A 103,051-nucleotide genomic window follows, 5' to 3' on the forward strand; every position below is an offset into this window, starting at 1 on the left:
CCCAAAGTCACAAAGAAACTCTTTAATTGTTAAAATATAAACATATTAGAGGCAAAAGGCTTCCTTTCTCCCAAATGTATAGCTAATTTCCCATAAATTCCTTTTCATTTCCCAACACCCCCCACACTTTTTTCAAAGACTTTTTGAACAACCTTTGAATATCTGGAAACACTTGTGGCCGCTGCCGAGCAAAGCAAAAGAATGTGAAAATGTCTTTGGGCTTTTGCCTTTTGCGTTTTCTTGAATGCGGAAATTGGAAAAATGCTGGCGGCATTTTCCTGGACAGGTCGTCGGGGCGGGGCAAACAGAATGAAAGTCAAGTAATGGAAGGGCGGGCAAAGGGAAAAACTGTCAGCGACAGCATTAAAACTAACAGGAATCGGGAGCAGCATTCTCAGCATTCTACACATTCCCCCCCCCGCATCGAGTGAACGGAACGGATCGGATAGGAGAGGAGAGGAGTCCCAGCTCCAACCCCAACCCCAGCCACAGCCACAGTCTCGTGTGGCATGCCACATGCAATTCAATAAGAATTTCCCACTTGCCAAGGGTGGGGCACTGGCACTGGGCAAAGTATTTCAAATGCATGCCAAACACTTGCTGCGGAATTCGTAATTGTGTCACACCGAGAAGGAGTGGAGTAGAGTGGAGCGGAGTGGCTCCTGGCCATAACTATAACCTTTATGGCTACGTGATTCAAATGCTACCAGAAATGGGCTAGCCAGGGGATCTAAGACAGGATACTAACCAATTCCTCAATTCCCATTTGTCGCCTCATTATTACAAATTGAAGGAATATCCGTCGAACAGCTTAAGAGCAATATAAAAGGACATTGGGGAACTCAAATGGCTATCAATTGAATCATTTCCATTTCCCTTTTCAAATTGTGCGCCTTTGGATGGCTTACAAAAGCTGACAGGACCGAAACTGATTTCCTCTTTGGAACCGGAACGGAACCGAAACTTATGGATTTCCGCTCAGAGATAATTCCCAAAAAGATAAACACTTCTGGAACTAGATCATACGGATTCAAAAATAGATTGCCGTTCGAAATTCTGGGTTAACTGATTGGCTAACATATATATTTGTATTAGAAGCGATACAGGAATAGAAACGCTGGAGTGGTATTCACACAGAAATATAAATGATACTTTACCAAATAACGAAAGAGGCTGCCTTCGGACGAGGAGCTTCACAAATATATAGCTCAACCCTCTCGCACCTTGCATCTTTAATGGCAGAGCCTTGTAACGCCTTATATATCAATATATCGCATCTCTCGTTACCACACCTATCATTGGGCTCTCCGGGATACCAAACATCGTCGGGATGGGGTTCAGCATCTGGCCCTTAACTGCCAAATCAGTTCCTGAAGTTCAGTATTGAGACTCTCTGTGCTTAATAGGTACTCCAACTCCTCACGGGTCTCGAAGCTGACTAGCTCGGCGACCATTTCCCGACAAGCCAAATACGCCTGATACCAGTCCCCTTTCTGGTTATTTTCAATATAATAGTATCCATTGCCGATCTTTACAAATGGTTCTGTGGTAATGTTCAGGGATTCAGGAATTCCCAAGAGAAACGCCCCGGAGTGTATCGCAGAAACATTTTATCAATATTTAGCATATTTCTTCTCTAAGGTTGAACCTCTTATACCCCGAAACCACAAGGGAATTTTATCAAATCGGAAACTGCAATAAACATTATCGGACACTATTTTTGGAATCCGGTTATTTTTTGATTAACAACGTTCTTGCGGAAATTGGATTATAATTTGCGAAATAAATTCGAATGAATTAAGAGCAAATTCCTCCTTCCCTAACTCTGTCATGTAATCGTACTCTCCATAGTCCTATAATAACTAATACTCGTATATAGTACATATATTAAAAAGGAGCCGGAGTCGGGAGTCATTTCTTGGCTCCAGACTATCAAATAGAGTTCTGTCCAATTCTCTAGCAAGAATCCAACCCAAATCTAGCCGTATAATTTTTGTATTTATTTTTTTATAATTTTTATTAAAAATGTAAATTCTGAAAATGCGGAATACCATAGTTCTCTAGACCATTGACCATCTGTGTGTGTGTGTATGTTTGTGTGTGTGGGTATGTTTGGGATTTTTCTTTTCGTTTGGCTTGCAAATACTATTTCTGGGATGAACATTTCCTTCTTTCCGTTCCTTTGCCTTTTTGACATTTCTCACTTTCAGTTTAATTTTACTTTCGTTTTTGTTTGATTACAATTATTATAATGCTGCATTATGCATGTGTGGGTGTATGGGTGTGTGTATGTGGTTTTTCGATCACAAAATAAGAACAGAACCAAGCAGACTATTGAGGGCCATATACTTGGGTACAACTAAATTCCAAGCATAATCCGCGTGAGTGTCGCGAGGGTTTACTATTCCTCCTGTATTCTGGGTGGATTTCCACATTTAGTTGCCTAACTCGTATGTATGAGCTGTAATTATATAGGGGTGTACATATACATATATATATTCTAGGCATACATATATCCAATATTGCGCCAAGCAAGCAATTTGTTTTGTTCACATCTAAAACTTTCTTCACACGATGGAAAAGCATTTTTGTAATACAATTTCTGGGTGTTTTTTTGTGTTTTTGTTTTTTTTTTATTTTTAGGGTTTTTTTTTCTTTATCTTGGGTATTATTTTCTTTAGGGTTTGTTTGGCCACTTCGCTCTCAGATGTTCGAAGCGCTGGCGTATCTAGCAGATTTTTGTGGCTGATGTTGAGCTGTGTCCAAATGCACCATAACCATGGGGATGAGGCGTCGTCTCCTGTTCTCTTCTGATCTTCTGCTCCTGGTGTCCTTTGCCCACTGATTCGATTACTCGATTACTGCTCCTCGTCGCCGAGCTCGTGCTTGATCTTGGAAAAGTCGAATGTCTCGCCAGTGCCGCGCTTGAATATGTTCAACACATCCAGACAAGTGGTCTCAAAGTGCGTGGTGGCATCGTACGATTCCGAGATGAAGATCTGCGACTGTGCCCCATCGTCAATGGGCTCCAAGTAGTCCGAAATGGTGACAAACTTTTGTGCGATCGGCTCGAGCAAGTCGAGGCCGGGCTTGATCTCCACCTCGGGATTCTCGGTCTCCACGGTGGTCGAGACCATGCCAACGAACCATCCCTTGGCGGCCACCTGATGGGTGGAGCTGACCAGCGAGACGTAGATGTCGGATTTGCGACCGACCTGCTTCTGTGGAATGATGATTTGAGTGGAGAGGCCATCCTTGGTGCTGGCCACCGGATGGTCCAGGATGCAAATGCAACGTATAACCTTGCCACGCTTGCGCACCTGCCACCGCCACCGAGACAAAGAAAATGGTATAGATTAGAATCATAAATCAGCCAGGAGTATCTTCAGGTTTACTCACCTTCTCGGGCACATAGCTGGGATCGCAGTAGACCTGCTTGCACTTGGCCACCTCCTCGCCAGAGCGCACACCCACCACCTTGCCGCCCTCGCCGAGGACAATCTCATCGATTGGCTTGTCCAGCATGTAGGTGCCACCGTAGATGGCCGACAGGCGGGCAAAGCCCTGGGGCAACTCCCCCAGACCGTACATGGGATACAGATAGGGGGATTTGCCGTATCTCGCCAGCGAGTCCGAGTACAGCTTGATGCGCCGGATGGTGTTCACCGCCGGCTCGTTCAGATACTCGTCGTCGCGGAACAGGGCCAGGGCATGGCCAGTGAAGTCCTGCGTGTTCTTGTCCAGCCCGAACTTGTCGTACAGGCCCTGCATGTTGGCCTTGGTCGGGTCAAAGTCCTTCCAGGTCTTTGGGTCCTCCTCCCTGAAGTCCTGCACATAGATGAGGAAGTTGCGGAAGCGACGCTTCTCGAACATACCTAGAACGAAAGGATACATCAATTTGTAAATATAATTCTCTGATTAGTCATCGCACTTGCAACAGGATCTACGAGTATGCACGGGAGAGGACGTGGTCAAGCCTTCGGGGGGTTTCGGGTTTCAATTTACATTTCCATTTGCATGCCACATACACACACACACTCCGGCCACACACGCAGGCCACTGTCCATAATTTGAAACCTCTAATTTAGGGGCGGCAGCAACAGCGCAGCAGAAGAAACCACAACCAACAGTCGCATGGGCCACCCCATGACGTCAGACCCCACATATGTGTAACGCTAGTACAGTGAAGCAATGCTATAAGTACATTTGCGCTTTCGTTTTGGAATAGTTTGTAATTTCTTACAATATTCTTTTCTGATTCTTTTTGATTCTTGAATCATTCTCGTGCTAACATTTTTCACATTCGACCATTCAGGCAATTTCCACTGTAAAGTGAAAGGGTTCAATGCGCCGAAATAAAAAAAAAGTTGTTGCAAAAAGAAACACAAAAAATTACAACTAAATCATAAATAGAGCGTGTGGAGCCGGCCGACTAATTGCATTTTGGTTGCTGCCACAAGGAAAAACTAAATTAAAGCCGAATTCATGTGGAAAACAGAAAGAGAGCAGGAGGGGAGGGGAGGAGAGAGCGGGACGCGATTAGAAGTGAATCAGCATAGCGGTTAATTTGGCCAATTCGTCGGCCCGTCCAGGGTTGCCAGACACACGCACACACGCACAGCTGGCAAGGCCCCACACAAGAGCCTAATCAGAAAACGAGCTAAATAAAAGGCAAATAAACAAACGCTTACGAATTTTTTAGATATTATCATTAAAACAAAGACCAGAGCGTCTGTTCTTTACACACATAACGTAGGGGGCTTTTTCTGGTAGCAGGCAGCAGGGCCAAGCAAATACGTGTCACAGTCAAACATACGACGACAGCTACAGCGAGTGAGTGTGAAAGCTAGAGAAAGAGAGAGAGGGAGAGAGACAAAGAACAAGGCAAAAGTGGAGCCCAGATAAGAGTCGAGTACATACGCACACACATACTCATTCAGACAGACAGCTGGAGACGTACAATTTTTTGCACAATACATACGAACATTTTTTCAAACGGGGAAAAAGAGCGGATCACGATTCGCACTTACCCATGAGATCGGATGCCAGAGCCTCCTTCTGATCCACCGGCACTTTGGCAATTTTTCCGCCCTTATACACGTAGCTACCCTCAATGGACTTGAACTCCAGATATCGGGTGACGCCCGTGTGTATGAGCAGCTTCACCAGCTGCCCGTTGGCCATCAGAAACTTGGGGATCAGATCCACATTCCAGTCGCGGCCACGCCCGAACCTTTCGCCTGGCGGCTCCAGACCGTAGCGCTGGAAAAGTTCCTCCAGCGGTGTAATCGAGGCCGATTCACCTCCGTAGTACTTGTTCCGATCAATATGCAGCACCTTTTTGCCGGACACGGACAGCATGCCGCTCAGAATGCACTCCTTGAGGCCGGTGCCCAGGACGATGGCGTCGTATTCCTCATTCATTTTCGCTTTGCGTTTATTTCTATGGGGACGATGGGCTTTTCACGGGTTTTTTCACTTGCTGCGACGTTGGAGTTTTTTTTTCGTTTCAGCGTTCAATAATTTTTCTCTACTCGTTCGGCGTGGTCTCTCGTTATTTGTGTGCTGTCATTCGCTGGTATCTCTCACAGGGATGCAACGTTGGCGGGAATTTTAAATCCCATTTATTTCAGTTTAATTGCGGCTTAAAAACTTTTTTTTTAGTACATAACAGCATGTATTTTGGCAGTCTAAGCTAATTTCACACTAGTAATACTAAGAAGAATATCGAAATCGAGGAAAATGTATAATATAACTTGAATTCGTCAGTATGTTTACGGTATATTTTAAAAATGAGACGGTATATTTTGGTGTATTTCTGAGGGTCTACCGTCCGACGACGGTTGCATTTCATTCAATTAACATTAGTTTTGCTTAGAAGATTCTGGTTTAGAGAGCAGAAATACATAAAAAATACATATTAAATATCACTTTAATACAAAATTGTTAACACCATTATTTACTGTTTTGTTTTTTGAACATTTTTAGCTTCAAGTTAGAAACAGCTTTTTTCTGATAAAAGGTTGGCAGCACTGTCTAGCTTGTTCAATGGCGAAGGAAATACAATTAATTCACGATATCCTTAAAATAGCACAAGTAGCTGCCGATCTGGAGGATCGGGATAAAGCTGAGGACCTGCCATGGAAGGAAAATGCCCGCCGCAAGGGACACGCACCCATAAGGACCATACCTAAGGCGTGTACGTTTACCGATGATACATCTTTACGCGCTCTTCACGGCATGACCTGGACGGCATTTGGCAAATTGCTCAAGCAACTGCGGGGCAGACTGGATCGGAAAAACCCCACCCTCCTTCCTGCCGAGACGCGCCTACAAATGGCATTGAGATACCTGACAACTGGCGACTCTTTCAGCACCCTTGCCGGCATCTATCGTGTGGGTAAGTCGTCCATTAAATATATTGTTGAAGAAGTCATCAAGGCCATAGTGAAGGAGCTAAAGGGAGTCTGCCTGCAGACACCTCAAACTGAGGAGGAATGGCTGGACGTAGCCAAGCAATTTGAGGAGCTGTGGAACTTTCCCCACTGCCTGGGATCTCTAGGTAAAATTGTTTTCCCTTTAACGATGATTCCAGCTCACCAGGTTGTCTATTGTTTTAGATGGCCACCACATTGCCTTCCGCTCGAAAACGGTCAAGGATGACAGCTACACCAATTACAGGCAGTTCCAAAGCATTATTATGCTGGCTCTGGTCGATGCCCATCACAGATTTCTGTACGTTGATGCCAGCAGTCCAGGCGGAGCAACTGACGCCTTCACCGATAGCACACTGTACAATGGTTTGGAGAGCAACCTGCTGAACATACCACATGAAAAGCCACTCCTAGGCTTGAATGAGGAACTGCCCCACGTGGTTCTGGCCGACAAGGGTTTCGAGCTACAGCCCTGGCTGATGAAGCAGCATGAGATTCCCTCGACAATTGAAAAAAAGATCTTCAACTACCGCCTGAACCGAGCCCATCGCGTGGTCGTCAACGCTCTGGGCATTATGTCCAGCAGCTTCCGAGCCCTGCAAACCGAAATCAAGCTGGAGGCGTCCATGGTGGAGAAGCTGGTGATTGCCACGAGTATTCTACACAACTTTCTCGTGCGCGAGGAGCCGGAGTATCTAAAAGGACTGGAGAAGGAAGACACTGACTTGGTGACCCTGATACCGGGCGAGTGGCGCAAGAATTCCCTTTTCATGGAGCTGGCCCCCCATGGAGCCCCCATACAGTTGGATGGAAGCGAGAACGTGGCCTGCTCAATCCGTGATGGATTCACAATGTATGTGAATGCGTCGGGAGCCGTGCCCTGGCAAATGGACGCAGTCAACCCCATGTAGAATATTATACGAGTAAATATAAAAATTAAATTTAAATTTAAAATATCCACACACGGGGGTTACGTTTCTAGAAAACTTCGTGTTAAGCGAGACATGGATTCAATACAAAATAAGGCGTTACGTTTCTAGAGTTCCAAATAGGCAACCAAAAATGGTTTTACTGTTAAGTTTGATCTGTTTTTACATTTTTAATACTCTCTGTTAATACTCAACTTACTCTGTGCATTAAATATTTAACATTACTGATTTCAAAATTAGCAAAAAGTTACTTAATATTTATCATTCATATATGTAATCATAAACAGATTAAACATTTCAAAAGTAATGACGGCTATAACATATTAATATCAAATTCAAAACAAATTTTGCATTTTAAGCCGTTATGTGAATTCATCATGTTTTTTGTTTCTTTTTTGTGGTGCCTCTCGTGTCGATCAAACAAATCAGTAATTTTGTATCTATATCTAGCTAGTAATATTCCACGGAATATCAAAAATCGAGAATATGGGTTTCCAACCCTTAACGGAGAACCCATTGTAAACCATGGGTGTGAAAATAGTGAAAATTGAATAATTTTAGCGCAGTTTAGGTGAAAGATATCGCGATTTTTGTATGTTCAGAGGAAATATGGCATGAATCTAAAAGAAGAAGATATAGAAGAATATTTGCCGGCATTTACCTCAAGACATTGAACTGTTTAAATAGAAGGCGGTTAAGTGGGCTGTTGTTGAGGCACCAAAATTTAGGCAATTTAGAAAATTGATTCATTAATCGGATAAAATTGTGCGGGCAAAGCTGAGAGATCTATTTAGCTAGTAATATTCGACGGAAGATAAATTTGGCAATACCCGGTTCACAACAAATGAGATGTTATAGAGCTGAGAAAATGTTTGTCATCCCAGGCTCCAAAGAAGGCAAAAACAACTTAGTCTCTGTTTTAAATATCACAACGATATTTTGCAGTTCATTGTATTCTTCCAAGATCCAAGATCAGGATCGAGATATCAGATGCAAGATACCAATCATATTCATGAATATGTCTAAAACATATCAATTTGAGAAAATTTCGTTATTAATTACGTTTTAAAAATAGTTTTAAAAACAGGATCTTCATATTAAATTAACGAAATAGGGTATACGAAATGCCTATACACGCATTTTGTCTTCAAATACCAGCAACATTGCGACTGATTTTTTATGTTGAACTATTTTGTTTAAGCCTTGTTTTAGCCGAAATACAATAAAAGCAAGGACTAAAACTAGCCAATCTTGAAGAAAATTTATTCATCAATGATCTTAAATTATGTGGGCAAAACTAAGGGCTCTAGTTAGCCAGAATTATTCAACGTAATAAACAAATTGAGCAATTGGAACGATTTTTCTCTTACGTTTTATTACGTTTCATTGGTTTGACCTCTTTCGCTAAAACCTTTTTTAGGAAAAATGCAATTAAAGCAAGTATTTAAAACAAGCCAGTCAAGTAGAAAATTGATTCATCAATAGCCTCAAATTATGTGGGCAAAACTAAGGGTTCTACTTATCCCGAATTATTCAACAGAATAAAGAATTGAGCAATTGGAACGGCTGTCCTCTTTCGTTGTTTTTGTGTGCCCATTTTCGCTAAAACCTGTTTTGTTTGACCATTTTTGCAAAAACCTTTTTTTACGAAAATCCAATAAAAGCAAGTGGTTAAAATAAACCAGGCAAGTAGAAAATATGATGATTAATCATATAAAATTATGTGGGCAATGCAAAAGGTTTTATCTAGCTAGTAATATTCGAGGGAATATCAAAATCGAGGAATATGTATTATAGAACTTGAATTCGACAGTATATTTACGGTATATCTTAAAATGAGACGGAATGTTTCGGTATATTTCTGAGCGTCGGGCGGTATATTTCATCGTCAAGTCCGCGGTCACACCACACTGTTCAGTCCGCGGCAACGACAACAAAACGGAAATTAAACTTGGCGGTTGGCGCTCTTAACAATTCAGAAAAGTAGTTCCGTTTACTCGAAAAACATCCCTAGGTTCAACGCTTTGTCTTTAATATTTGAATAAAATTTTAACCATTAAGCGATTCGGACGCGGTTTTATGTTGAAAAATTCCTTTGGTTGTTACGCTTTTCGTCGTGGTTTGTTGTTGTTTCTTTGTTTCGTCGGAATTTTCGCGTGAAAGTCAAAACATAACATCTGCAATATCTGCAATCCAATAATAAGGGAAAATTCCCCCGTTGCAATGTAATATTTGAATATTTTCATTTATGATTTCCCCTAACAACAACTGTTTTGTGTTTTGTGTGTGTGTGTGTGCGAAGAAGTGAAAATGCTATTGAGGCCATAATATTTGTATTGAAATTCTTAGCGGCGGCCACAAAATTCGTGGCAAAAGATACAACAAAAATAATTCGATTTCCCGCAAAGAAATGAACGACGAAAAAAGTGAGCGGCTGATTGTGGTTGCTGTTTCAGTCTAGCGTGTGGTTTTTGTTATTGTACTTGCTGTCTTGGGCTTGCGCTTGGTTATTCTTGTATTGTTTCTTGATTTCCTTGCTGATGTGTATGTGTGTGTGTGTCTTTTAGTGTGTGCTTGTGCGTGGTGCAGCAACGAAAAACATTGAATACAAATATTCCCCCCCTACGCGTCTCCCAATTTCAAGGAATCGTAAAAATCCAGTTATGAAATTGCATCAATATTCCATCTCTCTTGCTCCTTCCCCGGCCTGACCTCGGTTATCATAAGTTGCCAAGAGCGAGATGCAGCATATGGTGCTGCTGCTGTTGCTATGGCCGCAGCATCCGCTCACCATTCCTCTCTTTTCTCTCTCCGAAAATAGCAGAAAAAATACATAAATACACCACAAAAAGGCGCGCAACAAGAGTTTTATTTGGAAATACAACAAAAATAACCAAGTGGATCGCAGAAAAAGTCAATCTTTTTATTTGGATTAAGGTACGTTTTTGCCCGTTACCATATAAAATAGTATATAAAATTAGCAAATAAAAACCTCAGACGGCAAACAATCTACAGAAAAAACAAGTTAGTTGCTAAGAACCAGTTGAGCGTTGCAGACCAGGCCAGAGTGTCCCCCCTGCCACCCCCTAACGACTGGTTTTTTACCTGCCTTCGTCTCGCTAGCGCTCTCTTCTCCCTCTGTCGATGGCGACAGTAGATCGTGCTCCTCCTTGCCTCTCGCTCTCACTTGCACCGGCATTTAATAAAAGCGATTGCCAGTTGGATCCTCTCTTCTGATACTGCTACTGCATTGCATTTGATACATTTAATACAGTGGGCGGCGCACATTAGGGAAGCTGCAACCAAGAATAGTTTTCGTGTCAGCTGTTGAACTACTTACCTGTGTTGCGTTTTAGAGCAGAAAGGAAGACTTTAACATCATTAACATACATACATATGTATGTATGTATACCTCTGACGGAATTGTATTGCTCTAATTCCACAAGGCTTTCGTAACATTTGAACCCTTTTCCAAAACTGTGCGTGTTTATGGACATTACAACCACTGTGCGAGCGTCTCTTCTCTCTCGCTTCTTCTCAACTGAGTTCAAAGCTAGTTGCTTTACTAATTGTAGTTGCAGAGTGAGAGGGAGATGGACAGCTGCTCAAGAAACTCTTAACTGTTACTTTGTGTGCAGTCCCTCTCTCTCTCTCTCTAATGCTTACTAGCATTGCTCCAGGTACCGTTACGGCAGAGCTTCCAGACAATTGACTCTCCGATTCGCAATGCAATGGAAACAGAAGCTGCATGACTTATGTGCGGTGTTTTTTTACAGTTTAACGGCCACTAATATACAGCTTTAAATTTGTTTAAATTTTATGACTACAGTTTACCTACCGCCCGCACCACTTTATCGGTGGGTGCTTATCTCCCAAACGGCGGGCTACCCCACAAACTTCTTGACTGAAAAACAAACACAGGAAAGTAAATTAATAAATCTTCCATCAGGGCATTCCGCTAGCCCGCCACTGTTTGTGAGAAAAGTGGCTACATTAACGGTTGTTCTTCCAGCGTGTCACTTGATAAGCAAATTCTGTGTGGAATGCCCACTGTATCTGTATCTAGGCGTACGTGGCCAGGCGGTACTCACGCGTGGCTCTGTTGTTTCTTATCACCGACAGCTGTCGGAATATGCACTACACTACTCGCACTCGTATGTGGTATTCATTGTGTTATGTTACCATAAAATACTATATGTGGTACCTACGTAGTACGTATCTACTTTTTTAGCAGTCACACATTCCACAAACGAGTATTTCTATCAATCGCTGGCTCTTCACATAGGAGATACGTACGCTTTTTGGCTACCCCACCATCAGGAGTCCTAACTTAATTGATTCCACATTGCGTTATCCTGGTTCCGTACAGTATTACGGTAGATGGTAAAATTTGTTGGCTTCGCATGGACAGAGTCCATAAAGAACTACCTTTTATCATTTTGATTGGCGTTGGGTTATCGCTCAATATGGAGGTCCATCCTCCGCTATTATTGATACGATTTATTATTATTATTTGATACGACTTGCTCTTTGGCATTTCATTTGGTTGGTCAACAAAGTGTGGTACACTGGTATCTGGTTATAATATAACCGGTATATATAATATGAAGCAAAATATACAGAAGTGTCCTTCAAAACCTCGAAAACTCGTTAATCTTTAGAGTACATTTTCGTTCGTTTCCCGTGACTGATAAAATCCACAATAAATTCAACATTTTAAGTGAATTTAAGAAAAATGGATAAAATCATCTTGAGCAGAGCTCTAATCAAATTTAAAATGTAACAAACACGTGCTCGCATTGTCTGCCGCCAACAATTGTTTCGCCATTAACTTTAACGACTTTTGTGAGGCAGAAGTCTATTGTTTTCATTACTCTGGCTGCACGGTAGTTGTGGTGCTCGGGAATTGACAGCTCATCGATCCCTGGTACTGTGGCAAATTAAGATGGAATGCGAATAATTGAATACATTAATATGGTAATTTCTGCTGGAGCGCTTTAGCATAGGGTCAAAGCTTCAATCAGTCGAGCGTCCACACAGAGAGAGAGAGAGAGAGAGAGAGAGAGAGAGAGAGAGAGAGAGAGAGAGAGAGAGAGAGAGAGAGAGAGAGAGAGATGGGCTCGTGAATGGATCGTGCTTTGCTCGTGAGTCGTTTTACAGTATGTACTCTTATTCCTTCCATTGCCAGAGGTCTCATTTTTGCTTCCTTTTGCTCTTTGATTTTCTAACTTTCAGTTTCTTGTCACGCGGCCCTCTCTTGTCGTCTCTGGTGACGCTTCTCGATGTAATTGAATAGATAGCAACCCACAGAAGCGTCGAAGGCAGTTTCGTCGGGAGTGTCGACGCCCCCGTCAGCAGTCAACAGTTTCTAATTAGTTGTGAAACTTTGTTGCCTTCTTGCCTTCTTGCCTCCTCTCCTCCGTCTTCTTCTTCATCTTCCTCTGGCTTTGGCCGTTTTCTGCCTGGAAACTTGTGTCTTGTTGCCGCGAATATTCATTCCCATGGAAGTCGGAAGTTTTCCCATGTCAAAATGCCAAAGCATCGTAAATTTCCAACTCCCATTGTTCAGATTCAAATTGAGTCTGCCTTTTGCCGTAATTAACCAACGGAGCAGCTAACCAACGGAATTAGCATACGGAATGACTGAGAATAAATATACATATATCGAGAGTTTTGTATGCAATTTGTCACGATGTGATTTAAATTGGGTTACGTTACCCCCAATCGGAGTTCCGTCCTCCTCTTTATAATATCGTGGCGGTAATTACTCATCGCCTCAGACTGCAATATCAATTATATTATGGAATTATATGCCCCTGATAAGTGCACTTAAACTTTCAGTTAAAGTTAATGGAAGACAAAGGCTAGAACGTAATGCAAATGATCCCCAAAAGTGGCGAAAATTTAGCCAAATTTATGTTTATCGGCTAGTGCTCCCTCCAATGGATATATGGGTGAATCGTTCGATAAATAAATACCCATTTTGAAATAGCTGCCAATTGAAAGAACAATTGTAAACATTTTCAGTGCGAAATCGCTTTTGAACAGACGGAACAAAGCAACGAAAATTAAATATTTATTTAAAGAACTTGTTTTTCTGCATTTCTGCCACCAAAAATAATATCTATGCACAAGAAAAATGGATGGAGAAGACCCGTAGATTTTGAATCTTTTAAATTTGATGATGGTTCAAGCCCCTTTGTTAATTGATTGGAAATTTGCGTCGAAAACTGGTTTAAAATGCACTCCAGAGGCACGTCGCAGATATTATTTAGAAAAATAAATGCTTTGGTGTATTAAAATAATTGCTGAACACATTGTTGGTGCTTAAATATAATTATAAAATATTTATATATATATTTTATAATTGGCCCGACCATAAATGCGTTTTCAATGGAAGGTCGCGGCCATTCGATTGGAGCCATTGATTGTTCAATCGAATGAAAAATATGGCCAAACTGAATTTTCAATATTTATTTATGTGTAAGGCTGAGTTTAGTGAGCGCGAGACTTGGGTGAGTTTTCCATCTCATCAAATTGGTTTTCCAATTAGTCGTAGTCCCAGCCGTTCAATAACAAACGACAAAACGAGCATCAGATGGGGGGCAAGCGGGTACATACCTATATTGTATCTCTGAGATACGTCTGGATTGGCAAACGCATTGAACTTTATTTTCATTCGTATTCAAGTCTTTGGCCAGCGCTCTCATTCCCTTCTTTTGGCTGTCTTTTGGCCCGATAATCATTGCCGCTTTTGGGCTTGGCCCACCGCTGGAAATGTTTATCTTTTTTCGGATTACGAGTATTTCGCATGTGCGTGGCTAAAAATAATTTCAATTTAGCTGCTGCCTCTGCTCCAGCTCCGAGTATCGACAACCGCAATGAGGGCAAGTCAGAAAAGCCCAAGCCACAGATACAGATGAACGGATTCCCTGCCAGAAGCAAGGAACATAGCGAAGTTTTAGATACCCTTGCAGGTGGATCTTTGCTATAGAAAAGAGAAACGACTGTGTCCGTTCGCTTATGGGAACTTTATAGTGAAACAGGAGTTCCAACATCTGCTGGATATCATCATACCCACTAGAAGACAGGGTATTCGGGTATGTGGAGTGGCTTCCACTAATTAGAAGAAACAAAAGTGAACTTATCAGGCGGGGACGCCTTCTTTGGGGTCGTTTAACCATTGGGCCAGGCCAAAATAAATCAAGTTTTGGCCACTTGAAAGTTGTTTGTTCCTCTGGAGCTCGTAAAAAACGCAGAAAGAAAGGAAAATCAAAAGTGCCAGACAGCCGCAGTGGCGGAGGGTAAAATTTTTCTGCGGGGCCTGCGGGGAGTAGTGGCTAATGGTTCTTAGCCATGTCGATGACGAGGCGAGAGTCAAAAAACCAATGAAACGACTAAATGGCCAACAATTTTCATGTTTAATTCGTTTAATAGAATGTTTTATATACCCGTGCTATATATTTTTCTGCTTGATTTATGATCATATAAAAACAAAGCAGAAAACGAAAGAAAAAACTAGAAGAAAAAATTAAGTCACATTTCGGTCGTGTGCCAAATTCATTTTTAGCTTTCATATGAAGATTTTTTGTGTGTCGAGGCATATATATAATGAATACATATATATTCAATATATACAGGCTATATATATGGGCAATACGGAATTGGTTACCAAATTAGTTCATCATTCAATGAAAAACTGAATTAAATACAAATTGAAACACGCAAAAAAACGTCGAATTTCATTTGTTTTCATTTAATTAAAAGACTAGAAAAGGAATGGGGTTTGCTTTAGTCTTTTTTGATCACTTAAATTCAATAAAAAAATTGATGGGACACCAAAAATAATGGAAACAACAATTCTGTTGACACGTTTTGGGGCTCAGAAAATACTATAAATGTTTGAGAAATTCTGGGGAACAAAAGTAGAGCTCTTATTGGGAATTGAAGGAACGGAACCCTTTAGCCCAGAGATTGTTGAACTTATAGTTCTGTTACAGGGCGTTCATTGATCTGCTTCTCAAGCTCACCCCCACCCCCACCCTCAAACCTCCCGTTCCTTCATAATTGTTGTAATTTTCATGTGAATGTTGGAAACTTTTCAAGAATGAATGAATGAATGGCGGCCTACTGTTTCTCCCAAGAGTTGAATGTTCCCTAGAATTATGAATGCTTGAATGGTTCGCCATGAACCGACATCAGCTATGGTTTTGCGAATATATTAGGCTTTATGGATATGTATTTTGGGCAGGGAAAGAGGAAGTATCTGTGGGTCCGACAGCTTAAAAATCAAAGTTCAATCTGTGTGTGTGTCTTTTGGGGGAGCCTTGAACTTTGTCGCCAATGAGCGACAGTGGGTCTGGAAGCCCACACAACAGAGATTGGAGGAGTAGCCGCCATCCTACACCCTCCCCACCCCCACACACGCGTTACGCATGACCTTGGGGGCAATTCGTGCTCCACGTCGCCTCTCTTTTTCGTGGTTTTTTCCCTCCCATTCGCTTCGCTTATCGGAAGCCCCGAATCAAGGGCGAGCTTTAAGTTTTATTTGTTTTTAGCGTTTCATTTTCTATGTTTTTTTTTTGGGTATTTTTGCTGCGATTTCTGTATTTCGCTTATCCGTTTTTATGATTTCTTTTGGGGCGGTTGAGTGCCTCTCCTGGGGTTCGATAAACCCCACGAGTTTAGGCCCGCAATTCGTTGTATTCGTTCAATTGCCTCAAATGTAATTGTGTTTCCATCTTTAACTTGCAGATCCGCCCCCTCCCCCCGTCATGGCAGTCGTGCAACAGATGAGGCATCATTCGTGCCGGCGATGAGGCCCAGCCCCACGCTGGAGTCCAGGTGCTGCTAGGAAGAGGAGTACCCCTGGAATCGAAGCCATCAAACAACATCCGGAACACACACACACACACATATCCCCCGGTCCACAGAAGGTAACCTGATGGTTGTGGCCTGCGAAGATGCCTTCAGCGAACACCGAAGACTTGCGGCGAAAGTTTCTAGTTGTCCAGCAGCAGCGCTCGGCCCCGCCCAACCTCTCCGGCGACGGGCACGCGCCTGGCAACACACTGATGATGACAGCCACCGCTGGAGCGGGAGCGGGAACGGGAGGTGGACTGGGTGCCGCTGGCGAGCCGGAGCGCACGTATGTGTTTCCGGGCGGGAATCCGCTTATAGGTAGCGTACCCGGAATGCCGGTGGCCAATCCTGCGGGTCCCTCGCGTGGCCATGCGCGGTCCGTTAGCCATGGCGGTGGCGCCATTGTGGGAGCCAATGGGCGGCCCATCAAGTCGGCGATGAAGGGCCACCAGCGAGCCTTCTCGCAGGGCCAGATCACGGACTCGCCGCCGGGCGGTGCCGCGCCCTCGGGGCGGGGCCACAGTCGCGTTGGCTCCAAGACAGACTTCATCCTGCCGCCGGGACACAAGGAGGAGGCGGTGCGTGAACCCTCCGCGCCCACCTCGGCGACGGGGGGACGCGGCCACTCCCGCCAGGCGTCGCGTTCCGAGTCCATCTACACACTACGTCGAACGGAGGCACCGCCGTGGTGGAAGCGGCTGACGCTCTGCAACTACAGCACCGGCGACAAGTTCGAGGAGCGCAGCTACCGGATGGTGGTGCCCAACCACACCGTGCCGCCCAAGACACCCAAGCGGGAGCATCCCAACGGCCAGTTTGTGGGCAACAAGATCCGCACCACCAAGTACACCCTGCTCTCGTTCATTCCGAAGAATCTGCTGGAGCAATTCCACCGCGTGGCCAATCTGTACTTCATCTTCATCGTCCTCCTCAACTGGGTGCCGGCGATCAATGCCTTTGGCAAGGAGGTGGCCATGATTCCAGTGCTCTTTGTGCTGGGCGTGACGGCGGTCAAGGATCTGTTCGAGGATCGGCGGAGGAGAGCCTCCGATAAGCGGATCAACAACACCACATGTCGGGTGTACGATGGGTGAGTGCGATACATAAGTATAAGTATATCTTGGAAACCAGATGACAGTTCTTTCGCTAATGGATGGACGGGAAAAGCCATCTTCCCCCTACTTCTAAACAGTTTGTCAATTGTCAAAACTTTTCCAAACTGTTGCCAGAGTGCCAAATGCCAACAAAGAACTTGACTTCTGCTGACCAATTTCCACCATTCGAGCCCTCCGGCTAGACAGATTTTAACGAGAGACAGTTTGCCGGGCTCTCTGAATGTTCTGAATGTGCTGAATGGGTGTCTGGGTGTCTGGGGCTTTGGACTGATTCGGATGGCCATTACCCTCCCCTCCGCGTCCCATTTTCAACCACTGGTTGCTCCCCTCATGCTAATTTTTGGCCGTCTGCATGATTTGTTGAACCCGATTCGTGTTTTGTGTTTGTGTATTTTAAAACGTGATCTAGAAATCGATAAACCAGCCAAAAGCAAAGCAAATACAAACACTAACAAGCATGGAACGTTGCCTTTGGGAACCGAAGCATTAGATACCCTTGCAGACCCATAGGTTGTCCGACTTTGATTAAATATGTGAGGTTTTATAGGCTGGAGACTTGTAAAATATTTGTATTTTATAGAGCTCAAAAGACCTAAAAGTTAAAGGCATCATCATACCCTTCTTCAAGGGTATATAAAATAGCAACAATTCTGTGTGTAAACTTTCCCTAACTGTCTTTGCCTGTGCCTCTTTTCTGTTTCTTCTTCTCCACTTCTCTCTTGCGGTGGGGCTGTCCCACATTTGAGCGTCGTTGACGCATACTTTTGACACTCTTTTGCCCCCCGCCGAAGCCCTCTTTTTAGCCATCAGCCGAGCAGCGATGCCGTTTGTCAGACTTTCCCAAACCAAATGACAATTTACTTGCAATGCACGTGTACGTGTACTTGTTGTATGTACCCTGCTGTACCGCTCTACTGCTCTTACCTCTTGGGATCTGTGCCGCCTCCTTCTGTTCAATTGTTTCCCGTTTTGTAGTACGAGCTGCTAACCAACAACAGCAAAATAAACACGGAACCAAGGCATATCGATAGAGAAGGTGAGGCCCGGCCAAAGAGCGCCCCCTTTGTGATGCACTTGCCCTACCTGCCATTCCAATGTGCTCTCCACAACAGTTTCGTTTCTACTCTCTCCCTCTCTATCGCTCGGCTGTCTCGTGTGCCGACGCTGACCAATGAACTTACGAGTGAGCCACTCGTTCGTTTACATTGTTGTTGCTAATTATATTTGCATTTCCCTATTCTCTTTCACGCTCTTTTGCACAATTGTCATAAAACCAAACCATAGTGATTTTGTCGCTTCTGTCATTGTTGTCCATGAAACGTGTCGTGCACAGTGGATAAAATCGGATTGGGAATGAAACTAATTGATGATGAAAATGTGAGGATTGCTAAGAAATCACAAGAGGGTGTGCGAGGTGGGAAGACTTATCCATGGAGTCCACTGTGTTATGGAAATGTGCAACAATTGCATCCGTTCCACTATCCGTCCTTCCTCCGTTGCGCGAAAAGCCACAAGTTACATGCAAATGAGAGGCGGCTGGGGGGTGGGGGGGTGGTCTGCCAAATATGGAAATCGAATGAACGGTCAGAGGAGCCACAGCTGGACAGCTGACTCACAGCCGACTGGAGTACAGGCCTACCTGTGGAATGGAATGGAATGGAGTGGAGTGGAGCAAAAGTTTCCAGTTTAACGGCCCTGACCGTCTGCCCCTCTACCCCTCTGCCCCTAGATTTGTGTCCACGAATCGAAAATCATGAATTTGATGGCCGTGTGGTGTGCAATGCTCGAGAAAAATGAATCACGAGTTCGAGTGCGAATGCGATTGCGAATGGAAATGTGAATTACTTGCGGGTTTTCATCTCTAAATATTGCGATTACGAATGACATTTACTTGGCAAATTATTGGATCAAGGTTACGCATTTGGCAACATTTTTACTACCAAAAAAAAAAGGGGAAAACATTGTCTGAAAGATTTCTCCCTCAAAAGCTCGTGTTAATTGCACCCAAAACGGAATCGATTGTGGATGTGCTAAACGAATGATTGAACCCCCAAATTAATTGATGTGTTAAAAGTCTGCAAATTTAATTAACACAAGGAAAGCAAAAAAAAAGGAAACCATTAGTCATTCAGGAAGTGGTATCGCAAAGGAGATAGATATAAGTTTAATCTCGAAAACGAAAGGAGAAACCGTGAATAATTAGATGATTCAAATGCAATAAGGAAGTGCTGCTTTATCCCACATTATCTCGACCATAGACTAGCCTGTGTGTTAAACTATATCTTTCATTAGAAATAACAACCATCTTTTATGGCTTCACCTGAGAAGATCTGTTAGAGGAACGTCTCTAAAGTTTGTACTCTTATTTCTTTAGAGGACATTGCCAATCAGTTGGGCAGACTCTCTTCTCTCGCTCTTCTTATGATTCAATCTGTGGGTCTCAATTGCATCGAATTCCCAGTCAATTCCCACTGATTGCTGGGCTGGGGCTCCTCGGACTCTTATTGATAAGCCCTGCAAAAAGCATGACTCGCTCTGGCCGGGTAAATGCAATAAATTCATTGGAAAAATATCTCTCACTCTTCCGCGCCCCTCCTCCCCCCAAAAGATTGTCTCATTCTGGTCTTATCAAAGGGAACGGACGAGGTCACTACTCGTATTGTGGGGCTCTGGGGCGCGAAATGTCATGAAAAGAATTGCACTTATTGCGCGATCCCCCTTATATAGCTTATGCAAGGTCTTATGTAACACCCGGCTGCCCCCACCACACACCACACCACACACACCCCTCACGTACGAGTATCTGCTGACTGAGGGATCCAAGAATCGTGCCAGATTCGTATGGAAACTGTAAACAACACTTTTGCCACTCTTTTGAATGCAATTTTCCGTATTTTTGTATTTGTATTTGTATTTCTTTTGTGGCCAGAAGCAGAGCTTTCTCCACTCGAATGGCATTTCCATTACTTAATCTTTTACTTTTGCCTTTGAACTTGAATTTTCCTTGGAAACACACACTTGCTATTCGTTGCATAAGGCTCCAAGGATATCTATTGTATGATTAATGGCCTGTCCCACATTTCGTATTCAATTTCCGAACCGCCTCAACCATTTTCTTTGCCCATTATTTGTGTCGTGTGTGCTTTGAACTGGTGGGAAATACAACGAAATAAATATATGTATGTACAACTAGGTGGGGCAGCCAGGGGAAAGGGGAGGCTTCTTTTTAACATTCCCAAAGCGAATGCGTGGGCGTGTGGGATTTCGTCTATCCAGATGTTGTATCTCTCAGGCGGTGTCAGGCGTGCACTTTCACCGCAACCGAAACTGCATGAATATATTCGCAGAATTGCGCCAACAGCTGAGACCTCAAGCCGCTACTTCTGCGATTCTCACTGATTCTTTTGCATAAAATATGGCCCCTCAAGGTTGTGAGAAGAACCACTCGTGGGGCACGTTGTGAGAGCGAACTACATAACCTTGAAACCTTGAAAAGCGACCATAAAAGCGAATTTCCGAATGTCCGAATGTATCTGTACATTGTATCTGCTGTGGCTCTAACACCAGTGATGAGGTGATGAGATGACAGACCATAAATACCGATAGTTATGCTCTACTGGGGCGTATCTATTCTTGTGCGCCGATCTCCTACGCTTTTGTGGGTTAATGTTTGGCTGGAAATGATGGTTTATTGTTTCGCTTACAGCTCTCAATAGAGCGGTTGTATCTCACCAAACTCTGACATTGAAAATGCTAAAATACAGCCACCGAGCAAACGGGTTTTCCAATCCATTCACTCCGTCCCTCCCCGTTCAAGCAAAACAAACCGGTTGACAATCATCGTTAGGATTCAGTCTCCGTCTCTGCGTCTCTGTCTGAGAGACTGACGTTTGTCTAGCAAGAATCGCCACTCGGGGCCCAAACCTGATCTCCAGCCATCCCCCCATCCCACATACGACCATTGCCAGCCATCTAATGGCCATGTTAACAAAACCCAGAGACCATTAACACCGTGCTGCCATGCTGCAATTGCTGCGGCTGTTGGTCAAGTTTTCCGATTTGTTTCTCTCTTCTCATGTCTCGGGTACTCGTATCTCTTGCAGTGTCACTGACTTGCGTTCGAGCTGGGGTTCAAGCAAAGCCATAGCTCAGGGCAGAGACTGCTGCTCCAGGGCCAAGCGAACGAGCGGAGTGAATATGAGAATATATGATCTGCAAGGTGGTTTTCTGTTGGGTTCAAGGAGCTTACAAAACGAAGAAATACGTGTAACTATGCCGTCATGATGGAATACGAATATCGAAGACGGATTGAAGTTTTCGCCATACATCATACTCCAAAAAGTGACATAAATCAATGCGATAGTTGCGACTATCAACGATAGGCTGGTCCGCTATTCATTATCTCATACGAACACCTGCAGTACTAGTTCCAAGAACTCTATATTCCAAACTATCTTCAGGGTTTGTTCACCCAAAAGATAATCCCACCAGAGAGCGGTGGGCGCACTTGAGATAATATTTGATCGAATGCCAGTGACACAAATACCTAGATACCTAGATATTGTATCTTTGAAGCACAGAAATAACTTCAAATGCAGCACGTATGGGAAATGGAAGAATATTCAAGTGTTAGGGGCTGGAATTTCGACTTGAAGTAGAGCGGAAGGATAGTTATGGAATCTAATCAGATCAGATAGTGATCCCACATCCCATCCCACATCAAATGGCTATCTTATGGAACCCACTCTATGTCCCATGGAATTTTCATTGCCACATTTTCGAATTGAAATTGAAATACTCGAATAGTTTGCACTGTTTGTTGTTTGCCTCTGGCTCTCAAGGATTTCTTTAGAAATAGGGAACAAATATCACGCCCGAAAGATCATTTGAATGGCTTTGGTTGTTAGTCTGAGTTTCAGCTGAACAAAGTGGCCGATTGTTCGAAAGAAAACTGGGACTGAGGCCACGAAATGTGTATCTTACGAGTATTTGCATGGAGATGGAATCTCCGAAGACCTCTTACCTTTTGAATTCCTCCTACAGCCACTGCCACTGCCACTTGTGGCGCAATTGCAAAGTGCAAATTCTTGTAGAGATACGCCAAAAGAATCTCTAAGATAAATATATCAAATATCTCCAGTGGGGGTGGGGTGGGGGAGACCACAAATTGTTTTTCCAAATCAAAAAAATATCGACACACACAGAGAGGCAGCCCTCGACTGATGAGAAATATGAGACGGTGGAGACTCTGTTTCGGTCACAGTGCCACATTTTGTTGGATAGTTGGTTGGCTGGACAAATAAACTCGATGCCACTCGAGTTTTCCGTTTTCTGTGGGTTGGCAGTGTATGGCCTTTCCCAATAATTGACCTTCCACAGCCCCTGCCCCTGCCACTGCCACTGCCAATAATTGTCGTATGTGGAGTGTTCCCTCGAGTGGGGAGTGGGACGGGAACCAACATTCCATTGAATGGCGGGGGGTGGGGGGTCGGGAGGTTGGGAAAAGTGTGTTATTAATAATTAATTCAGAAACTCAATTGAGCGAAATGAACAGCCGATGGACACAACACTCTCCCAGCGGACAGACTAGACCGCATATGTGGGCCAATTTCCACCTTTATTGGTGGGGAGGGGAGGGCAGGGCAACGGTTGCGTGCCACAAGCTAATTACATGACCAAACTGTCTTTTCATTTTCATTTCGAGATACTCGTACTCGTACTCGTACACGTATCCATCGTCCGTCCAAGCGGCAGTTTGTGCTCCATTGAATCGAACCAAATGGACGCCTTCCTTTGGTGCTCCTCCTCCTTCCCCACCACCTCCTTCTCCTCCTTAAGGCATGTTTACATGATTGATTCATGCGCGATGGCTTTTAGTCAAGTTAATGAAGCCCACAGAGGCACACAGTGGTACTTATAGCCCCGCACCCCGCACCCCGCACCCCCTGCACTCTGTCTATCTATCTGTTGGGGGCGTATCTACAGCCACGCCTACCCAGTGGTGCCGAGTCCCTGATTCTCTATGGTGCTTCCATGTGGGTGAGTGGCGAAAGTAAACTTTAAAAATTGATTATAAAAATCACTTGCGTGCTCTGTTTGTTCTTTATTCTGTTCTGTTCTGCTCTGTTCTGCTTGGTTCTGTTTTTCCTTTGCTTTCCCGTTTTTCCACAGTTTTCTGGCGCTTCGTCATTTCACCTTTGGGTGTGTCTTTCCTTTGAGTGCATTAGCAGGACCTCACAGTTTGATGGACATTGCAAGGACGAGACCTTCGACCCATTGATGTGTGTGTGTGGAAAGTTTTTCTCTAATGAAATTTACCTTGAAGGTCTCTTCCACTTGCAGGAACATTCATCGTCTGTCAGCGAATAGAGACGACATTCATCGATGCCTATAAACCCCCTTACCCCCTCCACTTAATCACTATTTAAACAACGTTATGCCAAAGTGATTTATAATCCCCCAAACTAGACATAGTCCACAGAAACTTTTGTCCAACCCAAACATTCCGGTATCTATGTATCTACGGATATCCATCAGTCCAATTAGAGAGAGCGGAAAACCTCCAGACAATACCCAGGACAGCGCATAACGAATAAATACGAGTATGTGTTAATTTACCCACCCCCCTCAACGAACTCTGAACCCCAGATCCGAATCTACCGAATCCTGGGGAGTAGCGGGAGCATTGGAGTACCTCCTGTGGGGGGCTTTATAATTCGGGGTTTCTATCGGTTTTTCGGGGGGATGTAACCCTATTAAATGTTGAATTATTTATGGCCGAATAGTTTTGGTGGGGGGAGTGTGGGGGTGTTTACACAACCTGAAGCTAATGCTTGGTTGGGTTTTTGGTTTTGGCCACTAATTTGTTGTCTGTACGTGGGACTACAGGGACTTTGTTCCTCCAGCCAGTGGAGTGCGGAGTGGCATAGTGATTGTGGTAGCTGTCTGGTAGCTGCCGCCCACGCATGTTGTTTACTCGGGGACTATGGCAAATGCCTTTTAAATAACAAGAACCTTGCCCTGAACATGGAAGAATGAATGAACGGTAGAGCCGCAAAACGGTAGACTTCTTGCCTCTATTAACCCACACTCCGGAGACCACAAACCCCCGCCGATTCCTGGCTATGTTTTGGGCATTTTATTGACTCGTGCAACGCGTGTAACGGACGAAGGCATGCGCATTTCTGGGGCCACTTCTGGGGCTGTTTCTTGGCCACACGTTTAACGAACTTTAAGTAAATTACCCTGCTCCCAAGACTACTCCCCCCCATGCTCCCCCGTCTACCGGCGGGCTATAGCATGCATGACCCACATTTGCCACATAAATTTCCATGTGCAGTGGAATGGGAACGGCAGGGGAAGAGGGTGGAGGGTGGAGGGTGGAGGAAGAGCACTAAATAATCAAATGGGAAGAACCACCATGGTTCAATGCTACACTGCACACAATTCTCTAAAGAAAGATCTACTTGGTGGCTTTATTTCATCATCAAGAACATCATCATCGTCGTCGTCGTCGTCGTATGAACCCCCTTGACCCAATTCGTGTCTATAAAGATTGCATCATTCAATCTACATGCTAAACATATAATACATCATCTAACAGAGAAACCATGCACTCTTTTCCGTATCTTATTTACGTTTTTTTTGCAGATAAAGTTACTCTTAAAAGAGGAAACTTGGGTTGAAAAATCCCCCTCTAAATATCGTATCTATCATATCGTATATCTACAAATACATGTAGGGAAAATCCCCCACCTATTTGCCATTATCTAGATACAAAGTACACTCCAGCAATTAGTCGAAACACGAAAAAGGGCAGCCAGAGATCATCCATCGCCCAGTGATTCGGCAAAACTCTATAGAGATCTCTGCAGGATAGACCTCTATTTAATAATAATAAAGCTTTGGGCCAAGATCGGAATCGAATGGAGGCAGAGAGCAGGGGCAATACGTGTTAAATGCCACTTGCAGAGGCAACGCCACGCCACCACCACTTGGTGGAGGCGCTTGGAGCCGCCTTTAAATGCCGCTGACACACGCATCGAAGCCCCAGGATAGGATTGGGATTGGGATTGGGATAGGAGGAGGCGTAACCCAACGACCCAAACAAAACTCTCAATTGGAAGAGGGAAAGGGAATGGGAATGGGAATTGGGTTGAGGAGTTTGCGTGAGTTTCACTTTTGATGCGAAGCCTCTTCTTCTGAACAAATAACCGAGCAATCAACGTGCCCATCGTCGAGTTAAACTCGCATTAATTTTGCATTTTGCGAAAACGCCTAATAAATCGAGTCACAGAGCCCCGAGAGCCCCGAGAGCCCCCTCTGGTAATTGCCTTCACCCTTGTGCCCCACTGTGCACCGTCACCGCCTCTCGTGCCTCATTAAAGATTCAACAACTTGGGACGCCTTCGCTGTAAATATGAATCGCGGCGAGGGGCGGGCAGAGACAGAGACAGAGACAGGCCCCCAATTAGACGGTGACATGCAATAATATAAGCGAAACTTTCAAAACACTGCATTATCCTCGGCTATCCCTCGGGAGGGATGGAAGGACACAGACACCGACGGTAACACTGGGTTCTCCGTGGGTGGATCCCTTGTTAATGGACTCATTGTCACGCGCCTCCGACGACCAGACAGATGTCACCTTCATTACAACGTTTGGAGTTCCGATCTGTTCCGAACCGATCCGGGTATTGAAGGTTTTGTTTTCTGTCGCGTTTTGCTGGGTTTTGTTTTTTTTATGGGAATATGATTAATGGACGTGTGGGGCTTCAGTCTCCGGGTCTCGCCGGTCAGTGTACGGGCATGACTAACTCGTGACCTAAAAATCGTACAGTGAAAGTAAATACACGCGAATATGGCAAAAAAATATGGGTGCTGGAAAGCGAGAGGAAGGAGGGGCAAAAACTCTACTCAAATAAATATTAAAGAAACGTAAATAAATAAAAAAGAATATGCAAGCAATGAAAGCACTTAAAGAAAGATCTAAAAGATTAAATAAATATGATTAAAAATATCATAAATTATCATTAAGTGGAAGGAGTGCTTAGCATCAAGTACCCTATGTTATACGGTAATAGATAATACAAAACTAATGGAAAATTCTACAAAAAATCACTGATCACTGATCTGGAGAGAAACCCCCTTCGATCAGAGCCCCTCTCCTCTCCATCGATGGTAGAACTCATACTTCCTGCTCTAAAGATAAAAAGAATACAATATTTCTGTGTACAATTAGCAACAACATCAAGATCTATTAACCAAAAACAAGATACAACCGCAATTTTGAAAATTCATCATTATTTATCGTACAAATATATCATGATTATACCCAGCCATATATGTACATAGTTCCCAGAAATAAAGTAAGTGCTGTTCCCCAATAAATCTCTAGTCTTCCGATTGGAGATTGTAGATATAATAAAAGCCTGAACAATACAGGTTTATGGCCCACGGATCGATGGATGGATGGGATGTCGTCATATCACAGGAATAAGCCACTTGACAGCTAGCGGAATCAATACGTACATATGTATATGTGGTAGTATCTTATCGAGCAGTTTGTGCAACAGATAATGAAGTTAAGAAAGACGATTACAATTATTGAACCACTGCGAATGCACTGTCTGTCGGCTGTCGCCTGTTGGGGGCATGTTAACAAAGAAACAGTCAATTAGAGAAATGCAATCAAGAAACCAGCAAAAGGCAAAAACAACACAAGACCAGAGACAGAGACAGAGGCCAAGCAGAAAGAACAAGAACAAGAACAAATATAATTACATGGTACCCCCCCTTTTCAGAGGGAGAGTTGGGACTTCAGGGGAGGCTCTTGGTCTTGGTCGTGGTCGTGGTCTTGTAGAATGCGTTAGAATGTGCTGCAATCTTGCTAATGACCCAATTAAAATGATGGCAGAAGCTTTCACCGCCGAATGCTCCCATTCCCAGGGACAGGAGAGAGACAGAGCAGGAGTAATACTTTGTCTCCTTTGTGGCCTGTCTGTCAGCCAAATGTCAGGCCATGTCAGAACCCAGCAGAACAAACAGTGAAACATTCACCTGAAGGACAGTCTTTGATGGTGGTGCTAGCCTTTTGATACCCTTTGAAGGTATATCCTTTTCTGTGGGAGGTGTGGAAAAGTACGGGATTCAGCCTTATGCCAGATAGTCAGAGAAATACTTTCATTGCAAACTACTTGTGCCAATCGTAATACCCTCTGGGAGCGAAAGGGTACTTTCACAAACAATCTGGAACCGAAAGCAATGCAAGGACATCGCCACATGCCACATGACACTGACAAGCAGAACAACGCCAGAGTGGCAAAGCAGAGAGTACGAGGAGGAGGAGGAGGAGTAGAAGGAGGGTCTGTGGTCTGTGGAGAAGGTCAGGGGACGAGATTACATGGGGGACACGCGAGTGTTGAAAAATTACACATTTTCCAACCATAACAATTTGGCGCTCGCGCTGGCCAAATGAACTTGAATTAAATGGGAATATTGTCCATGTCCATGTCCATGTCCATGTCCATGTCCTTGCTCAACCCATCTAACCGCAGGACGCTCTTTTTTAATAAATATCTAAGCAGTGGCGCCCAGGAGAGAGGGAGAGATGACGCCATTACAGGGAGGGAGGGCGGCGTAGGGTGGAGACATGCGACTTTATAAAAATCATAAAAATGAAAGCGAATGAAATTTCCAGCATGACGCAAAAAGGCCGCCACTTTCCATGGAAATCGTCGAGGTTTCCCCCTTCCGTCCGTCCGTCCATCATCATCTTTCGGCCAAGGTCGAGGGCAAAGTGACGGCTTATTATTTTGCAATTTACTTGTTACTTTAATAACCAACCCACATGCGAGACCCGCTGCCCCCACCCCCGCCCCCCATCCAATAAATGTGGATTGGAGTGGAGAGAGCACTTTGTGTGTGTGAGGCCTCTCTCTCTTTCTGTTTGCTCGAACGTCCATCAGCAGTAGAAACTCCCTCGCCTTACCTTTCGACCGACTACTTTCCCTGACATCTACCTTCCATAGCCTAGCCATGGCCATCTATCCCGAACAGACCCTCACTGGTCGCATGTAAATTGTATTGCGTGGCCCATCAAATGTGTTCATTTGACAATAATTGGAGACATGGATGGGGGGGAGGGGAGCCCTATCATTCATGAATATTGTACATGGCTGTAACATGGGGGATTATCTCCGGCTGTCTGTCTGTCTTTCGGGCATGGACATGGCCTGCGGTAAATGACATTTCATGTCCAAGGATCCCCCGACATTTGGAGGCCTCTTACATGTTTGATTTGACAACTTTTGCCTGAACTTGAAACTTTAAAAGGGAAATGTGACAAATGTTCGCGGCTTCAGACAGCCTTGAGCTTCAGACTAAATCGATTAATAGTACTAAATGGCACTCCTTTTGACAGCATAATTAATACGTTTGTAATCCCCTTTCCAGAGAGACGGAGCGCTACAAGAGGGTCAAGTGGCAGGACCTGCGTGTTGGGGACATTGTCCATCTCTCGAACAACGAGACAGTGCCCGCGGATATACTCTTGCTGCGAAGCAGTGACCCCCACGGGGTGTGCTACATAGACACCTGCGATTTGGATGGCGAAACGAATCTGAAGCGTCGCGAGGTAATGCATACGTGATTGTTGCAACATTGCATCGTATCTATCAACATTCGAATGGACATTTTTCAGGTTGTACGTGGCTTTGAGGAGATGCAGAGCATATTTGTACCTAGCAAATTTGTTAGCCGCGTGGAGGCGGATGCGCCGACAACAAAATTATATAGATTTCATGGGGCCTTAATACATCCAACTGGGGAGCGTGTGCCCATATCGACCGAGTGCCTTTTGTTAAGAGAAAGTAGACTGAAGGTGCGCTTTAATAGTAATCCAAAGAATCAATTTAATGCTCTGTATCCCTGTATCTGTAGAATACGGACTATATCGAGGGTATTGTGGTCTATGCGGGACATGAAACAAAGTCAATGCTGAATAATAGTGGTCCAAGGTACAAGCGCTCCCAGGTGGAACAGCAAATGAATATTGATGTGATATGGTGAGTGGACAGGCGACTCTTTAATCTGGAAATATTATAAGAGTTCACCGCTTTTTAGGTGTGTGATAATATTGTTTATACTGTGCATTGTTGGGGCCATCGGCTGCACCATGTGGCTGAGTTCATTTACCAATTTCCCGGTACCGTATCTGCCCTTCGAGGTGAACGCGAATCTCGAGGGCATGTGGACCTTCTGGACGTACATCATCATTCTGCAGGTGATGATACCGCTGTCGCTGTACGTGACCATCGAGCTGTGCAAGATCCTGCAGGTCTTTCACATCCACAACAACATCGATCTGTACGACGCGGACACCAACAAGCAGACCGAATGCCGTGCCATGAACATCACCGAGGAGCTCGGCCAGATCCAGCACATATTCTCCGACAAGACCGGCACTCTCACCGAGAACAAGATGATCTTTCGCCGCTGCGTCGTCAACGGAGCGGACTACAATCACCCGCCCTCGGAGCTGGAGAAGATGTACTCGAAGCCGGGGGCCCCGGCCCCCCCGCTGGTGCCGAATGATACGCTGACGAGCGACATGGCCCTTCTGACGCAGGGATCGTATCTCACGCCCCACGCCCAGCGGATACAGGAGTTCCTCGTGGTGCTGGCGATATGCAACACGGTGATCGTGAGTGCGGCGCCGCATCGGGACCTGATGAATGCCAGCGGCATCATTGAAGTGCAGCAGCAGCAGACGGGCTGCAGTCCGGCGAACCTGAAGCACAACAAACAGCGACAGAAGCTGCTGGCTACCACAACCACCACGACGACCACGACTACCATTGTGAATGGACAGCAGCAGCAGCAGCCGGCATCCATCCCAGTGGATCGATACATGCGGCTGGCAGAGTCGCGATCCGTGACCCCTTCGCCGCCGCCCAATCTAATCTTTGCGATGCCCGCCCAGAGCCACCAGCCCACACTGTCGCCCATCAGCAGTTCGGCGGAGTCCTCGCCGAACTCAGAGTCGGAGTCGCCATCCCCTCCCATGAAGAGCAAGGCGCTGTCCAACAGCATCTCGCCCACGGGCAGGGCCAAGGCGGCCATCAACTCGAAGATCACCAGCATAGCAACCTTCCTGAATGCCAAGACCCAAGGAAAGCGTCTGAAAATGACGTAAGTAAATCGAAGAGAGGATTTTGTCAATGGATTTTCTAACAATCTGCCGTCCCCCGTTTCAGTTCAACCAAATCGGAGACCATTTATAGAACCGCCGATGGTCGTCCGCTGTACGAGGCCGAAAGCCCGGATGAGCTGGCCCTGGTGAATGCCGCCTACAGCTACGACTGCTGCCTGCTGAACCGCAGCCCCAACCACATCCTGGTCAGCATGCCCACGGCAAGGGCCACCGTCGAGTATGAGATACTCAAGATCCTGCCCTTCGACTCGAGTCGCAAGTGCATGTCTATTGTGGTCCGTCGCACGGGCACCCAGGAGATTGTCCTCTACTGCAAGGGAGCGGACAGCACCATCATGCCCGTCCTGTCGCCCTGTCCGCACAACAGCCCCGAGGGCATTCTGCGCGAGCAGACCCAACAGCAGCTGGATCGCTATGCGCGTGAGGGTCTGCGCATTCTGGTGATGGCCAAGCGCACCCTGAACTCCGCCGACTACACGGACTGGTGGGCGCGCCATCAGGAGATTGAGATGTCGCTGGAGAACCGCGAGCGAAGATTGCGCGACTCTTTCGCAAAGCTGGAGAGCAATCTAACGCTGCTGGGAGCCACAGGCATCGAAGATCGTCTGCAGGACGGTGTGCCCGAGACGATAGCATCCCTCCTGGCGGCAGGCATCTCCGTGTGGGTGCTGACGGGAGACAAGCCCGAGACGGCCATAAATATAGCGTATTCTGCCAAGCTTTTCACCCAGCAAATGGAGTTGATCAAGTGAGTAATTAGTCGGGGATTTACTCCCTAAATATGATGACTAATCGAAATGCTGTTTATGCAGATTGACAGCACGTTCCCGCGATGCAGCTGAGACGGCCATCAATTTCTATCTGACGGACATGGAGAATGCAAAGCCCACATCCTCGATTGGCTACAGCCAGACGCTGCGACGGAAGCCACGCGCCTTGGTGGTGGATGGCAAGACACTGACTTTCATTTTGGATCCAAAGTAAGCCATATTTCGGGCGGACCGGATCAGCATCTAATGACTTAAATGATACATTTTAGATCCAAATTGATTCTGCCATTTCTGCGACTGGCCAAGCGATGCGCTTCTGTGCTCTGCTGCCGATCCACACCTCTGCAGAAGGCCTACCTGGTTAAAGTCGTGAAGGAGGAGCTCAATCTGCGAACTTTGGCCATTGGAGATGGCGCCAATGATGTGTCCATGATACAGATGGCCGATGTGGGTGTGGGTATCTCTGGCCAGGAGGGTATGCAGGCCGTGATGGCTGCCGATTTCACGCTATCCCGCTTTCGCTACCTGGAGCGGCTGTTGCTCTCTCATGGCTATTGGTGCTACGATCGATTGTCGCGCATGATCCTCTATTTCTTCTACAAGAATGCGGTAAGAAATTTCGAATATATTCCACTCTGAACTGTCTTTTCATATGGAATTTTATGTTTTGCAGGCCTTTGTATTTCTGATATTCTGGTATCAGTTGTATTGCGGCTTCTCTGGCTCTGTGATGATGGATCAAATGTATCTGATGCTCTACAACCTGATTTTCACTTCACTGCCGCCCTTGGCCATCGGTGTATACGACAAGCGAGTGCCGGAGGATCTGCTACTCAAGAATCCGTACCTCTATAAGAATGTGAGTTGCAGAACGGACTGGATCCCCAGTCTTTAAGCTGGATATAACCATTGACATTTGTTGTATTTTCAGGGTCGCTTGGGCGTCGCTTACAGGCCGCACGACTTCTGGTTGATACTACTGGATGCCCTCTATCAGAGTCTGGTCATATTCTTTGTGGCGCTGTGCGCCTACGGGGAGAGCGATGTGGGCATCTGGGAGTTTGGGACAACCATCACGGCCTCCTGTCTGTTTGCCAATCTGGTGCACTGTTGCATTGAAATACGTTCCTGGGTAAATGGAGGAACCCCCAAATAAATGAGTCGTGTGTCGCTAACTCTTTGGTTCTTTGTAGACTGTGCTGCATGTCATATCAATCGTGGTTAGCCTGGCCTCCTTCTACCTCTTCTCGATTGTGTACAACTATTGGTGCGTCAATTGCTTCGGCCTGCCCTCCACCTACTGGGTGATCTTTGTGTGCTTCTCCTCTGCCGTCCACTGGCTGGTGATCCTCCTATCGACAGTGGTGGCTGTGCTGCCCCGGTAAGCCCAAGAGCCCCGAGAGTGGTCCTCCCGCAGAAGGACTAATCACTAATTGAAATCTGTTTAATCTGCAGCCTAATATTGACAACGGTGCGCATTTCCCTGTGCCCCGACGACAGCACCAAGGTTTTACTGCACAGCCAGCGCGAGCGCAGCAGAGGTGAGGGTTTGTTAGTTACTTGGTCGCGCTCCACCTCAGCCTCATCAATATATAGGTAAAAAGGCACAAAATACTTGATAGCTTCTCTTGCACGTCTCTTGAGTTCAACTTCGTTTCTGAGTTCCTTTATGATTTTGTGTCTTTTTATTTGTACATTGCTTGGATTTCCCCCTTTATTTAGCTCTAAATTGAATCTAATCAGTGTAATATTCTTGCAGAATCACCGATTATGGGTCTAAGAATCAGATTATAACAACGATTACCTGATCGAGCGCCAAAATGCAAAATGCACCTCTCTACGGAACACTAAAACTAGAAACCTTACAAAAACACATGTGCTTTCAGTCTAAATATGTGGCCTTTCGACACCGATTAATAATACAATGTTATGTTAGTTAATTACGCCCTTAGTTGACACGCTTAGTGACCCGTAGTTCCCCCCCTAAAAGCAATTAGTCTAAAATGTACGAGTACTTAGTAACAAATTGAATTAGATTGTTTAGCTAATGTTCTGTTGAAGATAGAAGAAACACGTGGAACACACAATACAATATATTCCCCGAAGCTCCAACTATCAGAAGAGAAGAGTCTTAGTTAGAATGTTTGCCTTAACGTTAAATGGAAAGCAATTGCAATGGCACACAATTGCACCCCCTATGTCGTAATTTATATATTTATTTGTATATAAGAACAGATTATCTAAGCCCATGCCCGATCTATAACCAACCTAAAACTACTTATTGTTAAACAAAACCGAAAAATACACTGCTAAATGTATGTGGTACAATTATTATGATTACTTAACCCCCCCTAGCGACTAATTATAATAGATTTATATATCACCCACAACGGAAATACTTGACAATTCAAAAACACAACAGAACTGCAATGTTAGTTCGATGAAAAGGCTGTGATTCTACACTCATGAAGGATATACCTAAGCATAAGATACAGTATATATATACAATACATACCTTAAACCTATACCTACTATATATATATATATCGATCGATGTGCAGATTGTGCATATTGGATTCAAGTATTTGACAGAATTATTTCTCACCTTCTGTTCTCTCCTAGTTTCTTGTGGGAAACAGTCGATTTTTTACTTTTTTATCGAAGCCCCTCCCTACCTACTACCCCAATAGGCCCCACTATTATTATTGAACGTACGACGGTAATAATCAATTGTTGTAATCCATTAGTTGTACTATTAATGCAAACAAATTAAACCAGATTTGAAAACGTTAGCTGAATATTTACATACATTGTTGGAAAAGCAAGAAATCATTAAATGAAATAAATGTATATTTACCTAAAATGTATTGCACTTATTTACGGAATTTTGAAAAAAGAAACAGCGAAATTTCAGAGAATATCTACATATTCGAATCTGGCGCCAAAATCAAAGTTATATTTGAAACGAAACATTTAGTCGGTTCTCTTGTGCGATAGATATGGCTGTTATCGATGTTCAAGAAACATTAACATAGCATTAACAGCACAAGAAGTGCCAAAAGGCGCAGAAACTGTGTTGGGAACGCAAAATTGAGATCCAGTTGGATTTGATGAAATCAATTACCGTTTGAAATGAGTTGAGAATAATCCAATACCGTTTTCAATAATTCGGTACTAATCCAGTATCGTTTCCCATACATTTTGTAAAATTCAGCTACAGCTGTTGCACAGCTGTTCGCTCTCGCGAATATGTTCGGACTTGTTCAACACTAAAACTCCGTTTCTCTCGCGAACATGTTCGGACATGCACAAAACATGAATAAAACGGAACAGACACAACAGAAAAATAGTGTCGCATATTTTTGTCCGTGATATCCACAAAAATTAATTTTCACGCCCCCGCGATGTTTGTGTTTTGCGGCGACTCTAAGAATTGATTTTACATTTTACACTAATTAAAACGGTTTAAACTAAAGGAGATGAAAGAAAAATTAGTAAGTCGCGCGAGGCGAGTAGAATAACGGGGAAAATCGTGTGCAATTAACGGGGTCACTCACCCACGCCGAGAAACAACAACAAAAATCGCAATGTGTTATCAAAGTTACAAATGAAAATTAAATTATAGTTTATTGCTCGAAAAGTGAACAAAGGCCCTGGAAAAGTGCAGAAAGAGACAGGGGAAGTGATGCAATTGCCACCAATACACACATATACGTGCACCAAAACAACATTGAAATCAAAGAGAAACAACAAAATAAATGCTGCACAAATCAGCAGAAAGACAGGTGAAAAACAAGACAAATATGAGCGAATATCGAGCAAGGTGATTTTGCACGTTTAATCTGCTTAGAAAAGAGAGTGTTTAAGTGTGTCTTATTTGCTCTTTCGCTCTGTCTCTCGTCCCCCACCCCCCACACTCTTTGGGACATCTGTGCCGTGCCTGTCTCGTGGTGTCTTGTTTGTCTGTCCTTTTTTGCCCCCCTGCCGTAGCCGCAGCGGCAGACTCGTTTTGCTCTACACATCTACTTTTGTAGGTGGGCTAGGTGTGTGCGTGTGAGTGTGCTTACAGGGTTCCTGTTTGGTTTCTCGAAAAAATCTCAAGCAACAGTTACACCAGCCTAGAGCTGAAGAGCCCCCTGTATTTCCAGGCCTGAGGTGGGTGCCTGGAGGTAAAGGAAGGCACTTGTTACAGATTCCTTCCCCTCTCGCTCTTCCTCTTTCCCTGTCGCTCTATGTCTCTCTTTCTCTCTCTCTCTCTTTGTCCCCCCAACAGGGGTTTTCTTTGTGGGGTTTTCCCGAGGCGTTCTTGTTGTTTTTCAATTGATTTATTTTTGCATAATCGTTTAGTGCCAGACCCATCGAATCGACCGAGAGACCAAATTCATAAGCAAAACACACGCCAAGTACTACAATTGACATAAGTACATATAGTACCTACAATACATTCATATTCTTGTATATCTGTAGTCCATGTGCGATTTTTGACAGCGAGGGGAGAATATCCAAAGAAGTGCTAATGGCAAATGCATATTTCCAATGATTCCAATCTCAAGCCATAATTCTTCTGGACTTCTACATATCCGCTGCCTCCAATGACTCACAGAAACTGTCAAACTAACTGTTTTCCAGTCGTGCTTTTTGATAAACTGCAAAGGCAAACCGTTCCAGATTAGCCAGCTCTAAACTGGTTTCTCCACCTCATCTTTTCTGGATAGTCTACGATAAAGTGAACTTTCTAGTATTATAAATTTAAAAGCATTGCTGATCAGGGAATATGTGTAGCTTTTGATTTGATTACACCTCGATGTGTAATTCCCAAACGAGTGTTCGTATTGCTTGTTCCATTTCTTGCGCTTGGCTGGCGCTCTCCCCCGCCTCTCTCTCCGGTACCTTTACCTTTGTGTCTGTGTGTGCAGCCCCAATTAGCTGCTGGGGGGCCACTGCTTGCCAAATCTTCGCACGTAACCCAATGCAAAGGAAAAAGACAGCAATAACTATAACAAAGCATCAACATAATCAAGCAGCCGCGTCTCGCTCTCCCTAACGGTGTCTGCCAGCATTAAGAAAACGTAAACCTGTTCTCTCTCTCTCTCTCTGCCTCTCTCTCTCCTGCTCGACTTACTCATTCAAGCAAGTCTTTCGCGCAAAGCAAAGCTCTCGCAGGTAGAGAGAGAGAGGAAGGTGAATGAGAGGTAAGGCAGTCCCGCTCTTAAGGTAACCGCATATGGGTATGCCTTACCTTCTCTTGAACATACTCTGAGAAAGAGAGCCTGTGATCTGGTGGAATTACTCGCAAGGTGTTTGGACGAAAGAAAGAAAATGCAATAAATAAATTAAATCGTTCATTTCTTTGCAGCAGCAAAAGAAAATCGCATCAAAAAATGTTTCAGCTTAATGCCAAAATAATGAAATAGCGGAATCTCGACGAAATTTTGTGTTTACAAATATCTACATTTTGCGAAAGAATCTCAATGAACAATTCGATCGAATGAAAACTTGAGAACAAAATTTGAAAAGTGTGCAGCAGCTGCCTCAACGAAAGAGCAGAGAAGAAAGGACGGACGGAAGGAAGGAAGGAAGGACGGAAGGCAAGTTGAAGGTGAGTACTCAAATTGTGCGTGTTGCTTCATTCATTGGGCAGTGGAGCTCTGTCAACAGATCTTTAACTGAAAACTTCCCACACACATGCCCCCAGAAACCATGTCGCGAGCATTTCAATGGCCCACAGATTGAATATTACGTGACAGCTCTGCTCTCCTCGAAAAACGTACATATGTACATAGCTGTAACTATGACGAAAATTAAAATTGAATCCGAGAGTGTGTCACACAATATCAATCAAACCCACAAACCTGACACTGCAACCCAATTTCGAACCTAGCAAAGATTGGTCAGGAAGGTGGCCGCCGGGAGGAGATGGAGGGGCGAAAAATGTGTGGAAAATCGATTAAAACGACAGCAATTGGATCGATTTAAGGACTTCCTGGCCAAAAGTTGCCCGTGTCGAGGGCATTCAACCTCTCAGACTTCAGCCAGAGGCAAAAAGTTCGATTCGATTTGATTTGATTTGTGTGTTAGATGCCCTGTGCTTGGAGATGCCCTTTCCAAAGCGGGTATACTGGGATGTTGGTGGTAGAGAGAGGAAGGAAGTGCCTTAGCATGGCCAAAGGGGGATGGGATCTAAATGAGTTTCCTGGCTTGAAGAGTAAGCGGGGGAATTCAAGGCTTTGTCCTAGAAACGATTCAACAAAGGGCATTCCTAGCTTCGGCTTTGTGGAACCCTCTTCCTTTTTTTTTTTTTTTTTTCGTTGCAATCAACTTCCATCCAAAGTTCTCGCTTTTTGCTGCTGTCTTTTGCCCGTCAATTGTTTTCCCGATGGCACAGTGTGGCAGCGGTAGTCACAGTCATTAAAACTTTTCAGTTTGTTTCCCAATCTCTCCATCTAACGCGGCGCTGCCTTCATTTATAACCTTTGTTCGTTGTTCGATTCGTTGGATCGCCGAAGTGGAGTGTTTTTCGGTTTTTCTGCTTTTGTGTGTAATCATCGAATGAGTTTTCATCTATTGTCCAATTACGGCCTTTGAGCGAGCTTTGCTTTGAGTTTCGTTAATTCATTAAAAACCCATAGGCGGAAATGTTTCCATAAACGGACGGAGCACCAGCAGTTATATAAGTTACATAATTATGCCACTTGCAAATCGGTTAAAGCACACATTCCCCAACCTTTCCACGTCTCCATATTAATCGGAACATTAAAATTTCAATTAAGTTTGCCCTGCCAGTCAGCAGAAAACGTGCGGAACTTATGGTTTTCCAAGTTTTCCCAGAACTAAATGTTTGCTTAGGCTGTAGAGGAGAGTAGTGCCCGCCGTACCCCTCAAAGTACAACCCCACTTACTGTGGAAGCACTTAAAAATCAGCCCCCCCCCCACCCTCGAAAACTTGCAATTAAAAACACATAAAAAATGTGAAGAAAAACGAGCACAAAGAAGAACTCTAAACAACAAATAAGTTGGCAAAATGTTTACACTTGGGTCTGGAGCAAATGGGTTCCGATGTGCTATGTGCTAGGAATCGCTAGAAATCGGTGATTGGGGGGGATTGGGGGGAGGCAGGGCCAGACGGGGAGAGGAGGAGTCACGCCAACTGATTCCAGTTTTTTTTTGGGGAGGTTGGGGGGGTTTTCGACTTGGTGGTTAGACAAAAACACACCCGAAATTTCTCATATTCGTCATTCGGCGACTTTTGTTTTCGTTTCTCATTCTCAAGCGGGAGAAAGCGCGACACAAGTCTCTCACCAGCAACAATGAGAAATTATACAAATTTCAACCTCAACAACAATGATAGACCTTTTCGTGAATTTAGAAAAAGAAATAAAAACCAACAACAAAGCACGACAAATGTTGACATTTTCAAATTGCGATGAACACAGAGCTTTTTAGGGCCAACCATTCATACACTCGTACACTGATGCACTCTGATTCATTCATTCATTCATTCATTCATTCACTCATTTACCTATTTATTTAATTTTTTTCTGTGTGCTTTTTCATCTTTTCCTGTTGTATGAATATTTTGGATTTGGTATGGGTTTGCCGTTGCTTTTGCCTTTTTCCCGATTTTTGTCGCATGTTGGCGTTTTTGGGTCACATTAATGGGTGCTTTTTGTGTTTGTGCCCCGAATGCACACGCAAATTAAACTTTAGCCCCCCCTCCCACTCTCCACCTCTCCCTAAATGCAATTTGGGGATACCTCTCTCCCTTCTGCGAGTGGAATATTAAATAATTTATGTGTTAATTTTGGGCCACACTTAATTTACTTTCTTTTTCACCAAAAACAGAAAATATATATAGAGAAAACGGACTAGAGTCGAAAATTAACTTCTTATCGGGGGGGAACTTGATTCGTTTCGCCTGAATAATTTATACAGATTTTACATATTAAAAGATTACCATTTCTTTGTGTTCTTTTGGAGTTCTGTCTGGCTCTCCGTTCCCCCCTTTCCTTGTGGCTCTTTGGCCTCTGTTCTGGTTAATCCCAAACCAAAGTCTCTTCCTATATTAAGTCCCTCCCTAAACAAACAAAGAGGCAAACAAACAAACCAAATCCAGCTCCGATCTATCCAACTACTAGTTTGGGGATCTGTGGCCCTGTGGGGGGAGTCTGTGGATCTCTGTTGATCTCTGTGGTGTGTGCTCTGTTGATTTGTCTTCATTATCAGCTCGTTGACTCGTTTCTTGAGTAAACATTCATTTCGTTTTGGGGGAGCAGCACAGCATCTAATAGATGTGGCCATGATTGTTTGTTGGTAAAACACTATTTTTAATCGCCGAGCAGAAGCGCGTTGCCAAGTCGCTCCACCCACGACATAGTCAGCCGATCACTGCCTCCTCCTCCGCCTCCTCCTCTCTGCACGAGCTATTTTCATCCGATCGAACGATTTCTGTCATTCCCCCAGAGATGAATACCCCTCCTATATATCATATTTTGACAGTACTGTGGAGCTTTGAGCTTTACTCCTCCTCTTTTATCGTAATTTACCTGCCAACTAAATCGAATCATATGTTTTATTCATGTCAAAGCATCTCTGGTTTATCTTTAGCTTTATCTTTATCTGAGATATATTTATTGACGTTTGGCTTCTGTTTTTGTTTTCTTTGTAAGCTATGCCCCGGGCCGAGTCTTTATTGTACAATTACCAAACGTGCGTCAAATGCAGGCCTCTCTGGACGCAAAGATACTCTTGAGGGGGGAATAGAGGAATATGGGGGGGAGGAATATGGCCAAGCTTTAGATTATTTCCGACTGCTACGTAAAATCATTTCAGCCTAGTGCTGCCGTAATAATATCTGTTATTGTTTGCTTCTGGCTTCCCCCTTCTGCTGGCCATATATTCATTTCTCCCTCCCTTCCTCCCTCTCCCCCTCTCACCCTCTGTGGCAGTGGCAAGTGTGTCTCTTGTTTTATCAGCTGCTGAAAGTTTTAGTCGTGCAAACACAAGTCGAGAAGGAGGTTTTTCTTGTCTCGAATTTTGTTTTCGTTGTGCATACGGCGAGTGCGTCTTTGAATTATTATCCAAGAGCCAGCAGTGACGTCAAAGTGCAGTCCAAGGGGAAAAGAGTCTGTATCTGCATGCATTTTCCATCAAGTCTCATCATTCATTCACAGCTAGAAAGAAACCCTCCTGCCAGACCAGTTCCAGCCATGAAGTACCCCCAAAGATCTATGACTATATCTGAATCTATAACCAGTGCAAGGCTAAGACTTGACTGGAGTGCTGTAATCCGAATCATTGCTTGCATAACATTCCGATTCTGATTCTGATTTGTGTTTAATCATGTTTATGCCTTCGACGGGAATTAATTGTGTCAATTTGAGCTGTGGAGCTGCGGCCTGGCCTTCACGAGCCGGTCCGACGAGTACCAATGAATGAGTGAATAGATGGAGATATGTATTTGCAGGAGGTCTATGTTGAGATACCGGTTTGCAGAGTGAGCCAGAAACACACCCACTTGAAATGCTGTCATCCATTCCGTCCATTCCATCCATCGGAGTCGTGCACTGACCAGCGAGCAAGCAGCGGAACCGTAATTATCAAGAATCGGTCTTTGTCTTTGTCTCTGACTCTGACTCTGCCTCTCGCTGGGACCGCGGGGAGGGCTCTTGACTCGTGATCATGAATCGATCAATTGCTGCCCCTGCTATCGGTTGCAGTTGCATGACTGTGCGAGAGGTTAAACTGTACTCTGGCCAATAATCGAGGTCATCATTCTTGGAGGAGGAGCAAACACAAAGCGGGAAGATCAGCGAACTCTTCATCTGCGAACGATGCAGATGATTCAGGCCCAGGGGCTGATGAGATCTTGAGCAATTCTCGGGGTCTCTCTCGTTCGGTGACATGTGACTTTTGTGGACTTTCGTGTTGCAATTAAAAGCACCAGCCAACAATGGCAAATGTGTCGCTTTCGCAGTCGTAGTTCCAGTTTCAGTTTCAGTTTCAGTCCCAGGTTCCATTCAAAACCCGCTCTGCTCTGGCCCCAACTGCAGTGACTACTAAGAGGATTATTTGCCACTCCGTTGCACCGTTGCTGAATCTCTGACAAGACTCTAGGGAGTAGCACTCTGCGAGTAGTAATCCGATCCACTCCATCTAACTCACACTCGCGCCACTTTTCGGTGTTTTGTTGTGCTTGGGGAGGCATCTGGGTGGGTGGAGTAGATGGCTAGCCCGTCACGGAAGCCCCTTTCATTCAGGCCAAAAACCCAGCCCCAGCTCCAGCGCCAGCTCCAGCCCCAGCGCCAGCTCCAGTGCAAAGTAATTTAAAACAAAAAGCTTAAAACGAGTTTGTCGAATTCCAAAAGCCAAATAATTACACGAAACGCATTCGAGTTGCAGCAACGAGAGTCATGAGGGGTAAGCCGCTGGGGGCTTAGGCAACTTGAGAGTTTCAGTTGAGTGGCCCCAAAGAACCCCCAACGAAGAGAACCGAACCCCTTTGTACCCGAGGGAAAGGGGAAAAGCAGCAGTGGTTTTATTTCAAAGAATAGACGAAAGTAGAAGACAAGCGAGAGGGTACTAGCAATAACGAGATACATACAAGACAACGAATGCCAACCAACGAGTAAACGAATAACGAGACAAAAGGATAGACTGTTGTGGATCCTTTTACGCATTACGTTTCCCTCTCCTGCCGCATGGAATTATTTCGCCTGCGATCCCCAAAAGACGTCAAACAAGGGGCTGTTTATCTATTTACTCGCAGGGGAACGGAACGAGACGGGAGAGTACTCCGTAGTAAACAATAATATATTACGTAAAGTGTACATTCGTATGAATGTGGGTCAGAGGGTCAAGCGGCAGGCAGCATCTGAATAATCTCGTTTCCACAATTTCTGAATTATTTAATGTAAATGGAAGAAGAAGGGAGGCACTGAATGCCTTATCTCTCGCCGTCACTCCATGTCATTCGCTCTGTCCCGTCCCGAGTACAGATCACAGCTCAGATCGGACCTACGATCAGACCTCAGTTGTCTGACTATTCAGAATTTTGTTGTTATCTGCATTCCCCATGCATTTTGAGATCTTAATACTTAGTTTTGAAACCTGAAAACGTTCGACAAATGGAAACCAGATGAGAATTCGGGAGTAATTAATCTGTATATTTCTTTATTCTTGATGTCCCCTATTAAAGTTTATGGGCTTTCCGGTTGCGGTCTCAATTTGACGATGGCTGTGCCTGTCCTTGGGAGATTATCAGAATCCAATGCCACAGCAAAAGCAAACATTAAACAGCTGGGCACACAAGATGGAGCGCCCCCTTTGGAGGGCATGGGAAATCAAGTTGTTTGTTCACGGGAGAGATACCCGTAGATCCGTAGATGTCCGCAGTGCTATCAGCCTGTTGCCAAGGCCCATGTGTGTTGCCTCCCATCCGTGGCACGGGGAAAACCTCGAGGAAAGACTTCAAAGTAGACAGACAGAATGTATCTCTATTCTTGACTATCTTTCAGTCGCGATGCCCGCTCTCTTATCGCTATCAGTGGGAAATTTCAAAAACATCTCATTCTTATCAGCAGAAGAAGAGGAAGAAAGAAGAACAAGAAGAAACATTCTCGGAAAGTAATGTTTCGGCGTAAATTAATTATTATTGATTCTAGTTTTCGCCATGGCTTGGAAAGTATCTGCGTATCTGTGTATCTGTGCCTTTTATCTACTACTAACACACAGAAAAAGGCCCAGAAAAAGGCGGAGAAAAACAAAACAAACAGCAGGCAGGCGAAAGAAACTCGTTTCGAAAACTTAACTTCCTGTATGCGGCATTTCATACGTATATCTGTATCGATATATGTATATATGTATCTGCATCTGTGTATCTGTGGAGATTCGTAAATGGCAGTGCAATTTTATTCACTTTCCATTTACTCGTACTTTTGATTGTTTTCCTCGCCCAAGATCCATTAAGATTCTAAAAATGAACGAATGAACAATAAAAACCCAAGAAGGAACGAGAACGAAACACTCTGTGAGACAGAGACAGCGACAGCGACAGGCGGGGTGACGGTGACACATGCGAAAAGCCAAAATATCTCCTCGACTCTTGACTCGAAACGAGTTTCTTTATTTGGCTTAGACAACAGCAGGCTGCTGCTGCTCGTCAGTTGGCGACTGGACTGACCTTTACCATTTTTTGTTGTTGCTGTTTTGGCCAAGAATCAGCCAGAAATAAATCTTGTTTGTGGCTTTGCACTTGTGATTCTGTCATTGGCCTGGCTCCAGGCTACTTCGCTCCGGCACTTGTTGACTTTCGTCTCATTGTCTCGTTTAATTACATCAGCCATTGCTCACAGTCGTGTCCCTCCCCCTCTCGCACTTCTCGGGGGTTCAATGTTCTCTCCACCCCGCGAAGAGATAGAGACAAAAGACGACGGAGACCGAGAGACGTGATCGTCATACGTGGACGAGTGGAATAACCCACCAAAGGGCGTGAGCCAGGAACTAACTTCAAACGAATCGAAACGAAACGATCAAGATCAAAACAGGTGCACTATTAAACCAGCCACGCAGTCGGAATTCTAATTCACTTATTTGGAAGTGAGAGAGTAGAAATATATAGGGGATTATAGAGAGAGTTGGCCAAAATATCCTGCAATCCCTTGCCACATCTGCAAGCTTATACAAGATGCACCTGTCAAGTGCCGCCTGTCGCCTGCCACCTGCCACTGGAATCCATTCAATCCATATGCAAAAAAAAAATGATTAATTTTAAAAAATTGCCGCCGTGTGGCATTCCTCGTGGCTGCGTCTGCTTTCACAATGCCCCATCCAGTACCATCCCATCGATTCGTATCCTGTTGCCACAGATGGAAAGACATTTCATAAATGATGTCCAATTATGTAATATTTCTGTGTTGTTGTTTTCTCTGCCCCCCCCTCCCCCTCTCTGAAGGGGAAGGGTACCCAAGGGTACGGTAAAAAATGTTGTGCCGCTTCCATGTCGCCCTTTAATTAACTCTCATTCGCGCAATTCATGCGAGAGAGTCACTCGAGAGTCGAGAAATGGATTCGATTTGTGTTTTTATTTATGATAAATTACGAAACAGTCGATGAAATATATATGTATCTGATGGATCGGATAATCAGCGAACATTTCCTGGCTGTGTTTTTGTTTTGAAAGTTCTCTAATTACGAATCACGGCGCCCCGATCGGATCGGATCGGAGCAGATCCATTTCCTGCATCATCTATCTGGCGACTGCCGCAACTGGAACACTGGAACACAGGGGCAACATTGTGTTTTTGGCAATTGGCCAAAGAAATGGCCATAAAATAAGGCCACAAAAGTTGGCTATTTCATCATCCATCTATCCAGCCTCTTTCATCCATGGAACAGAACAGAACAGGCGCAGTGGCAGTGGCAGTGGCAGTGGCAGCATCTGTGTGACACCAAAAACTGAATAAAAGGCACACAAAATGTTCAAAATGTTCAAAATGTGGAGCATGAAAGCAATAAGCTGCAACATTTGTGGGTCATCCATTCAATGGCTAACAAAAGTAGGAGCGGGGGGGGCTTGGTAGAAGCAGTAATTGATTAACTGTGGGGTCAGTCGGTGGGTGGCATCAGCGGAGCCAGAAGTGCAACCGCGACTAATGGGTAGAGCCCCGATGGCAGCACCTAAATCACACTTAAGCGGTCAGCCACCAAGTGAATTCTCTTGCTGGGGCTCCCAGAGGAACAGGGGAGGAAGGGAGCCCGAGGAGGAGCAGAAAATAAGCACAATGACGAGCATTAGCCTTTTTCTTTCTGATGATTTTCATAAATTTCCATTGAGCCGCAGAGGCAATCGATATATTACCGCCTCCTTTCCCTCTTTCCTCCTTTATGGGTGCGTGTGGGGGGGGGGGGGGGGTGGAGGGGCGTGTTCAAGTGTTGTTGTAGTTCCTTTTGTTGTTGCATATAATGTGTACTCGTTTATACATTAATGATGGGAAAACAAAGGGAAGACTGGTTAAGTGAGCACACAGAGAGGGAGGGGGGTTCGTGTGGCGTGTGGTCGTGTCACGCGTGCATCTCTATTTCCAACAGAAAGATGGCACCACCATCACCGATGCATCTCTCTTCGAAGGCCTACCCACATGTCTTCCATCGGTTGCATGGTGTCTGTGCCTCAGTGTGTGTGGCAAGCTTTTTAATAGAAGACGGCGGCGGTGGCGGCGGCAAGCATCCTTATTATCCTTCAGCGGAAGTCTGCACAAGCAAAAAGGGGGCAGATGTCGAGGGGCATTCCGTAATTATCTTTCTTTTTCCCTCAGTTAGTCCCAGTGACTTTGTGTGGGGCTTTGGGAGCAATTAGTGGGCGATGGAGCTTCATTCAGGAAGTAATCGGCGGCGTCATCAACTCGGGAGGGTGTGTGTGTGTGTGCATGTGTGTGTGAGAGTCGAAAGTCCCTAATGACAAGTGCCCCACCCCAAAGAGGGGAGGGGGGGGGACAGAAGTTGGAGATTCTATTGCTAAAGAAAAGCTGTGTTTCCTTGTTCCTTCTTTTTTGCAGGCTATGCCTCAGGGTCGAGCGATTGTTTGATTGATTGAACGAATGAATGATTGTGACGACCTGAGCGCTGGATAAATGCTACAGCAGAATGTCGGCGAAACGCTCATCCGGAACCGGTGCCCAGCATATCGAACAGTACACGAATCCCTCCTTCGAGCAGGAGTCCTCCGACCCCCCACAGGCCACAGGAGCCGTTGTCGCCGCCGCCGCGACTGTCACGGGAACAGGCACCGGCACCGGCACCGGCAACGCGACTGCCACAGCCACTGCCACTGCCGGTGGCAGCCACATCCACATTCAGAGCTCCAACAGCAATGCCAGCGATGCCAGCACGACACATCGTAAAGGTCACAGGTGAGGAAACGAAACGGTTACAATTGCCAGAGCCAAAGACATTAGCCACGTAATTTGGAGCCCTCCTGCTCCCGCTCCCTCCGGGGGGAAGGGGGGGAAAAACAATTTACATAAATTGACACTTTCCCTGCGGAGGGGGAGATTGAGACAACAAACAAAAGCGAAGAACGAAACGAAGCATTATAGCCGATACTCCATATCGATAATTAGCTTGGGGGCGGCACGTAACAAGGGGCTCGTGGCAGGAGGAGGGCCTGGGACTGGGACTGGCGCTGGCGCTGGTTTAGGACTTAATAATTCATAAGACTGCAGCGCCTTCCGCTTCGAAATTCAATCGATAAGAGGCGATTGCGATGAGTAGTTGTCGGTCAAGTTTGAAATATTCAAAGGCACCACCCACTCCACGGCACGCCCCCCTGTCAGAGCCCCCGCACAGCCCAGCGGGGAAAGCGTGACAAACAAGTCCAGGGTGAGAGCAGCACGTGAGCTTCGACTTCGATTCACTCGATGGCGCCGCAGTCATCCGCGTGCACTGCCAGACGAAGGAACTCCGAACATAACCGGAAGGAGAACGGGAATAGAGCGAGACCCAGAGACCCAGGGACCCACAGACCAGACTCAGTGGCACAGCCAACGAGAGGCAGAGTAAGAGACGAGCAGGGCAGAGGGCATTTTGTGGTTACAGCAGCTGCCGCCAAGCCAAACGGCAAACAGAAAACAGCCAACAGCAGAGGAGGCAGTGGAGAGTGTGGTGTGTGTCTTGGCCAAAAGCCCAAAGTGCTTGACATTGAACGGGGGGCAAGCCGGGTTGTCCTCGCCCTCCGACGGCCTTGGACCGTCCGCGCTCGCGTCCGTGGCCGTCGCCAAGTTCTAGGCCGGCTTATAGACAGCCGAATGGCGAATGCCGTAGGCCTTAGGCCTCAAAAAACAGAGCAGCGAAAGGATGGAGGGAACGCAGAAAGGAAGGTCGAGGCTTTCAATACCCTAAGGATAGGCTCTTGGAGTTTGGAAATCAATCGATTTGCCAGTATACTCTACCCTGTACTCAAGGCAGCCTTGCGGGAGGGGCGAAAGGGCGGGAGAGGGCGGGAACTTGGGAACTGCTTGTGGCAGCATAGCCAATGTGGTATCTGGTATTCTTGGGAATCGTAATCACATCAGTTACACTTTTGTCAGGGCATACAAATTTCCAGTTTGCGATTCCAGTTTAAAAAACACACACAGCTGTTTTAGATTTCGTTCGTTTTGGCCAAAAGCTTAGCATCAAAAACCCAGTGAAAGAAACATGCAAGAAAATCAAAGAAGATTCAAAGTCTAGGGATCTGACAAGAGACACAATTTGCCATTTCAGGCGGCAGGAATCGATGTACCAGATGACTGGACTCTACTCCGAGACGAACAGCGGCGACGACAGCAGCATAGATGCCGCTCTGGGGGATCCCCAGGATCCCCAGTCCCGATCGTCGTTGCCCCCCACAAGTGCACCGGCTGCTGCTGCTGCTGCATCGGTGGACAGCGTGATGGTCAAGTGCCACAGTCGGCAGGCGTCGGCGGGCAAGTGTCCGCCCGATGAGGAGGAGGACTACGACGAGGAGCAGTTCCGGTCGGGAGACTGCGGGATCCTCAACTGCCGGCCGAATGGCATCCAGAGGTTCGCCCGCATCAAGATCTTCGTGCTGCTGCTCTCGCTCCTGGTGATGATGCAGCAGGCGCTGAGCTCCGGGTACATCAACTCTGTGATCACCACCATCGAGAAGCGCTTCGAGATCCCCTCCAGCTACTCGGGCCTGATCGCCTCCAGCTACGAGATCGGCAACGTGATAACCGTGATCTTCGTCAGCTACCTGGGCAGCAGGCGGCACATCCCCGTGTGGATCGGCATCGGGGCCGTCATCATGGGCATCGGTTCGCTGGTGTTCATGGTGCCGCACTTCACCGGAGAGCCCAATCCGGGCATTGCCATCCTGAACAAGACCAGCGACAACATCTGCCGCAGTGCCTTGGTGCGGGACCAGGACATGGATCTGGGGCGCCTCTCCAGCGGCCTGTCCAACCAACCGCTCGCCCCCCACACGCTGCGCGAGGACAACTGCCTGGAGGGCAAGGCCTCCACCACCGGACCCGTGCTGCTCTTCGTCCTGGCCCAACTGCTGCTCGGCTGCGGCGGGAGTCCGCTCTTCACCCTGGGCACCACCTACGTGGACGACCACGTGCGCACCGAGAGCTCCTCGATGTACATCGGTTGCATGTACAGCATGGGCGCCTTCGGGCCCGTGGTGGGCTTCCTCCTGGGCGCCTATCTGCTCTCCTTCCACATGGACTCGCTCTCCTCCGCCACAATATCGATCAGTGAGTGCCCGGTCCTCCCCAGAAACGGTCGGATTTTGTAACTTTTTCATTCCCTTGCAGCTCCTGGCGACCGACGATGGGTGGGTCTCTGGTGGGGTGGCTTTCTGCTTTGTGGCGTCATCCTGCTGGTGGTGGCCGTGCCGTTCTTCTCCTTCCCCAAGGTGCTCGCTCGCGAAAAGAAGAAGATCCGCAAGAGCAGCGTCGTCCAGCCCGTGCTGCCCAACAACTCCGTGGTGGCCGGTGGCGGTGGCAGTGTCGGTGGCGTTGGCGGCGCGGTGGTGGCCACCGACGAGCTCGGCAAGGTGGTGAAGAAGGTGGAGATCGTGGCGGTGACCAGCAAGGAGGAGCAGCAGCAGCTGCCTCCCAAGGTGGACACTGGCTACGGCAAGGACATCAAGGACATACCCAAGTCTATGCTGCGGCTGGTGAAGAACCCCGTGTACATTGTGACCTGCCTGGGGGCCTGCATGGAGCTGATGATCGTCTCGGGCTTCGTGGTCTTCCTGCCCAAGTACCTGGAGACGCAGTTCAGCCTCGGCAAGAGCCAGGCCAACATCTTCACGGGATCCATTGCGGTGCCCGGGGCCTGCATTGGGATCTTCCTCGGCGGCTGCATCCTGAAGCGCTTCCAGCTGAAGCCCAAGGGCGCCGTCCAGTTCGTGTTGATCACGAACGTGATCTGCCTCGCCTGCTACGCGATGCTGTTCTTCCTGGGCTGCGACAACCTCAAGATGGCCGGCACCACGATCCCCTACTACACCAGCAACAAGGGGGGCTCCACGCTGGAGCAACCCTTCCAGGTGAACCTCACGGCCGCCTGCAACTTCGGCTGCGAGTGCCTCACCAGCGAGGTGGAGCCCGTCTGCGGCAACAACGGACTGACGTACTTCAGTCCCTGCCACGCCGGCTGCACGGCCTTCTCCTCCAGCTCCAACTACACCAACTGTGCATGTGAGTAGTCCTCTAAAAGGTCTCCCGAATGGTCTCTGATGATGCTCCCCCGCTCCTTTACAGGTGTTCACGCCAACATCTCGAGCAGCATTTATCGCGGGGCTGGCGGTAGCCAGGCCCAGGCTCTCAGCGCCAGAGAGGACTTTGCCGAGGTCACTGTGGTGCCGGTGGCCACGGCAGGACCCTGTGCCACGCCCTGCCGCACCATCTACCCGTTCCTCATCCTGCTCTTCTTCATGACCTTCCTGGTGGCCTCCACGCAGATGCCGCTGCTCATGATCGTCCTGCGATCGGTGTCCGAGGAAGAGCGCTCCTTTGCCCTGGGCATGCAGTTTGTGATCTTTCGACTCTTTGGATACATCCCCGCCCCGATCCTCTTTGGCAACCTCATCGACTCGACCTGCCTGCTCTGGAAATCCTCTTGCGGCGAGAAGGGCGGTCGCTGTCTCATCTACGACATTGAGAAGTTTCGTTACAAGTATGATCTCTAATCCCTTCTAAGGAATAGATTGTAACTATCTCTTTAATCCAGATATGTGGGTCTCTGTGCCTCCGTGAAGCTGGTTGCTCTGTTCATCTTCATCGTGGACTGGTGGCTGGTGCGACGACGCCGGCAGCTGGAGAAGACCAAGCCGCTGAATGCCAGCGATCCGATCATCGGCTCCATCATCAGCCTGGACAAATGTGAGTGAAGAGCTAGCAATAAGAGAAGCAGAAGATGTCAATGGGAGAATGTGGAATATAAATTATAAATGTTAACCTAGAATACGAATAATAGTGCATAAGCCCCATTGTCCTTTGTGTTTGGAGTGGATTCTCAACTTGTTTTCCATTGATGTTTGCTTCCAGTGTTCGAGGAGAAGCTGTCGGGAGCAGAGCCAGCCGCTGGCTTCGTTGGCGGCGCAGGAGAGCTGATCATACCCACAGATATATTGCGGCATTCGCGCAATGACTCGCGCACCATGCAGATGGACTACTGGTGAGTAATTGAGATACAATTCGGTAGAGAATCCTCTGAGAATCTAGCTGAGAATGACATCTCTCTCTGGCAGCTACGACAAGTGCGGGCATGTGGTGCCGCCCACGAACACGTGCAACCAGCCGCAGACCAAGTCAAAGAAGCATTTCCGCAGCGCCTCGTGCGACGTGAAGATGATCAAGAGCTTTGCCAGGGATCACAACTCCTCGAGCGGGCCGGCCGATGCCGCGGGACAGGAGGCCGGCGCTGGCAGCAGCAGCAAGTACAAGAATCTCAAGAAGTTCCAGGCGCACACCCGGAACCACTCCACGGATCTGCACGACAATAGTCAGCCCATACGCTACATCCAGAACCAGCTGCGGCCCCAGGACTGTGCCGAGGAGGATGACGACGATGAGCTGACCACCGGCTGTGGCCACTTCGTGAAGAAGCATTCGCGCAACCACAGCTACGATCAGATCTACATGCCCAACAACATACGCTTTGATGCGGACTTCCTGCGGCATTCCCATCCGCACCACAATCCCAAGAAGAACGTGAATGTGCTCAAGAATGTGGTGGCGGAGACGTGTGGCAAGCTAAAGAACTCCAACGAGATGGAGGCCGGAGGAGGAGGCTCTGGCTCGCGTGGCCATTCGCGCAACAACTCCAAGGACTTGAATACCAAAAGTGCCAGTGGAGCAGCTCCATCGAGCAGCGGACAGCCAGCAGCTGAGCAGCCACCAGCCTCGACGGGACTGAGTGTCCTGCGACATCGTCGCACCAACTCCAAGGATCTGAACTACACAATGCTGGCAGAGGTGACACCGCCTTCGGCTGCTGCACCCGCTGCGAATGTTAATCGAGGAGGAGGAGGAGGAGCAGCAAGCCATCAGCAACAGCAGCACCACTCGCGGAATACGTCGCACCACAAGATCCAGATCGACGACGATCGAAACGAGCTCATCAACGACAACGATGAGGAGGAGGACCGCTCATCATCTCTGCGCCTGTAGTTCCTGTGCTTAGTAAAATAGTGTATGTCCCTGTCAGTTAGCTATAAGCTAGGATATCGGCACCCTTTTGTGGCACCATTCCAGGCACATCCTTCGCCTCTTTGTGCGTGCGCGTCTGAGTGAATCCCAATCGCAATCCCATGCAATGAAAGCCCCCCCTCCCCCCAACAGCAACTGCTCATTGTACTTACAACAGAGTGTTCAAATCTACTATCCTCGTAGACAACCAAAACAATAGAAGTCTTTTGATATGTGCAAAGTGTTCAAATCAAAGTGCGATCCGCATTCGATTCACGAACGTTGGTATTCTCGACACAATTGCAGATAATATTTATGGATCTATGGATCTAGGCACTAGAATAGGCGTCATATATAGTATACCGATATACCGATATAGATACAAATACAGATATAGTAAGCAAAGTAGCAGCATATTGTAGGATGTAGATCGTTGTGATAGGAATATTTTGTATTGTATTTTGTAGTGGAAGAGTGTAGAAGAGTGTGACGAACCCTTCACTGCTCTCGATCGTAGTGCAATCTCGGTTTCGTAGTGAGACAGACGCTTTGACTGAGACTGTGGCCCTGAAAGAAAAAGTGGAAGGACAAAATACATACATAAATACATACATAGAATGCAAGAATAGAAGGGAAAGTTGAAATGAATAGAAAATTCAATATGTTTTAATAATCTACGAACGTGTAAACAATTGTCAATGGAAATTGTGCTGTGAAACAATGTGTGAGTACTCGTGTATAGGAAACAACAAACAAAACAATTAATGAAACGAATGTGTCTACAAACAAGAGAAGAAAAAGAGAAGAGGTCGGGGGAAACACGCTGAATGTAATTCTTATGCAATACCACATTTATTTAGAGAAACTTTGTGGACGGAAAATGGAAGTGTTTGTTCGAACGAGGAGGATATGATAGAGGATCGAGGAGCTGGATCGATTAGCTAGAGATTAGATTAGGTGTAAGTAAAAACTGAGAGTGTAAATTCCTTAATTCCCTGTTTTAACCGTTGCGCTGAGATGAGCAGGAGAAGAGCAAAGTTAGCCTAGATTTTAAACAGAATGACGTACTTTAAAAATGCGATAATGCCTTACAATATATCAATTAAATCCATATGGATAATAACACACCATAAGAATAAGAGAAGATCCTAAAACTGCAATGGAGTATCGAGTTCACTTCCCCCAAATAGTCCCTAAGTGATGCAATCTATAGGTTAGCTAGTACTAGCCACTAAGTCTATGTATACACCAGCCAGCCAGCCTGCCATCCGCATGGGCAGCGTTATATAGATATATCCCTATATATACAGAAGATATACATACAATTATACATGGATAAGTACCTACAAAATAGCTAAAATTCGAGTTGATATATGTGTGTGTGTGTGCGTTTGTACAACATTACTTATGTATACATTATTAAAAAAGCGATTTTAATCTGCATCAGCATCTGCATACTACATCGATCGTAGTATCTATGCGGAGCGGAGAAGAAAATATTTTTACTTAGAGAAAATCTTGAAAGTAATCTAAACTAAAAAAGAAAATGTATGAAATGAAAACAATGAGACTCCTGAACACGAAAACATAAAAATAAATAATATATTGTACTAGACAAATGGAACTAGATGAACGCGGGCGGTGGCAATGTCATCCTTCAGGTCAATCTTATTCCAGACCACGAGGAAGAGCAGCCGTGTCTTCTATACCGCTGAAAGGATCAAAATGTTTATGTTGGTATGCGAAATACGAAATGCCGTTGTCTTGTGTCTTCCATCAGGACGACGACGCAACAAAATCACATAAACAAAGCTCGAAAGTGGTTCGAGAACATTCAGTCTCCAGGTTGATGAAGCCCGCCTTGGATCACCGGGGCACAGAATAGCGAATAATGGCTGTCGGCACAAAACGAGCGGAATGAGGTCGAGCTATGGAACTATCAGCCAGCTGAATGCCCGAACCAAGCTGGAGAAAGAGAGAGATGAGGAATAGCAGGATATATATACAGGGAACTAAATAAAGCATAAAGCTACTTGCAAACTCACAATATTAATAGTAATTAAAAGAAACAGGTATAAAGTCCTATAGTCATAACGGTTACCTGTTGACATACTATGTGTGTTGTGTCACTTTACTCCGTACACACTTACATACGTATTATACCTAAGTTTCTTGACTTGACTTTATTGGCTTAACCTTATTTTAGACACAATAAAATAAAAAGTGATTTTTTAAATAGAGCCAATATTGTAGAAAATTGATTAATGTATCTGATAAAATTATGTGTTCAGTGCTGAGTATCTTAACTAGCTAGTAATATTCAACCGAATTTGAAAAACAAGGAATATGATGGATCTAGAATATATATGTTTACGGTATATTTTTAACATGAAACAGTATATTTTGGTATATTTCTGAGGGTCCGACGGTATATTTTAACGATAAATCCACGGTCACACTGCATTGCATTCAATTAACATAAAATAAGTGGAAAAATGTGGTCTGACACAATATTGATAGTTTTTATATCCGTCTGCACAGCCTTTTTGGGCGAAGGTGAGTGAAACATCACAAAGCAGTTTTATTTCCAACATATTCATGAATTTTTACCTTAAAAGGGCTCACCTGGGTCTTGGTGTACCGCACCGAAAAATATCAAAAGCTGAAGACCGAAGTGGAAAAGCAGAGCAAGAAATGTAAGCACTGGAAAATGGGTTATCATTATCATAAATTAACGTGTGATTACTTTAAGTGGAGCGCCGTAAGGAAATCCATGGCGACTCACTGGACAAGGCGGTGAAAAAGAAAATCGAGCGCGACGAGGAGAAACTCAAGAACAATAACAGGGACTTGTCGCTGGTGAAGATGAAGTCGATGTTTGCTACTGGCTTTGCTTTCACCGCTCTGCTGAGCATGTTCAATAGCATATTCGATGGACGTGTTGTTGCCCAACTGCCCTTTACCCCGATCTCCTGGATCCAGGGCTTGAGCCATCGCAATCTGTCCGGCGAAGACTACACCGACTGCTCGTTCATCTTCCTCTACATTTTGTGCACCATGTCCATTCGCCAGAACATACAGAAAATGTTGGGCTTTGCCCCCTCGCGTGCCGCCAGCAAACAGGGCGGTGGTCTCTTTGGTGCGCCACCAGGACAGTTCAAATAGTAAAATGAAACTTTAATCATGTACAATAAATACATTGTACTTCCAACAGACACTAACTTAGAACATTATTCAACTCGTACATGGGACTGTCGACAATTAATCTATCGAAGCTCAGTCGCGACAGATCGATCGTGCGAAACTGTCCATCCATAATCAGCTCGGATACGGCTCGACCCACAGCCACCGACTGCTGGATGCCGTGTCCACTGAACCCAGTCGCAATGTACAAATTGTGGTAGTACGGATGTGGTCCCACAATGCCGTTGTCATCGTAAATATTGTGCTCGTACAGGCCCGCCCAGCTGTCTACAACTGTGGCCGCCTCGAAGGCGGGAACCCGTTCCACGAGCGCGGGCCTAATCTTCTGGTCAAAATACTGCGGATCAACGACTAAATTATCACTGTTTGGATCGACTTGCGGGTCGGAATTACGCCCGCAGATGTAGTTGCCGCCCAAGCCGTCTCTCCGAATGAATGTCGCGTTCGAATCGATGGTTATGGGCATGGCCATGCCGGGTGCATTCTGTGCCTGCGTACTGATGGCATACATGTACCGCTTGCGTGCATCTATGGGCAAGGGGACCCGAAGCATTCCCGGGCCCGTGCCAATGCGTGCCATTCGTCCTACTTTCCCGGAACTAGCTCCGGCTGCTATTACGCAGAGAGCAAACTTGCACGTGCGTCGTGTACCGTCTGGCAGTTGAATAACAGCCTTATCCAGACCATCATAGCCGCCTTCGTTGGAGCTATTGTCCCCCGAGACGGATATATCCGGCTGTTCATGGAAAGCAAAGTCCACCACTTCTCCATCGACGAAATGCGCACCGTGTCCGCCAGCAGAACGTCTAAAGTTTGCGAGCAGGGACCATGAGTTGAACCAGCCCTCCTTTTCGAGGCCATGGCAGCCCAGAGCAATGCCCTTGGTATTCAGCCAGGGGAAACGCGCCGCCAGTCGATCGGGTGTAAGGAGCTCGTTCCGGGCACCTAGCTCGTTTTGCAGCTGCGAAGCATACTTCATGCCCTCGGCGTCTTCCTCGCCAGCGAGCATCAGATGGCCCTGTGGCGTAAAGTTGAGCGGTACCTCCGTGCCAAAGTGTTCCCTGGCGTTGCGTAAAAAGTCAGCGGCGAAGAGCGACATTTGTATGTTCTCGGGCAGAGAGAATTGCTGACACAGGCCTCCAACAGAGACGCGGGTTGCAGACTGTGCATACTATAAAAAAACAAGAGATAATTACTGTGTGACCACTGATCCATGTCAGTCACACATACCGTATCATCCTTCTCGACAACCACAACGTTCAGTCCATCACGCGCCTTCTCCTTTAGAAAATATGCAATGGAACTGCCTATACCGCCACCGCCAATGATCAGCACATCGCAGTGCGTCTGGAATTCATCTGGCCGACTGGAATTTTCTACTTTTTCGCCTTCAAACTTGAATTTAGTTTGAGTCAAAGCTCGTTCAGAGGTGTCTTCTGGACTGGGGTCCTTGGGCACAAAGAATTCTTTGACTTTGCGCATATCATTTCCGAGTAACCGAAGCGTCCGCCTAATGGGATGCTTGTCGTCGTCGGGAGTATTGCCACCGGAATTCGCGCCATTGCCAGTCGCACCAGCTGAGTAGGCCCGGTTCTGAAGAATGCGCACAGCGTGTCTGTATCGTAACATTTTTAAACTTTACAATTTATTTATATTTTCATTCACATTCCGTCCTGAGAGAATTATTTGGTAATAGTGATAACGTCCACAGAATCCAGATGGCCACTTAACAGCTCTGTTAATGCTGTGCCCCCAACAGCACCTTGAGTGTATTTGTCGAAATCGACACTTACATCGCGAAAATCCTTGTTTTTCCACTCACTCAAATTCCAATAAAAGAGATTCCTACAAATTAACCAATCTTGTAGAAAATTGATTAATTAATTATTTGCTCAGTGCTGAGAGTTCTAGTTATAGAATTTAATCATGGACAGGGCACGATTAATCCATTGTTGACCAGTGGGTACTGAAATACACTCTACAAATATTATTAAACTTGAAGAAGTTCAGTTCAGGTTAAAAAATATCGTGGTTATTCTGAATTTAAAAATAGGGTAGGATTTAAGAAGAATTTATCTAAAGTTGTTCACTTGCTTTACTAGAGGGGGGTTGAGTGGGTTAAATTTATCGATAAATCCGATAACACTGCATTACTAGGCATTTTAGATTTCGTTTGGAAAAACTAAGAAAAGTCAGCAATTTGATATATAAATTGCAAATTAAACGTTCTACAACATGACCAACGCTGCAGATATTGGCACTCAGGATGTTGAGATGGAGGTTGATCCTCCAACGACCGAGATATCACTGGCAGACGAAAAGAAAAATCAAGATGTGGCCGCTGTGCAAGAGATTCGCGAGCAGATACGCCAAATCGAAAAGAGTGTCGCTTCGAAAGAGTCGCGGTAAGCTTTCCTCCCCATCAAATCATTGATTCAATGATATTTATGGACTCTTGTCACAGATTCATCTTGCGTGTGCTGAGAAATTTGCCCAACACCCGACGCAAGCTGAACGGCGTTGTTTTCCGCAATCTGTCGCAGACCATCTACCCAGCTGGCGCCGATCGGGAGGCCGCGCTGGCTCTTATGCCCGCTGTGGAGAAGGATGCCACCGAGTTGCCTGATGTGAGTAAAAAACTGTTGGCTACCAAGGCACCGATAGCCGAGGTGGATGCCTACTTCTATCTGCTTCTGCTGGTCAAATTGATTGACGCCAACGATCTAAAACGCGCCGGTACGTGTGCCGATGCCTTGATGGCCAAAATCTCCATCCAAAACCGGCGCACCCTCGATCTTATCGGAGCCAAGTCCTATTTCTACTTTTCGCGAGTGGCTGAGCTGAACAACGCCTTGGAGGGCATTCGCGCCTTCCTGCACGCCCGTCTGCGGACCGCCACACTACGCAACGACTTCGAGGGTCAGGCTGTGCTCATAAATTGCCTGCTCAGAAACTATCTACACTATGCCCTGTACGATCAGGCTGACAAGTTGGTGAAGAAGTCCGTCTACCCCGAGTCGGCCAGCAACAATGAATGGGCCCGTTTCCTATACTATCTGGGTCGCATTAAGGCGGCGAAGCTGGAGTACAGTGATGCGCACAAACATCTGGTCCAGGCCCTGCGGAAATCGCCTCAGCATGCGGCTATCGGCTTCCGCCAGACCGTGCAGAAGCTGATCATTGTTGTGGAACTGTTGCTTGGTAATATTCCCGAGCGCGTTGTGTTCCGTCAGGCGGGACTCCGACAGTCCCTTGGCGCATACTTCCAGCTGACACAGGCTGTGCGTTTGGGCAACCTGAAACGCTTCGGGGACGTGGTGTCGCAGTACGGACCCAAGTTCCAGATGGATCACACCTTCACACTGATCATCCGCTTGCGTCACAATGTGATCAAGACTGCCATCCGTTCGATTGGTCTCTCCTACTCGCGAATCTCGCCACAGGATATCGCCAGGCGCTTGATGCTGGATTCGTCCGAGGATGCCGAGTTTATTGTGTCGAAGGCCATACGTGACGGTGTAATTGAGGCCACCCTGGATCCGGCTCAGAACTACATGCGCAGCAAGGAGAGCACCGACATTTACAGCACACGCGAGCCCCAATTGGCCTTCCACGAGCGCATTTCGTTCTGCCTGAATCTACACAATCAGAGCGTCAAAGCTATGCGATATCCGCCCAAGTCGTACGGAAAGGATCTGGAGAGTGCTGAGGAGAGACGCGAGCGTGAGCAGCAGGACTTGGAGTTGGCCAAAGAGATGGCTGAAGATGATGAGGATGGTTTCTAAGCTTTTGCAGTTTCTTTGTACTTGTATTCATTTTTCATAGAAATATAACCAACAAATAAGTTACAAAATTGATCAAACACCGATAGAAAGGTTGATCAGGTGTTATTGAATAAATTTTCGGTTATTTAAAAGTCACGGTTCCCTTTCACTGAATCGTATAAGAGTAGTAGTCACGGTAATCGAAATATAGAACATCCCTGTCAGCTTCGATAGTCTTATTTATCGGATAAAAATATGTGTTCAGTCCTGAGTTGGACTCCAGCTAGAAAGTCATCGTGGTTTTCTGTTAGTAAAGAGGACGGATAGGATGGATCCATAAAAAGAATTAGCAGGAAGCATAATTTTCCGCGGCTTAACTCAATCTGTTCACTTGTTAAATAGAGGGGGCTTAAGTGGGTTAAGCAATTTTTTTTGTGGTATATTTTAAAAAGAAGACGGTATATTTCAGTATATTTCTGAGGGTCAGACCGTATATTTTAGCCATAAGTCCGCGGTCACACTGGCGAGTAGTAAACCAACGCCAGCGAGTCTACAGAAAATTTTATGAAAAAACACACACAATGCAAAGTAAATAACGTGTTTAAACCATAAATGTAGAGTATTTAGTGCCCGTGAGCCGTAAAGTGTTAAACATCGCGGAAGAGTGCGCGTGGAATGGTTAAGGAGCTAAGTGCAGAAATTCGCATCGGCGAGTCACAAATAACAGCGGCCCGAGCAGGAGCATCGAGTAGTAAACTAGCCAACGCCGACGAGTCTCTGGCCAATGTGGTGCAACCCCCCGCTACCCGTGAGCACCCGTCCTCCACCCGCTAACGCGCAAATATATGCGACGACAACTAGTTGTAGTGGGCAGCCTTTGTGGAAGCAGCAGGCGAAAAATTGTGCAAACGCCAAACAAGGGAAGCGCTTAAAAGTTAATTAGCAGTGCAAGCGAAGCTGCGTTGTGTGTTCAGGCGCTCATCCGATCCACAGCACAGCCTTTGCGGCAGTGATGCAGCAGCAGCTGCGCCAACTATCGAGATTCTAGTTATTGTTGTTGTGGTTTTTGCACCCACCACACGTAACTAGAGCACACAGACACACGCCATACACACACGCAAACCCATACACAGCAAACACATACACTCACTCACACAGACAGAAGAGCTCTGTTTACAGGGTATCATCCAAACCGCTGTCCATCCACATACAACACACACACATACATCCATAGTCCACAGGCAGTAGATGCAGCAGCAAAAACATTGGAAATGATTTGTAAACAAGACGTCCTGCTGTGGTTTGAGAAACTCGAGAGCTACAATCGCATTGAAACGATGTACGCGCTGCTCACCGCCTGCCTGCCGTTCGAGCTACGCTTCCTGGGCACACTGCTCGAGGAGCAAGGAAGATGCGACTCGGAGACGCTGCGCGGAATGGAGCTGCGCGCCAACAATCCCCAGGAGCTGGCCGCCGACATGTTCACCTGCCAGAAGGGCGATCCTACCGACAGAAAGATACGCCGCAAAATGGCCCTCTACTTGGCCCTGATCCGTGCCTGCAACCGGAACTGTGTGAGCGAGATCTATCGGACGCTCGAGTGCTGGGGAGAGTGTGATTTTGGTTGCATCAATGACCAGGATACTCTTCTCGAACTGCTGCTTGTCTACACAATGGCCGCCATTCATCCAGTCTTCTCCATGGACGAGCAAAAGAAGATCTTTGGAATACTGGGCAAGATCAAGGAGAACAAACTGGTGGCGGATAACTTTCCGGTGCAAGCGCAAATGGAACAGCCACAGACACAGTCCCATCCACATCCACCGCATCCCCACGCGCCGTCCCAGCATGATTTGATAATGCAACAGCAACAGCAGCAGCAGCAGCAGCATGTGATGCATCAAATTCAGGCTCAACAACAGGCACATCAGCACCAGCAGCAACAGCATCCGCCGATGGTCCAGGTAGTGCAGACGCCGCAGGGCAACATACCAATGATATTCCCCCAACATTTTCAAAAGGTAAGTGAGGCGAAGCGATACACTTGAACGATTAAACGACTAACACGGACACCCTCACCCCTCTTCCGCTCTCTCTCTCCATCTATCCCTCACTCTGTTAGCTTGTGCCTGGGACTGATGGAACACACCAGATCAGCGTCGATGGTGTGCCACACATGATGCAATCGAATATCACCATTCCAGCGGACACAAATGCCATACTCGGCCACCAGAACACGGCCGCCGCGTGGTCGATGCGTCACTACGCACCCCCACCACACCCGCAAACTGCTGCTCCTCAGCAGCAGCAGAACATAGATCATCATGTGCCTCCAGCCTCCAGTTCACCGATGCTGAGCCAGCAGTCCTCGCCGTCAAGCAGCCGCACGACGAGTCCTCAGCGCTCCAACGTTCCACAGCAGTCGCAGCAAATGCGCAACTTGTCGCAACGTTTGACGGGCCACAAACATCATGCGGCGCGGCGTCCCTCAGCAGAGACCACGCCGCCGCCATCTTCCATTAGCGAGCTGCAGCACGAGAACATTAACGAAGGCGGCAGCAGCAGTTCCAGTGGGACGAGTCTGCCCAGCCTGATACGCAACGGTTTCCAGCGGCCCACACATCATCATCGAGTCAAGGCGAACGCCTACATACCGCCGCATCAGCAGCAACAGCAGCAGCAGCACTTTCAGAACAACGCTTACATGAACAGCATGATGCAGAACATGAGCATGAACGACGATGGGAGTGGCTCCGTGACCAAGAGTGTTGCCACAACCGGCAGCGAATCGGGTAGCTCGAATGGCTCTTGCGGGGACATATCCCCGCCAGAGACACCAACGCCGCATCCACTGCCATTACACAGCACAGTCGGCAATCCCGGCATGGGCATGATAACGACTGTCGTGCACAGCGGCATGGGAGGAGGCTACCAGCAAAAGCACCATCTCACCTACAAGCAGCAGCAGCAGCAAATGAACCTGCAGCAGCGACTGAACGGACGCAATGGGATGGAGAAGAGCTATCAGCAGATCTACACAACAGGTACGCCAAGCAATGTGAGCGATGCCCAGACAATGACGATGAGCAGCGGGAACATGCAGCAGCAGCAGGCGCTGCTCATCAGCCCGTCTCCGGTGAGCACGCCCACGACTACGGTCTTGTTGCAGCAACAGTCACAGCAGCAGCCGCAGCCGCAGCCTCCACCACCCACAGCCTACAATGCAGCCTCCTATCCATATCACACACGAGGACCCCCGCCGCAGCAGACGATATTCCAGGCGCATAATGCACCGCCACCGCCGCAATCTGTTCGTGGCGGCTACCGGTTTCCAATGGCTCCGGTTTCCCACAACGGAGAGCTCATCTATCCGGCGTTCCACACGAGCCTTGCCTTCCTGCCGGTCCCCGGCACTGGTGGCACGCCCACAGCCGTTACGCCGCCCCAGCTGCAAAACTCTGCCGCTGTGGTCAGCACGAATGCTGTGGCGGTACAGACGCCCACGCCCCAGCAGCAGCAACTGCCGACCACGCCTCCCTACAGTGCGCTGACCGTTTGCCCCATCACTGGGGTGGGCGGCGGCGGAGCACCGAAGATATCCTGCTACAATTGCGGCTCGCAGACGCACATTGGACGGGACTGCCAGGAGGCGTCTATGGAGGATGTGACGCGGAGCGCCAGCTATAAGCTGGACTACTCAGAGACTCAGAGCATAGAGGCGAACTCCATAGGTGATCACAGCAACAAGGATATGGGCAGCATTCAAATGAATTCGTCGGTGGCAGCGCCGACGGCGTCAACGGTGCTGTCGACGGCGGCGGTGACGAGCATCGGGAAATAGCAAGGTGTGGGTAAATCCAGAGTAAGCTTCAAGTCTATATACACGGACCTATATGGAGGAGCATAATTACGTCTATATTAATTAATGTTTATACATAATATCCTTATCTACTTATACAGAAAATACCATTTATTATGATTGTGTAGTGCGGAAATCAAATTTCTCGCCCTTACCACACGTCTCCTAGTTTTTTATAAGCCTCTCAATTCGCGTTATGGAGAATCGGTATAGGAATCGGCAAACGTAAGCGGTATCGGAACACGGGTCGGAATAATAGTCGCGCTGCCTAAACTCTTGACAACCCTCATCCAGTCCCCTCTTACCCCCCGCCCCGCCCATATAACAATAATTTAAACGCGCTCCAGCCCTACACAGCCCACAGCCCATACCCGTCCCCAGCCCCACACACACACACACACACACAGATAGTCGATAACGAATTTTAGTCATATGCCACTTTGAATATTTCTAATATTAAGTTGAATGTACAACAGCAATAAGTAAACAAAATAATCCTAATCTATGTTATGCGGTTAGCACTGCCGCAGGAAGGATCATTCGATAAACTCAAACACGGGCGAATGTTACCCCATTATCAAGATATCGAAATAAGTTCAAGACACACACAGAAGAGGACGAAGAAGAATAAGGAAGTGAAGGAGACGGAGAAAAATAAGAAATAGCTACGAATAGATACCGGTAAAAAGTAAGAAATTTCGTAGAATACAAAATACCTAGCAAATATAACAAAAAAAACAAAAACAAAATTATGTGTATAAAAACAAATGAGCGTAGCAGCACAATGTGCTTAGTTAACGTTTTTTCGTATTCCAGACCCGCGACCGCCCCTGCCCCCGCCCCACCCTGTCCCTTCTTAAATTTTCACACTGTAGTTATTCTATTTATTTTGAAGCTCCAACATGTTTTTAGAAATGTTTTACCTAATTTTTTTGTATTTTATATACATACCTATATACATATACTTATATATATACAAATATTATTTTAAAGCATACAAACCCGTATATGATACAAACTATGTGGATAGGGCGTATATTATTGCTAATCACCGCTGTCTAATTATTATTTTATGTACTCAAAACTTGACTCCCCCCCCTGATCATGTGTGGGCGCATCTGTCGAACAATTGGCCGAGTTACAGGCCAAAGAAGATCGTCAAGATCAGGCCAACAACAGGCGCCCACAGATGAACAGAAAATAAGAAACCAAACAGTTTTGCCTGCCCTTAGTTTTTTATGTACAGACATTGTTAAAATTTTTGTAAAGCCCCAGCAATAATCATGTAAAGAGCAAAGAAAAAAGCGCCAGAAAAACAAAACAAGGAAAGAAAGAAAGGAAAAAAAAACGATTTAAGAGTAATACACAATTTACTGAGTTTTGCTGATAATGCGTAGCCGCATGACAAACAATTATTATTATATTTCATTGAAATAATAAAAAAATCCAATTGTTTCTAAAATTCGTGTAACAAAACACAAGCTACAAAAAAAAACCCAACCAAGGACTATTTTTTATAATATTCTAAGCAAATCTCTTTCAGAACAGACGGAGGGCCAGAAATGAAAGAGACGTGCAGGTGCATCGAGTTGTGGTGCTCTTAAAACTGTTTGCTTGGGCACCCTCTCTAAATTGGTAAGTCTTTTGGCGTGTGCTTTATCGGCTGGCGCTACAGTGGAGCCTCGATGAAGGGGGAGAACAAACTGACATTCTTCACTATACCGACTGTTCCATGCCCATCCAGCATTCACTGCACATAGCACGGCTTGAACGAAACTGGGGGATTTGGGCAACACAAACACAAACACAAACACGAACACGAACATAAACCAGCGGGTGGATGTTGGAGCAGCGCAACACTGACGTTCTCTCAAGCGTGTCTGTCTTACCGTAACGGCACAGTCATAGCCATAGTTAACGTGTTCGTCTTCAGTTGAGCAGACGCATCGCATTGAGCGGGTGGTGGATTTTCACGACTACTAGAATGTAGCTGCGGAGCTCGGACAAGATCTAGGAAACTCCTTATCCAATAAGTGAAACACACAAAGAAAGAACAAAAAAGGGTGTAATCCTTGACAAATCGGAAGTGATCAGTGCATTGTACGGGTATGTATTTCCACAGAGTAGTACATGTAAGAAATCTGAAACGATCGCCACTCTGTAGGTGCTCGTTGATGCATAGCCAAGTGCTGTGCAATGCTGTTGTAGTCTGGTATCGTTCCGGCCCCCAGGTTCGGCGTCTTTGCCAAGAGTTAAAGAAAACGAAAACATAGCCAGAAACAGCAGCGGCAGAAGCAGCAGCAGAGACTGAAACAATGCTCAAAGCCACAAGGAAACCGACGGATCCATACAATTCGAAACTAAAAGTTAATGCCAGCAACAACAGCAGCGTCAAACCGCCGCTGCCCATCGAGCTGTCGGAGGAGGGAAATGGCAGCGGCAGCGGCAGCAGCAGCAGCCCGACTACTCCGCAGAAGCTCAGCCTGAAGGGCAGCCAGCTGGGTGGAAGCATTTTGATTGGCAATTACAACGTGAGTCCGTCTACTTATTTCCGTGCTACTACGACTTCCTATCCATCGTATTCCGTTTTCTCTTTTCGCTCGCTGGCCAGTACTTGACCCAACTGGAGGTGTGCGAAAATGAAATGGAGGTCTTGGACCTCAGCTCGCTGGCTCAACTGGAGACGCTCAAATGCAGCCGGAACAAGCTAATGGAGCTGATCGTAAACGCCACCAATCTGCAGGCACTTTTAGCAGACCACAACTGTAAGCAGAGCACGTTTTTAAATTTTAAATATTTAAAATTATATGGCAATTACCAGCACTATTTTTCGATTGGAAAGATCGAGTGCAAGTGTATTAAATGTGTATTTAATTATTTTCAGGCCTTCACAACATTTCCACAACCAACACCCATCCAGTGCCGTTAAAACTGCATTGCATTGACATCTCGCACAATAGTTTCAATGAGCTCCCCAATTGGATTGGGGCCTGTGCTGCGTTGTCCACACTGGATGCGTCGCACAATCGATTGACCAACATAACGGGACTGCTTCGAAACTATAGAATCAATCAATTGGTTGCTCTGAATTTGTCGTACAATGAATTGCAGCAGCTTGAGTATTTGCCCGAGGGCTTTGGCAGCATCCAAAAGCTGCAACTCCAAAGCAACGAGCTCCAGTGTTTGCCGGAGAATTTCTTTGCCGTCACTCATTCACGCTTGGACACCTTGAACGCCGCCTGCAACAAGCTGTCGACTCTGCCGCGGTACGAGCAGAATAATCATGCGGCCTTGGTGCACTTGTTTCTGGCTGGAAATCAGCTCAACGACAGCATCTTCGAGGCACTCCACAACGCAGCCCGGCTGAAGGTGCTCCATCTTGCCTACAACCGCATTGGAATCCTGCCTCCCGCATGCGTACGCAATTGGTCGGAGCTGGAGATCCTGGTTCTATCGGGCAACATGCTGCAACAACTGCCTGAGGAGGTGGCGACGCTTAATCACTTAAAGGTGCTGCGATGCTGCAACAATCTCTTGCTCTGCACCCCACAGCTGGCCAAGTTGGGCAAGCTGAAGGTCCTCGATCTATCACACAATCATCTAGATCGCGTCAATCTGCTGTCCCTCGTGCCCTCGCGGAATCTCAAGTACTTGGATTTGTCCGGAAATTTGCAGCTGCAGGTGAGATTAGAGATATTGAAAAGTCTAATTTTCCCAATAATAATCCTATACCTTCGCATTCCCAGGTTGATGAGCAACAATTCAAGGTATGCCAGACCCAAAGTGAGCGCAACTGGAACCTAATCGATGTGTCTGGCAATAACCGAGCTGCCCTGCCCACCAGTACGTTGCGCCTGGCGACGGCGCCGCGAAATCAAAACAAGAACTCCCCCTGGACAATGGGCTTCGCAGAGACGCCAGGATCCGGAGACTGCCGAAAGCTGCTGGTCTGCCAGTTGCGTGCGGCCAACTATGGCGGCTCTGATGAGGCCCTCTATGGCATGTTTGAGGCTGCAGATGGCAATGGACGGGTGGCACAGGAGATGGCTCAGGTGGTGCCGGATCTAATGAAGCAGGAGCAGCTGGTCAAGGATGCTCCTCTCAGAGATTACATGAAGTTTACGTTGCTGACGGCACAGCAGCAGTGCGGAAGTGTGCGGAGTGCCGCCTTATTTCATCTCACCCGGACACGGGCACCCTCAAAGGTCAGGCCCTTGAAAAGCAAGCGCTATGTGCTGCGCATGGCCAGCACTGGGCGGCTGGATGCCTATCTGGTGCGTCGAACCACACAGTTGCGCCTGACAGACACAGAATCTAGCGCCAAGGATCTGGGACCATCGCACGCAATGCCTGACCCTCAGGTTCTAGAGGTAGCTTGTTCTCTCCTCAGTTTAAAAGAAACCAACTAAATTGGAGTTTCCCTTTCACAGCTAACACTGAGCAATGATGATGAGTACCTTGTTGTGGGCAATGCCCAGCTCTGGTCGGTCATGGACGTTGGTCGCGCCGCCAGAGAGATTCGCAAGGAGGAAAACGCTTTGCTGGCAGCCAAGCGGCTTGTGGACATTGCCCAGAGCTTCGGTGCATCGGAGAACCTCAGTGTGATTGTGGTGCGCTTCCGTCATCTTGGAACCGACGTGGATCATCTCATTCGGGAGCTCAAGCAGAGTGTTCGCAAAAAGCCAGCTCTGGTGCAGCCGCCCACTGTCTCCGTCTGTAAGCGTACCTGCTGTGATCGCAGCAACGCCTGTCGTCACCGGGCGATCGAGCAGGATCCGCTGGCCGGACGCTCCTCGCCCAGCGGTCAGAGTGATCGTGATCTTCTGTCCAAGGACGGCCCGAGCGTTGTGCCCAACGATGAGTTCATTCTCGCGCATGCACGCGTGATGCAGGAGGAGCAGCAGCTGGAAATGCTGGACGAAACGGAATCTGTGCTGTCGGAGGAGCAGTTTAAATGCTGGGAGTACATGCTCGAGCAGAATACACAGCTGCTATTTGACAAGGAGCTTAATACTATTTCCAAGTCATTTACCAAGCAGCGAGCCATCCCGAGCACCAATCTAGCCATGCCGGATCGCAACGATTTCACCACCAATCTAGTGCGGAGCGTGGCCAATAAGTTCATCTCCACGAGCACACCCCAGCTGCCACAACCACTGGCATCCACTCCCACGCCGATTGGCTCCTACCATCATATTAAGCCGCCGATGCCCGGCCACTTTGGCAGCACGCTCTCATTCCAACAGGCGCAGAGCTGTGGCTATAATATGTTCGATGGAAAACCCCGAAAAATGGTTGGAGCCCCCGTGAAGCGGGGACCCCACTCGGCTTACTTTGGATCCCTGCAGCGATTGATGCCCTACAACTTTGAATATGATTTCGCTGTCACTCACGAGCGGGAGCGTAATATATTGGACGAGGAGGAGATCGATGAGGATGAGTTCAACGAACACGAGAGCCGTATGCGCAAGTATTGGGGTGTGGCAACAACCGAACTTTAGGCTGGACTTGCAGAAACAAATCAAATCAAAACATTCCAAATCATTTTATAGCCGTTATAATTGTACATACGTATTGGAACTATCGATATGAGTCTACTCCCACTCAACTATCGATACGACTTGCCGACTCTCACGTGGCCCTGCTCTTTTACACTTCCCTATATTTAATGTTTACACATATACTTGATTAATTAAACATGCATTTGCCACAACAACGGCCGCATCATAACATTGCCGCGTTATTTGCGGCTGCCCAGCCGGACTTTCTGCGGGTAAGTGCGCCCATGGTGCGATACAGTAAGCTGGAGTTTCGAAGATTGGTGCGGATGAATGGAGTTCAACTAGCATTCACACCTATGATGATCTCCGACTCGATCAACAACAGTGAAAAGGCTCGGCAAAATGAGTTCTCCACGGACCCCGACGATCAGCCACTCATTGCACAGTTTGCGGCCAAAGATGCGACAGAGTTTGTCACGTCGGCACAGCTGATCTATCCCTATGTCGATGGCATCGATTTGAACTGCGGCTGCCCCCAGAGCTGGGCGATGTCCAAGGGCTATGGATGCGGACTGCTGCGTCAGCCGGAACAGGTCCGAGAGGTTGTGCAACAGGTCCGGCGTACTCTGCCCTCGGACTTTAGTGTCTCCGTGAAGATGCGACTTCTTGGCGGCAGCGAAGAGGATTCTGTGGAGAGGACCATCGACCTGGCCCGCCAACTGGAACGCGCTGGAGTCACTTTTCTCACACTCCACGGTCGGACGCCTGCCCAGAAGCATTCCAAGGACACGCTCAACGTCTCCGCCATGGAAGAAGTGCGCAAATCCCTACAGATTCCCCTGATAGTGAACGGAAACGTGGAATCCTGGTCAGATGCCTGCGAATTACACGCGCAGACTGGTGCGGCTGGCGTAATGGCTGCCCGAGGTCTCCTCGCGAATCCGGCACTATTCAACAGCGATTACCCGACAGCCACGACAACTCCTTCGGCCTGTGTGGAGCAGTGGCTGGACATTGCGTCTGCTGCCGGGGACAATTTGCTCTTCCAATGCTTCCATCACCATCTGACGTTCATGTGGAGCAGCGAAATGAAGCGATCCCTGCGCGTCCAGTTCAACAGTCTGGGCACAAAACAACAGGTCGTGGATTTTCTCAGAGAGCACTACAATGTGCGAACCAGTGAAGTCGACCCGGAGCCGGCCCCTTACACAGACTGCACGTACACCCACTTTACCCCGCCCAGGCATGCGAGGCACATTGCTGCCGAGGCGGAGGAGAAAGCCTGGAGCTCTAAAAGCGATGGAAAATTCTTTACAGAGTTCAAGGCGCATCAAATTTCCAGTCCAGCAGGAGATGACCTGGAGTTGGGGGGTCTTTTTGGTGGAGAGGAATGATCCATCATCTGCTTATAGTTAGTTATAGTCCCAAATTAATAAAACCACACATTTTAAGTGCAATTAAACTAGATTTCAAAATTAGTTGGTTGTTATTGTGAAACTAATTATATATTAAATTGTTTGTTTACAAATTAGATTGTGAAACCTACGATGATTCTTGTTTCTATACGATAGCGTGGAAACCATGCATAGAAGTGCTATCGATACTTAATTTCCATCTTTATCATCACTTACACACACACATGCATATACAAAAGAAAGCAATAACACACACAGCCACGCGGAAAAAATAACTCAAGCGGAGCCATTCGACATTCTAGAACACATTTTATTTTCGCAACCAAGATGGGGCGCAGTAAATTCGCTCCGGCGAAGAAGGTACGAAACGAAAAGCGTTTGAGCAGGTGGTTGGAGAACATTGTATAGCTGTTAAATTTCCAGGTGATGCAGCACGACGAGTTTATGAATCGGATACGGAAAACGCTGTACTATGGCGTTGGGACAGCGGACAGTGAAATGGAGGTGTCCATGCCCTTTGCCGAATACGCATCGGAGATATTTTCAGAGCCCCATCGAGGCCACTCACTGCATCGCCTGAGCTGCGTTACTGCTGGCAAGATTCAGACCACAACACCTTGCTCGCTCATCATGGCCCTCATTTACTTGGACCGCTTGAATGTCATTGATCCAGGCTATGGCTATAGAATCACACCCCAGGAGCTGTTCGTTGTGTCATTGGTGAGTACAGTCGTACGATTATCATTGAATCATCATCATGCGCCTGCATAACCTGTTGATTGATAACCTGCACACCGTACCGAACACCGAGTGAAAAAAAGCCACCAGATTGTGGAGCACGCGCACACACACTCTCAATCAATAGTGTGGTTCTGTGAGTTGTCTCTTTGTTTTGCTGCTGCACTGCACTACATTTCATTATGTTTAGAACATTATTTACTTACACAGGGCCAAGTTTCAGTATGTGCGGATTACTTATATAACCTTACCTATACGATATATGATATGTTATTTATAGCTTGTCGTGCACGCTGACATGCCTATGTAGTGACGTCATTTGTTGTGGGGCTTACTCATCCCGTGTGCTGTTTGTTTATAGATGATTTCTACCAAGTTTTATGCCGGCCACGATGAGAAGATTTATCTGGAAGACTGGGCCAAGGAGGGCAACATGACCGAAGCAAGACTCAAGGAAATGGAACTAGAATTCCTTTCGGCAATAGTAAGGATATTCTCGAAAAAAGGAAACTATAATTTCATCTCATATTTGATTTTTAGGACTGGAATATATACATATCGAATGAACAATTCTTTGCGAAGCTAAGTAGCGTTGAGCGAACCCTGGCCGAGCGAGAGGGACTGCGACGTGGCTGGCTGACCTACAGTGAACTGATGCAACTGCTACCCAGCTTTACGTGGATGAAATTTCTGTTGAACAGCATCACCGTAATGGCACTGAGCTATGCGGCGAGTGTGATAACCTTGGCGGGTGCCTTTTTCATCGCCAGCCAAGTGCCGGGCACGCTTTGGCATCGCCGAACGCCTACAAACGATGTGGCATCCACGGCAAACTCCACGACACTCACGACACCTGCCTCTGCACCTGACGCTACCCAAGCTGCTCCTGTTATTTCCAATGAAATGAACTCGTCGCCGGCAAACGAGAGCTGTGGGGCGCTGAATGTGGAAGCGGAATTGCTGAAGCTGGAGCAACAATACTGCGACGAGGCAAGACTGAATGAGATGGAAAGCAACCCGCAACGCTATGTTCGATCCGTACCTAATCTACCGCTTAAAACGAATAACCGAAAGCCCGAAATGTTTGCTCCGCGGGACAATGCAGATCACTGGCTAAGCATCAAATCCGAATATAGCGACAGTCGAGATAATCCGAACTATTGGATATCTGGCCACGGCAACCGACACCACGATGACTTGGACCACTGGCAGCATCAGGCACAAAACGCATCCGTTTTCTGGCAATTGGTCAACGATGCTGTTCAGACTTCGTTCCTTGTCCGCTGGCCCGAAATATGGCCCAAATTAATCTAAAATCTATTTTATTATACGTATCACTTTTTAAATTTTTCTCTTGCAACACGAAATACGAGTATGTGTGTACATCAGCAATTGGGACTAGTTCCTCCTTGTCTGTAACGTTAACAACAATCTTTAACCGTGCAAATAAACTTATATATATTTTTTCAACTAATTGCAGAGCAATCTTGCTGTCTTTGAAGCTGAATAGAGTTTGATTTATTCTTTCAATAAGCTCTCTACAATGGACTGTTAACATTACTATATATTAGGCATATTTGTATATTTATTTACTAATCTGTGAAGCCTTTCGGGTAGGTACCATGATTGCCTGGTTGCCACGGGAAAACATGGTGGGTAATATTGCGCCTAATCGATTCCAGTCGATCAAGGATATTTTTCCGGCTACAGGAAGCCATGACACGAGCACGAGCCGCCCACAAATAAAGGATAAAATGTAATATTTTTGACTGGGGAAAGTATCTTTGATCTTTGATAATAATCAAATCCTCCATCGAATCAAAGACATTTTCTCGATCACAGGAAGACGTGGCACTCATAGATCGGCCCACAAATAGCTGTGTAAACTAAATTTGTGTGTTAGAGTCCATATCGAAGGAGGAGGAGCCATATCCATATCCCACCCAAGTCCGGTGCGACCGACAGAAGCAGCGACCTTCTCTTCAGCTTAATTTATCCATCGATCTGGGCCACGCCTTCTTATGTTCGGTAGAATCTTCTTGATCGAAAAGGATCACCAGCTTATTACATAAATACAGGCTAATAAAGTTAAAGACCAAGGACGCAGGCTCATTAAGCATATTCTTAGGCACTTTTCAGTGTGGCTTAGTGGAAAGGACAGTCAAAGCGGTTTCTACGGGAGTTTTCTTTTCTATAAATACGAGTACTGGTACCTTTTTCTTTACAGCAGATCCAGTGGGTTCTATAATTTGTTTGTCTAATGTGCTTGCTATTTGATTATTTCTCTACAAAAAATGACTATTTTGATTACTTGTATTACATTTGGACCATTTACAGCTACAACACATTATTCTATATATATTTTGTATGTATCTAAGTAAGAGATACTTATAGATATTCGTTAGCTTGTAAAGGACACACAAAAAAATATCCCAAAAAATACAACAAAGAAAGGTTCGCTTCGAGAGCCGAAGATTTTAGTAGTAACCATGCAGATCATTAGGTTTTATACTTAATGATAAAGCTAACCGATTTGGAGTTATATTGGCAGGATTATGTAGACACATATTTTAGAAATTGTTTGCTCTTTCTTATAGTAAACAGACAGACGGATCGGAATGGCCTTTGATTATATCTTAAGGTTTATAAATACAAGTATAAAACCCTCTGCAAGGTTTACAAAACTGAAGTACTCGTTCTCAGAGCTTATTATAGAGAGTGTTAAGGCTCTATCTAAAAACGATTTTAGTTGCAGTCAGAGCAGAGCCAGTGCGGTGCGCGAAAATGTACATGTTCTAGAGGCTAATTGTTGCTATAAAAGAGTATACGTGTAGATTATGAGCTAGGATGAACTTTAATAGTAGTACAATAGATTAGTAGGTACATTGAGTGTCTCATTAGTTCGTTTATGCATTGCAACTGAGCTTCCGTTCGATGGAAATACAATTTGTCGTCTGTTCGTTGAAGGAAATGAAATGCCAAGACGTAGACGTTTAAAGCAAATCAATCAGCCGGCAGTTTAAGTCTAATATCAAAATATCAAAATAAAATCTTCAGATGGTAACAATAAATTAAACATAATAAAGACAATACAGCATCTCTAATTGACCAGAGTAACTTTAAGCTAATTATGTACAATTTGTGCCTCTTCTTTGTCGGCTGCAGCCACGGGCCCAAAGCCGGCCGCATCCTTGTTCTCTTCCATAAACCACAAGGGGCACATGCCCAGCAAACAGCCCACTGTGATGCCAATAATACGACCCTAGAATAATAGAATTATTATTGTTATAAGCTGCTGCTTCGAGTTCTTCTGTGGGCATCCGTTTACTTACAAAACTGGAGGCTCGCTTGCTGGACTTGAGCTCAAATTGCGCTGGCGCCATTTGAGGCTGCTTGAGACCCAATATCTGACATCCGTGCTCCACATATGTAGCCATGGTAATGCCCATAATATCGCTTATGGTATTCCCCAGGCCCGCAGCAGCCATTGTGGAGAGGGTAATGAAATGGCCCATATAAAGCTCAATGTATTCGCCCTGCAATTGATAAACGTTAGCGTTTGCTTTTACTATTTATTCAAAGACAAGCTCACAGCCGTGATCATGATGAAATTGTCCAGGAAACCGAAGGCTATAAAGGGCACTGCGTTCACGAAAAAAACTGCAAGAAGAAAATACATTTAGAGGGCTTTAATTAGGAGAAATGTATACCCAATACTTACTGCTGGACAATTGTCCTGCGGTGGGTGGCGCTGCCGATTCAACTGTGAATGAGAGAAACGAAAGTAAATACATTAATCTCCACTACAGCAAAAAAAGGGGAAAATCGGTTAGTCGAATTGCAGTTGAATCTTGAAGAAGGGGACAGGACACCTTTTTGGTTAGTAGCTGATTGAATCTTTACCCATTTTCTTTCGCAGCCATTCATCGGGAACGGCACAAAAAGAGCCGGAAGGATCCACCTGGCCCAGTGTCGGTTTATTCGAGAGTCGTCCGAAGCGAGTCCGCCAACTGCCAACAGCCAGCTGGCCTACAGAATACGTGTAATTGTCAGATGTGTGTGTGGACAGACAGTGTGGATAGAGTATGGAGAGACGGTGATTCGGTGTGATTGAGTGTTGTTGTTCCATTGTTCGGGCATAAAGAGTAGAGTTGTTTGTTGTTTGTGTAGAGCGAATGGTTCAAAATCAAGAGGCGATGTATATATGCAAAAAAAGAACAGATTAATTGCAGTATTTGTAACTGTTTGATGGCTTAAACAAATACTAAATTATGTATGTTCGCTGCATGCTTATAGAATAGAATAGAGTAGAATAGAATAGAATAGAATAGAGCAGAATGTTTAATGGAAATAGGAAATTGTAGTTGTATATTAATGGATCACTGCAGCTTACTTCCGTTCATAAAACATAATACCAAAGAGGGTTCTCCCCGTTCATCTCCCTGGCTCTTTAGTTTTCCGCTTCTGGCTATTTACGACCTGCATTTAAGCCACATAAAATGCAAATTCAATGCACTATGACCTTGCTGTTATGTGTGTGTGTACATATGTGGTTTATGAATATTTTCATATATAACAGCCCCTATGGGGAGTATATGCGTACGTGTGTGTGTGCGAGAAGTTTTCCCGCATCATCATTATACCCTGGCAAACGTCGAAGGGAAGGTGTATTTGTGAGATACTTGCAACAGGGGAGGTAAGCCCGCATTTAAATCTTTAAGAACTAAAGGAGCTTTCGGTCTATAAGATTTGTTATTATAAAAAAGAATTACAAAAATTAAAGTTATTTTTTAGAATTAATTTTTTAATTCCGTATTTATTTTTATTTTTTATAATTTAAATTTAAATTTTTATTTGTGTGGTTTTTATTTTAATTTATTTTATTTCGTTTTTAATCTATACTGATTGAAGATAGTTTCTTATATTTCCGATCAAAACTGTTTAAAATTATTTTATTCTCTAAAAAAAATTAAGAAAATTAATGTTTTATCCACAATTCTGCTGTTATGAGGCTGATATTTGGTGGCACGAATTAAATACATAGCTACTATCAACCAATTAATTAAAAATCATTTTTATTCGTTTATAATATAATCCAGAATATAGTCATAAAAGGCAGTACTTCAAGAGAATGTATTTTTAAAGTCTCGTCCTGTCTATTCCTCTGTCCTTTAGATGCTTTTCTCTGCAAAGATTATGTACCCTAATTTAGTGGGTATGCCCATAGTCGATCCTTCAAGTAGGGGCTGCCATCCACACTTTCACGCCTTTAAAAGCATGCCCGTGCATGATGCGTGGTGTGTGTGCTCTATGTGTGCTAAAGGCCTGTTAATAGGACCATTTTACGCTTGTTTTAGCGGAATTTAGTTAGCCGCAACGCTTTCGCGCGCCGACGCTACGAATATACATTCTAATTACACTTCAAGGACGAAAGTCAGTGGCTCTATCATGACAAACTCCCCTTTAATGGGTTCTTTCTTCTACAAAAACTTCGGAGGATTTAATATGCTGTATCCTCGAATAATTAGGATACGCCATAAAATCATTAGTTGATCATTATGAGCAGGCGCCTTAATTAATTATTCCGCCCCTGATGCGGACTCTGAGCAATCTGCTGAACCGCAAATAGTACCCGTAGAAGCGGCCGCAGGGGCGCAATTTGTCAGACAGTGTCACACATAAGCATATACCCTTACTCACTCGTGTGTATTCATTCACCATGTGAGTGGCATTCACATGACACTGGCGGCCATAAGCTGGGTAATTATGTCATCTCTTGCCTCCTCTCTTGACCCCCAAAGTGTTTAACATTGGAATTGCCACTCGGGTCCCTTAAATCATGTCGTAAAATCGCAGGAATGCCTTCGGGAGCAATTCTGACCTTGCCACATGCGGTGGCACGCACACAGGGGGACACCTATCCTATTTGGGGCCTGGTTGTGATTTCCCACTGTACTCCCATTGAAGTGCATTTGGTATCGCGTTTCCTTGGCACGCGACTTTATCTCACGATGCTGGGAATCAAAGAATTTTCTTAGAGAGTGGCTGCTCCTTGCTGTCTCCTTTGAAATTCAATTCGAGATATAATATTCAAGTACTTTCAAGTCAAGAGAGATGGTCTTCACCTTTTTCGGGAGGGTAAAAGCAGGAAAAAACATCAAAAAAAGTTCATTTCGCAGATGTTTTTATACTCTTTGCTCGGGAGATTGTTTATGTATCCTAAGCAGCTGCAAAGAAATTGCTCAAGATCTAGAAACAGACAGGAAAAGATGCATATCGTTTCTCTGCATAATCCAGAACCAAAAGTAATATATATCTTATGGCATTAGCGGTTCCCTTTTTCATTTTTTACCTCTGGTAGGGTATAAAAAAAACTTAAACTTTTCAGGTTTATGGGGGCTACAAAAGATAAACGGGGTGCCATGTTGGCTGAGCAATTTTCCCATCCACCGAGGAAGAGGGGACACCACCATACCCCACTCAAAAAGGAAGCAACAGGAAGTCACGTCTACGTCCCTGTCCCCCCCCACGTGGGTTGTACGTATGCGCACAGGATTTTGTATATACATACGGTACGATGTGTGCCTCCTTTTGAGTATCTGTTGCTGCTGTGAACGATTTCCCAGGCAGTTCATGGCCAGAGAGCAAAAGCAGCCCCCCCACAAAGGGACAGGAGCAAGAGAGCATCCCATCATCAAGGGCAGGGAGCAGAAGCATCCCATCACCAAGGGACATGAGCTGGCGCGGGAATGCGTAGGTATATAAGGATGATATATGTTCGTATCTGTGGAGTGGAGTGAAGTGGAGCTCCTTTGCAATTTACATAACACTTACTTTGCATTTAAATTGCAAAAACCATATCAACACCAAACACATCTCTCATATTTGCTGGCCTTTTATCAGGTCATCGGGTGAGAAAAGCACACTTTGAGGTCAGATGTTGGATGCTGTGTGAAGACTATAATTTGATGTTAGTCTATATTTATAACGAGGAAAAGGCAATGCAGTTTTGCGGGTGCATTAAAGAGGCTTTAACCAAAGATTAGGAAAATTAAAATTATGTGCGTACTCATAGCTCTTTAGAAGGTCGTGGGCAGGCTCTTGTTCCAAACAGTTCCCATCGTTCCAATATGAGGCAAAAGCGAATCCTGTAGAAGAGAATGACCAAGAACGCACAACAGTAAATTACATGTCGTGTGCATGATTGCTGGACTATTGATGCTCAACATGCATGGCGTGTGCATGATGCTCGAAACGAGTTTCGCTAATAAGGGTGTTTTCTTGCTGTTGGACTGCCCCAAAACTCAGAAAGGCTGTCTTAAAAGTGGATTTAGAAGTTAAAGACTTTGCTTTTAGTTCTGTTTAAGGCCAAATATTCAAGCTATATTTGGGTAAAGCTACTGAATATCCTTTACAAAGTTTCGAATAAACTACGAAGTTTATGAGCACAGCTAAAGCTTTCCTCAGGGTGTAGTCAAATCAACTTCTACTTAAAGTTGAAGCTCTTTTACCTTTTGTATTCCAATAGCCTCGACGGCGTTAACGTGTTATCGTGGCCTTTAAAAACGTAACCGAAAACCAGCTAATCCTCCTGCACCACAATGTGTTACAATCAGAGAGGAAATACAATAAAACCCCGAGGCTCTCAGGCTGAAGCCCACACAAAACAAGCAGCCTTGTCAGAGAGCATGGTTTGTGTATATATCCTCTGTATTTAGTTGTGTGTGGCCTCCGCCTTCCAAGCCTCCTCCGACCCAGCCACCCCATCCAGGGGTCCACACAATCCCAGGCATCCCGGGCCAGCATCTGGGAGCGGAGAGCTTTAAACGCACGGTTTTCACTTTTATTGGGCCCGCACCTTTGCGTGTGTCTTGTGCCTGTGACTGTGACTAACGATTTTCTTTGTTTTATGGCCCGAAAAAACACAAGCAGAAAGCAATTTCCTTTGGGTATTCCGACTAAAGATACACAGCAGTAGGAGCAGCAGCAGCTGTTGCCTCTAAAGGAGCCAGAGATTACTCCAGGACCCTCTCGCTCTCTCTCTCGCTGAAGAGCTGTTGGCACGTGCTTCAAGGAAATTGCCTCACACATTGAATCAAATTACTATAGCTAGTATACACAGCCACGCGCTGTCAGGTTTTATTTAGAATGCACCGGAATTAAACTGCAGTTTGAGTGAAGTATTCAGCGCATTTAACTGCAGTTTATTGAAGGATAATTCACCCTGCGTTCAATTTAAATTGCTGTGATTTTTCCGTATCGATTTTTCAGTGGCTTCGTTTCGGCTTTCAAATTTATAGCCACATCCATTTTAGCCAGAGCATGCGATGTACGATGTTCGACAGGGTAATTGTTATAAAGTGGAACGAATTTTCAGAGATTGAGCCACTGAGATTCCATGCTGTGCCTCCCAATTGGGTCAAATCGGGATTTAATAGAATATGTTCTCCAGCCAAAAGGCACTTCCAATGCCTTACTGGCTGTCAAGCCTCATGACTTTTCTCCGCACAGCCCCAGCCACACAATGAACATCATTTAGTGCTTACAGAACCTTGGACAACGAGGCGTTGGGGCACCCACCCCGCCCCACCCCAATCCCAGCAAGGACCCACCCCAATGGCAAACAAATTGTTCGACTTTCAAGAGTTTCGCTGCCTGTGGCGTGGAACTTTTCTGCGGGCTTCCTTTGGGAGTGCAGGGTGCCTAGCGAACCGCTAATTTCATTAACTTGGTCTAGTACAAGTGATTCGAGCTTTATGGCCTGCGCTGCCTGGCCATCAAGTCATAAAAAAGCTTCCCTTCTGACACCTCCGCCTCCTAGAGAGAGGGAGAGACCTTTGCGGTTGGCAAGAAGCAACAAGAAATAAATGGGGTGCTTTTTTTGCTATTACAATCGTTTCTGGTTATTTTTCTTTGTATTACAATCGTTTCGGTTTATCTTTGTACCAGAATTGTTTCTACTTTTTCTGGCTAGTTATTGGCCTAGAAATTGCAGTATTTCTTCCACTCCAAAACTAAGTTAAGTGGCCGTTTAGACACCAAATTGAAGACAACGAAAGTTTTTCCATTTCTGTTGATTCGTTAAAAAGTTTCAAGCGAAAGGCACTCACAGAGTTTATTCCTACAAGTACCATCTGCAGGCGCCTCTTTCATAGTATATTTGGCAGATATAGAATACAGATAATAGAGGTTCCGACGTTAGACATTGATGGCCGAAAAGAATATCACAGATAAAGCAAAGATAAACAAATATGAATTAAGTGAGTCAGATTTTAATGAGGATTTGGAACTATATATCTATAGTAGTGCTGCGCATGAACTTTAAATATTTAAAGCAGTTCAACAAAAAAAAAATAAAATTATCAGCGACTGCACACGGGATTCGCGCGCATTTTCTTTGGCACTTTTCGCGTCTGCATCTGACAGGCGTCTGTGTCGAAGAATAAATCTCAAAGCAATGACAGCAGCTGGAAGCAAGGACGTGACGGTTTATTGGCATTGGAATCTCTTATTTTTATTAATTGCCAATTTCTCTACTAGCCCTGTTTCTATAGGGAGGCACATTCGTGGAATTATGTTCATGGTCAGTACAAATTCGCACAGATCGATCTCTAATTATAATACTTGATCCATTCTCGCACTCCAAAATCCTCAAAAATTATTCCTTAAAAAACATAAATGTCCTTTAAAAACAAACTCCTATCTTCAATATAAAAATTTGTTGGCTATCTTTCAAGCACGTGCTGCGGTGCTTCACTTTTTTTGGTGTTTGAGCATTTGTTGAACATTCTGCCCGGCATCTACTAAATCACCGTCGACGAGTTGTTATCTGCATTAGCCGCAAGCCGTCAGGCGTTACGTGAGCAAACCGCAAAGTGCTTTCGCTGATTAGTTAAGACAATGCCGTCAACAGACGCCTCTTTGGCGACTGTTTAATTCACAGGCAGATTCCCCCGAACATTTTTCGCTGTGACAACATCAGAACCAGACCGCCGACATTGTGCCAGAGGCTGCGGAAAAACTAATCAGAAAGTTTGCAGTGTGCAAAGTTCTGCTTAACTCTGACAGAAACAGGAGGGTATTATAAATATGGAAAGGGGTTTGTTAAGAAATTAAGGCGGGCTTTTTCATTCCATATATTTAAGGAAAGTTTGCTGTAAGGAAAGGTAGCTGTTCTATCTCATAAATTAAGCACAGATAATACACAATACTTCATAGATTATAGTTTGGAATGTTTCTCAATAATCGTTCTACAAGCCGTGAGGTGTTAAAAAAACCTTCCATAGCCCACCGGCTACTTACTCCAAAATTAAGGGAGCGTTTCGGAGCCCTTAAATCGTCACCTGTGCCTCAACAAAAACGTTAGCGTCTGGCTTGGCTATGAAAACAATGGAAACATGTTTAAACAGAGGCATTTAAATAACTACTACTATATCCTACTACTACTATCTCCTATAACAGTCATGGTTAAATCGGTCTTTAGATGATTCTTTGGCAGAACAACATTTATTTCCTACAATATTCAAGCCAAATTATATGTTTCTCCGTCACTACACCTGCTTAATTATATAGCGGCACACTGGCCTGAAGCGTGGATAAAAATCAATTTTGTTTGTCTGAAAAGTGTATCTAATGCTGTATGCACATTCTTTCATATTCAATTAAAGCCAACTTGCAACCAGAGCAACGTGAAAGTTGTTCCTGCTGCTGCTCTTTTTTTGTTTGTTTGTACGGAATAGTTCTCTAAGGTCGGATCTCGGTCTCTGTTCAAATTTTAATGAGCAGCGAAAAAATTCAAACGAAACTAAATGCAGGGCATTGCTTTTGCTTTTGCCTTCTGTTTTGTTTTTACTGCGTAAATAAATGCACATATTTAAAGAATTTTTTTCACTGGAGGCAGGCAGTGGTAGAGTATTTTCCATATTCATTTGCATTGCCTGCAAAACGAGCGAGGGAAAAGGTAAAACAAATATTGTGTTTGTTGGACAAACAGTTTTTTCCAGTTTTTTCCGGCTGCAAATTGGGAAATTCTAGAATTTTGTGTGTATTTTCTAAACTGTTTCCCTGTTGGGGTAGAGAAATACGCTGTGGTATCTATAATTTGCAAAGATACAAGGTCACCCTTCGGCAGAGTTGTAGATTGAACTTTTATCTATTGAAATTACTAGAATTATTTCAATCGGGTTCTTATTACTCTCAAATAAGGGCTCGTTTAAGAGACGTTTTTTTTGGGTAGAGTAAAACATAAACCTTTTATCTAACCATCTACCCAATGTTCATTCAGATACGAAGGGTACTACCGTCGGAAAAAGAAAGAGAACAAGAGTGGGGAATGGTTGTTCCTCCTGTTATCTGTCAAACGCAATTTGTGTGGCCTGGCGACTAACTGAATGATGAACAGTCGCACGTGGGGATTGATTTTTGGTCCCGAAAATACACATGTTGCACGTAGGAGCAAAAAGAAATACGATTAGAACTGCTCCCATTCAAACGCAGGAAGGGCGAATGGGAAATGGCAAATCTGTGGTGATTTCTGGAGCAAAAAAGGACCTTGGTCACGTACGCACAGTCCAAAAGGACTTGCAGGACGCACACAGATAGATAGATAGATAGATAGAGAGAGAGAGAGAGAGACTTCCTTCCGAAAGTAGAAAAACTCTCGCGTCATGATGAGATGACATTGAGAGCCACTTGTATATTTTTTTTTTGGATGAGTACTATTTCTGTAGAGACCTGCGTGTCGGATGTGGGCGGCGGCTGCTGTTTCAGTTATTGCTTATAGCTCAACAAACTGGCATAAATTCGAATAGTACTCGAGTAGAGCTGTGCAAAATCTAAATAATAACAATTGCGATTTGGGCAATTAGCTGTGGGGACATTGTAAAGTTTTGTTAAACGCTTTGGTATATCATTTCACAGCTGAGCGCATCTCCCTTGTGGTTCGGGGAGCTATATAAATGTGGGCCATATCTTTGGAGATATATCAGTTTGTCATTCGATTCATTGGGATAACATCTAAGCATCTAAAAAATAGCAAAATTATGGCTCGTTTTGTGTGCTCTCTGCTCGCTGTGGTGCTCCTGGGCGCCGTTTTGGTGCGCGGCTTTGACGAGAAGGAGGCCATGGCCAAAATGATGGAGGCCGCCGAGACCTGTCTGGGCGAAGTGGGTGCGAAAGACACTGATCTGCAGGATCTGGTCAAGAAACAGCCGGCCGCCACCTACGAGGGCAAGTGCCTGCGTGCCTGTGTGATGAAGAAGTTTGGTCTGCTCGACGGCAACGGAAAGCTGGACACTGTCGCCGGACACGAGAAGGCCAAGCAGTACACTGGCAACGATCCTGCCAAGCTAAAGATCGCCATGGAGATTGGTGATATCTGTGCGGCCATCAGTGTGCCGGATGACCATTGCGAGGCTGCCGAAGCCTATGGCGCCTGCTTCAAGAGCGAGGCCGTCAAACATGGCCTGATGTAAAGGAACCCCAAGTGCCCCCAAGGACGATGGAACCGGACAAAGACCAATACCAGGAGTGGCCACTCCACTGCGAACTCTGTTTAAGTTTCGATGTAATTGTTAGAGAGATAGTAAATGATGGCATTTGAAAGAGCAAATCTTATTGTGGACACACTTACTCTCGTACATCTTCTTCTCCTTGTCGGCATCCATTTTGCCCAAGGCATCGCGCAGGTTGTGGCGCTCCTCCTCATCCAAATTGCACAGCAGCTCCATGGCCCGCTCCTCGCTCAGGTGGGTGCTGAACTTCGAGTACCGTCTGTGAGTCAGCAGGGGCATCTGTTGGAGCAGAGACGACTGTGGGAGCAGACATAATCTTCGGGCTCCCATTGTTGTCGTTGTCGTTGTTATCGTTGTGGCTGTGGGCGCCTGGCAGTGACGCACTAGATGCCTGAATGCAGCCTGACATTGTCGTCGCATTTTCACTATGCTTTCGGTTTTATTTATTAATAAACTATTACACAATTTGCAATTGCACGCAAGATGATCGAATCGTTGATGTGACGTCACAACTAAGAGAGAGCGGCTTGCAAGTATAAACAAAAACAGAAACTTTTGCCACGCACACGCACACACACACAACAAGCACGCACACACACAGAAGCCAACAAAGCGGATTTTTCCGAATTCAGACTAGTTATCCGCGACACGTTCATTCAACACGAGTGGGGTTTTGGGGCTTTTGGGGCGGCATAGAAATATTGTCCGGCCACATGTTGCTAACTCATGTTGCTGTGAAACACTATATGACTGCTTGGAAGTTTTTATACCCTATGTTCTATAGTTAAACCTTAAAGTACCAATTTAATATATTCTGGGGTGAAGCACCGCCAGAGAGCTAAACACTATTTGATATTGATGCCTTTGCGCGATAAATATTCTACGAATATAATGAATTACTCATTACTGATATTGATATTTTGAAAAAACAAAGCAACCCTTGTCGGTTGATTGTGGTAGCAAACAGCTGACTCGGCAAATTATATATTTGATACATGGAAACTACACAGGGATGAAATTTGCTACATGGGAACTACAGAGGAACCCAATTTTACACGACTGGTCACATTGTAAATAAGAGAAATAAATAAGCGGGAGTCTAAAAAGACAAGAGCGATAGCATAGCGAATTATTAAACAAAAAAGGTACGATTTTTATGAAAAAGCTACATACATTTTAAAGTTATACATTTTTCATATATTTTATCATCTAATAAACTATGCTGTCCTTGGCTGTCCTCTCTGTAAAATCATTGTAGTTCGCGCTTCTGGGCCGTCTGTCACCAAATATGTAAGTCGCAGTGCTCTTTTCACTCAACATATTTTGTCTGTAAGGGCTTCTCCAATTGAGTCCCAGGTGTGGTTACGAGAGGTCCAGTATATACATATGTACATATGTATGTATAATCGATTTTCATGTGCATAAGACACTGCTTGACCTGATCCCACTCCTTAATGGTTCAATTATTCTTTTCAAATTGACACCCTGTTAATGGCTGACAAAAGCTGATAGGAGTGGAACTCATTTAGAATATTTGTTTAGAATAAAATATCAGTTTATTGGGGGGATTGGATTCGTGCTTATACAACTAAATGGCAAAAATCTTGACAGTAGATTGCGAGCCCAGTCAGCAGCAATGGGTTTTGGGTGTTTAGGTTTGTAGGCGTCGTAGCGTACGATATGTGATCACTTAGTAATATTCCAAAACGTATTATTATGTGCAATCGTTGGCCCGCTGTCCGGGTATGCCACGCAGCTCCTGGTTGAGGGTGCGCAGGAGCGGATGCTTGCCACAGCCGCAACGACCGTGGAAGTCGTCCAGATCCAGGGCCCAGACCATGCCGCCGCCAAGTTTCAGACTCCGGACAAACTGCGCTTTGCGTCGAATGTCCGCCACATCGTCGTAGGAGACCCATTGATTGCCACTGTAGGCATACGGACCGATGCGACCTTCGTCATCCCTGACCACAGTCCAGCCGCCGTTGCTGACCTTCTCGCAGATCTCGTAGTAGGCCAGGAATCCTCCGGCACGTGTGTAGGTGCCCGCTTGTCCGGGTCCTGCAGTCTTATCGTTCAACGAGCGATGCTTTTGATCGGTGAGGGAAAAGGATTGTCCATAGAGGGGCATGCCCATGATCAGCTTGCTCGCGGGAGTGCCCTGATCCAACCAGTAGTGAATGCTAAAGTTTCCATTAAAGTAGGGATTGGCATCGCCCTCTACATAGTATAGAGGCGCCACATGTCCTGTCTGCTTGTCCCAGTGACCATGGAAGTCGTAGGTCATCACGGCGATCCAATCAAAGTAGCGCGAGAGCTGGGGCACATCATAGCCTGCATCGATTACCATTTTACTCGGCGAAACAGCGGCAGATAAGAGCAAACCCCTGGGCCGGAAGGCATCCGAGAGTTCCCTCACCAAAGCCGCAAATCCCTGTTTCTCGGCAGGCGATCCCTTGGCGCAATCCACCTGCCAGCACACGGGGTACTCCCAATCGAGATCCAATCCCTCAAAGCCATACTTTTCCACAAAGTTGAGGACACTCTCGATGAAGCGTGCCCTTGCCTGAGGATCGAGCACCAGACGGGCATATTTGCTGCCCAAGGAGTCGTTCCATCCACCAATGGCCACAGTCACGCGGAGACCCTTCTGCTTGTATTCTACCACTCGCTCGTAGAACCTATTGTCGATATCCGCCCACGAATCGTGGGTCTTGATCGTCAGGGAATTGCTATTCAGCACCGCAAAGCCATAGACAATGTGGGTGCACAAATTGGCATCGATATCCTCGGGCACGTACTTGCCCTGTCCAGGACGATACCACGCCCAATTGGTGAAGTAGCAGACGACCTTGTAGTCCTCTCCATTGCCCAGTGGAGGTGCAGGCGTTGGCTTGGGCCTCGTGATAGGCTTTTTATTGGGTGGGGTAAACGGTTTCTTTGTGGGCTTCGTGGCAGCAGCTGCAGGGGAGACTGTGGTGCTGGTGGGTTTTGGTCGATGCACGGCCGGTGCTTGAGTGGTCTGATCCGCACGAACGGAGCATTTGGCATTGTTGGGCCAATCGCAGTAGTTTTCATTCCAATGAAGACCCGCTGGGCAGCTATAAAGGAAATAAATCGCATGAATATAGGGGATATAGGGATATAATTCTGCAAGGCCTACCGCTGTTCTAAAAGCTCTCCGTATTGGCAAATGTAATACTTATTGCAATCCTTCTCATGGGCCATATAATTCCTTCCCTTGCAGTCGATAGCCTGGCCAGAAGAGGGTTCTCCTGGGGTTTCTATCAGAGGAGCAGCACTCGTGTTGATGGTGGGCTTGGGAGACTCTTTATCGCCAGAAACTGAAAGAGTTACAACCAGAATACATTAAAGATAGATAGATAATGGAGGAAAATACTCGACTTACTCATAGTTTTCTCACTATTTTCCAGCAAACACTTGGGATGCGGTCCACCATAGCCACGCAGCACACGATTAATGGTCTTCAGCAGAGGATACGATTCACAGCCGCAGTCGTTTTTGAAATCATCTAAATCTAGGGCCCAAATCATGGCACCGCCCAAGCCCATGGCCTTCACATACTCGCTCTTGTGGCGAATCATCGGAGCATCGTCAAAGGACACCCATTGATCTCTTAAGTAAGCAAACGGCCCCATCCTGCCTCTGGCATCTCTGACCACATTCCAGCCCCGCTGGCGGATGTACGAACAGATCTCGTAGTAGGCGAGGAATCCCCGTGCTCTGGTGGCCTCTCCTGCCTCTCCCCCGCCATAGGTGGGGGCATTCAACTGGTGATCGCTCGACTGGGCCAAAGAGAAGGACTGGCCGTACATGGGCATGCCCATAATCAGTTTCCTTCGATCGGCGCCACTCTCTAGCCAATAGTTGATGGAGAAGTTGGCATTGAAGGTGGCGGTACCATCGGGATGCTCGTACATCGGTGCCACATGTCCTGTTTGCTTGTCCCACTGGCCATGGTAGTCGTAGGCCATCACAGCGATCCAATCAAAGTAGCGCGAAAGCTCGGGCACATCATAGCCCGCATCGATAACCTTCTTATTGGGCGACACAGCGGACGAGAGCAGCAGACCCTTGGGCTTAAAGGCCAGGGATAACTCTCGTACCAAATCAGTGAATCCCTGCTTCTCATCGGCCGTGCCCTTCTTGCAGTCCACCTGCCAGCACACGGGATACTCCCAGTCCAGATCCAGGCCATCAAAGCCGTATTGTTCGATGAAGTCCATCACATGGCGTATGAATCGCGCCCTGGCCTGGGCACTCCTTACCAGACGCGCATACTTATCGCCCGCGGAATCGTTCCATCCGCCAATGGCCACCGTGACCTTGACGCCCTTCTTCCTGTAAGCCACCACACGTTCGTAGAACTTGTTGTCCAGATCCGCCCACGAATCGTGCGGCTGTATTGTCAGTTTATCCCGATTTAGAACAGCAAATCCATAGACAATGTGGGTGCAAAGATCCGCATCGATGTCTTCGGGCAGGAACTTGCCACCGCCTTGACGGTACCAGGCCCAATTGGTGAAGTAGCAGACGACCTTAAAGTCCCCTGAGGTTTGGGCTTCCATTTCAAAGTCACCCTCTTCGATGTCTTCGTTGGGATCGACTTCGTTTTCTTGGGAGGACTCTGAGGAGCCACCTGCCTCGTTGCTGGATTCCTGGGAGGAACTGTGCTCTGGCTCTGCAGCCTCCACTTCCACGGCTTCGCCTTCGTTTTCATCTTCTCCTGTGGCCTCTACTGAGGCTTCTCCTGCCGCGGCCTCCTGAGATGTTTCTCCTCCCGCTGCTGCTTCCTGAGAGGCTTCTTCTCCTGCTACTTCCTGTGAGACTCCTCCTGCTGTCTCGTTCTCCACAGAAGCTGTACCTCCCTCCTCCGAAATGGCCTGCTCTTCCACAGATTCTGGCTCCACAGGGTTTAAGCCAGCTAAAAAGAAGAATTATAAGCATTCTCAAATAAAAAACTAAATCACTTTCAAGCCAAAACTCACGCGCTGGTTCATAGCCACTGGGTGGATCCTTCAGGACATCATGGATTTCCCTTAGCAAAGGATGCACCCCATCGCCGCAACGATTGCGGAAATCGTCCAAATCGAGGGCCCACACCATGCCGCCACCCAAATCCAAAGCTCTAACCAGCTGGGACTTCTTCCGAATCATCTCCGGATCGTCATAGGACACCCATTGGGTGCCCTTGCGCGCATAAGGACCCATGCGACCACGTTCGTCCTGGATAACCTCCCAGCCCTGGTGCTTCACACGATCGCAAATCTAAAATGGAAAAGGGGTTAAGTTTGTTTTATGTTTATGGTATTCCAAGACCCACCTCGTAGTAGGCCAAAAATCCTGCAGCTTTGGTGAATTCTCCCGCCTGACCGGGTCCTGGCGCCTTGGCATTCAGGCCATTATTGTTGGCATTCTCCAGAGTAAAGGATTGTCCATAGAGAGGCATGCCCATCACAATTTTACGAGACGGAGCTCCCTTTTCAATCCAGTAGTTCAGGGAATAGTTCTGCAAGAAAACAAAGGATAAGAATCGTAGAAAAAGCCAGAGAAATATCCCTTCTGCAATACCGACCGCATTGAAATAATCGAAATCATCATCTGGATGATGATACAGTGGTGCCACATGTCCTGTCTTCTTGTCCCACTGTCCATGGAAGTCGTATGTCATCACAGCGATCCAATCAAAGTAGCGCGAAAGTTCTGGCACTTCATAGCCCGCATCGATGATCTTTTTGCTGGGAGACACGGCTGTGGAAAGCAGCAATCCCCGGGGCTTGAATGCTTCCGAGAGCTCCCGCACCCAGGCGGTGAATCCTTCCTTTTCTTCGGCGAATCCCTTGTTGCATTCCGTCTGCCAGCACACGGGGTACTCCCAATCCAGATCCAAGCCCTCAAAGCCATACTTTTCAATGAACTCGAGAGCATGACGTATGAATCTCGCACGGGCCGAGGGACTCCTCACCAGGCGACTGTACTTATCGCCCTGGGAATCGTTCCATCCCCCCAAAGCGAGGCTCACCTTGATGCCCTTGCTCTTGAGGCCACTGACACGCGTATAGAAGTTATTGTCAATGTCCGCCCAGGAGTCATGGGTGCGCAGCGTCAGCTCGGAGTAGTCCAGCACTGCAAAACCATAGACCACATGGGTGCACAGATCCGTGTTGATATCGTCGGGTGTGTAGCGACCCAAGCCCTTGCGGTACCAGGCCCAGTTCGTGAAATAGCAAACGACCTTGTAGTAGCCATCCAGGGGCTCCAGCAGAGGCTTCTCCGTGGGATAAGTGGGTCGTGGCGTGGTTGTGGGCTTCTTTGTTGTAGGCGCAGGCTTGGCTGCTGCTGGAGGCTTCGGTTTGGTGCCTGATCCTCCGCTAGATCCACTACTTCCTCCACTCTGATTACATTTGGCAGCTGCTGGCCAATCGCAGTTCCCCAGCGCTTCATTGTAGTGCAATCCTGGCGGACAATCGGCCGCCTGCAGACGATTCCACAAGCAAAACAGATACTTGGAGCAATCTCCCGGATATGGGACTCTCTCCTCCCCATTGCAGGGATCCTCTTCGCTGTTCCGCGTGGATTGTGTGATCCTCAGGTACTTTTTGCTCGTCACACACTGCACATTCTGCGGCCAATCGCAGATCTTCCGTATGCCATCCCAGTGGAGATCCCCACCGCATTCGCTGGGCACCAGAGCACCATTGATGCAGATGTAGTACTTGCCACAGTTCTTGTGCGTGTAGTACTCCCCCTCGTTGCAGCGGGCAGACATGGGTGGGCGTGGGCGCCTTGTGGTGCGATGGGGTTTCTTGGTGGTGCTTCCAGCCACGGCTGAGGGTCGTTTAGAGGTGCTTCCAGTGCCAGCAGAGGGTCTTCTGGTGGTGCTTCCTCCCACTGCCGCCTGCTGCTGCGAGGGCTTTGTGGGTTTCCGACTGGGTTTGGCAGTGGTCTTTCTGGGTTTCTTTGAGGTGGGAGGAGCCTGAGGTCTCGCTGTGGAAGGCTGCGGAGCCGGAGGCCTTGCCGTACTCGTCTCTCGCTTTACCGAACACTGAGCTGAGGCTGGCCAATCACAGCCCTTGGCATCGTTGTTCCAATGCAGGCCACCGGGACAGAATTGCTGCCGGAGCTCCCCCGCAATGATGCAGTGGTAGTAGGCATTGCAGTTCTTCGAATCCGCATAGAACTCACCTGCAGCACAGTTCGAAGGCTGAACCACGGGATAAATGACAGCAGCAGCGGGTATTGTGGTGTGGGCTGGTCTGGCTGTGGTTCGTGTGGGCTTACTGGGACGCCTTGTTGTCGTAGAGCTCCACCAGGAAGTGGTAGTGCTGGCTGTGGTGGTCTTGGGTCGCTTGGTCGTGGTTGTAGGGGCTCTGGTGGAAGTTGTGGTTGGTTTGGTTGTGGTGCTGCTTGCCTCCCAGCTTGGCCAAGCCGTCGTATGCTGATGATTCTGCCCTGAACCCGCAGATCCATCGCTGCTTATGGTCGTCATTTGGGGCGGCACAGGCGTCACCACTGCCGGCGGACGCTCGCAGTTCGAGCGCGTTGGTGGCTCTGTGTTCAGACGCCCCAATGCCCGATTGATGGCCTTCAATAGAGGATACGATTCACTGCAGCAACGATTCTGGAAGTCATCCAAGTCCACCGTCCAGGCGGCCACTCCAGCAAAGTCATTGTTTGCCGCATACCGGGCCTTGGCCTCCACACTGGCGGGATCTTCATAGCCCACCCACTGGTCCTTCATCATGGCATAGGGGCCGGATCTTCTATTGGAATCCCTGCCTGTCTGCCACTTGGACTTGCGAATGCGCTGACAAATCTCATAGTAGGCCAGCATGCCCGGCTGTTTGGTCAGCTCTCCTGCCTCGCCGGGTCCTGTGGCTGCCACGCCTTCGCCCACCAACTTTTGTTGAGCCTTTCCGAGGGTAAAACTCTGGCCATAGAAGGGAATGCTGAGTATGAGCTTCTCTCGGCGGGCGCCCAACTTTACCAGCAATTGCATGGTGTAGTCCGTGTTGTATTGCGGATATTTATCCGTACTCTGGCCGTAGAGCGGGCTCACATGTCCCGTCTGTCGCTCCCAGGCGCCGTGATAGTCGTATGTCATCACCGTCATGTACTCCACAATGTCAGAGAGCGCGGACAGCTCGTAGGCCTCTGTGATGATCTCCTTGTAGCCAGATATGGCCACTCCCAGCTGGAGTTTGGGATTGACGCGCTGGAACTCCGTTCGTAATTCCCTTAGGAGTTTCGTGAGGTTCGGTTTATCGCTCGACGGACCCTTGGAGCAGTCGCTCTGCCAGCATTTCGGATAATTCCAATCCAGATGGAGGCCACTGAAGCCATGTCTTTGGAGGAACCCAGTCACACTGGAGGCAAAGACCTTCCTCTTGATATCATCGCTCACCAAACGGGAGTACTTGTCGCCACTGGAGTCGGTCCATCCACCCATGGCAATCAGCACAGGTACTCCCAGAGATGTAATCCTCTTGTAATATTGATTCTCAATGTCTACCCAGGGATCAAACTCTCGTATGGTCAAATGATCCGGATCCAGCGAGGCAAAGGAGTAGATAATCGCGGAGCACAGCCTTGGATCGATCTGTTCGGGGGCAAACTGTCCATCAGCCTTGCGGTAGAAGGCCCAATTGGACATGTAGCACAGGACCTTAGGTGCCGCATTGTAGTTTTTCTTCTTTTCGGCTGCCTTAAGGTGCGCCAGTGCCCCATAGGCGGGCTCCTGCTCCTCTAGATTCGCCTGTGCCAGCGCCCCGTAGTACTGGGGTTCCCTATAAGGATCGAGCTCATCAATATGCTCCAATTGTTCAATGTTCACGGTCTTCAGGAGATGCTCTTCAATATCTACACTCTTGAGAAGCTCCTGATGCGCAGAGCCCGCTCTATACGGCTGTGGATGATAGTCATCTGTGGTCCCAGGAGCTATGAAAGCAGCGTATTTATCCGACACCGTCCAGGGATCTGGTTCCAACAATTGAGTGAGTTTTTCCGGCTTGAGCTCCTCTCCCACATCGATATCCCTCACATAACTTTCAAAATTGATGGGTTCTTCAAAGTCTTCTTCCTCGTCACTTGGTGGCGCCTCAACGGAGTCCCTTACAAAGGAACGCAGCGGCGAGGATTCCCTTAGTTGTGCCACATTCTTCTCATTCACTGTGGGGACACTCTCCACGGCGCTGCGCAGCGGCAGAAAGGTGTCTCCAAATGAGGGTCTCACGCTGAAACGACTCAGGGCACCTCCATCATCCTCCAGGGGCATGCTCTCTACGGCAGAGCGAACGAAAGCCGGTTTGTAACTGGGCGCTACATGCACTTCCGGGGCCTCGATGCGTATGTGACCATTGGCGGACACGGCACAGAGCCAGAGGAGCTAGAAGGATGAGAGAATGGGCTTAGATTATGGTGTCAGGAATTTTGTTCAGAGATATACGCACCAGCAGCCTGCAAAGCGTAGTAGGCCTACGCATCTTCTTGGAATCTCCTTCCAGACAGGCTGTAAAGATATGGAGTTTATCATATATTAGCCAGAATCCGTTATATTCAAAGCAGTGCAATTATTATATGCATGTATTTCTGAATATTCCATACATATTCATGTTTCATTTTTGGGAACTGCCGGCTGCACTCTTCTGTGTATGATTTATAAAGGCATGAAACACACCCTACATTGTCACGTCGCCCAGTGTCCTCTCATATCACGACGACTCATGATGGGGCATGGGATACATATAAATGAAGTAAAGTCTCGCCGTACGTTCTTGGATGACAAATTGGGAAGTAAATTGGGAAGTTACGTTTTGCGCCCCCCGGAACTTATTGAAATGCCTTTTGTTGTTATTTTTGTATACTCTGTAAGTCAATTGATTATATTAATTGTCTACAGGCTTGGCACGTACCCAAATTAGTAGAACCTTGAGCATTGTTTTTATAGAAAAAAAAAAACAGGCTAACTTTCCCACCTCTTGTCAAATGGTTATAAATTCGCATGAAAGTAGACTGGTTTTTTGTGCTGTGACATCTTTAATGCCGGCGAAATTGGTCATTAATTTCATATGTACGAGTATATTGTTCTGTGTATTGTGCAAACAATTAAGCTAATTCAATTGAAAGTGCCGAAAGATTATAAATTTACTTGTGGTCACTGCGGTTTTGCTTTTGCGGGAGATGCGAATATTAAACAGCGATGATTAAATTCAATTGTTTGTTTTTTTTACCCCAAATAGCGGATGGGTTAAAGCGTTCGAAGGGTTAATCTAATAAAATGGAGATTTTTCCAAAATGCAAGCGAATAACTGTTCCCTTTCCAGGCCTTGCTCGAATTCAATACGAATGGAATGGGAAGGCAGCGACGGAAGAGTGAAGAGAGCGACGAGAGAGCGGCTAGAAGTCATTTGACACGCGCGCGCCTGCAGCTCAAATGCCGCCGGAAAATTACTGACAAAAATTAAGTCGGCCACGGAGTTTCAGTTAAGTTTTTGTGTGAAAAATGTCGAAAAACCACCCGGCGTGTGCATCACAATAAATAACACCAAATCTCGGTTTAGAACGTAGGTTTTTGTTGCTTTCACTAATGCGTGCTTCAACATAACCTCAGTTACTAGCAAAATAAACGTTGAAACATGCTGTCGTACACGTTCTGCCATCGCGAAATCATTCCTTGTCAGTGCTTGGCAAAACAAGAAGTTTAAACATTTGTGTTTTGTTCTATTGGTGTGCGCAGTGCGCCCATGGAAAAAGTTGAGAGCAGGAGATCCGTTAGTTGGCGCTCTCTCATGTTCAAGTCACATATACTATTACGAGGTGAGGCATTTTTAGGCAGTTTCTATGCATTTGTGTTTGTTCGCGCCTGAAAGGGAGAGAAGAAAAGTGAAAAACAAAATGTGCAAATTGTTGGGCGGAAATTTGCAAAGCACGTAAGATGCGCTTAGAATTTGACATTGTAAGAGGAAAGCGAAGAGAGCACAATATTAAGGAAAAGGAAGTGACATACTCAGAAAAGAGTGAAACAGTGAGTGAAATACAAACGAATGAGTGAAAAACCAAGGGCACACAATTCCAGAAGGAAAAGTGGTCGTAAGAAATGAACATTAAATAAAAATTTATAAAAAACTCATTTGAAAGCGGCTTTACTATTACGAGGTGAGGCATTTTTTGGCAGTTTCTATGCATTTGTTCGCGCCTGAAAGGGAGAGAAGAAAAGTGAAAAACAAAATGGGCAAATTGTTGAGCGGAAATTTGCAAAGCACGTAAGATGCGCTTAGAATTTGACATTGAAAGAGGAAAGCGAAGAGAGCACAATATTAAGGAAAAGGAAGTGACAAACTCAGGAAAGAGTGAAACAGTGAGTGAAATACAAACGAATGAGTGAAAAACCAAGGGCAAACAATTCCAGAAGGAAAAGAAATGAACATTAAATAAAAATTTATAAAAAGCTCATTTGAAAGCGGTTTTACCGGAGGATCTCGTGTAAAAAAGAATGTAAGTGATTTTGATTTATTGATTTTTTCGTATTCCAAGAATAATATTGATTAGGACACTTGCTAGTCGGCTATAGCCCTATATGTTCACTATGCTTTTTGTTTTTAAGGTTAATTATGTTAGAAACTGTCACCCGGCGGCCTTTTCCTACCTACTGGCCTTAAAACAACATGGAATTCATAATCATCTATGGCTCTGTTCCGTTAAATTATCTTTTTGTTTGCCTTCTGGTCATTGATTTATTATCTGTGGTCGGGCGCCAAGCCCCTTTCCCTTTTTCCCACTCCCCCACGGCCGAAAGGTGCTCTGTTTTGCCAATTTCTTTTCTCCTTTCGACTGATATGCAAATCGCCTTAGAATTGGGTTAAGAGCTTAACGATGTTAACCGGTTTTCGTATTTGGATGTTATTCTTTTCGTTGGTGGTGGTCCCCCAAAAACGATACGTAACATCGCCGATTTTATGGTAATTATAAAGAAATGTAACCAACGACAGCGGGCAGAAATATGTGTAAAAAGACGTTGGACAAGTTTTTTGGGATAAACACTCTTTGGGGATAAAACTCTTTCTCTTGGGAAGCGCCTGCAGCGGAGCGGTTCAGGTTCTGGGGGTTCATTGAACGCCAAGACCAAGATCCAGAGATCTTTCTCTCTTCTCCCTGGATCCTCCATGGATGCTCCATGGGATTGCGCAATGTGCGTCCGGTTTTCGGTTGGCAGCTTTCTTCGTGGGAGTTTACGGTGAAAGGTGTTCTGTTCTGGTCGTAGAAAACATTTTTTGCCAGCGTGGAAGATTTGAATTAGAACGAGAATCCAGCGACTTTTCGGATATATTTACACTGAAACGAGTAGTATATACATATACTCGGTTATATACATGGAGAATCGCGTGTATTTTTGTGGCACTATTAAAAATACATAAACTTCTTTGGGGCTCTGTTTCAACTAAAATTCCCCATGCACTTCACGTACAGCCGCGCGACTCACTCAATCCATCAACCACTGGACACACCACTGTACTGTATGCATTCGTACATTAATTTTACTGTTTTTTTTTTATTCTTTTAACTGGCGACACAAATTCTAGAAAGAAAGTGTACCCCGCACACAACACATCACCACACTGCTCCCACTCACTCAGTTCTTTAAAATGGTATTCCAATGGGTAATCCGAAACTTCTTTATTCCTTCACTCGTTTCGATTCGCGTTCAACGTTCACGCATGCGCGGACGCCATCAAACTGTTGGCAAACGGCCTGAGGAGGCTCCTATTTATACCCGATTTAACGCAAAAAAAAAAAAAAACGAACGTCTCAAGAAGAACGTTCTAAAGTTTTGTAAAAGAAAGATGAAAGGTTGAGCTTTGTCTAGCCCCAAAGCGTTGCTTGTATGCTCTTTGAAACGGGATTATGACTATCCATAAAGTTGGGGATTAAAAAGTGCTAAAAATAAGGAAGACTTACCATAAAAATGTAACCCACAAATTGCAAAAAATATAATATATATTTTTCCAGAGCAATAATGGGATATTATAAGCTGATTGGTTAGGGTATACCAAAGAACTATCTTTATTCCTTATAATTTATGCAGACAGAAAGCAGCATCACAGCCGATTACCTGTTCTTGCGGCCTTTTTTCTTGTTTATGTGAGAATATTGAAATAAAAACAAAATTCGCGGGCAGCCGGCAAACGGAGGAGCTTCCGATGTCAACGCCCACGTAGTCGTGAAACTGGTCCATTTCTCCACAAAGAGATGCTGATACGAGGAGGCCTAATTAATATGCTTTGAAATATTTGCATAATGGTAGGGGTCTGGCCAGCTTTGTTGATGGCAGGAGTTGCAGTCGGATGATTAATGGATGCTGGAGTGCTAAAAAGAGGCGTTTAATTGGGGAGTATTGATAGGAGGTTCCTTAATTTGTTTTGATTTCAGGGGGCATTCACTTGTAACTGTATAGCAAGTGATTGCATTTTCCAAATTACATGGAAGAATACGAGGAGTTCTATAGAATTACAGAGTATTTTATAAAAACGCATGGATACGGAGACAACTTTACTTTATTTATATTATTTTCGTTGTTTTTAATCAAGAATATGGAGTATATAAGTATTCAATCGGCTTCATTTTATTGCGGTAAATTGCAGTCCCCACTGCCGATACTCAAAATGAGTATGAGCGCCTAGTGCTCAAAGACTATAAGAGCTAGAGCATCGACATTCTATATCCGGACTTCTGTGATATTTCACTGTTACAAGTACATTTCAAAGGACAAAGGGCGGACGTCTGTGGCATCCAGTAGAGGATGACTATATCTTCTGAATGCAAAATCTGAACCAGATCGTATAATTATTATAGCCAGAATCAAGAAAACAATTTCATTCTCTCTCGCTCTGCCTCTCTCTAACACCCAGGTTTCATGGTCGGGCTTTGCATATCGCAAAATATGAGTTCAAGGATCTCAGAGACTGTAAGGGCTAGAGCAACCAAATTTAGTATTCACACTTCTGTGATATCGGACCTTGACAAGTTAGTTTCAAAATTTCGACATAACCCTTTCCGACCAACCAAAATAATAATTACTCATTAAAAATCAAAAATTATCATTATTCAATAAAAATAAAAATAAAAATTATTCCATAATAAAAATCAAGAATAACAATTATTCAATAAAAATCAAGAATAACAATTATAATAACAATTATTATAACAATTATTCAATAAAAATCAAGAATAACAATTATAATAACAATTATTCAATAAAAATCAAGAATAACAATTATAATAACAATTATTCTAACAATTATTCAATAAAAATCAAGAATAACAATTATTCAATAAAAATCAAGAATAATAATTATAATAATAGTTATTCGATAAAAATCTAGAATAATAATTATCCAATAAAAATCAAAAATAATAATTATAATAACAATTATTCAATAAAAATCAAGAATAACAATTATAAGTTATAATAACAATTATTCGATAAAAATCAAGAATAACAATTATTCAATAAAAATCAAGAATAACGATTATAATAACAATTATAATAACAATTATTCAATAAAAATCAAATATAATAACGATTATAATAACGATTATTCAATAAAAATCAAGAATAACAATTATAATAACGATTATTCAATAAAAATCAAGAATAACAATTATAATAACAATTATAATAACGATTATTCAATAAAAATCAAGAATAACAATTATAATAACAATTATAATAACGATTATTCAATAAAAATCAAGAATAACAATTATAATAACAATTATAATAACGATTATTCAATAAAATCAAGAATAACAATTATAATAACGATTATTCAATAAAAATCAAGAATAACAATTATAATAACGATTATAATAACGATTATTCAATAAAAATCAAGAATAACAATTATAATAACAATTATTCAATAAAAATCAAGAATAACAATTATAATAACAATTATAATAACGATTATTCAATAAAAATCAAGAATAACAATTATAATAACGATTATTCAATAAAAATCAAGAATAACAATTATAATAACGATTATAATAACGATTATAATAACGATTATTCAATAAAAATCAAGAATAACAATTATAATAACAATTATTCAATAAAAATCAAGAATAACAATTATTATAACAATTATTCAATAAAAATCAAGAATAACAATTATTATAACAATTATAATAACAATTATTCAATAAAAATCAAGAATAACAATTATAATAACGATTATAATAACGATTATTCAATAAAAATCAAGAATAACAATTATAATAACAATTATAATAACGATTATTCAATAAAAATCAAGAATAACAATTATAATAACGATTATAATAACGATTATTCAATAAAAATCAAGAATAACAATTATAATAACGATTATTCAATAAAAATCAAGAATAACAATTATAATAACGATTATAATAACGATTATTCAATAAAAATCAAGAATAACAATTATAATAACGATTATTCAATAAAAATCAAGAATAACAATTATAATAACAATTATAATAACGATTATTCAATAAAAATCAAGAATAACAATTATAATAACAATTATAATAACGATTATTCAATAAAAATCAAGAATAACAATTATAATAACAATTATAATAACGATTATTCAATAAAAATCAAGAATAACAATTATAATAACGATTATTCAATAAAAATCAAGAATAACAATTATAATAACGATTATAATAACGATTATTCAATAAAAATCAAGAATAACAATTATAATAACAATTATTCAATAAAAATCAAGAATAACAATTATAATAACAATTATAATAACGATTATTCAATAAAAATCAAGAATAACAATTATAATAACGATTATTCAATAAAAATCAAGAATAACAATTATAATAACGATTATAATAACGATTATAATAACGATTATTCAATAAAAATCAAGAATAACAATTATAATAACAATTATTCAATAAAAATCAAGAATAACAATTATAATAACAATTATAATAACGATTATTCAATAAAAATCAAGAATAACAATTATAATAACAATTATTCAATAAAAATCAAGAATAACAATTATAATAACAATTATTCAATAAAAATCAAGAATAACAATTATTCAATAAAAATCAAGAATAATAATTATAATAACAATTATTCGATAAAAATCAAGAATAACAATTATTCAATAAAAATCAAGAATAACGATTATAATAACAATTATAATAACAATTATTCAATAAAAATCAAAAATAACAATTATAATAACAATTATTCAATAAAAATCAAGAATAACAATTATAATAACGATTATAATAACGATTATTCAATAAAAATCAAGAATAACAATTATAATAACAATTATAATAACGATTATTCAATAAAAATCAAGAATAACAATTATAATAACGATTATAATAACGATTATTCAATAAAAATCAAGAATAACAATTATAATAACAATTATAATAACGATTATTCAATAAAAATCAAGAATAACAATTATAATAACGATTATAATAACGATTATTCAATAAAAATCAAGAATAACAATTATAATAACGATTATTCAATAAAAATCAAGAATAACAATTATAATAACAATTATAATAACGATTATTCAATAAAAATCAAGAATAACAATTATAATAACAATTATAATAACGATTATTCAATAAAAATCAAGAATAACAATTATAATAACAATTATAATAACGATTATTCAATAAAAATCAAGAATAACAATTATAATAACGATTATTCAATAAAAATCAAGAATAACAATTATAATAACGATTATAATAACGATTATTCAATAAAAATCAAGAATAACAATTATAATAACAATTATTCAATAAAAATCAAGAATAACAATTATAATAACAATTATAATAACGATTATTCAATAAAAATCAAGAATAACAATTATAATAACGATTATTCAATAAAAATCAAGAATAACAATTATAATAACGATTATAATAACGATTATAATAACGATTATTCAATAAAAATCAAGAATAACAATTATAATAACAATTATTCAATAAAAATCAAGAATAACAATTATAATAACAATTATAATAACGATTATTCAATAAAAATCAAGAATAACAGTTATAATAACAATTATTCGATAAAAATCAAGAATAACAATTATAATAACAATTATTCAATAAAAATCAAGAATAACAATTATTATAACAATTATTCAATAAAAATCAAGAATAACAATTATTATAACAATTATAATAACAATTATTCAATAAAAATCAAGAATAACAATTATAATAACAATTATTCAATAAAAATCAAGAATAACAATTATTATAACAATTATTCAATAAAAATCAAGAATAACAATTATTATAACAATTATAATAACAATTATTCAATAAAAATCAAGAATAACAATTATAATAACGATTATAATAACGATTATTCAATAAAAATCAAGAATAACAATTATAATAACAATTATAATAACGATTATTCAATAAAAATCAAGAATAACAATTATAATAACGATTATAATAACGATTATTCAATAAAAATCAAGAATAACAATTATAATAACAATTATAATAACGATTATTCAATAAAAATCAAGAATAACAATTATAATAACGATTATAATAACGATTATTCAATAAAAATCAAGAATAACAATTATAATAACGATTATTCAATAAAAATCAAGAATAACAATTATAATAACAATTATAATAACGATTATTCAATAAAAATCAAGAATAACAATTATAATAACAATTATAATAACGATTATTCAATAAAAATCAAGAATAACAATTATAATAACAATTATAATAACGATTATTCAATAAAAATCAAGAATAACAATTATAATAACGATTATTCAATAAAAATCAAGAATAACAATTATAATAACGATTATAATAACGATTATTCAATAAAAATCAAGAATAACAATTATAATAACAATTATTCAATAAAAATCAAGAATAACAATTATAATAACAATTATAATAACGATTATTCAATAAAAATCAAGAATAACAATTATAATAACGATTATTCAATAAAAATCAAGAATAACAATTATAATAACGATTATAATAACGATTATAATAACGATTATAATAACGATTATAATAACGATTATTCAATAAAAATCAAGAATAACAATTATAATAACAATTATTCAATAAAAATCAAGAATAACAATTATAATAACAATTATAATAACGATTATTCAATAAAAATCAAGAATAACAATTATAATAACAATTATTCAATAAAAATCAAGAATAACAATTATAATAACAATTATTATAACAATTATTCAATAAAAATCAAGAATAACAATTATTCAATAAAAATCAAGAATAATAATTATAATAATAGTTATTCGATAAAAATCTAGAATAATAATTATCCAATAAAAATCAAAAATAATAATTATAATAACAATTATTCAATAAAAATCAAGAATAACAATTATAAGTTATAATAACAATTATTCGATAAAAATCAAGAATAACAATTATTCAATAAAAATCAAGAATAACGATTATAATAACAATTATAATAACAATTATTCAATAAAAATCAAAAATAACAATTATAATAACAATTATTCAATAAAAATCAAGAATAACAATTATAATAACGATTATAATAACGATTATTCAATAAAAATCAAGAATAACAATTATAATAACAATTATAATAACGATTATTCAATAAAAATCAAGAATAACAATTATAATAACGATTATAATAACGATTATTCAATAAAAATCAAGAATAACAATTATAATAACAATTATAATAACGATTATTCAATAAAAATCAAGAATAACAATTATAATAACGATTATAATAACGATTATTCAATAAAAATCAAGAATAACAATTATAATAACGATTATTCAATAAAAATCAAGAATAACAATTATAATAACAATTATAATAACGATTATTCAATAAAAATCAAGAATAACAATTATAATAACAATTATAATAACGATTATTCAATAAAAATCAAGAATAACAATTATAATAACAATTATAATAACGATTATTCAATAAAAATCAAGAATAACAATTATAATAACGATTATTCAATAAAAATCAAGAATAACAATTATAATAACGATTATAATAACGATTATTCAATAAAAATCAAGAATAACAATTATAATAACAATTATTCAATAAAAATCAAGAATAACAATTATAATAACAATTATAATAACGATTATTCAATAAAAATCAAGAATAACAATTATAATAACGATTATTCAATAAAAATCAAGAATAACAATTATAATAACGATTATAATAACGATTATAATAACGATTATTCAATAAAAATCAAGAATAACAATTATAATAACAATTATTCAATAAAAATCAAGAATAACAATTATAATAACAATTATAATAACGATTATTCAATAAAAATCAAGAATAACAGTTATAATAACAATTATTCGATAAAAATCAAGAATAACAATTATAATAACAATTATTCAATAAAAATCAAGAATAACAATTATTATAACAATTATTCAATAAAAATCAAGAATAACAATTATTATAACAATTATAATAACAATTATTCAATAAAAATCAAGAATAACAATTATAATAACAATTATTCAATAAAAATCAAGAATAACAATTATTATAACAATTATTCAATAAAAATCAAGAATAACAATTATTATAACAATTATAATAACAATTATTCAATAAAAATCAAGAATAACAGTTATAATAACAATTATTCGATAAAAATCAAGAATAACAATTATAGTAACAATTATTCAATAAAAATCAAGAATAACAGTTATAATAACAATTATTCGATAAAAATCAAGAATAACAATTATAATAACAATTATTCAATAAAAATCAAGAATAATAATTATCCAATAAAAATCAAGAATAATAATTATCCAATAAAAATCAAAAATAATAATACTCAATATGAGTATAGGGGTGTATTAGATTTGTGGTGAAAATGGATCTGTGTAACGTCCAGAAGGAAGCGTTTCCGACCCCATTAAGGATCTATATTCTTGATCAGCATCAATAGCCGAGTCGATTGAGCCATGTCTGTCTGTTTCAGATAATTTTCGAGTTTCTTATAAATTCCGGGGATATTATTCTGCAATGCATTCTTTTCTTAAATAAGTAATTTTAATTACTAATAATCAAGAAACAGTAGAATTTAATGTTTAAGAAGTTTAATTTTATTACATATATATTAAAAACCCTTGAACTTTGTATTCAAATAACCGTTTACTCTCCAAAAACCCGAGCTGTAAAAAACTCCAACACACAATGCCCTAACGGCTACTACTCCTTGTCACTCATTCACTTTCAAACACTTCCTATTTGGCGCGCATCTTTGCTCCCATCTTCGTAGTGGGATTTTACAGCGCAGCAATGTTCTTTTGTCCCTAAAACGTTGCATTCCATTCCACTTACGTTTTCTTACGTTTTATACCGTTGGAAACATTCTGTTGCCAGCAACTTT

General features: G+C 44.2%; 14 protein-coding genes and 1 long non-coding RNA gene across 28 annotated transcripts; 10 read left to right on the forward strand and 5 right to left on the reverse strand.

Moving 5' to 3' along the window:
* Positions 1–2,225: 2,225 nt before the first annotated feature.
* Positions 2,226–5,557, reverse strand: Gdi (GDP dissociation inhibitor). The gene is made up of 3 exons (XM_001357208.4): positions 5,031–5,557; positions 3,400–3,875; positions 2,226–3,320 (listed from the first exon to the last, which is right to left on the reverse strand). The coding sequence occupies exons 1-3, from the start codon at positions 5,422–5,424 to the stop codon at positions 2,859–2,861; spliced, it is 1,332 nt and encodes a 443-aa protein (XP_001357244.1). The 5' UTR covers positions 5,425–5,557; the 3' UTR covers positions 2,226–2,858.
* A 302-nt stretch (positions 5,558–5,859) lies between these two features.
* LOC6903363 (protein ALP1-like) lies at positions 5,860–7,613 on the forward strand. Of its 3 annotated transcripts, none has more exons than XM_033379718.1 (3): positions 6,266–6,400; positions 6,478–6,562; positions 6,621–7,613. In XM_033379718.1, exon 3 carries the CDS (start codon positions 6,701–6,703, stop codon positions 7,343–7,345), a length of 645 nt encoding a protein of 214 aa, XP_033235609.1. In that variant the 5' UTR covers positions 6,266–6,400; positions 6,478–6,562; positions 6,621–6,700; the 3' UTR covers positions 7,346–7,613. The 3 variants fall into 3 exon arrangements, with proteins under 3 accessions (XP_002132244.2, XP_033235609.1, XP_033235608.1); XM_033379717.1 differs by having other exon boundaries at positions 6,282–6,400; positions 6,454–6,562; XM_002132208.3 differs by having other exon boundaries at positions 5,860–6,562.
* Positions 7,614–9,219: 1,606 nt separating this feature from the next.
* On the forward strand, positions 9,220–34,115 carry LOC6903362 (probable phospholipid-transporting ATPase VA). 6 transcript variants are annotated; one of them, XM_015179817.2, is made up of 15 exons: positions 9,220–9,588; positions 10,185–10,300; positions 16,118–17,315; positions 28,795–28,975; positions 29,042–29,221; positions 29,281–29,405; positions 29,464–30,531; positions 30,597–31,301; positions 31,366–31,533; positions 31,593–31,932; positions 31,997–32,182; positions 32,255–32,455; positions 32,517–32,704; positions 32,779–32,919; positions 33,083–34,115. In XM_015179817.2, the coding sequence occupies exons 3-15, from the start codon at positions 16,327–16,329 to the stop codon at positions 33,129–33,131; spliced, it is 4,521 nt and encodes a 1,506-aa protein (XP_015035303.2). In that variant the 5' UTR covers positions 9,220–9,588; positions 10,185–10,300; positions 16,118–16,326; the 3' UTR covers positions 33,132–34,115. The 6 variants fall into 6 exon arrangements, with proteins under 6 accessions (XP_015035303.2, XP_015035304.2, XP_033235414.1 ...); XM_015179818.2 differs by having other exon boundaries at positions 32,779–32,864; XM_033379523.1 differs by having other exon boundaries at positions 10,188–10,300; positions 33,083–33,131.
* Positions 34,116–34,578: 463 nt separating this feature from the next.
* Oatp30B (Organic anion transporting polypeptide 30B) lies at positions 34,579–52,424 on the forward strand. 2 transcript variants are annotated; one of them, XM_015179816.2, is made up of 9 exons: positions 34,579–35,146; positions 36,680–36,922; positions 45,876–46,229; positions 47,581–48,578; positions 48,639–49,529; positions 49,593–50,007; positions 50,062–50,213; positions 50,379–50,508; positions 50,582–52,424. In XM_015179816.2, the coding sequence occupies exons 3-9, from the start codon at positions 45,964–45,966 to the stop codon at positions 51,501–51,503; spliced, it is 3,774 nt and encodes a 1,257-aa protein (XP_015035302.2). In that variant the 5' UTR covers positions 34,579–35,146; positions 36,680–36,922; positions 45,876–45,963; the 3' UTR covers positions 51,504–52,424. The 2 variants fall into 2 exon arrangements, with proteins under 2 accessions (XP_015035302.2, XP_001357243.4); XM_001357207.4 differs by having other exon boundaries at positions 34,579–34,817.
* A 322-nt stretch (positions 52,425–52,746) lies between these two features.
* On the reverse strand, positions 52,747–53,795 carry LOC26534375 (uncharacterized). The gene is made up of 2 exons (XR_001450878.2): positions 53,567–53,795; positions 52,747–53,486 (listed from the first exon to the last, which is right to left on the reverse strand). It is a non-coding gene; the product is annotated as an uncharacterized lncRNA (long non-coding RNA).
* Positions 53,796–53,920: 125 nt separating this feature from the next.
* Positions 53,921–54,738, forward strand: LOC4817931 (calcium load-activated calcium channel). The gene is made up of 3 exons (XM_001357206.4): positions 53,921–54,077; positions 54,140–54,217; positions 54,274–54,738. Exons 1-3 carry the CDS (start codon positions 54,017–54,019, stop codon positions 54,684–54,686), a joined length of 552 nt encoding a protein of 183 aa, XP_001357242.1. The 5' UTR covers positions 53,921–54,016; the 3' UTR covers positions 54,687–54,738.
* On the reverse strand, positions 54,684–56,598 carry l(2)37Bb (lethal (2) 37Bb). The gene is made up of 2 exons (XM_001357205.4): positions 55,956–56,598; positions 54,684–55,896 (listed from the first exon to the last, which is right to left on the reverse strand). The coding sequence occupies exons 1-2, from the start codon at positions 56,352–56,354 to the stop codon at positions 54,739–54,741; spliced, it is 1,557 nt and encodes a 518-aa protein (XP_001357241.2). The 5' UTR covers positions 56,355–56,598; the 3' UTR covers positions 54,684–54,738.
* A 255-nt stretch (positions 56,599–56,853) lies between these two features.
* Rpn3 (regulatory particle non-ATPase 3) lies at positions 56,854–58,582 on the forward strand. Its single transcript, XM_001357204.4, has 2 exons — positions 56,854–57,130; positions 57,190–58,582. The coding sequence occupies exons 1-2, from the start codon at positions 56,961–56,963 to the stop codon at positions 58,508–58,510; spliced, it is 1,491 nt and encodes a 496-aa protein (XP_001357240.1). The 5' UTR covers positions 56,854–56,960; the 3' UTR covers positions 58,511–58,582.
* A 380-nt stretch (positions 58,583–58,962) lies between these two features.
* LOC13036385 (ataxin-2 homolog) lies at positions 58,963–64,610 on the forward strand. Of its 4 annotated transcripts, XR_004469533.1 has the most exons (6): positions 58,963–60,510; positions 60,612–62,334; positions 62,868–63,036; positions 63,892–63,983; positions 64,093–64,454; positions 64,513–64,610. XR_004469533.1 is itself a non-coding variant. In XM_033380870.1 (2 exons), the coding sequence occupies exons 1-2, from the start codon at positions 59,761–59,763 to the stop codon at positions 62,328–62,330; spliced, it is 2,469 nt and encodes an 822-aa protein (XP_033236761.1). In that variant the 5' UTR covers positions 58,963–59,760; the 3' UTR covers positions 62,331–63,669. The 4 variants fall into 4 exon arrangements, 1 of the variants encoding a protein (XP_033236761.1); XR_004469532.1 differs by having other exon boundaries at positions 60,612–63,036; XR_004469534.1 differs by lacking the exon at positions 62,868–63,036.
* A 17-nt stretch (positions 64,611–64,627) lies between these two features.
* Positions 64,628–69,510, forward strand: Phlpp (PH domain leucine-rich repeat protein phosphatase). The gene is made up of 6 exons (XM_033380868.1): positions 64,628–64,879; positions 64,960–65,113; positions 65,233–66,029; positions 66,095–66,718; positions 66,779–68,121; positions 69,382–69,510. Exons 1-5 carry the CDS (start codon positions 64,664–64,666, stop codon positions 67,847–67,849), a joined length of 2,862 nt encoding a protein of 953 aa, XP_033236759.1. The 5' UTR covers positions 64,628–64,663; the 3' UTR covers positions 67,850–68,121; positions 69,382–69,510.
* Positions 68,019–69,327, forward strand: Dus4 (Dihydrouridine synthase 4). The gene has a single exon (XM_001357202.4). The coding sequence runs from the start codon at positions 68,047–68,049 to the stop codon at positions 69,241–69,243; it is 1,197 nt and encodes a 398-aa protein (XP_001357238.2). The 5' UTR covers positions 68,019–68,046; the 3' UTR covers positions 69,244–69,327.
* Positions 69,458–71,469, forward strand: LOC6903361 (protein CNPPD1). The gene is made up of 4 exons (XM_002132206.3): positions 69,458–69,624; positions 69,688–69,984; positions 70,364–70,486; positions 70,543–71,469. Exons 1-4 carry the CDS (start codon positions 69,592–69,594, stop codon positions 71,314–71,316), a joined length of 1,227 nt encoding a protein of 408 aa, XP_002132242.2. The 5' UTR covers positions 69,458–69,591; the 3' UTR covers positions 71,317–71,469.
* Positions 71,470–72,837: 1,368 nt separating this feature from the next.
* Positions 72,838–83,502, reverse strand: LOC6903360 (transmembrane protein 65). Of its 3 annotated transcripts, none has more exons than XM_002132205.3 (6): positions 82,634–83,501; positions 73,906–74,031; positions 73,724–73,765; positions 73,595–73,662; positions 73,335–73,538; positions 72,838–73,264 (listed from the first exon to the last, which is right to left on the reverse strand). In XM_002132205.3, the coding sequence occupies exons 1-6, from the start codon at positions 82,932–82,934 to the stop codon at positions 73,127–73,129; spliced, it is 879 nt and encodes a 292-aa protein (XP_002132241.3). In that variant the 5' UTR covers positions 82,935–83,501; the 3' UTR covers positions 72,838–73,126. The 3 variants fall into 3 exon arrangements, with proteins under 3 accessions (XP_002132241.3, XP_033236763.1, XP_015035300.2); XM_033380872.1 differs by having other exon boundaries at positions 73,906–74,026; positions 82,634–82,763; XM_015179814.2 differs by lacking the exon at positions 73,906–74,031 and having other exon boundaries at positions 82,634–83,502.
* Obp28a (Odorant-binding protein 28a) lies at positions 81,975–82,612 on the forward strand. The gene has a single exon (XM_001357201.4). It carries the CDS (start codon positions 82,044–82,046, stop codon positions 82,473–82,475), a length of 432 nt encoding a protein of 143 aa, XP_001357237.3. The 5' UTR covers positions 81,975–82,043; the 3' UTR covers positions 82,476–82,612.
* A 545-nt stretch (positions 83,503–84,047) lies between the features above and the next one.
* On the reverse strand, positions 84,048–95,271 carry Cht10 (Chitinase 10). Its single transcript, XM_002132203.3, has 8 exons — positions 95,161–95,271; positions 91,982–92,040; positions 88,108–91,917; positions 87,856–88,041; positions 87,521–87,800; positions 85,921–87,456; positions 85,675–85,855; positions 84,048–85,612 (listed from the first exon to the last, which is right to left on the reverse strand). Exons 2-8 carry the CDS (start codon positions 92,012–92,014, stop codon positions 84,229–84,231), a joined length of 7,410 nt encoding a protein of 2,469 aa, XP_002132239.3. The 5' UTR covers positions 92,015–92,040; positions 95,161–95,271; the 3' UTR covers positions 84,048–84,228.
* Positions 95,272–103,051: the final 7,780 nt, after the last annotated feature.

The sequence above is a fragment of the Drosophila pseudoobscura genome, chromosome 4 (assembly GCF_009870125.1).
Source record: "Drosophila pseudoobscura strain MV-25-SWS-2005 chromosome 4, UCI_Dpse_MV25, whole genome shotgun sequence".
Classification (NCBI taxonomy): Eukaryota; Metazoa; Arthropoda; class Insecta; order Diptera; family Drosophilidae; genus Drosophila; species Drosophila pseudoobscura.

Bases quoted from the DNA above. Each gene is read 5' to 3' on its own strand.
- LOC13036385 (XM_033380870.1), top strand. From the start codon at position 59,761: ATGATTTGTAAACAAGACGTCCTGCTGTGGTTTGAGAAACTCGAGAGC. The intron at 60,511-60,611 runs GTAAGTGAGGCG...TCACTCTGTTAG, and splicing joins TCCCCCAACATTTTCAAAAG to CTTGTGCCTGGGACTGATGG.
- Cht10 (XM_002132203.3), bottom strand. From the start codon at position 92,014: ATGCGTAGGCCTACTACGCTTTGCAGGCTGCTG. The intron at 91,918-91,981 runs GTGCGTATATCT...TCATCCTTCTAG, and splicing joins CTACGCTTTGCAGGCTGCTG to CTCCTCTGGCTCTGTGCCGT. The intron at 88,042-88,107 runs GTCGGTATTGCA...GTTTTCTTGCAG, and splicing joins ATTTCGATTATTTCAATGCG to AACTATTCCCTGAACTACTG.
- Dus4 (XM_001357202.4), top strand. From the start codon at position 68,047: ATGCATTTGCCACAACAACGGCCGCATCATAACATTGCCGCGTTATTT.
- LOC6903360 (XM_002132205.3), bottom strand. From the start codon at position 82,934: ATGCGACGACAATGTCAGGCTGCATTCAGGCATCTAGTGCGTCACTGC. The intron at 73,766-73,905 runs GTAAAGATTCAA...TCTCATTCACAG, and splicing joins ATGGCTGCGAAAGAAAATGG to TTGAATCGGCAGCGCCACCC. The intron at 73,663-73,723 runs GTAAGTATTGGG...TTCTTCTTGCAG, and splicing joins CGCAGGACAATTGTCCAGCA to TTTTTTTCGTGAACGCAGTG.
- LOC6903362 (XM_015179817.2), top strand. From the start codon at position 16,327: ATGCCTTCAGCGAACACCGAAGACTTGCGGCGAAAGTTTCTAGTTGTC. The intron at 17,316-28,794 runs GTGAGTGCGATA...TCCCCTTTCCAG, and splicing joins ACATGTCGGGTGTACGATGG to AGAGACGGAGCGCTACAAGA. The intron at 29,222-29,280 runs GTGCGCTTTAAT...CTGTATCTGTAG, and splicing joins TAAGAGAAAGTAGACTGAAG to AATACGGACTATATCGAGGG.
- LOC6903361 (XM_002132206.3), top strand. From the start codon at position 69,592: ATGGGGCGCAGTAAATTCGCTCCGGCGAAGAAG. The intron at 69,625-69,687 runs GTACGAAACGAA...TTAAATTTCCAG, and splicing joins AATTCGCTCCGGCGAAGAAG to GTGATGCAGCACGACGAGTT. The intron at 70,487-70,542 runs GTAAGGATATTC...TTTGATTTTTAG, and splicing joins TAGAATTCCTTTCGGCAATA to GACTGGAATATATACATATC.
- LOC4817931 (XM_001357206.4), top strand. From the start codon at position 54,017: ATGTGGTCTGACACAATATTGATAGTTTTTATATCCGTCTGCACAGCC. The intron at 54,078-54,139 runs GTGAGTGAAACA...TTACCTTAAAAG, and splicing joins CACAGCCTTTTTGGGCGAAG to GGCTCACCTGGGTCTTGGTG. The intron at 54,218-54,273 runs GTAAGCACTGGA...GATTACTTTAAG, and splicing joins GGAAAAGCAGAGCAAGAAAT to TGGAGCGCCGTAAGGAAATC.
- Rpn3 (XM_001357204.4), top strand. From the start codon at position 56,961: ATGACCAACGCTGCAGATATTGGCACTCAGGATGTTGAGATGGAGGTT. The intron at 57,131-57,189 runs GTAAGCTTTCCT...CTCTTGTCACAG, and splicing joins GTCGCTTCGAAAGAGTCGCG to ATTCATCTTGCGTGTGCTGA.
- Obp28a (XM_001357201.4), top strand. From the start codon at position 82,044: ATGGCTCGTTTTGTGTGCTCTCTGCTCGCTGTGGTGCTCCTGGGCGCC.
- Phlpp (XM_033380868.1), top strand. From the start codon at position 64,664: ATGCTCAAAGCCACAAGGAAACCGACGGATCCATACAATTCGAAACTA. The intron at 64,880-64,959 runs GTGAGTCCGTCT...CTCGCTGGCCAG, and splicing joins TTTTGATTGGCAATTACAAC to TACTTGACCCAACTGGAGGT. The intron at 66,719-66,778 runs GTAGCTTGTTCT...TCCCTTTCACAG, and splicing joins CTGACCCTCAGGTTCTAGAG to CTAACACTGAGCAATGATGA.
- Oatp30B (XM_015179816.2), top strand. From the start codon at position 45,964: ATGTCGGCGAAACGCTCATCCGGAACCGGTGCCCAGCATATCGAACAG. The intron at 50,008-50,061 runs GTATGATCTCTA...TCTTTAATCCAG, and splicing joins ATTGAGAAGTTTCGTTACAA to ATATGTGGGTCTCTGTGCCT. The intron at 50,509-50,581 runs GTGAGTAATTGA...TCTCTCTGGCAG, and splicing joins ACCATGCAGATGGACTACTG to CTACGACAAGTGCGGGCATG.
- LOC6903363 (XM_002132208.3), top strand. From the start codon at position 6,049: ATGGCGAAGGAAATACAATTAATTCACGATATCCTTAAAATAGCACAA. The intron at 6,563-6,620 runs GTAAAATTGTTT...CTATTGTTTTAG, and splicing joins CCACTGCCTGGGATCTCTAG to ATGGCCACCACATTGCCTTC.
- Gdi (XM_001357208.4), bottom strand. From the start codon at position 5,424: ATGAATGAGGAATACGACGCCATCGTCCTGGGCACCGGCCTCAAGGAG. The intron at 3,876-5,030 runs GTAAGTGCGAAT...CTTTCGTTCTAG, and splicing joins TCTGGCATCCGATCTCATGG to GTATGTTCGAGAAGCGTCGC. The intron at 3,321-3,399 runs GTGAGTAAACCT...TGGCGGTGGCAG, and splicing joins CCAGCTATGTGCCCGAGAAG to GTGCGCAAGCGTGGCAAGGT.